The sequence below is a fragment of the Sarcophilus harrisii genome, chromosome 3, assembly GCF_902635505.1.
Source record: "Sarcophilus harrisii chromosome 3, mSarHar1.11, whole genome shotgun sequence".
NCBI lineage: Eukaryota > Metazoa > Chordata > Mammalia > Dasyuromorphia > Dasyuridae > Sarcophilus > Sarcophilus harrisii.
This window is the reverse complement of record NC_045428.1, coordinates 410,089,125-410,233,303: the sequence shown is the minus strand read 5'-3', so window position 1 is coordinate 410,233,303 and position 144,179 is coordinate 410,089,125. Positions and strand designations below refer to the sequence as shown.

Genomic DNA, 144,179 nt, shown 5'->3' with positions numbered 1-144,179 from the left:
GTCAACACTTTTATTTAATATAATATTAGAAATACTGTAACAATAAGACAAGAAAAATTATTTGAAGGGAAAGTCTAAATAAAGAAGAAACAAAATAATATTTTTTGCAGACATGACCATATCATATATATAAAATGAACCCTAAAGAGTTGAATTTAATTGAAATTGTTAATAATTTTAACAAATTAATTATATGAAATAAATCTATATAAATCATCATAAAAGCCATCAAAAAAAGAGAGAAATTTCCCTTATATTTGCTACAAAATACATAAATTCTTGAGAGTCTACCTACCAAAGTATACATAAAGGCTAAATAATCCTGCTATAAGACAATTTTTACAGAAATAAAGTCTTCAATAATAGGAAGAATTTTAATTGCTGACAAATAGAAAGTCATAAAAACAAAAATGACATTTCTACCTAAATTTATTCATTCAAATGCCAAATTACCAAAGGATTATTATGTTAAAACAAAAAAAAATTAACAAAATCTATATGACAACCAGTCCTCATTCTCTTTGACATCTCTTCAACCTTTGAAATTATAGATCACTCTCTTCTTTTTGATAATGTCACCACTCACTTTGTTTTCCTCCTACCTTTCTGACCACTGTTCTATCTCCTCCTCTATATCATGCCCTCTAACTATTAGTGTCCTTCAGGACTCTTTTTTTTTTTCTTCCTTGATGTTATTTCACTTAGTTCTCAGATCCCATGGATTTAATTGTCATTTTTATGTTAATGATTCTCAAAGCTACCTGTTCTGCTCCAATTTCTCTGTTCACATTTCCAATTGCCTTTCAGACATGTTAAACTGAATATCCAGTAGACATCTTAAACTACATAAATCAAGAAGAAAAGAACTCATTTTCTTTCCCCCTAAACCAAAAGCCTAATGATTCCATCTTTGCAACATCTCTTGAATAATTCTTTCTCCCTTGTGACACTGCCACCACTCAAGTGCAGACCCTCATCACCTCACACCTAGATTGTTGCAATAGCTTGCTGAGGGATTGGTCTGCCTCAAACATGCCCCACTCCAATCTATCCTCCATTTAGTCACCAAAGTGATTTTTCTAATCATGGAACTGATCATGTCACTCCTTACCAAATAAGCTCTAGTGACTTCCTATTGAATACTGGAGCAAATACAAAATGCTCTACTTGACATTCAAAGTCCTTCATAACGCTTTCCTCCTTCTTCCTTTCAAGTCTTTTTATATCTTAATGACCAGCACATACTATTCCAATCAGTGACACTAACCAGGATCTGACTGTTCCATGACCAAGATAGTCCATCTCTTGGCTCCAGACTTTTTCTCTAGCTGTTCTCCATTACTGGAATGCTCTCCCTTCACCATTCCAACTACTTAACTCCTTGATTTCCTTTAAGTCTCTAGAATCTACATGAAAACTTCCCTAACCATCTTAATTCCACTGCTTTCCCTCTTTTAATTATTTTATATTTCCTGTATGTATATTATACATAAAATACATATATCTACATATAAATATATATAATATACATATATCTATACATAAATATATGTAATATGCTTGTGAATTGCCTCACCTGTTGGATTATAAACTACTAGAAGACAGGAATTGCCTGATGCTCCTTTTTGTATACTTAATATTTAGCATAGTGACTGGCACATAGTAGAAAATAAATATTTGTTAATTCATTGGAAAAAAAATAAGTTGAGAATCCCAAGCAAAATAATGAATAAATAAGGGGGGATGATAGGAACCCAGCAATGCAGATGTCAAATTATGATATGACGCAGAAATTCACAAAATAATTTGATATTAGTTTTAAAATGAAGAGATTGGTTAGTGAAAAAGTTCAACTGCAAAACATACAGAAGAAAAGGTGTCTACAACTTTTTGTATGTGCTAAATATTTGCTAAACACAAAGGGCCCAGCTCTGGGACATGGCTTTACAATTTTATTTTTAAATTCTTAGGAAAATTGACCAACAACATAAAAGAACATAGATTTAGATTACCACCTAGGGGTAAAGATTCTGGGAAGATGGCAGAGTTGCTAAATTTCTAGTTCTCCAGATTTCCTCCACAAATAGAAAAAAAAAAATTTACACTTCTGAGAAAACATAGACTAGTGAAAAATCAAGAAGGCTTAGAGCAGAACAGAGGTCTTTCTGATACAACCGGAGAAGATCTGAAGACTCCAGTCTAGGATTAACCCCTGTAAATGCAAATACCTCTTCCCCATCTCCATGGAGACACCAGGGAACCTTCGGGGTAGCTAGGTGTTACTGGAGTCTCTGCAGGAACCACAGAGACTATTTCACCTTCTGGATTATGTATGGAGTTGGGGTCTGTGTCTGGAAATACAACAACCTTGGCTGATTAGAAACACCAGGCTCAGCTATGCTGCAAGGATACCACCCTGGGTGAGAAGGAATCAGCACACCTAGTGAGTGCAGAAGCAGTCAAGGCACTTCCTGGTAGGTAGTTCTCTTGATTTGGGATTTCTGGTCAGTGAGTAGAGCTGAGGTGAATCCAGAGGCACCAAACCCCTCTTCCCCAGGATTAGAGGTACTTGCACTAATATCTGTTATTTAAAAAAAAAATGAATTGGCAAAGAAGTACCCCACCATAGAAACATACTATGGGAAGAGGGAAGACCCAGGTTCATCTTCAGAAAAGGACAATGAAGTTAAAAAAAAAAAAAGTTTCTACCTGAAAAAGTAATATGAAATGACTCCCTGCTTGGAGAGATTTTATAGAAGAACTCAAAAAAGAATTCAAAACTCAAATGAGAAAAAATTGAGGAAAAAAATCTTTTTTTTTTTTAAATCCAAGAAAAAAATAAGAAGATTGTGGGGGAAAAGTTAACTAACTAGAAAAAGAGATACATCATTTCAAAGATGAAAATAATTCTTTGAAGAACTAGAACTCATAATGGAACACCAGATAGATAATATATTAAGTTAAAAAGGTTTTGTACAACAAAACTAATCCCGACAAGATCAGAAGTGTAGAGGACTGAAACTCTTGAGTTGTTGCACTGAGGTTGGTTCAAGCACTTAGGGCTAATTACTAATTGAACAATACTCTCTGGGCATATACTTGGAAAATGGTCCTTCCCACTATCCTGTGCTGGCTCAATGATTGGTGTATACAGAGGATTGTAGGAGGGACTATGGAGTGGAGTAAGATGAGCCAGAGTCACACTTTGGCAGTAGAGGAGGGAGAAGGCAGTTGCGGAGATTCTGCTTCCATCCTGTTCAATCCTGCATCTAAAGACCAAGAATAAAGACTAAGGAATTTTGCTTATCCTGACTCCAGCTGATTCTGAAGTGTCCTGGCTGCTAACACGGTTGTCACACAGCAGGGAAGCAATAAATTGAGAAATCATTTTTACATTTAAGGGTTCTGATAAGGGCCTCATTTCTAAAATATATAGAACTGACTCAGATTTATAAGACTCCAAGCCATTCTCCAATTGATAGATGGTCAAAGGATATGAACAGACAATTTTCAGATAAAGAAATTAAAACCATTTCTAATTATATGAGAAAGTGCTCTAAATCATTATTGATCAGAGAAATGCAAATTAAGACAACTCTGAGATACCACTATACAGCTCTCATCTTGGCAAAGATGAGAGGAAAAGACAAGGATGAATGTTGGAGGAGATATGGGAAAACTGGTTCACTAATACATTGTTGGTGGAGTTGTGAATCGATCCAGCCATTCTGGAGAGCAATTTGGAACTATGTTCAAAAAGTTTTCTAACTGTGCATAGCCTTTGAACTAGCAGTGTTTCTACTGGGCTTATAACCCAAAGAGATTCTAAAGGATTGAAAGAGACCCACATGTGCAAAAATCTTTGTGGCAATCCTTTTTGTAGTGACAAGAAACTGGAAACTGAATGGATGCCCTTCAATTGGACAATGACTGAATAAGTTATGAATGTTATGGAATATTATTGTTCTGTAAGAAATAATGAACAAGATGTTTTCAGAGAGGCTTGGAGAGACTTACATGAATTGATGCTAAGTGAAATGAGCAGAATAAGGAGATCATTATACAGGATAACATCAATATTATATGATGATCAATTCTGATGAATGTAACTCTTTCCAACAATGAGATGACTGATGCCAGTTCCAATGATCTTGTGATGAAGACAGTCATCTACACCCAGAGAGAGCACTGTAGGAATTGAATGTGGATCTCAACATAACATTCTCACTCTTTTTGTTGATGTTCATTTGCATTTTGTTTTCTTATTCATTTACTTTCCTTTTTTGATCTGATTTCTCTTGTCCAGCAAGAGAATTATATAAATATGTTTATATAGATATATACATATATATATCTATATATACATATATTTAACATACGTTGGATTACTTGCCATCTAGGGGAGGGGGTGGGGGGAAGGAGGAAAAAAATCTGAAACACAAGGCTATGGAAAGGGTCAATGTTGTCAAATTATCCATGCATATGTCTTAAAAATAAAATGTTTTATAAAAAAATAATAATTCTTTGAAAATTAGAATTGGGCAAGGGGAAGCCAGTGAAGCTATGAAAGACCAAGAAATAACAAAACAGATTATAAAAAGTGAAAAAATAGAACAAAATATGAAACATCTTATAAGAAAAACAACAGATTTGTAGAACAGATCAAGAAGAGAAACATAAGAATAATTGAATTGCTTAAAAGTTGTGAGTTAAAAAAAAAAAAGACCTTCACACAATAATGCAAAGAATAATATAAGAAAATTGTCCTTGAGTGATAGAACATGAGGGGAAAGTAGGAATGGGAAAAAAATCCACTGATTACCTCAATGAGTTACTCAATAGGAACATTATTGCCAATTTTGGAAACCCCCAGATCAAAGAAAAAAATTGTAAGAAACAAGAAAAACAAATTAAAATATGCTGGAGCTACAAATAGAATTGTACAGGACTTAGCAGCAGCCACAATAAAAGACCTGGAATCATATCTACTGACAATCAAAGAACTAAGCCTGTGGCCAAAAATATCATATCCAGTAAAAATATCTATAATATTGAATGAGAACACCACCCCACACCTTACACAAAGATAAGTTTTAAATGGTATGTGACCTACATATAAAACCCATAATAAACAATTGGGAAAATTACCTATCAGATCTATGAATAGAAGAAAAGTTGAAGATCCAAGAAGAGGGCATCACAGAAAACAAATGGGTATGTTTGATTATATAAAATTTGAAAAAAATTGCACAAATCAATCCAGTAAAGTGAATTTTAAAAGGGAAACAAGTAGGAAAATTTGGAGGCAAGTATCTTTGAAAAAGTTCTCATTTCCAAGATCTATAAGGAATGAATTAATCATTTTATAGGCTATAGAAGATTTGGAAAAGAAATATTAAATATGCTACTTTGTTTCTATGAGATTTTTAAAAATATCATTCTGTTTTTTAAAACATAATAACTTTAGAGTATCTAGAAATCTGATTAAATGGCAAAACTAAAGGAATGACTGGCTTTATCACATATAAATAGAACTGAACTTATCTAGTGATAATATTGATCAAATGAAATCATATTTATGAGAAATAAGCAAAAAGAAAGAAAAATGAGCAAAGTACCTAGCAATATAATAGTTGCTATATAAATGCTTAATCCTTTCCCTTCTTTTCCTATAAATGGAAAAAGGTAACTAAATTTCGACACTGAGCAATTGTCATGAATATTAATAAAACCGCCATTTTCATACTATTTGAATATGCTATGTGTTATAGATTTTGGATTTGGAAGGCAAGAAATGAACTTCAAATGTTTTACTTTCATGCAGGAATCACTGTGAAAGAATAATATTGAAGTTATCCAACAGACATTAATGTGAAGTATTTCTAGCTTCATAACTAAAAACTATAGCAAATGTAAGCAAGATATTATTAATAATTATTAAAACTTTTTATTTTCAAACCTCTTCATAAATAATTTTCAGTTTTCACTTTTGCAAAACCTTGCATTCTGAATTTTCCCCCTTCCACCTACTCCCTCCCCTAGATGGAAAGTAATCCAATATATGTTAAATATGTGCAATTCTTCTATACATATTTCTACCATTACCATGCCACACAAGAAAAATCATATCGAAAAGGAAAAAATTAGAAAGAAAACAAAATGCAAGCAAACCACCACAAAAAAAATGAAAATAGTATATTTGATCCATCTTCAGTTCCCACAATTCTTTCTCTGGGTGTAGATGCCTCTTTTTATCACAAAATTATTGGAATGGGTCTGAATCATCTCACTGTTGAAAAGACAAAGTCATCAGAATTGATCACTGTATAATCTTGATGTTTCCATGTAAAATGATCTTCTGATTCTACTCACTTCACTTAGCATCAGTTCATGTAAGACTCTTCAGACCAATCTGAAATCATCCTGCTGATCATTTTTTATAAAACAATAATATTCCATAACATTCATGTACCATAAATTATTCAGCTATTCTCCATCCACTCAGTTTCCAGTTTCTTGTCATGACAAAAAGGCCTGCCACAAACATTTTTGCACATGTGGGTCCCTTTGCTTCCTTTATGATCTCTTTGGAATAAAGACCCCAGTACAGACACTGCTGGATCAAAGGGTATGCACAGTTTGATGGCCTTTGGGCATAGTTCCAAATTAATCTTCAGAATGGTTGAATCAATTCATAACTCCAACAACCATGTATTAGTGTCCCAGTTTTCCCACATTCCCTCCAACATCTGTCATTATTTTTTCCTGTCATCTTAGTCAATCTCAGAGGTGTGTATCAGTATGTCAGAGTTGTCTTAATTTGCATTTCTCTATTAATAGTGATTTAAAGCAACTTTTCATATGACTAGAATAGTTCCGATCATCTGAAAATTGTATGTTCATATCCTTTGATCATTTATCAATTGGAGAATGGCTTGAATTCTTATAAATGTGAGTCATTTCTCTATATGTTTTAGAAATAAAGACTTTATCAGGACCCTTAAATGTAAAATATTTCCCCAGTTTATTGCTTCTCTTCTAATCTCGTCTGCATTGGTTTTGTTTGTATAAAAAAACTTTTAAGGTTAATATAATAAAAACGATCGATTTTGCATTCCATCATGTACTTCAATTCTTCTTTGGCCACAAATCTCTTCCTTGTCCACGGATCTGAGAAGTAGATAATCATTTGTTCTTTTAATTTGCTTATAATATCACTCTTTCTGTCTAAATCATGAACCCATTTCAATCTTGATATAGGGTATTAGGTATGGGGGACTACTTTCTGACATACTAATTTCCGATTTTCCCAGCTATTTTTGTCAAATAGTGAGTTCTTATTCCAGAAACTGGAGTTTGGGGGTTTATCAAACACTAGATTATTATACTCATTGACTATTGTGTCTTATGAACCTAACCTATTCTACTGATCGACTACTCTTTTTCTTAGCCAGTACCAAATGGTTTTGATGCCTGCTGCTTTATAATATAGTTTTAGGTCTGGCACAGCTAGGCCACCTTCATTTGTTTCTTTTTTTCATTAATTCCCTTGAAATCTTGACTTTCTGTTCTTCCAGATGAACTTTGTGATTATCTTTTCTAGCTCTATACAATAATATCTTGGGAGTTTGATTGGTGTGGTATTGAGTATCTAGATTAATTTATGTAGTATTGCCATTTTTATTATATTATGGATTGAGCAATTGGTATTTTTCCAATTCATTAGGTCTGACTTACTTTATGTGAAAGTGTTTTGGAATTGTGTTCATGTAGTTTCTAGGTTTGTCTTGGCAGGTAGAATCCTAAACATTTTATATTATCTACAGTTATTTTAAATGTATCTCTTTGTATCTCTTGGTGCTGGACTTTGTTGGTAATATATAAAAATGCTGATAATTTATGTAGATTAATTTTTTATCCTACAATTTTGCTAAAGTTGTGAATTGTTTCTAATAGTTTTTTATTGATTCTCTAGGATTCTCTAAGTATACCATCATAATGGTATTTGCAAAGAATGATCATTTGGTTTCCTCATTACCTACTCTAATTCATTTAATTTCTTTATATTCTCTTATTGTTGTAGTTAACATTTCTAATACAATATTGAATAGTAAGGTTGATAGTGGACAACATTTTTTTCACCTTGCAATTTATTGGAAATGGTTCTAGTTTATCTCCATAACATGTGAAGCTTGATGATGATTTTAAATAGATGTAAGCAGAAATTTTCACTTATTTCTATTTTGACCCTTCAGAATCCTTTCTTCAGGTCTCATTTCTGGCACTACTAGCTCTATGATACTGTCCTTGATTCCCCTATATGTACAAGTCCCCCTTCTATTCACATTTTCCTTGAGCACTTTGGCTTTCTCATTGTTTCAGATCTTGAATATCTTTGTGTATGCCATATCCTTCTTACCGCATCTTTTTAAAATGTATGATCCTTAAAACAAGTGTTAGAAATATATATATACATATAATGTAAATATGAATACACAAGCATACACACACATAAAATATGTATATGTCCCTAGTTCTTATTAATAGCTCAATAAATACCCATCATTTAGCAGATGCTTAGTAATAGTTTTTAGCAGGTCTTACTAAATCAGAATGCCTTAGACTAATCAGGCAAGAATTATGTATTTTTTATCTTAATCTAGACTTGAGATACTCATATCTAGAAGATGGATCACTAAGTGAAGGGGTTTTCTTTTGGGAGGAAGGGAAGTAGAGAGTGACAACAGAAACTCATGGTTTGTAATTTATATCAGGAGTCTGAAATCACAGACCTATTGAAGTATTGGAGTATGGAACAACAAATCAGAATTGACTACTTTGTCTATTTAAGAAGGATAAACTGGGGGCAGAGAAATAATAGCTAGTGGTAAAAAAAAAAATGTTTTTCTATCTCTTTTGAAAAAACTAATAATGTCCAAGAATCTTGGAACTATAGAAATAATTTTTAAAATATATTCATTCAAGTCCTCATTTTTGAATCATAATATCTAAAAAAGTTGGTTTTAATTTCAGTGTAGTTTCATATTTGATCTAGTGCAAGTAACAGAAGAAGAATTTTCAAGGGCATCCAACATAAACACCAGGAAAATTTCTCCATTGGGAGTAGATATTTTATTTCTTAGTAAGGATTGTAGAGAAGGTTAGGTGATGAAATGTACAAAAGAGGAAAAAAGAATGATCTTGGATGATTCAATATATCCCTTCTATCCAATATATTTTGTTTTTCTTTTGCCAAGGTAGGAATGTTTTAAATTATATAGCAAAAAAATGACTACTCAAAAATTAATAAATAACATGTCATTAAGAAATATAAATGAAAGAAAAGATAAACTTCCCTTAGTCCCCACTCTCCATTTCAAGTCTGGGGAGACTTATAAAAGCCATGGAAATGACCAGAGAAATTCTATGTTCTTATATGGCATCTTTTCATAGCACAATTCTAACCATGGACTTAAATAAAATGTAGGAGATGCTTAGACAACTTAATGTCAAATATTTTCTAACAAGGAATTAAGTCATTCAGCATCTAAGATGTATAACAAGTATTTTTTTCCCCATAGAGCTGACAGGCAAGTGAAAACATAACAAAAAAATAATAATAATAGAGAGACTTGAAAGCAGGGTCTCATTTTGTCTTTGTCTTTCTATCCCCAGAGCTTAACGCAGAGCATGCTACATAGTAGATACTTTAATAAATCCGTTTACTTGTTGAAAAACAAAAATATTTTTTAAATTACCCAAATGGACCAAATGGTTAAATATGCAGTCCTGGATATTTGCCACTAAAGATCCAGTTGTAACATGCTAGACTCTTTATTTGAGGGATAATGGAAAGAGAATTCACTAGAGGAAAAAGTCAAAAACATAATTACAAGAAAATGCAATGTTATTTTGTACTTCTAGATCCTCCTTATCCTTTTAAAATTTCCTCATACTGGGATAGGATTAATGCACAACTCCAATCATAGCCTAGGTTTTCATTAAGGCACAACCTAGGAAAGGTCTGTTCAATGCAATCAATTGATATAAAATGCATATGAATTCCACTTGCCTCCCTATAAAACAACTATGAATTTGGGGACAACAAAGCATTTATAACAACTATCCAGAAATAAAATGTAGAAAGACAAGCAGATGGAATGCATATACATGGCAGTCCTCACAGTTTGTTTCCATTGTTTCTTTATCTCTATAGAACAATTCCAGTTCAGAACCAGGAGTTGGGTGCTTCCATCTTCTAATGGAATGCTTCCAAAAATAGTATCACCACAGGGACACATTCTCTGTCTTTGTTTCCTTATCCATAAGAAGGGAGAAATAATACTTATCTTCTTCACAGGGGTGTTGTAAGATTTAATTAGCTAATGCTGGTGATTTTCAGGTGCTGAGTGTTATTATGACTAAAACCAAATGATCTTCTGAATTTAAAAGCAAATGGTCATTTCTTCATCTTCGGAATATTTGTCAGAGAAACTAAACCATTCTCCTGGACTATTTATGAGTGCTAATGTCCTGCAACTTAATTGAATAGCTTTTCTTCTTTTAAGACAGAAAGCAGGCCAAGTCAAGAAAGAAGTAGCATCTCATCCACCAAAGATAGGAATAGTATTCTCAAGAAGAGTTTTCTGTATACCTCTGTCAGATTCTTCAATCTTCTAAGGAGGCCATTCATATAAATTCAGTAAAGACAGTAATGTGTGAATCTGATGCTACCCTGACCCTGATCTACCTTTGAGAGCCACTCTAAAATCTTAAACAGTAAAATTTAAACTAAAAGGTACTTCTGCTGCTGCCAAACAGATAGATAGCCTATGCCTGAACTCAATTTACAAAACAGGGACATCACTGTATGTGAGCCATTTTAATAGATTCAAGTTTATTTTCGGAATATACATCTAACCTTAACACTCAGGCAAGCAAAATCCAGACTAAAAGCTGCTGACAAAGACAATGGCAAAGGGGGTAGAATGTGTGTGTGTGTGTGAATTAATCCACTGTGATAACCTATTAAAAACAAACAAAAAAGGACAAACCTTCATATCTATCTTCAAACACTGCCCTCAAGAAAATGTTTCTGCTTCTCCCCAAAAAAGTCTAAATTATATTGGACCTATTCATGCACAAGATGTTGTAGAAAACTGTCACTAGTTCTGATATCAACACCCCAAGGTCCTATTATATTGAATTAAAAAAAATACATGGATGCATACAAGACCAGTCCTACCCAAGAAACATCAAGAAATAAATAAAGTACTTTAGGTGCTTGGCCTTAAGTGTTGCTAGAACAGTAACAGGCTACAAATAATCTATGAATCCAGAGATGGCAGTAAATAGGATTGCTTTCAGTTTATGAGCTAGTAAGCCTGTTTCGTAGAGTACTTCATAGTGAATGACAGTTAAAACATTGGGTCTTTCACTAGTTCTTGTGCTACATACCAAGTGGCACAAGGCCATAAAGAATGATGGCATTGAGAGGAAAACCTTACAACAAATGTTCATCTTGTGTAGCCACCTATTGAGGTAGAGGAGCATAAGGTGGAGAAATAGTTCAAAGTTGTAAAGATCTCCCAAAAGAATACCTCAGACTATTGCAACCCAGGTAAATAACAATACATTAAAAAAAAATTTCAAGTGACAATCCAACATTGTCAAAAATCCAGTATTATTTGTTACTGGGGGAGAGGGAAATGAGACTACCTTTTCTGTTTTCATCTCAACCCAAGCTTCATCTTTTCTCTGTATTGGTTTAATAGATAACTTATGCTAGTTAGCTCAGTGATTTGAAAAAAAAAAAGTACTTCATAGATAAGTTTAACATCCCTGTTGGTAATTTAGTAAACAGTTTTGCTCCATGCTGAGAAACTGAGAAACTCCCTCCACCACTACCCTAACATTGCCTGTCCTTGTTACAAATATGAACACAGAGGAATAATTCAACTCCCAAGTCAAATACTACCTTTAAGCTCCTCCAGTCATAGAAAAATATCCATTCTGTAAAAATGGTGGGTGTGTGTGTGTGTGTGTGTGTGTGTGTGTGTATTATGTGTAATACAGACCATACAATGAGTAATACAGGAAAGACAACTCAAAGCTGGTGTCCTATCACTAGGAATCAGTACTACCATCTTTATACAGTACAAGAAAGACAGTACTAAACAGATTACTTTTAAGGAAAAAAAGGTCAAGGCTTGTTTATCTTTCATTTATAAAGGAAGATTAGCAAGGACAAAAATCAATAAATGTACTTGACTGGCTAGGTCTGGAACATAGCTATTAAAAGACAGAACAAGTAGTGATGGTGATAAAAGAAAAATTGAAGTGAACCACTCAGAGTAGTCTAGTTAAATAAGGGCCAGAATTTTTTTTTATGAAGACCTTTTCCCCAATATTTCTAAAGATATATGGTTTCTTTGGTTATTCACAAAACTAATCACAACTCCTCTACAACTCTGTAGATCATCTTGGTAGACAACCTTGTTCTTATATGAATTTAACTAACTTAATACTTGAACAAAAGATATTTAGCCTGTCACCAGGCCTTTACTCATTTCATTTAAGGCTTGGGAGAACCTGTAGGTCTTAGGCACTGCTAACATTACCTTAGGAAACCTAGAATTATCACTGTGCCATGATAATGGATGAGTAAGAAATTAGTAGAAAATGAACCATTACTTTCCTTCCATTCATTTCAAGAGAATTTATTTTCTACAGGAGATCCATCATTCATTTTAATGGAGGTGATAAAATAACTATGATTAATAAAGTATTTACTTTCATATTAATTGAATAATTTAAATTAGGGCAACTATAGTTCTGACTTCAGCATATAGAATAAAAATAGCCAGGAAATTATATAAAATTAATTTTTCTCTCAAGTGGATTAATACAGAAATTCTGTTTCCTTCTAAAATTATTCTTTTATTTGGGGTTACAGAATCATAGATTTAGGACTAGAAGGTATGTTTTAGAAGCCATATAATCCAATTCATTCATTTTACAGATAAGGAAATTGAGGCCAAGAGAGATTAAATATTTCCCAAAATATCAAATTACAAAAGATTGTTAAGAAAGATTGATTTTTACTATCAACCTAGGTTACCTAAATTGTTCATCTTCCTCAATTTCCTCCACTTTTTCTTTCTTTTGAAGGATATAACCTTCCATCTAAATAAGAAAAAAAATCCTCAAGTCAACTTAGCTTTTACATATATTTTAGAATTTCTTGAATGGCATCAATCAGCTTCCTACAGAGAAAGATAGGGGAGGGAGAAGAGGAAGAAGAGAGAACAGAAAAGAAAGGCATTTTTTACTTTGGTAGAAAATTCAGCAGCCTCAAATCTCAGAAAACAAGTTTAACTAAATTACAGAGGGCTTGAAGGCGTGAGAGGTGAAACAGTATATTCGGCTAAATCCGGGATGACAAGAAAAGAATCATGAGGAGAGATGAGATGAGGAGAATCATTTTTCTGCTGGCTGGAGTGCTGTGTGTGGTTTCAGAATTCATTTTCAAAAGAGCATTTGGAGCATTACTTTCCCTCAAATGTGTATCCTCAATCTGAACTGACTTCTTTGTGGAGCCTCTTGAACTGGATTTCAGTGTGTCTTTCTATCCCCCATATCTGTTCCTCCTTTCTCATGGGCCATCTTTGGCAACCTGTTCTCCTGTGCCAGTTCCCCTCTGGAACTACTTGCTAGAATTCTGCCCCAGAATTCAGAACTAAATGAAATAATGTCTCCCAAAGGGACACAAAAGATAAGCTATAAATGATTATGAAGTGAATCTCAAGCCAAATCCATACAGTGATCTGGGGAATAGCTTTCCTCAGAAATCGAATGATATATGATGGATGCCAGTTGCCTTGAGGCTAACAAAATGTGAATTTCATGTATTCCCCAAGTGAAAAGTAGGTTTCAGCTGTGGGAAGTTACTTTTCTGCTTTTGATGTCTTCATTTAAGATGTGGTCCTGTAAAAGTCTCCTGTGTTCAATCTCTCTAAGTCTGCTTCAGTTCATGAAGTCACAATATCGAACATTTATTAAATGCTTTTGTTTTTAGTGATGATGTGAGTGACAAAATCATTGTACATGTAAAGAAAATGCAGTCTTGAATCTGCTGCTGATCATCTAACGTTTAGAAAATTATTTAAAGTTTGTGAAGCACTTCACTCCCACTAAGTCACCTGAGGTTCACCATAACCCTATGATGTTGGAAATTGAGGTAGTATTGGATAATTTTATAGATAAGGAAAATAAGCTTCAGAGAAGTTAAGTCATTTGCTCATGGTTACATATTAAGTACTGAGACAAAATTTAAAATCAAGTCTTCTTGAATCAAAGTCTAGATCTGTATGCTAAATGATTTGACATTGAGGAAGGAACTTGGACTCTCATTTTCCTCACTTATTAAATAAGGGGATTGAATTCATTAAGATTTAGCTTTATGTTTTTATTATTATAAAAATATAGCATTACAGCAAAACCACAGTATGATCTGCATTACTTTGGACAGAAAGAACACAAGTCATTTATTCCTATCATGATTGTTTGTTAGGCCCTTTGCTAAGTGCACTTTGGTTTCTTCACTGCAATATCTCTTGATTAAGGCTCACTGGTCCAGGTTCAGCTCTATCTAAGAATTCAGACATTACTAATTCAAATTAATGAAATTCAGCGAGCAGCTGAATTTGATGTCTATTCTGGGCAAAGTGCTCTGATAGGTACTAGGTCAAATACAAAGTTTAGGGAAAAGATCTACATGGAACTTGAATGAATGAATGAAAATGCCCTGATTACATACATGTTTACTATATGTAAAACACAATGAAATATAGGACAAGTACACAGCTCACATCCATAAAACAAAAGAATAAACAAAATATATTAAGTATATTAAGAACATACAAAATAAACCTCTATGTAATGCCCAGTAGGACAATTATCTCTAACAGAAAGAGACCAAGGAATGCTTTGTGGAAGTGGTGGTTTTGGATGGAACTAATGAGAAAGAATTTTAAAATATTTTTAGTTTGCATTCCAAGCATGGAGAACACCATGATAAAAGACATAGAGATGAAAACTTATCTAGTGTGGTCTGGGGATAGAGAGTTTCAAACCAGATTGGCTATAGCATAGAATCTGAGGACTAAAATAATATAAGGTAGGATCATGCCCAACTGAGAAGGACCTTAACTGCCACAGTAAGCAACAGGGAGTCACCAAAGATTTTGAGCAGAGGAGTGACATGACTAGATCTATGCATAAAATTTATTTTGCTAGACATGTGAAAGATGGCTTTGTAGAAGAAGAAGAAGAATAGATTTTTTCAGTCTATTGCAATAACCCAGACAGAGGGTACTAAAAACTTACATGAAGGTGGTGTCAGTGGAAATAGAGAGAAGGAAATAAATTTGAAACATGTTACATCTATAAAGAAAATTAATAAGGTAGCTATAAGTAAGATGATGAGTAGAAAGTAAGAATTAAAGGTTCTTATTATAAAGAATTATTAAATATTCTTATTAAATAAAGAATTAAAGATTATTAAAGATAATGCCATCATTTCAAATCTACAAATTATTGTAAAAAGAACTTTCAAGCAAATAGTAGAATAAAAAGGGGGAAATGGATTTGGGAAGAATGGCAGCTTCATTTTGGGTAAGGTGAGTTTAAGATACAAGTAGAACATCCATGTGAAGAAGTCATATATGCAGTTAGAGATAGGCCGGTAAATTCATATACTGAAGCCATGGAAGTTAATGAATTTGCCAAGGGAGAGAATATAAAGAAAGTAAATAAAAAAAAGTCAAGAAGTATTTATGAAGCACTTATCTTGTGCCAGCCATGACACCAAATATTACAATTAAAAAGAAAGGCAAAAATACTACGTCTGCCCTCATGGAATTCCCATTCTTTTTGTTTTTCTCTTTTTTTATTCGTTAATTACTTATTGTTAAAATTCTTTTCTTTTTAAATTTGGGTTCTAAGTTCTCTCCCTCCCTCTGACTCAATGAGAAAGCGAGAAATATGATATCACTTATATGTATGATATCATGTAAAACATTTTTATATTAGCCATATTTCAAAAGAAAGCAAGAAAAATCAAGTTATCCTTCAGTTTTCACTTAGTTCATCAGTTATCTCTCTGAAGGTGGATAACATTTTCCTTTTTATCATGACTTCTTCAGATTATCTTGGATCACTATGTTGATCTAGCCAGGTTTTTTACAATTGATCATGCTTACAACACTGCTATTGTTGCATGCAGTGATCAAGGATTTCTCATTATAATGGGGAGACAAACATACAAACAGATATGCACACAGAAGATATGTTCAGAATAAATTGAAGATAATCTCAGAGGGAAAACACTAGCCTTCAGAAGAAAGGTGGGGATATAACCAGAAAGACTTCTCAGAGAAGGTGACATTGGAATTATCTTTAAGGAAGTAAGAGTAGTCAGGAGGAAAAAAGAAGGCAGGAGACCATTCAAATTGCATCCAGTGAAAAGGCACAGACAGGAAAGCAGTAACTTGTAGGACCAATAGCAAATCAGAAGGCCTGTATTGCTAGCTTGAGATAAGGGGAGTAAAGAAGACTGAAAAGAGTCAAGAATAGAACTTTAAGGAATACTTGCTTATCATAAGTTTTTCAGGTGGAAAGGGCAATAGAAAAAGAAAATGGCATTTTAAAAAAAAAGGGGAAGTTATTTGCCCTCAAGTCACATAAGTAGTTACCAGAGCTAGAATTTGAACCTGATCCTCTGATGCCAAACCCAGGACACTTTCCATATACACCATGTAGTCTCCTTACATTGAAAGGTTGAAAGAAAGATGCAAAGTCAGCACACACTATTAAATGTTTGTTGAATACAATTTAATGCAAAATAATGGAAAGGAGGCAAAGGCAGATCCAGAAAAAATATGATGTCTCACAGAATCAAAAGAGTAGAAAAAAACACCAACAATCAGGAGTTATAGAGGATCACATCTGAGAAAATGAACAATAAAATAATGGCATTAGATCTGTCAATTAAACAATCAGTTGCAACCTTTGAGAGAGCAAATTAGAAAAGTCTAAGGAAAAAGTAATAAGGAAGGTTTTGTTTTTCTTTACTGTTATCATTAGTTTCCTCTCTCTCTCATGGAATTTGATAGTAAAGGAAAGAAGAAAATAGGACAATAGAAGGGAGAAAAATTAGAGGTATACTGGTATATGTTTAACAACTGTCTTTCCAAAAAATTCACCATCACATAGTTTTAATTTTAAGGGATGAATGAGATAAAGAAAAATGAGGAGGGAGAAAAAACCATTGGCTTTAGAAATGAAAGGAGCTTATTTGACCCAGAACAAGTCACTTAATCCCTATTGGCCTCAATTTCCTTATCTGGAAAATGAAGAGGATAGAGCAGATGAAGTCTAGACAGATAATGGAATGCCATTAATGACCTTCATAAAGAAGGATCTATGAGGACTTTCTTTTTAATTTAATTTTATTTTCAATCATTCAAAATTCTCCTTTCCTTTCTATCAAACCCCATTCTATTTGAGAATAAAAGAAAATGCAAAACCTCTCTTACAATCATGTTTAGTTTCCCAAAACAAATTTCTGTATTAAATATTCCAAAAACTATGTCTCATTCTTTACTTTGAATTCTTCACTTCTCTATCAGGAGGAGGGAAGCATGGTTCATCATTATATTCCATGGGGAAACGGCTAGTCATCATATTGATCAGAGTTTCTAATTATTTCAAAATTGTTTTCTTCATATAATATTGTTGTCATTTGTACAAATTGTTCTGGTTCTATTCACTTCACTTTGCATCAGTTCATAGAAGCCTTCTCAGATTTCTCTGGAAAAGCTTTCTTCATCATTTCTTATAATACGACAGTATCCTATCACACACACACACACACACACACACACACACCAATGTTCTGTAATTCCCGTTTATGGGTTCTGATTCTTTGCTACCTCAAAAAGATTTAAGTAATTTGCATATCCTTTATTTTGCTTAGGAGTCTTTCCTTAATTTACTGTTCCTCTAATTGCTCCCTTATCCACCTAATTTCCTATTGAATGAAATGTATTTCTATACCCAACTCTGTGTGTATGTGCATTCTTCCTTCCTTTGAGCAGTTCCAATGAGAATGAGATTCATTACTCACTCCCCTCACCTTCTCCTCCTATGTGAGATAACTTTTTTCTGCCTTTATTTTCCCTTTGGCCCTCCTCACTTCCTCCCTGCCCCAGTGTATTCCTCTTTCTTTCCATTTTTCCTTTAAGGTGATCAAGACATAATAGAATCATGTTCAGACCTGGCTAATTAGACTTTTTCTATGACTCTGATAATGGTAGAATTCAAAGAGAAGATATGTATCATGTCTCAATATTTGAATCAAAGTAGTTTTTCCCTGCTAAGTCTCTTATGATTGATTGGTCATCTTTATCCTATGTTTTTTTTTTTTTTTTTTTTTTTTTTTTTTTAACTCCTCTGTTTGAAGTTCAAAGTTCTTTTCATCAGGATTTTGGAAGATTTCTATTTCATTAGAGATCTATTATTTCCCTGTAGGATTATATTCAGTTTTACTGGATATGTTATTCATAGGTATAAGCCTATCTTCTGCCTTCTGGAACATCATTTCCCAAATTCTTTGCCCCGGTATAAAAGTAGCTGTTAAATCAAGGGTGACACTGACTATGGTTTTTTGGTACTTGAATTCTTTCTTTCTGTCTATTTGTGCTATTTTTTTCTTTGACCTAGAAGTTCAGAATTTTGACGGTGATATATCTGTGACCTTTCATCTTAGAGTTTCTTTCAGGAAATTATTCTATTTTGACTTTTTCTTCTGGTTCTAAGAGATCTGGGCAGTTTTCTTTTAAGATTTCTTGAAATATGATGTCTAGGTTCTTTTTTTATCCTGGCACTCACAGTCTAGTAAATCTTAAGTTTTTTTTTTTAATCTGTTTTCCAGATGAGTTGTTTTTTGCAGATATTTTATGTTTTCTACTACTTCTTAGTCTTCAGATTTTGTTTAATATTTCTCATTGCCTCTTAGAATACCTTTCACATATGTTATCCATTTTTATTTGGAGTGAGTTTGTTGTTATGTTTTATGCCTCTTGTACCAAGCTGTTACTTTTCTTTCCTTCCATTTCTCTCATTTGTTTTCCATGTTTCCTAACATATTCTCATTTCACTTATAAAAACATTTTAATTCTTGTTTTTAACTTTTGTTTCATCTCTTTCAAGAATTCTGGATAAATTTATGCATAAGCTGTATTTTTCATTGAGATGTTTCTTAGCAATGTTTTGGAGACATTCTGTTCTTCTTGGTTTGTATCTTAAGCATTCCTATCACAATAATAACTTTTTATGTGGTATGATTCTTTTATTGTTGTTTATTCATTCTTCAAGCCTACTTCCTGACTTCAGACTTGATGTTAGGATCAGACTCTACACATTTCTGGAAGGAAAGTCTAAAATGGCCTTCTTGCTGCTTTCTTAATGTATTATGTATTATGTCATTACATTATCTTAGGGAAAATTTAGCCTGGAGACTTAAAAGCATTCACTTATCCCAAAATAGTCTAATCAGGGCAAAATTCATATGCTGGACCTTTCATATGAAATTTTAAAAATTAATTTCTTGGCCTGGGTTTGGATCTGAGAAAGTTTTCCTTTGCCTATGATTTCTTCTCTCTTTGATTCCTCTTCAGGCTTAAGATTGGATTAGAAGTAGGAACTGAGACTTCACTCTGCTCCTGAGATATGAGTCACCTAGCTTGTTTCTGAATTTTCTCCTTCTGGGAATACCACCCAGGGCCAGCAGTTACTATTTACATGCAGTATGATCTCTCAGTACCAGTCCCTTCCTCAGTCTACTCTGATATTGTGATCTAGAACTGAGTAGAGGGTTACAAAGCTGCCAGTTGGCGCCTGATCCCATTTGTGGTCTTCTTGTCTGGGTCCCAGATATAATTTTGTCCTGGTGCATAGCCACATGTTCATGCATAAACACATGTATATATGCATGTACAGACACATATATAATATACATATAGTTAAATTCATGTTGTTCACCACTCTTTCCCCATTTGAATGTGAACTCCTTGAGAAAAAGGGTCATGTTTGCTTTTCTTAGCATCCTTAGCATTTAGCACAATGTTTGGTACATGGTAATAAATAAATCCTTGTTGATTGACATCCATTCTAATATACAGAGTGTTTTAGGACCTTGTGCTTGGCTATTTTTTTCTTGTCCCTTATTCATCATTACTCCTTTTCCATGGAATCAGAGAATGCAATTCTGATTCCTCTTCTACCTGCCTGACTCTACTCATTCTACTTTGTTGGAAACCATTGTTGTAATTCAACTACAAAAACTAATGACCAATCTACGTAAAACCCACCCCCTTCTAAAAATTATCAACCACTCATTCATCGACCTCCCTGCACCATCTAATATCTCTGCTTGATGGAACTTTGGGTCTCTATTAGGAGTATGCCTAATCATCCAAATCCTTACAGGCCTATTCCTAGCAATGCACTACACTTCAGATACCCTAACTGCTTTCTCCTCCATAGCCCACATCTGCCATGACGTCAACCATTTTGCAATCATTTGCAGTCTAGATCTTAGGTGTACTATAAGGTTCTATATCAGGTTCTCTTTTATTCTCTGTACTCTCTCAGGTCTCACATATCCAATTTTCACAACTGAACAGATGACTTTCAAAACATATCCATTCTTCAACTTTCCCCTGGCCCAGTCCTATGTCACTATCACCAGTACCACCAAATGCCTATTGGACATCTTCAACCTCAATGTTTCAGTTATTCCAAATTGAACCTTACCAAAACATACCTTGTTTTCTCCTTTCCCTGTGCCCACCAATTTATCCCATTTTTTACCTTTCTTTTGTTTTTCTATCAAGGGCATGACCATCCTTCTAGTAACCTAAGTTTACAACTCAAAATTATCCTCAACTCTTCCCTTTCTTTCAAACCCTCTATGCAAATAGTTCCTAAAATTCTATTTACACAATATATCTAATATCTATTCCCTTGTTTTGATTCAAACAGCTAGTAGCCTAGTTCAGACTCTCATTTGATCTCATAAACAATAAAAAAATAAAACAAGCATTTATTAAATACCCACTGTGTGCTAAGTTCTACAAAAAAAAATTATATATATAGTATCTCTTGTCAAGGAGCTTACATTCTAATAGTTATACACAAGATAGATACAGAATAGATACAAATTAATCTTAAGAGTGGAAGTTACTAGCAATTGAATGGACCATAAAAGGCCTCTACAAAAAGTGACACTTGAGTATTACTATAGTCTTCTTACTGGTTTTTCTGCATCTAGACTTTAACTCCTCTGCTTTATCCTCTACGTAACTACCTTACTTTTATTCCTAAAGCATAAGCCTGAGTATGTCATTGCCACACTCAATAATCTTCAGTAGCTCCCTTTTGTCTGTATTATAAAAAATAGCAACTCCTTTGTTTAGTCATATAAAGCTCCTCTTAAGCTAGTTCCAAACAATCTTTCCAAACATATGCTATTTCCTTTTATGGGTTCTATGTTTCAAGCAAACTGGCTAATTTGTTCCCCCGGCACAGTGTTCTATTTCCCACTTCCATAGTTTACAAAGATTTTTTTAGCACAGTCTCCCTCTTATTCACCTCTTCCTCTTGACATCTCTTGTACCACAGATCATGTCTCCTCTTACAAGATATTTCTTGATCCTCCCTGAATTATTGGCACTTCCCTCTCAAAAATATTTGATATTTATTTAAAATGCATGTAAATATGAAGAAACATCTATATGTGTGTATAAATCTTTCATCTATATAACAAATATTTATTTATATTAGTCCATGCTGTGTATTCCCAGTAGATCATATACTCAAGAAGAAGGATTATTTTCATTTTCCCCAATCATTCTGGCATTCAAGTAAAACTCTTGGATCTAAGTACTAGATATGGAGTCATACTCTTCAATATAAAAGTCCTTGTTGTTTGTCCTTTCTCAAAGAGGACTTCAAGGAGGTGCTGCCATGATATGCAAGTGAATTGGATTTGAATGAGGAAGGGCAGTGCAAGGTCACTTGGCTCACTTTCCCCTCCAGAGTCACCTGGGTCCAGTGGCCAGATATAGATCAAGATGACTGGAGATGGCCCTGCATGCAATGGAAGACCTTGACTTTTTTAAGCTAAGGTCTTGAACAGGTCTCAGTTTGATTGAGGCTGTAGCTACTCAGTGATTAAGGCTAGGTAGCAATTGAGGCAAAGAATCTCCTTTTTCTCCTAGTCCAAAAAACCCTAAATAAATAAATAAAGGAAAGAATGAACCTGGGAGGGGAAGACATTCAGCGTTTTGGGCCAAAGCAGAAATGATTGCATTTTACATCCAATCTGAGTCAATCAGGACCCAATGACCAAATGGGTCTAGAACTTATAAATGGCCAATTAGAATCAGATTGACTTTGGTTTAAGGCATGATCCTTAAGAAGAAAATCTAGCCACTAGCCCCAAAATCTTGAGAAGATTCAGAAGTGCAAAATAAAACAAAAAAGAGCATCTGTGAGTAAAGGTATAATATCCTATTTGGACAGAAGGAGGGAAGGAAGAAAGGGAGGGAGTGACAGAGGGAGGGAGGGAAAAAGGAACAAAGGAAGGAAAGAAGGAAGGGATGGAGAGAGATGGAGGGAGGGAGGGAGGGAAGAGAAGGAAGGAGAGAGGGAAGGGAAGGAGGGGGAGGGAGGAAGAAGAGAGGAAGGGAGGGGGAGGAGGAAGGAAGGAAGGAAGGAAGGAAGGAAGGAAGGAAGGAAGGAAGGAAGGAAGAAAGGAAAGAGGGAGGAAAGGAGGGAAGGAGGAAAGGGAAAGGAAGGAAGGAGGGAGGAAAGGAGGGAGGGAGAAAAGAGAAGGGAAGGAAGGAGGGAGGGAAGGGAAGGGAAGGAGGGAGGGAAGGAAGAAAAGGAGGGAGGAAGGGACAGAGGGAGGGAGGAAGGAAGGAGTCTTCTAACTAACCAATTTCAGGCCAACTTTACTTACAGAGGTTCTTATTTGTCCTTTGTTCTCAAAGAGGACCATAACATCAGGGAGGTGATGCCATGACTAACAGATGAATTGCATTTAAGTGAGGGAGAACTGTGCAAGGTCACATGCTTCACTTTTCCCTCCAGGCTCAAAGTTTTAGAGCCTTATGGAAGAGTAGGAATCCTCAATGTTATCATATTGCAATTACATTGCTATTGTACTCCCCAGCAATACACTTGGCTTTCTCTTAATCATAATACTCTATACTTCAATCTAATAAACATGTTTTTGAGAGTTAATATTAGAAGTATTCCACACAACATCAGAGTGTGTATAGGAGATTTTCACATTGTACAACTCATATTTTGCTGAAAAGTTGTAAGAAAATCAAATTTTCATGGACCAAATTGAATTTTAAATTTGCCAGAAGCCATTATTTAAAGGAATTTAGAATAATAGTATCAAATTCAGATAGAAATAAATCCCGTTAGTAAAATAGTTATGTAGAAAACTACAAATTAATATTTTAAATGTTATGCTTTATTTCATTAAGCATTTCCCTAACACATTTTGATCTGGTTCAGGAGTTTTCAGCCTCAATTTTGAGGCTCAATTTTGATATATCCGAGCTAAATAATATAATGAGATGTACATAGTAGTTATTCAACACATAATTATTGATGGTGCAAATATATAATATCAATCCCTTTTACATTGAGATATTTTACATGAGATATTTAATTACAATAAGACAGTTACCCCAAAGATTAGCCCAGTTTAATATTATACCCAGAAAATAGTCGTTATAATCCAACTAAAAATGTTATTTAATGGTGTACAGACCATTTTATCTAGTTAATATTATACCCTGTCTGCCTCCAAAAATCCTTTAGATAGCTCACAAAAGCATGACATAAAGCTTCCATAAGATATTTAAAGATAAAACAAAAGACTCCATCCAAAGCAATTATATATACACACATACGAATGTATATGTATGTATACATATTTTCTGCTGGTAGAATTGTGAATTGTTTCAACCACTTTGGAAAGCTATATGAATCCACAAACAGTATGTGCTAGACATTGGAGAGACAAAGATAATAATCAAACAATCCCTGCGCTTAAAGAGCCCACACTCTAGTGGGTAGACAACAGATGTGGACATAAGCATTTATAAAATCAATATAGGGTAATTTGAAGTGGGTATGTACTGGGAGTATGAGAAAAGACTTCATGTAAGTGGAATTGTGGGAAAAAAATTACAAACTTTTTCATCTCTTTTGCTCCAAAGATCCCACTATAAAGTTTATACACTAATGAGATTACTAACAGGAAGAAAAGGTCTATTTCTACAAAATATTCACATCAGAACTATTTGCAACAGAAGAAAACTGAATCCAAAGGATCCAACAATTGGGGAATAGTTAAAAAAAATTGTGTTGTTATTAATAATATGGAATCATAAGGAATAGCATGCATCCTTAAAAACACCTATGAAGAATTATAAATGGGAAGACATAAAAAGTAACAAAAAGCAAAGAAAGTGAAATCAAAATAACAACAATATTAAAGAGCAACAAAACAGGCAAAATACAAAGAACAATGATGGTTATTACTTTCTAAAAAATATAGTGCATACTTTCTTTTAATAATGATAATGAATGGCTTCGGTTGCCAATGAAATGCAATCACTTTTTTTGTATTTGTTTATATGTGCTTATTTTATTTAAAGTAAAATTTATGAATAAATATTTTAATTAATTAAAAAAATAAAAACAGCAGAAGGAATAAGGACTTTCAGATACTCAAACATAGCAATTTCATATACCTCAACAATAAACCTGGCTCTAGGCCAAAAGAAAAAAAAAAAAAGGAAATGGGCAACATTATGATATTTTAATTTTCCAAAATGGCAAAGGTACAAATAAATTTACATTTTAAAAAATTGTATACCTAAACTATAGAAGGAATTTATTTCATGGGTACTTGTAAAGAGTATGTTGAGCAACATGTTGTACGATATTTTCAAGCCCAGTTTTATATAAGATACAAGAATGATGTTCAGCCAGACATTTTTATACTGACTCTCTAGACCCTGTGTCTAAGGAAATTGTGAAGGTGTCAAATGTTCTGACTTTCCTTACAGCCAGTTTCTCATTGCCCATTCCTTTCCCAGAGCCTCCTAATTTTTACCCATTCTCCACCTGTCTACTTCTTCCACTTCCTATTTATGGATCTCCTGTGATACTCATGAGACCAATTTGTTCATAGTTCCAAAAGGCTAACAGTAACAGTAAATGTACAAAGAAGGGGAAGCAACAAAGAAGCAAGTCCCTTTATAGTCTATTCTGTCTTCCTTCCTCCTCCCATCTGGTCACTTCTAGCATTAAGTTTACTCATCTGGAATGATGAGCAGAGGGTCCAGATTCCAAATTTCAGAAGGAAGATAAGAATAAATACAGTGATACAAAAAATATGCCTACACCCATACCTTAAAAAGACTTCTCTCCAGGGACATTGCAAATAATCTAAACCAGCCTCCTTTTGATGTATCTTCCCATTTGTTAAAATAGATTTTTTTTTAATCAATCAGGCCTGTGCACAGATATTTTTGCCTGAAATACATAGTTAATCCAGATAGAGAAGTGATTTCATTTGATTGTAATAACTGTATGATTGACTCAATGCTTCACATTGCACATGTGGACATAAGTACCCCCTTAGATAAATATTTTCTGCAATGTCTATTTTCACAATGTCAGCTTTAGGAAGCTTTTGAGGACTCACAAACAGCAGGAGTATTGGTGGTGTAATCAGGCATAGACCAGAGCATCAAGTTCTCCATAATATATCAGGAAACATAGCTTGAAGAGATAGCTTTCTTATTCATACACTCACTGAGCATGAACCATTTTTAAACTTTGTCAGTCAAGGTACTCCTAAGCTCCATGCATGGCACATGGCCAAGAACAGCAGGATTCTGAATCAGCAACAATATAGGGGGGAAAAGTAAACTTTTCTCTAATTTGGCCACTGGTGTCAAAATCTGGACAGTCCTCCAGGATAAGGCTGGTAATTTCAGTGGCATATGTCTGAGCTAATTCTGATCTCTCAAACACCAGTTAAAGTTATGGGGCAATATCTGTAGAAATCTAACCTCTCAAGGACACATGCATAGGGAAACAGATGGCTTGCAACAGACTGCTTAATCCCAAATCAAATAACAGAATCAGCACTTCAGTATGACTGCTTATCCAGACACTTTTGTCAGGTAATATAGTTCATAGCTTAGCCTCCTACAAAATAGAACCTATAAAGTTCTTTTAAGACAGTGGTTCATAGGACAATTGAAAGGGCCCTCCCAGGCCCTCTAGTCCAATCTCCTCATTTTCAGAGGAGAAAACTAAGGCCAATGGAGGTAAATTTTATAACTCTCACCAAGGTTACATGGGGTAAAAGACAAAAGTTGTATGTGAATTCAGATCCTTTCACCCCAGAGCCTGGGCTTTTTATTCCTCTGTTTCTTAAACTTATATAACTGGGAGCAAAACAAAATGTATAAAAGAAGACAGTATCTATCCTTTCATCAATTCTATCTTCTATTTAAACCTAATATAAAAACATATAGGAATTTTACAACTAAAAAATTTTTGTTGTTTTTGTTTACTTTTACTAATATAAAGCAGAGCTTGTTAAACTTTTTTCATGGGACCCCTTTTTGCCTGAGAATTTTCCCCAGGTGACCCCAGGTATACATGTATATAAAATAGTTATACAAATTAAACATTTACTGATAATAAATCATAATTTTGCAATACTCATATTCAGTTATGACACTCCATATAGGGTCACAAATCACAGTTTAAGAAGAGGGAATAATGACTTTGGGAAGAAAAGGGATAGTTTGATAATGATGCTTGAAACATTGAGTATTTTTTTTTTAACATATAAATAGATAGGAAAACTCTTGGGAGCAAATAATATTTGAAGAAAAGGATCAGATAGAGATATAGGGATGATAACTTGACCAATGAAATTGTTCAAACTATTTATAAATCTTCCTTTATAAATATTAGTAGCAATATTTGTTAGTTATTTTTCTGTATAACTATCTCTCTTTTTTTTTTTTTAAGCTTCTGGACTATCTGAACAAATCACTTCCATTTATGAAAGAAGACTATAATATGAGAAGATGATATGTAAGCAGTGGAAAATGATTATGTAGCCACCTGCTGTAAAGTAAGTGGATCTTTTTTTTTTCTTTACACAGCTATTTGTAACAAGTCAGTTTCTCTTCCTGTTTAGACCTACCCATAGATATCTGAACTTTCCAGTAGGATACTAGTTGGGTTGGAAGGAGAAAGATAAGCATTAGGGAGGCCAGAATGCAGACAAATGCTTCAGTTGGAGCAGAAATAAAATAAAAAGAGAGTGGATTGGGGTCTTGGTAGTAGGAACCAAAAGGAAGGAACTAGCTTTTGAAATATTATAAAAGAAAGAAATGGCAGGATATAGTAAGGTCCTAGATGCAAGGCAGAAAGAGAGGTAACAATCAAAGATGGACTCAAGGTTGTGACCCTAGGTGATAGGAGAATAGTCGTGCTGTTAACACTAATGGAAAGTAGAAAGCAGGGGAAAAAAATTGATATTTTTTGGTCTATTATTATAGCATTATTAACTGTAGAAATACAGCAAGGGAGGTTTCAAACTGTCAAAAAAGTTTTCAGAACCTTATCAGAATTTTTAAAGTCTTTTAAAAAATTCAAAATAATACCATTCATTCATTCATTCAAGTGCCAAGAAACTTGTAAAATGGATGAAAAGTGTGCCTACATGATATTAATAAATTATTTCTTTTTTATCACTGTGACATAATGAAGTTTTTTCTTTAACATCATTAGCATTTTATTCTAATAATATCATGAAGATAAGAAAACTTACATACATATGTATATATAAATGATAAAAATGTAAAATGCTTATATGTGTGTATATAATATATAGATATATTTTTCATATGATTGAAAATTGAAAACTGATCTAAAAATGGATATTGACTTATCTAGGAGGGCAAAGATAATCTTGGAAAGTTCATGAAATTTAGCTCTAACAAATCAATTTACTAGTTTAACAAATGAAAATGACAAATAAAAGTCTTTATTTACTTCAGGAGTTTCTGGAGCTTTGCGTTACCACTGAAATGCTGTTCTTATCTCAAGTACTTTTTATATATCAGAGAAGTGGCAAATTTAACAAAGTCTACACTAATGTTTTGTATTTTCATTCCAACTGAAATGCTCTTCAGAAAGTAAACATGAGTATTCAATAATGCTGGATCTGGAAACAATGGAAGCCTCCTGTTTCAAAATATATTGATAAGTAAATCATTTTAAAAGCAGTGAATAATACAGTTGAGCACTGAAAGGCTGAATCAGTCAAAGCACAGAATAGCACCAATATGGTTTAGTATTCTTCTTTTTTCCCCCCTTGCCTATTGTATGTGACAATACAAAACAAAATGTCAGCCTGCCACATTTTGTAAGCCAGGACATAGTTGAGTAGGTAATTTAAGAATATTCAAATGTGAGCTGTGATGAAGCACAAACCAAAGTCATTACTGCTTAGAGAACTTTGAACAATATTTAATGCAATGATTTGTTTCTTAGATTACAGATTATTCTTGTTATTGTGATTATTATTAGTAATTAGCATTTATATAGCACCTATTATGTGCTGGGCACTGTGGCAGGCATTTACAAAAACTATCTCAATTTATTTATAAAGTACATTCATTCAGAATTCAGCAAATGTATCAAGAGCCTACTATGTACAATATATCTTAATAAATACTAGGGAAAATTTTAACAATGAGATCTAGACTCTGCCCTCAAGGACATAATAAACGAATTTGTTATTATTGTATCATTTTGGTTGTGTCTAGTTCTGCATGATCCTATTTCGGATTTTCTTGACAAAGATACTAAAGTGATTTGCCATTTCCTTCTCCACTCATTTTATACATGAGAAAACTAAGTCAAGCCAGGTTGAGTAACTTACCCAGATTTACAGCTTATAAATGTCTTTTGAACTCACAAAGATGAGTCTTCCTGACTTTAGGCCCAGCACTCTATCTTCTGTATCACCTACTTTCCCTGCAACCTAATATATAACATGTTTATGCAATCTGAAAATGCACAATAACATACATGCTATCCTCTTGGAACACAAAGCAACCTGCTACCAAAAATTATTAGAATTCATGTCACCAAGAAATTACTTGTTCTAAATTCATAAATTTACCAGATTTTTAATGGCAAATATCATAATATTATTTTGCAATTTATTTTAATTAAAAATATATGCTAAATTCACTTTTGATAGTTCTTTTGTAAGATACTGAATTAAAATCAATATATCTCTTTGTAAGGCCAAATATCATACGAAAAATGAAAAACACCTGGATGGAACATATACCTGGTCAAAAGAAGTTAGCAATTATTGGACATACTGGAAGTATTTTTTATTTATATGAATAAAAAGATAGATAAGTAATCATAAATTTCCAAAGTTTTAGATTCCTTGTTGCTTCAGACAACAGCTGTTATTACTGATGTTAAATCTGCAAAGACAAATAAAAAGAAAAACAGAGAGGAAAAAGGCACCTCAATGGGGAAATCATGAAGTAAAATAAAGGAAAAGGACAAACTGGGAAAAGAGAAAATTGGTGAACTTAGCCAAAGCTGAAAATAAATGATGGGGGCAACTTTGCCCCCACCAAATCACCTAATCCTACATTGTATTTAACTTTAAAACCAATGAGAAGACATAGCCCAAAATGTACTCATTCAACAAATATTTACTGATTGTCTACCACATTGTGCTGGGTACTTTGGGAGGTATAAATGTGTACAAAGCTCTGACCCTTCTCTCAAGGAGCTTACAATGAATCCGTATTTGACCTTTTCCCTTTGAGTCATAATACATGATTAATAGTTAACCCATGAGTATCTTTCTTAAACTTTAAACCACAGTCTATGACACACAGTGAAAGTGAAAAAGATTTTTTTTTTTGGTTTTTGTTTTTTCTCCATGGAAAATAAAATACTCAAAGAAATGAGGGATATCTTCTAAATGAGCATTACTTCATATGGGGGTGTATGTGTGTGCACATAGAATTTGATTCATGCCTGCTCATTTAATGAAATACTTGTCCATGATTTCCGATAAGTTTACCACAGGAGATTAACTTAGTGTTCTAGGGACCTTCCTCAAGTTCTTTCAGCATTCTCATGGACATGTAGGATTTCTTACTCTTTCAATCTAACCAGCACTTCATTTCAACATTTCAAGCATACCTTCCCAACACATGTGCACATGTGCACACACACACACACACACACACACACAAACCCATACCAAGTCACACTTTAACCTGAATTTAAAAACTGTCCATGATGTCATTTGAATAGCAGAAATTTGGTCCTGCAAAACATCTTCCTGATTGTCTAATTTCCTGGCATCTTTCTACCTCTTTCTAAAAGTTTTGGGTGCACTTTTTTAAAATAAAAATTTGAGAATTTTGTGACATTGTTTAAGAAGATTGAATACTTCTTGCATTGTCCCCAAGCACATATTGATTGATTCATGGTCATCTTTGATAAATATCACATTTCTAACTTTGTTGAACCAAACGTGATTTCATCAGTTCAGGAAAAAGATATCTAAAATATAAGCCACAAAATTGGAGTTCAGGCAGAACCAGATTAAAATGTAATTAGAAAACATTCAAAAATAAATTAAAATATAATACAATATAGATAATGTTAATAATTTGTTTTCTAAGTAAATATGTGGCTGCAAAGACTTATTTACAGTTTAATGGCCCTTTCTTTGACATCACTAGTGTAGAGAACTCCTGTTATAGTAACTCCCTGTATCAACTCAAATCATCACCTAGTCTGCTATTTATAATCTGAGACAGTCCTGGATACTGAAAAGTTAAATGCTTTATCTTGGGTCACAAAATCTGTGGATGTCTATAGTGGGACTTGAAATCAGAACCACCAGACTCTAAAGACAACTCTGTGTGAGTATGTGTGTGTTTTGTGTGTGTGTGTGTGTGTGTGTGTGTGTGTGTGTGAGGTGTCTCCCTCCCTTTCTTCCTTTCTCCTTTCTCTACCCGCCCCCCACAAATCCCAGCAGACTTTACGCACATTTCTATAATATAAGGAGAGAATGTGATGAATGTTTTCTTTATTCATTGCATTTACAGGTCACAAATGTGTGGCTGTTCAGATAAAAGCCTTTAATTGTGCTATACCCCACAAGAAATTCAACCCAATCCTATCTTTTACTTCTAAAATCCTGTAAACTTGTATATTTAGTTCAATCTAAACAAAATATATTTAGTACTGATTACATTACAGGACATTGAGGTAAGGGCTGTAAACACAGTAGAAAGATGAAGGAGTACCTAGTTCTTAAGTAGCAAGTAGCTTACATTCTCACAGAGAGTGAAGCATACATACAAGTAACTATAATACAAATTATAAAGTGATTAAGTGCAGATTAGTCAAAGAAAATAACTTGAGACATTGGAAAAGGAAAGGTTCACTTTGACCAGGAATGGGAAGAAAAAGCAGAGAGATCAAAGACAGCTTCATAAAAGAGGCAATATCTAAGGGGCAAACTCAAGGGAGAGACATTGGATTAAAAGAGTGGGATTTTTCAATTGAGATGGGAGAGAGGTGTTCTAAATACAGAGTGGTAGCAAAAGCATTGAAGTAGGAAATAACTGGATGAAACCAGAAAAAGAGCTAATAGTACAATTTGTCTAGAGTGCAGAATGTAAATAAAAGAGTGGGGGTAAAGGAGGGAGAGAGTAGTCTAAATTAAAGCTGGAGAAATTAGGGCTTTGAATATCAGGTTAGGAATTTGTATTTGATTTGATTTTTAATGGGGAGTCACTGAAGGGGAGTGAATAGGAGAATAAAGTGATTAGACTTGGGCATTAGGAAGACTACTTTGTCAGGACTATGTCAGGATTATAGAAGAGAGAGATTGGAGTAAGGGAGACAAATTATATGACTATTAAACCAGTCCAAATGAGCAGTAATAAGTGGAGTAGCATCAGCGGGAGTGAAAAGAAAGGGATGGATGCAAGGGAAAACTCAGAATTTCTAGGACTTAGTGTTTAATTGGATAGGAAAAGGAGGGGGTAAAAGTCCGGGATAACTCGAGTTTTCAGACTGGCAGAATGGCAGTAACTTTAAAAGAAATGATGACATGGCAAAGAGAGAAAGGATTGAGAGGGAAATTTTGTTCAGTTTTTTTTTTTTTTAGCATAATGAGTTTGCTATATCTGTAGGACAACCGGGTATGTGGATGGAAATGTGTAACAAACAGGGACTGCAACTTATGATAATTTTAAGTTGTGGAATCACTCACATAGAGGTAACATTTGAAACCATGGGAATGGATGAGGTCACAAAAGCACATAGTACTAAGAAAAAGTACATCTTTGGAGGCAAAAATAATGCTGGATAGGATAAAGAAGAGAAACTTAACAGAGACCAAGAAGGTACTGTTGAAAAGATATGAAGAAAACCAGTAGAGAGAGTATTGTCATGCAAGCCATGAGAGAAGGGCTGGATGTCAAAAGGATCCAAAAAGTCATGAGAAGAAACTATTACATCTGACAATTAGAATGCATTGTTCCCTTGGAAAAAGCAGTTTCAACGTCTTAGGACATTGATTTATCACGATTAGCAATAGAGCAGCAAATAGTTCAGAAATGAGCGTGCAGAGAAGAATTGAAGGTGAAATTAAATTATTTTTTTTATAAAAAATTTACTAGATTAATAGTAAATTAAACTAAGCTACTTAAATAATTTAGAATACTTATTAGTTCTATTGTCAATTTAGCAGCAAAAGGGAGGACAGAAAGCTTAATAGCTTGGTATTATCAAAAGAAGGTTTTTATCTATTTGATTTTTATGAGAGGGGAAACCTGAGCATGTTTGTTGGCACAGGGGAAGAAAGGAGTAGAGAAGAAGAGATTGATGATCAGAAAGGAGGGATGATCAACATCCTGGGAAACAGAAGGGAATAGGGATCAAGGACAAAGGTGAAAGTATTAATTTTGTCAGAGAAGAAGGTAAACACATCCTTTGAGAGTAGATGGAAGGAGAAAAAGGTAGGGGGGGAAATAGAGGTTTAAGGTGAGGAAAAGAGGGAGTTCATGACTAATGATCTCAAATTTCTCAGCAAAGTAGGAACTGATAAGGGAAGGATGGTTTGGGAGGGTGGAGTTTAAAGCTTAAGGTAACTTAGAAAAAAAAAAAAAAACTTCAGAGATGATGTAATCCAGGGGTTCTTGCTTGACCCTCTTTGCAATCTGTTGAAAGTTTTAAATATCACTCTGGAAAAAAAAAAAAAAGTTCTTAAATGTTTTAAATGAAATATATAGAATAATCAAGGAAACAATTATATTGAAATATATTTATCAAAATATTTTAATCAAGTGTATCAACCTAAGAATCCCTTATATATTCCAACCACCTGATTTTTAAGATGTAAAAACTAATTATAAAATGAAGGGATTTGTCCAAGGTACAGCTAATGCAGTTGACAGAATTTGGAATCCTAATTTCCAGTTCACTGCTCTTTCCATTAAACATCAGTGAACACAATCACATGTAGATTGTAAGATATTGGCTACTCAACAGTAGGCAATCAACATTACAGAACCACTTAGGATTGGAATCATCGAAGACCAATGCAACAATTTACTTTAGATAACTCAGTTAAGCAAATAACATCATTTGGAATTGTTATATTTTGATTATTTTTAAAAAGAGAACTTGGCTTCTGAATGTCTAGAATTTCCATTATATTCAATTCAAAAAACTTCACATGTTTCAGTTCCCTTTAAATATTCATTTGGCTCAGAATAATTCACTCAATTGGCTGTGATTATTAGTAGCAGCTCTTGAAAGAATCTGAATTCTCAGAGCATTCTCATACCATGTATCTTACTAAATCTTTGACATTCCCCACAGCAGCATTTCTCCTGAAGATAATGCAACAGATTTCAGAATTAAGATTCAGAATTATTTCAATAGACTGAAACAATATTCCAATAAGAGAAGCTTTAAAAAGAATTTAATGTGAAGTCACGGGTTTACATGCTTAAATGGTAATTATTTAAGTATAGAATGGGAAAATCACAGTTCAAGTGAAAAATATGGGAAGATTTTATTTGACCATAAGTTTGATGTAAGTCAGCTATGTAATATGGCTCCTTAAAGTTCTAATGCAATATATTAAAGGAAATACAATACCTAGGCCAAAGGAAGTCCTATTGTACTCTGCCCAGATGATATGTGGAACATTGTCTCCAATTTTGGGCACCATGTTTTAAGCAGAATGTTGACATTCAGTATAATGTAACATTTTCTAACAATTATAACTTTCTAGTAATGGAATGGATTACTTTTTTTCTGGGAGTTAAAAGGAGAATAAAGGAAGAAGTTAAGAAGTACATGGAACAGGATATGAAATTTGTTTTGTTTACAGAATGTTTTTGCATACATTATCTTATTTAATCTTCTCAACTGTGAAAAAATTGCTATTATTTTTTATAGGTGAGGAACTTGAGAGAGTGTGAGTTGCCCAGAAAAATATAGTTAATAAGTATCAAAGGCAAAATTTGAAGCCAAGACTTTCTGAATCCGTGTCTAGCATTTCATCCTCCACTAGGTTCTCTTCATATGTAGCTTATAACTGTAGACACATACACATAAGCAAGTTCTGCAAAGTGTTTTATATACATGATGTTGCATAAATATTATAATAATCCTGTGAGATACATATTGTTGTTCAATCATGTCCAGTTCCTCATTACCTCATAGACCATAGCATATCAGGCTCATCCAAGATGAGGGGTTCATCTTCCAATATTATGTTTTGGGTTTGGGTTTTTGGTGGGGTGGGTGGTTGGGGGGGGGAGTTTTTTTATACCATTCATGGGGTTTCCTTCACAAAGAAACTGGAATGATTTACCATTTCCTTCTTCAATTTTATGCAGGTAAGAGTTAAGTGACTTGCCCAGAGTCACACAGCTTGTATGTATCTGAGGTCAAATTTGAATTCTGGTCCTGCTTATTCTGGCCCAGTGCTTGAATCACTGTACTACCTAGCTTTATTTTACAGATAAAGAAAGTAAAACTCAGCCGTGTTATTGATTTATCCAGAATTATATAACTAATAGGTGTCATAAGTTGTATTTGAACCCAGATCTTTGTGATTCAAAGTGCAAGGCTCTTTGCACTATTATTACCTCACTCTTCTTCACTGAATTTTTTATACCAGTAGCAAGACTTTTTTCTTCCAGTAGTAATACAATTTTTTTTTCTTTTTGCTGAGGCAATTGGGGTTAAGTGATTTGCCCAAGATCACACAGCTGGGAAGTAGTAAGTGTTTGAGACTAGATTTGAATTCAGGTCCTGCTGACTTCAGGGCTGGTGCTTTATCCATTGCACCACCTAGCTGCCCCAAGGTTATCTTTCAAAAATGTTGCAGAAATTATTATTTCAGTAAGTAGGTTGTTGAATTAATAAATTAATAAATAACTTTCTGCTTTAAGATTCTCTACTTTAATAAGATAAAATCAGATGCTTTTATGAAAATCAAAAATTTTCAAATTAGTTCTGGCTAGTCACTACTCTAAAAATGGAGTCCAGTTTTATTCATAATCAGAAGTACCCATATCACTATTATTATATGTTCAACTAGATTTGCTAACTTGAAATCCCTTATTGTTGTATAAAAGTGTGAATGAAACAAATAAAAACAAACTACAGACTGAGAATGCTTACAACCGACTCTGTTCCAGAGCATTCCCATTTCAATGTAAATATAAACATTTGTGGGGAAATATCACTTTATATACAACCTTACAAAGTATATATCCATACATATATATATATATATATATATATTTTCTGTATAAAAGGAGATCCACTTGTGCTAAAAAGTTCCTCTTGACCAACTAATTGGTACAAAGAATTATGGAATATATAGATTCATGAAGCTGCTTTATTCTTACCCACCTACATTCCTGAATGAACAAACTCTAAAAGGAATTAATTATGACTGAGCCACTGTAGCCAGAGGTCTTGCTCACATATAAATGGTGATACTTCTGCTTATAGATGCCAATGGAAGGAACCAAACCAATCCACTGGCACCTTCCTAGACAATTAGTGTGTGTGTCAACAGAAGAGAAGTCTTCCTAATCCATCTCTTCTGTAGTTCACAACATATTCTTGAATTTTGTATAGTACTGTAGAGGAAGATAGTGGGTAGAGGTATATTATAGAGAAGATCTAGCTGTAAACAATAGTCTAATGACTAATATGAGAATCTCATGTCATAGAAAGAGGGGAAAGGCACAAGAATTTATGGAATGCTTACTGTGTGTCAGGCATTGTGCTAAGTGCTTTTACAAATATTATCTCATTTGATCCTTACAACCACCCTGAGACACAGGTGCTATTATTATGATCTCATTTTAATTGAAAAAATTGAGGCAAACAGAGGCTACATCATCTGCCCAACATCACACAGCTAGTAAATTATTGAGCCCAAATATGAAGTCAGGTCCCCCTGATTCCTCACTTTCTCCTGTGCCACCAGAGATATAACAATTATAACTGTGATTTTCATTAGGTTTTTGTTTTTTGCTTTTTGATGAGGCAATAACTGAGATTTACTAAGGGAAAAGGGGCTTCTTGATAGTCATTATATATTGGCAATATTTAGAGTACACAATTAGATCAGAAACTTTTGGCAGAGAAGAAGTGTCTAGGCATTGTCAACCCTCAACCCATCTTGAAATAATGGTCTTTTTAAAATGAGTTTTCCTCACATTGTAAGAATATAACTTCATTTTAAATTGTTTTTAAAAATTAAGAAAAGAGCATTGACCAATGGAAAATGCCCTGACTCTTGAATCATAAGATCTAGATTCAAGTTCTGCTTTTAAGACTTATAACCTGTGTCTTCCTAGCTAAATTACTTCACCAATGGGTTTCAATTTCCTCAGATGTAAAACTGCCTCTCAGGTCTCAGGTACTTCTAAATTAAGGATCCTATGATTCCATTTAGGTTCAGATGAGATCCAATGGGTGCAAAGAAAGGTAGCCTTCTCCCCTTCTCCTTTTCTTCAGGCTCTTACAGTCACATTTCTGAAGCAGAGATTCAGGCACCACAGTTCAGCTTATTCTTCCATACATCTGTCCTTTATTATTCTATTAGACCACATCAGTACTAGCCCTGATACTTTCCTCTACTTTAGGGTAAACATGTTCAATAGAAATCAGGCAGGGAAATCTTTTTTAATCCACATAGCTGTTTTCATGCATAATTTTTTCAAGCACCTGAAGACCTAAACACACTCATTCTCCTCAATATTGTTCCTAGAATTTAGAAGTGAAGGAAAAAAAAGAATTGAAAATCTAGTCACTATATATGGATCATCTGACATTAAAGAAATTGCAGTATTATTTTGAGTTCGAAAAAATTCTATGGGCTAAATTTTGCCCTCAAAAGTTCATGCACCTCCCACCTATGTCATACTAAGACCCTCTCAATGCCCGCCCTCACACACTAATTAAGAAAAACATTTGCTACAAAGGTGGAAATTAACATTCTGATCAATGATAGGGTGATGGCTCACTTTATTCTATGAAAAGAACCCTCAGTTTATGTATGTATCAAGTAATGTGGAGGAGGGCAATGGGAAAAAAAAATTAAGAGTATCTGCAAAGTTTTAAAAATAACTTTGCTCACTTGTCGGATTCTGTTTTTCAAAGAAAAAAAAAAAAACAACAACAACTCATTTATCTGTAGTGTAGCAAACTTATATGAGTTCTCTGGGTTCCTATGATTCCAGAAGGTATTTTTCTAGAACTGTTTTTCCCTCTGTTATTTTAACCAAAATACCGATCTTTTCCAAGAAAGTGTCTTAAAAAGCCAATTACTGAGCAGAAATAAAACCTACCACATAGGTGCTACATTTCTCAATAGTTGTCTGTCTCATTCAACAAATATAAACTGCACTGTCCTGATGTTTGTGGGAGAAAGGACTAGTGATAGGTGAGAAATAGTGAGGTGGGGGAAGTGGGAGAGAGATTAATTGTAGATTTAGTTAAGTGTAGAGCTATTGGTCCCTTTCCTTCATTTACTACAAGGTGGGGGAAGGATGGGCTGCTTATACTGGCATATACCTATAGCTCTGCTCTTCTTATTGTTGAGTCAAGTCTCAGTCTTCATGACCCATTTGGGATTTTATGGTTCAGAGTCATATTTTTTTTTGGATTACTTTTTATTGACAGAACCCATGGCAGGGTAATTTTTTACAACATTATCCCTTGCACTACGAATGTTTGTGGCAGCCCTTTTTGTAGTGGCTAAAAATTGGAAACTGAATGGATGTCCATCAGTTGGAGAATGGCTGAATAAATTGTGGTATATGAATATTATGGAATATTACGGTTCTGTAAGAAATGACCAACAGGATAATTTCAGAAAGGCCTGGAGAGACTTACATGAACTGATGCTGAGTGAAATGAGCAGGACCAGGAGATCATTATATACTTCAACAACAATACTATATGATGACCAGTTCTGATGGACCTGGCCATCCTCAGCAACGAGATCAACCAAATCATTTCCAATGGAGCAGTAAATGAACTGAACCAGCTATGCCCAGAAAAAGAACTCTGGGAGATGACTAAAAACCATTACATTGAATTCCCAATCCCTATATTTATGCACACCTGCATTTTTGATTTCCTTCACAAGCTAATTGTACAATATTTCAGAGTCTGATTCTTTTTGTACAGCAAAATAACGTTTTGGTCATGTATACTTATTGTGTATCTAATTTATATTTTAATATATTTAACATCTACTGGTCATCCTGCCATCTAGCGGAGGGGGTGGGGGGGTAAGAGGTGAAAAATTGGAACAAGAGGTTTGGCAATTGTTAATGCTGTAAAGTTACCCATGTATATATCCTGTAAATAAAAGGCTATTAAATAAAAAAAAAATAAAAATAAACTTTATCCCTTGCACTCACTTCTGTTCCAATTTTTCCCCTCCTTCCCTTCACTCCCTCCCCTAGATGGCAAGCAGTCCTATACATGTTAAATAGGTTACAGTATATCCTAGAAACAATATATGTGTGCAGAACCGAACAGTTCTCTTATTGCACAGAGAGAATTGGATTCAGAAGGTATAAATAACCTGGGGAAGAAAAACAAAAATGCAAGTAGTCCACAATCATTTCCCAGTGTAGGGTCATATTTCTAAGTGTCTGAGGTGAATTTGAACTCAGGGAGATTAGTCTTCCTGACTTCAGGCCCAGCACTCTATCCACTGTGCACTTATGTGTCCCCAGTTCCTCTTGGAGGGATTGAAAGTTTTTCAAGTTCTTCCCAGAAACCCTACTGTTGTCTACCTCCCACCATTCTTCAGTGCTTCCTTTCAGCTGGGAAAAATTGCACTTCCCATCTTCTCCCTGGTTAAATGAGTTTCACCAACATTTGTGGACCAACAGGAAAACCCACCATGACTTCACTTGCTTTGGAATGTCACTCGCTATATCATGGCTAATGGCAACATCATTCTTGATTATCACTGTCAACATGTACTTGACTAAGAATCACAACAGTTTTGATGAGGTCTAGTTTTTAGGGTTCCCGGTCAGGGAACCAAATGATGAGATTAGGGTTCTTGGTGGTCAGGGAATTAAGTGATGAGGTAAGTGGCAGATTCAGGGTTCAGGGAACCAAATGAAGAGGTTTGGCTCCCCTAAGTCCCCCTGGGATTCAGTGCATGGCAGGGGGTTCTGGGAGCCCCCTTTTGGAGGCACAGAGGTCCTTTGTAAAGGAATTTATGAACTCCAAAAGCTAGACTGATAAAAAGAAATTTATTATTGGCATTTGGGAAGTCAGTCTTTGCTATGTATGAATAGAAAGACTGAATTCCTTAGTGTCAAGATCCTGGAAGAGAAATAAAGTTTCTAGTAGAGAAATCCCAACAGAGAGAGGTATAAAGTCTTAGATGAGAGGGTTAAGAGAGTAACACTGAAAGAAAACATCATTTCAGTGGTCAGAGGCTTGCTGCTATACATGGCATAGTATGTTAGGTCCTCTGCAAGGACTGAGCCTCAAATTGCCATTTTTATAAGGAAATCTGAGACAGAAGTTTCAAGACAATGAGATTCTCTCAATGCTGTCACTGCCCCCAGGCCTAGATGAGACTTACTGGGAGTGGTTTTGAGCCAATAATAGGGGTCAATAGAAATCTACATCTCCAGCTAAATGAGATTACTTCAACTAGTCCCACCAAGATAAACCACTTTATCTTGGTTCCCTGGGGCAGGTCCCACAGAGGCAGGGTTCAAGGAGAATCTCCCCTTCAAGGAGCTTCAAGTGCTTTACCTCATGGCTCATTCTCAAAATCAGAGGGAGAGAAAGAAAAAGAGTTTTGGGGCTCCCCTCATCAGTTTCAGAGTGGGTCCTTAAGGAGGTAAATAACAAAGAAAGAAGTTTTGCCTTCGATGGGGAATTTTTTTTTAAGTAATGCTATTTCCTCTATTCTGTGACACACTGCTGAATAGGTGAGATCTAACCCCTCTCCTACCACTACTACTGATGAGGTGCAAGTGATGAGGTTAATGGTCGAGAATTGGGGTGGGGAATCCCCTGTGGTGTCTGTTTGTGGCAGAAGAGATTAATTGTTGGCACTGAGAAAGTCAGATTTGCTAGGAAGACAGACTTCTTAGTGGCAAGAGGTCCTGTTAGGGAAATAACAAAGGTTAAATAACAAAGGTTAACACTGAAAAGAGAATATCTTCACAGTGGGCAAGAGTCCTGGCAGGCAGCTTTGCCAAGAAGAGAAATCCTTGGTAAAGGATAATCCTGTTTCAGACTTCTGCAAAGATTTGGAGTTCAGAGTTGCCTTTTATTATCAGTCTGAGGCTTGAGGCTGGGAGCTGTCTGGGCTAATCAATAAAGGATCATCAGGCAGAGATCTCCAATTGAATAAAATAATTTAACTGAGAGTTTGAAGGCTTTTTCTCAGAGTCTGGGAATTTCCTGAAAGGGTTCTGGGCCACCCTCAAAAGATTTCAGTTTCAAGGCAGGGTGATTTGACAAAGATCTCAGATTGAATGAAGCCAGTTAACTTAGGAAGGGCTTGTCTGGGATAGGTATGTTTTTCCCAGGGGAGAGCCTGAGACCCGAAATCTCCCTCCTTTTAGAGATTAAAGGGGACACGGTTTCAGCGTTCACTCACTCCCATTACTACCACCATATATACACACACACACAAACATACACACACACACACACAGAAAAAGAGAGAGAGAGAGAGAGAGAGAGAGAGAGAGAGAGAGAGAGAGAGAGAGATTTTGGTTCTACTCAATATGATATTAAACTTTAGAGAAGATTCACATGATCTTCTAAAGTCATAAGTTCAGTAGCAACAACTGGGGACACTACTATGAATAGACTCTAAAAGAAGACTATAAACCTGAATATTCAATTTTTGTATGTTTTATTTTATTCTGTTCATTTTTTCAATGTACCAAGGAAGAAACCACAATTTTATTTCTAGTTCATAGAAAATGTTAAACCAATGGTGCTAGCAAGATTGCTTCAGGAAGAAAATCTGATTCAACCCAATTCAAATCAATTCAATTCAATAAACATTTGTTAAGCTCTTGGTACATGTAAGGATTGTACTTGGTGTTAGGAATACAAAAACAAATGAAAACTGTTCTTGTTCTCAAGTACATACTACTTGAGGGTAGAAATGAAGACTAGATCCAATATAATTTGAGTTAGGGATTTTAGGATGAAGAAATAAGGAGGGAATTTAAAATATACACAGGAAGGGCCTTTGCAAATGTATAAAGGAGGAAAAAAGGAAGAATAACTAGCAAAACTTCTTGGGTGGAATATAGATTGTGTGAAAAAAAAGTTACATACAGGCTGGAAAGGTGATTTGGTGCTAAGGAAAAAAAAAGATTTAAGCACCATGCTGAGAGTTTTTAGTTTTGGTTTATTTTGGTTTTTGTTTTCTAGATACAATGAGCAATTGTTGAAGGTTTTTTTTTTTTTAGCAAGAAAATGACATAATTAGATGTATACATTTAAGAAGACTATTTCAGAAGTTGTGTGAAGTATAGAAGACAGAAAGGAGAGTCTGAAAGAAGAGGACTTAATTAGAAGGGTATTACAGTATTATAAGTGAAATTCTGAAGCAGAATAATGGCCATTTGAATGAAGAAAAAGGAATAAATATTAAAGATATCATAGAAGTAATATCAACAAAACTTGTAAACTTTAAATGTGTGAGAGAAAAATGTTAGATATGACTCCAAAACAGCAAAACTGTATGTCAGGGAGGATGGTATTACTCTTAACAGAAACAGAGAAATTTGAAGAAGGGAGAAGTCTTTTATAATTTCATTTGCTTACATTGTGCTTTAAATTCTTAGGAAATAACTTCTACCACAGAAGTTCTTAGCATAGGGACAACATATACTTTCTTGGACTCCATGAACTTGAAAGGGAAGAAAATTACATCTTTATTTTCACTATTCTCTAACTGAAATTCAGCATGTCCTTCAATTATTTAAAAACATTATTCTGATAATGAGTCAATAGACTTTAAAAAATTGCCAAGAGGTCTATGATGCAAAAAGCTTAAGAGAGAGAGAAAATAAGGAGAAGGGTGAGGAGGAGGAGGAGAAGGATGAACCTGAAAAGAAAACTAAGAAGGAATCAAATAAGGCACTCAAAGAATTAGGAAAGAGTAATTTCCTGGAAGCTCTCTTACAGACATGGTGTGAGTGTATCTGTGTGTGTGTGTGTGTGTGTGTGTGTGTGTGTGTGTGTGAAAATGTTCCCTATATGAGAGGAATTTTTTTGTAGGTACTTTTTTTTTTACTATGTCATCTTAGAGAATATATTTGCTTACTAAAGACATTCATTGAGAGGGTTGTGCCTACAGTTTGACTGTTAGGATTAAGCTCATCAAATGTGAGCTAGTGAGTTAGGATATTAGGAGTGGAAGGTAAGACCCTTTATATATTCTCCAAGACAGAAGTGTCAAACATGATGCTCATAACAGTACAGAGTACATCTAGAACCAGATAAAATAAATATTTAACAAAACACATAAAATTACAATAAAACAAAGATATATTCGTATAGAGCAGTATTCTCTTTCTACTTAGTTTGACATAATTATTCTAAAAATATTTTTTCTAATTTTCTATAATTCCCCCTATACTTTAAATTTATTTATCCTGATAACAGTATCCTAATTAAGAGGAATACACACACACACACACACACACACACACACACACAAAACTAGAGGTATTTACTCAGTATAAGAAAAAGAACTTACATTTCTTTATATTCAGCTTTCTATTCTGACTTTGGATAGGGAAAAATAGGTGACAGGAAATGGACAATCAAAGAGCTTATCTAAATAAAGTTTTATAATGAGATATAAACAGTGACAGAAAGAGACAGAGTCTATCAATGGTTTTTATAAGAACAGATGAGGTTACATATTCAATGAAAAGCCTTCTGTGGAATAAGGAAAGAAGACATAATCCTAATACAACAGAGACTCTATAGTCTCAAGATTAAAAAAATTAATGGCAGTCTATCTGCCAAGACAAACCTAGGAATAATTTGAACATAATTTAAAACATTTTTCCCACAAATTCAGTTAAATCTAAACACTTGGAAAAATATTAATTGCTCATAAGTAGATTAGTGCTTGATAAACCTAATGATCCAAGATTTCGAGACAAAAACTCATTATTTGCTGGGAATACTGGAAATAGCATGGCAGAAATTAGATATAGACCAATATCTCACATACCCTCTACCATGATAAGAACCCAATGGGCACATTATTTACATATAAAGGGTTATAACATGGGCAGATTAGTAGAATATGGAATAATTTACCTATCAGATCTGTAGATAAGGGAATAATTTAAGACCAAACAAGTATAAAGAACATTACTAAATGTAAATCAATCATTTTGATTATATAAAATTAAAAGGTTTTGCATAAATAAAACCAATGCAATCAAAAATTTTATAGGGGACAATTTTTACAGCAAATATCTCAAATTAAGACTTCATTTCTCAAATATATAGATAATTGGGTCTAATTTATAAGAATAGTAGCCATTCCTTAATTGATAAATGCTCAAAGGGTATGAACAGGCAGTTTTCAGACAAAAAAATCAAAGCTTTCCATAGTCTATGAAAAAAGTCTCTAAATCATTATTTATTAGACAAATGCAAATTGAAACAAATTTAGGGTATTACCTCTCAGGTATCAGATTAGATAATGTGCCCAAAAAAAGGGGAAAATAATGAAGGTGGGGAGAAATGTGGGAAAATTGGAGCACTAATGAATTGTGGATGGAGTTGTAAACTGATGTAACTATTCTGAGCAAATGGATTGTACCCAAAGAGTTATAAAACTGCACAGCTTTTGATCCATCAATACCACTATTAGGTCTGAATCCCAGAGATCCAAAAAAAAGGAGAAAAAGATCTATGCACAATAATATTTGTTTATAGCTATTCTTTTTGTAGTAGTGAAGAATTGGAAGTTGAGGGAATTCCCAGCAATTAGTCAATGGCTGAACAAGCCATGGTATAGGATTGCAATGAAATATTTTTGTGCTATAAGAAATTACAATTAGGATGATTTCAGAAAAAACCTAGAAAGACATGAATGAAGTGGTACAAAGTGAAGTGAGCATAATCAGGAGAACATTGCATTCAATAACAACAATATTGAATAATGAAGAACTATGAATGGCTTAGCTATTCTCAGCAATACAATGATCCAACTCAGTTCAAATAATGAAAAATGCTGTCTACCTCCTGAGAAAGAACTGATGTTACCCAAATATAGGAAGAAACATAATATTTTTTCATTTCCTTCCTTCCTTCATTTCCTTCTTTCTTTTTTGTTAGAATCTTCTTGCATAAAATGACTGTTATGTAAATGTTTTATATGATTGCTTTTGTATGACCTATATCAGATTACTTACTATTTCGGGGGAGGGGGAAGGATAGAATTAGGAACTCAAAACTCAAAAAATATGTTAAAAAGTATTTTTGCATGTTATTATGGGGGGCAATAAATATTATTTTAAAGATAAACAAGGGTAAAGGGATAAGTATAACACTAACTTTTTCATTTTGAGAGAAGGAATGCAAGGCTGAAAGGAAACCAGATTTCAATAAATAATAAGAGAATCATTCAATTCATTGAACATTTATTAAGTACTATGTGTAAAACATGGGAGCAGCAAGGAATATATAAAAACAAAAAATGAGCATGATGTATCTACCCTCAAAAAGTCTATGGTCTAGGGTTTAAAGAACTTTTATTGAGTTTAGATTTTTATGTTTTAATTATTGTATCTAATATTATTCCTTTTGGGGGGGGTTAAGTAGACATTTCATTTATTTTGATGATATGAGTTTCCTTTTCCTTTTTTATCTTTTTATCTTTTTCTCCTCATTTATACTTGGGGTCTTTACTGAACAGATAAAGCATTCTAACCAAAATCATCTGAATTAGAGGCTGTCTTAGAATAAAATAAATACCACCGGGAGGTGAGCCTGCATGTGACCTAGGAGTACCATCGAACTCAAACAGTTAATCCCCAAACTAAGGCTACCTCATATTCAAGGTATTCTGTGATCTGATATATTCGTAGCTTGTAACTTCTATCAATGTGTTTCAATTTAGAAGTTAGCCAGAGATACAACTAATTCAAAGCAAAGATTATATGTAATGAAATAGCATAGTAAGAAATATAATAATTTGTGATATTTGCCTTATAAAAATCTGGAACACACTTTGTCATAAATATACCTGCCATGTTTGAGTAAAGTATATATACATAGAGGAAATGCATTGAGAACATACCTAGGGGAAATGCAGAATTAGGGGGTATACAATAGGCACCAACTCTTTGATACTGAAGGGTTGATGATGTCTTTTGGGGATTTCATGAAATTGTTCCTACTGGACCTACTTATATCTGGTCTCAATTTATGTGCAGTCCAATACAGTCTTGAGCATATGTGTCATTTCTGCTGAGCATTGTCACCTGCTGGTCTCATTTGGCTCCTGCTTAAGTATGCTTGACTGTTTCTGCTGTCACTTTGCTCATTGCCAGGTGTGGCTCTTTTGAACACAAAATTGAAGAAAGTTTCTCTTCTTCTAGCTTGTGGCTTCTATGGAATCCTCAGCTAGGGTATTATCTCTTCATCACTGGAGGAACACATTTATTTTATCTTCCATCTCTCAAATATCTAAAAGTCTAGCAGCTTGCAGCTAAGGCTTTTCTATTGTAATGGGGATTGGCATGTGTCAGGCCAGTACAGTTATCTACATCAACTACCATCAGGCCATAATTCAAGACTTCAAAGATAGGCCCTTGATTCATCAGCTTGAGTATTCCCTCCCTCCCCATCAATGTCACCTTGATACCTTCATGGATTAATAGAAGCAAAAATATTTTATCACAAGGTGACCAAGTTTCTGAACAAACATCACAAGCCTTCAAATTTCTTTCTCAATCAATGACAGAATTTAATCTGTATAGGTTACTTTACTTCTAAAAGAAATGAAGAGACAAATTCATGTGTGAATATATTTTGAGCATTATAAACACCATATCAACATTGCTCAAATGTAAAAAAAAATTTTAACTATTCAAAGTTATAAAATAACTACTTCAAATTAAGATAAATAGAATAATTCCCTTTAAAATCACAAATACTTTCACTATCTTTTCCTCTTTTAATTCATCAAATTAAGACTTCAAAACTTTTATTATCTCCATCTTCCAGAAAGTTTCATTTTGCTATTGTACCAGTAACTTCTTATTTTCAAAGTCTTTATTGATGTTCTAAGTAGTTTTAAAAGGTCTTTACTGTTTATATATTTTACCTAAAAATGGATGGAATGGAAAATGATTTTCTCTTTATTAGCTAATATTTAGGATAACAGATTTAGAGATAAAAGGTACCTTAGAAATATCTAGTAAAAATTCCTTATTATATAGAGGAGGAAACTAAACTCCAAGAGACTGAGTATTCCCCAAAGAAAAGCAGTATATATTGATTTGTACATATATATCTATATATGCTTACATTAAAAGACCCACTTTAGAAGTTATATTCATTATCAAATAAATAGTTATAAAAAATAAATAGGGTAGTGTTGCCCAAGAAGTAAGAAAAACCTATTTTGTTTATTTGTGTTTATTTGCAAGAAAAGACCTGACCACATTACAAATTATTCTTCACTCTTTTCCTGTCAATACTTCACAAAGTAAAGATAAATTTGTTATTTTTACCTGTGAGTTTTTAAAATTATGTTTGTTTTTGCAAAAGACTTTCTCACATGTATTATACAATTATATTAATTTGACTGCTTTTATCTGATTTTTTAATAAAGCTTTTTATTTTCAAAACATATGCACTGATTTGACAACACTGACCCTTGCATAGCCTTGTGTTTCAGATTTTCTCCTCCTTCACCCCACCCCTTCCCCTAGAAGGTAAGCAATTCAATATATGTTAAATATGTTAAAATATATGTTAAATCCAATATGTATGAGCATATTTATACAATTCTCATGCTGCACAAGAGAAATCAGATCAAAAAAAGAAAGTAAATGAGTAAGAAAACACAATGCAAGTGAACAATAATAAAAAGAGTGAGAATGTTATGTTGTGATCCACATTCAGTTTCTATAGTCTTCTCTCTGGGTGCAGATGGCTCTCTTCATCACAAGATCATTAGAACTGGCATCAATCATCTCATTGTTGGAGAGAGTCACATTCATCAGAATCAATTGTCATATAATATTGATGTTGTTGGGTACAATGACCTCCTGGTTCTGCTCATTTCATTTAGCATCAGTTCATGTAAGTCTCTCCAGGACTCTCTAAATCATCTTCCAGATTTTTTCTTACAGAATAATAATGTTCCATAACATTCATATACCATAACTTATTCAGCTATTCTCCAACTGATGGGTATCCCACTCAGTTTCCAGTTTCTTGCTGCTACAAAAAGGGCTGCTACAAACATTTTTGCACATGTGGGTCCCTTGCATTCCTTTAAGATCTCTTTGGAATATAGGACCAATAGAAACACTGCTGGTCAAATGGTATGCAGTTTGATAACTTTTTGAATATAGTTCCAAATTGCTGTCCAGAATGGCTGATCCATTCACAACTTCACCAACAAAGTATTAGTGTCCCAGTTTTCCCAAATCCCCTCCAACAGTCTTTGTCTTTTCCTATCATCTTTGCCAATCTAAGAGGTGTGTAGTGGTATCTCAGAGTAGTCTTAATTTGCATTTCTCTGATCAATAGTGATTTAGAGCACCTTCTCATATGATTAGAAATAGCTTTAATTTTTTCAACTGAAAATTGTCTTTTCATATCCTTTGATCATTTATCAATTGGAGAATGGCTTGGATTCTTATAAATTTGAGTCAATTCTCTATATATTTTGGAAATGAGGCCTTTATCAGAACCCTTAAATGTAAAAATGATTTCCCAATTTATTGCTCCCCTTCTGATCTTTTCTGTATTAGTTTTGTTTGTACAAAACCTTTTTAACTTAATATAATCACAATTGTCTATCTGGTGTTCAGTTATGAATTCCAGTTCTTTGGACACAAATTCCTTCCTTCTCCACAGATCTGAGAGGGAAACTATGTTATATTCCTCTAATTTGGTTATAATGTCATTGTTTATGTCTAAATCAAGAACTCATTTAGATCTTATCTTGGTATGTGATGTTAAGTGTGGGTGGAGCCCTAATTTCTTCCATACTTGTTTCCAATTTTTCCAGCAGTTTTTGTTAAATAGTGAGTTCTTATCCCAAAAGCTGGGGTCTTTGGGTTTGCAAAACACCAGATTGTTAGTAGTTATTGCCTATTTTGTTTTGTGAGCCTAACCTATTCCATTGATCAGCAACTCTATTTCTTAGCCAGTACTAAATGGTTTTGATGACTGCTGCTTTATAATATAGTTTTAGGTCTGACACAGCTAGGCCATCTTCATTAGCAATTTTTTTTTTCATTAATTCCCTTGAAATTCTTCATCTTTTGTTCTTCCAGATGAACTTTTTTACTATTTTTTCTAGATCTGTAAAATAATTTCTTGGGAGTTTGGTTGATATGGCACTAAATAAGTAGATTAATTTAGGTAATATTGACATTTTTATTATATTCGCTCAGCCTACACATTTGATACTTTTCCTGATACCCTGGTGATATTTTTCCAACTGATTAGATCTGACTTTATTTGTGTGGAAAATGTTTTATAGTTATGTTTGTATAGTTCCTGACTTTTCTTTGGCAGATAGATTTCCAAATATTATATACTATCGACAATTATTTTGAATGGAATTTCTTTTTGTAGCTCTTGCTACTGGATTTTGTTGGTAACATATAAAAATGCTGATGATTTATGTGGATTTTTTTTTTTGCATCCTGCAACTTTGCTAAAATTGTTAATTGTTTCTAGTAGTTTTTAAGTTGATTTTCTAGGGTTCTCTAAATATACCATCTGCAAAGAGTGATAATTTGGTTTCCTCATGACCTACTCTAATTCCTTTAATCTCTCTTTCTTCTCTTATTGCCAAAGCTAACATTTCTAATACAATATTGAATGGTAATGGTGATGGGGGCAGCCTTGTTTCACTCATGATCTTATTGGGAATGGTTCTAGTTTGTCCCCATTATATATGCTGCTTGCTGATGGTTTTAAATAGATGTTACTGATCATTTTAAGGAAAAGTCCATTTATACCTATAGTCAGGAGTATTGTTCTATAATTTTCTTTCTCTGTTTTCACACTACCTGGTTTAGCTATCAGCACTATATCTGTGTCATAAAAGGAATTTGATAGAACTCCTTCTTTCCCTATTTTTTCAAATAGTTTATATATTATTGGAATTAATTGTTCTTTGAATGTTTGGTAGAATTCACATGTAAATCCATCTGGCCCTGGAGATTTTTTCTTAGGGAGTTGATTAATAGCTTGTTCTATTTCCTAATATTGAACCAACTCCGCATTTCTGTTAAAAATCCCACTTGGTCATAGTATATTATCCTGGAGATGACTTTCTGTAATCTCATCGCTAATATTTCATTTAATATTTTTGCATCAGTTCAAATCTGGTCTCAGACTCTTAACATGTCCTGTCTGTGTGACCCTGGGGAAGTTATTTAACCTCAATTGCCTCAGGGGAAAAAAAGAGCTAATGGAGGAGAGGAAATTCAACCATCTAATTATGGAAAAGCAGGTATTAAGAGACACCCATTACCAATCTACATCAATGAGAAGCAAGATGAAATAAACATTCATATAGTGACGACTATGTATCAGACATCATGCTAAGGACTTTGCAAATATCTTTTTATTTGGCCCTCACAACAAGCTGGGAAGGTAGATGATATTATTATTCTTATATTGAGGAGGAAATATGAGGAAAACAAAGCAAAAAAAGATTGTTTCAAGACAGATTTGAATTGAGGCCTTCTTGACTTTAGACCCTGTTCTTTAAGCACTGCACCACTTAGCTGCCCTTATGTTAAGTTCTTACAATTCACCAAACACTATACTAATTGTTAATGGATACAAAGACAGTCTCACCTCTCAGAGAGCTTGTTTTCTAATTGTGGAAGAAATACGTAAAAGAAAGATGAAAAGTTATAAAGCTTGGGGGTGTAGAGGGCCAGAACTCTGGAGAAATATACTTGAAACAAGGATACTTACAACAAGGTGTTAACTCAATAGAATTAATGAGATGATGGTTCTTTAGCATATATATATATATATATATGTATATATATATATACTTAGTACTTAGCAGGATGATGTAATGGTTCTCTAGTCCATACACATTCAGTATGCTGTAGTGATGTAATTGTAATAGGATATTTAAGGGCTGAGAGGACTGGAAATGAAACATTCCATTTTTGGCCATCCTCCTGGTGGCTCTCATGCCTTCATTACATCTCCACCTAAAGACCAAGACCTATCCAAAGGACCTCCAGAAAGCTTGTCTGAACATTAAAGGGAGGTGGGAGTGAATTCCTATGCAGGATCAAGTTAGCCTCCATGTGTAGTATGAGTCAGGAGGAAAACGATTATATTTATCTATGAAATGAAGGGATGGTACTTGATCTATAACATCTCTTTAAGCTCTAATATTCTATGTTTTCCTATGTCTACTATTTTTTATTATTTTTTTAAGACCAGACCTGTGATTTTATCAATTTTGAAAATTCTAGTTGGGAACTTCCTCCAGTAATGCAGATTAGCAGATTTTCTGCAATGTATAATCTTTGAAATTAGGACAAAGAGAGACTTAATGAAGTAGATACCCTGGGGTAGTGGAAAGTCTACTGGCTATAAAGACAAAAGACCTGAGTTCAAATATTACTTCTAATATATACTCCCTACAATGTTATGACTAGCCCATAGTTACACAAGCCTTATGCATTTGTCAGAGACAATATTGGAATATTGGTCTTATTAGTTGTGAGGCTATCTCTCTATTAATCTACTATGTTGTCTCAGTAAAAAGTTGAGGATAATAAAACTGATAAAGATTATATCATAATTATTAACTACAAAATGTCCACATATCATCTGATTTTTCTATCTCTTTCAGAAAACCAATTTTTCACAGAGTATTATATTATCACTATATTAATATTAACACTACTAAGATCCATGGTTTCATCTTTGATTTTCTCTGATGCAGATAGTAACTATTTCAGATTTTGGTATAAAATCATTCATCTAAAACTGGAAAGGACCTCAGAGATAATCTAATCCAACACCTTTATTTTCTAGATGAGGTATTGAGGTTCAAGGAGGTCAATGACTTAGAAGGCTACAGTCATATATGCCAAAGGCAAGTTTTGAATCCAGGGCTTCTGAGTCCAAAGTCAATGTTCTTTCTACTATAATATGCTGCCTCCAATTTAATTAGTTATTATGAGAAAAATAATTCATTGCCCTCATTATAATTCTTAGAGAAACTGATCTTCAAATAATAGACACATATATTCCTGAACCGAATTCAGAGCCTTTCCAGCTTGGTAGAATTAGCCAAAACTTGATCTTCACTGTAAGAGCTTCTGATAATCCAAGGTCACTCCCACATCATGAAGATGCCTTTAAATAGTGTTTCGGTAGAAGAAGTAACATATATCTATGCAAAGTAGATTAAATGGTATTAAATGCTATTTTGAGAAAGGGAGAAAAAAAGCATATTCCTCTCCTCAGAGACCACAGGACACCTCATTATAAGTATAATAGACAAATTCCTAAGTATGTGTGTCTGTTTTCATAGCCTTGACTTATACATTTTTACCTCAGAGATTTTCCACTCATGTTGACATAGATTTGCTGTACATGAAGAAGTGATAAAAATCAATGGAAAGTACATGGGTGATTTTCTACCTTTCAGAGAGACTGTTTTTGTTTCTCATTGTTGTATGTTAAGCCCACAAAACTGTTTCCTATCAAGGGGTGTGTGTGTGTGTGTGTGTGTGTGTGTGTGTGTGTTTATGTATGGAGGGGTGGGGGATTGGCTGAAGGTATGAATATATATATAAATGTATTTTATTCTGCCCATATGTTAGAAGTTGCCCTCAAATATAGTAAATGGTACCTTTCTAAAAGTTGTGCTTCAATAAATAAGTGAATATAAATCTCTATCCAAGCAATCTGAACAGCTCCACCCAACCCCCACCATCATCCATTCCAGCAGCTCTCCAGGCAAAAAATAACTACAGTGAGTAAATCCTAGAAAAACAATATAGTTTGATCCATAAATATCTTTGTTCTTACATCTTCCATTTCCCTTAAGAAAAAAATGCTTTTCCAAAAAGCCATGGGATTCTCTGGTTTTCCTCTTTTCCTCTTCACAAAGTTTACAATAAATATTCCTCTATAAGATTTAATCAAATTGGTTCTAATTTTTCTTTATAATACTCAAAACCTAACCCAGCTATTGTAAAAATATATGCCTTTTCTCTTTTCACCATAAAATGAAATGACTAGGTGATGAAAATAAACAGCATGTGTTACTGGCTAAAGCACAAAGACTGAGTCAGCAAGACTTGAATTCAAGTGTTTCATATTCTTTCTACTTATATATCACTGGGCAAATCTCTCTCAGCCTCAATTTCCTCATTTGTAAAATAAAGATGATAAGAGCAACTTATGTCACATGATTATTGTGAACACAAAATACAAAGATATGTACAAGCCTTGCAAACATTAAAATGCAACATAAATATTACTATTATTATTTAAGTATCAATTTCATTATTTTCTCACTATTTGAGTCCTTTGTGATCACAAGGAAGTCTAATGATCTAAACTTTGGACATACCAAAACTCAATCCATATAGTTTGCTTAAATTGTCTATTTAGCCAGATAAATAAAGGTCAGATACATATAATAGAAAATATTTTAACTTTCTCAAATTCACCAGATTCATATCTTTAAATAAATATAATCTCTAATTCTAAAACATTGACTATACTTAGATTCAAAGTTGAATTCTTTACCAACTTTTGAACAAATTATCAATCATACATGATAATGATCATATAAATATAAAATGCAATTAAAGCCTGTTACTATGAATATTGATGAATCAAGTTAATTTTTCTAAACACTAGAAATTTCCCTAGGGACATAGTATTCTAATGTATCCCAAGGACCTCTCTCGATGTCTTGGCCACATCTCAGACTCAATATGTTCAGAAGTTCATTTTATTTTCCTCCCAATTTTCCCACTTATTTTTATGTCACCAAACACATTTACTTCAAATATCAATGATTTTCATCTCTCCTCTGTCCCTTAATTCCACATCCAATCAATTGCTCAATACTACCACTAAGAAAATTTTGATACATGTCCTGCTTTTCTATTTCCACTAGGTCTGATCCTTACAAACTTCTTATCTGAACTATTTTTAGCAGCCATCTTCACCATTCCCCAACTCATCATTTACACAGCTGCTTTTGTAATATATTGCTATGAACTTCTCATTTCTCTATCCACAAAACTCATTTCTCCCCATTGCTCACTAGAGGGAGGAAAAAAAAAGTTTTATTTAATTATTTTTTTAAATTAAAAAAAAAATACTTCAGATCAGGGCACTCAAAGCTATTCACAATCTTTTTCCAACCTATTTTTTTCAATTTTATCTCATTCTATTTTTCTTCAAGTACTTTAAACTCTAGCAAAGATTACTAATCATCCATCTTTCGCGAATTCTTTCTCTTATCTCTGAACTTTCTCTATGCCAAATGGGCTTGATGTCTAGACTGGACTTTGCCTTCCTGATTTCTATAGAATAAAATCCCTAATCCTTCCTTTGTTTAAAAAAAAAAATCTCTTGATTGTCTCAATCTTTTAAAAAGACAAAAAAAGTTCTTGTTGCCCTTATTCAGCCTACCTTTGTGTGAGACCATATAGACTTTCTCATTTCTAGTATACAGGGAGAAATAAAGTGTGTGAATGGGGGAAGAAAGAAGAAAAAAAAATCTGCTGATCACTTCTCTATCTGCCAGAAGAAGATGTAAAAGTTTGTACACTTGTCCACAAGGAAGGAGAGAAAGGAAAGTAGAGGCAAGAAAGCTAACCTTTCCTAGCCAATAATTAAAACATTGAAAGAGAGATAAAAGATCCAAGGAGTCATGTATGCCTTGAGTCACTGTCTACTGCTTTTATTGAAAATAGTTCACATATGAGGATCTAGACTCATTTAACTTTTAAATGAAGTTTTAGAAGTATAGCACCATACCTTCTACATTCCAAGTTCAGTCAAATCAGAAATCAAAGTCATTAAAGATATTCTATCTCTTCTAGGAGAACAGTTCATTTTGAACAAAGGGATTTAACTAAATAGAAAACTGCCTCCTCATTTCAATCAACATGACTATGGCCTGTCTATCATTGGAGGAATCAGAATGTGTCTTTATCCTTCCGTCCATGAAGTCCTCTTTGACAATCTGACTTCCTCATCTCTCTTCTTAATAAAGAATCATCTTGTAAAATATGGTTTCTATCCCTCTCTTTCAATGATTATGACCCAAGTCTCATTACATTGCCTGACATGAACGTGCTTCTATGCTTGATTTTGCTAACAAGGCGTGACTTCTCTATCTTGCAAATATTGGGAAGGGAAATTTTAAAATACTAGATTGTGAGTTAACACAACAAATCTAAATCACTGAATCCCAATAGCTACATATAGTTTGTCAATTCCTCCAAAATACAGCCAATCTGTGTAGTGGGAGGTATTCCGTTTTTCTAGGATAAATAATAAAAGGGACCTGAGAATGATTGTGGATTAAAAACAAAATGAATTTGTATTGCAACTTGATAATGGAGAAGGTCATTATTATTCTGGGCTGCATATGCAGAAATGTCATGAAGCAGAGGTAAAGAATTCCCCTCTTCATGATTCAGGAGAGACTTCATCAGGAATATGCATTCAGTTTGGGGATCTCATTATGAGGAAGAGAGAGACAAACCAGAGGATTTTCAGAAGAAATCAACAGGAATAATTAAGGAACCAGAGGTATTTACTCATGAGAAAATATTAAAAGAATAAATAACACAGATGTAGGCTAACTAAGGAGAAACAGGAGAATTGTCTACAAATACCTAATGTAAACACTGAGTCTGAAAAGTAGACAAAAGTCAAGAGGAAGAAGGTATAATTAAGAATCCAGCACAATTTAAGAAAATTCTAGTCAAATATAATGGCATATTTAATGTTTTTATTATGAAATTATTTTCTACTAACAAAAATATGTACCCTAAGGTATTTAAAAACAGAATAGACAAAGAACTATTTGTACAAATAATTTCTTAATGGAATCAAGATAGTAGCTCTGCTGTTTGGTAGAAAAATGACCCAGACTGAGGCCTTTGATTTCCCTAAGCCTCAATTTCCTCATCTGCAAAATGGAGATAATAATACCTTTAGAAGCAACTGGACAAGGCTGTTATGAGGCTCAAATGAAACCTGAAAGCAATATGTCAATATTAATTATAATTCATAATCGTATAATTTAGGTTTTCATTAAAGAAAAATTATTCATTATTTTAAAGAATTTTGTTTTTGCCAAGCATTATTTATTCACTCAACTAATTGGACTCAGCATGTGTTGTCTTAGGAAAATTCAAAAAAGAAATTGTTTTGCTCTCAGGAAGTTTTTAATATAATTGAGCATATAAGACATGTAGACAAATAATTATGTTTTTTTTAAAGTAGAATGTGATCATGCAATCAGAAATACAGTATGTTTTTACATTCAGAGGAGGGAGATATCACTTCTACCTGGCTAACATAAGAAGTACATGATGGTCACTAAAGTTTTTGCAAATAATTCCTTGAAACTTTGGGAAAGTCATAATGTTCAAGCACATAATAATAGCAAAATAAAATACTTTATTCATATTAGTAGTTATTATGTTCTATCTCTTAATTACAGATTTGGGTTAAAAAAATAGAATAAAGAAGTTTTGAGAAATTCTGAGGTTTTCCTTGACTTGATTCTCCCTCACTTTCCATGTGTAGTCAATTACCAAATCCTATTGATTTCAGAACAGCAAATTGTCCTCATTGACCTTATTGGTGTCTATTTTCACCACAGTCAGTCAACAAGCATGTATAAAATGGCAAATGTATGGCAGGCCTTAAATTCTGTAAATAAAAAGAAAGGCAAAAAATATCACTCCTGGCCTCAAGAAGCTCACATGGTATAAAAGGAAACAAACATGCAAAGAATGATGAAATATATGCAGTGTAAGTGAGAGGTAATCTCAGACACAAGGCCCTTGTTGGGGAGAGGAGCATGCTAAGAAAGCCTTTCTGCAGAAAGGTGAGATTTGACCTGAGTTCTGATGGAACCTAGGAAAGTTAAGGAAAGGGGGAGTGAGGAAAGAGAGATTTCCAGGCATGGAGGAGAGTGAGTGAAAAGACATAGAATCAGGAAATGTGTCAGATTTGAAAAATAGTAGGGCCAGTGCCATTGCATTGTAGAAAATGAGAACAGAAATACAGTATAAAAAGACTGGAAAGATAGTATAGGCAGATTACTACCAGCCTAAACCTTTATAATCATTTCTTATGGTTTTTTACTTCCTTTCATTGCCACCTTTTCTCTGAAATCTATCATTCTCGTGCATAAATCTGATTTTGTCGTTGCTCAAAAACATTCATTGGATGCCTATTGGCTACCAAATAAAGTTCAAACTGATTTCTCCATTATACCTTCACAATCCTCTTCTGCCCTATCTATTTTACCAATATTATCTCAAATTATTCCCCACATACACTAAGCATCAACACAACTGGATTCCTCTCAGCTTCACGAGTTTCCCCTGTATTTTCCCAACTCTATACTTTTTGCTGTTTTCTATGTCCAGAATATCATTCCTTCCCTCTATATTATTTAAATTTTTCCCATTCTTTAGAGTCAAATAAAAGTCTTCCCTATGAGTTAGATCTTCTCCCCTTCCCCAGTATCATTAATGATCTTCCCTCTTGGACCTCCCATGGTACTTTACTTGGCAAGTGTAATAAACACTTATTATATAATATTATGCATTGTATTTTCAGTACCTGATTGTTTCTTCTCTTTTAAACTCAAAGTATCTTATATAGTAAGATGCTATTTAAAAAGCAAGTAATTAGTAAATGTATACTAAGTGAACGGATATATGGATGGATGAGTGTACGGATGGATAAATGAACAAATGAATCTCAGGCTATTACATAGATTGAACTGTAAAATCAATGATCACTATATAGCTCTGGTACTAACCAAATAGGAATAAATTTAACTAATGAAATACTTAAACAATAAATAATTAGATTTTTATTACTTAGGCTTTGAGGACAATATAAATTCTTTTCCATTTGCATTTTAGAGCAGTGGTGATATCAGGTGTCTAGTTAAGTTGATTACAGATCTATAGTCTATGAATCTGAAGGCATATGGTGTGCCTTGGAACTGGATATCAAATGTTCTCATAGTCTAGCACAGTTCACAAAGTGAAGTATAAAATAGGACACAAGTGACTTGGGTACAGTCATTTAGCATCTGTTCCAGTTATGTTAATTCAGGTTGGACACTGAATGGTGGCAGGAACATAACATGATACAGAAACTGTTAAAAAAAAAAAAAAACATAACTGCCAGCTTAATGGCCTGGCAAAAAGCAAACGTTTTGCCTTTGCACAGAGGACCCTGGGTTTTACTTTAATTGTAGGATCCTCCTTCACTTTAGAATTGAGGGCTAACAAATTTTTTTCAAATTGTAATAATAGAATATTACACCTGGAAGGCATACAGAAAGCTAGTTAAACATCTTCATTTTACAGATAAACTGTGGCCTAAAAAATACAATGCTTTCCCATGAGTATACAGATATTTTTTGCCAAAGCTTGAACTGGTATTTTAAGGGAAACAAAGATCATCATTATCCCATAATGTCTTCAAGAGTTAAAGTACACTCTCTATTCCAATAAGACTGGATTTCTACCTGTTCTCAGAATGCAAGACTCTATATCCTTCCTCTGGGCCTTTGAAGAGGGGATCCTCTATAATGGAAAGGTGCTTCCTCTCTTCTCACAAATACTTCTAAAATCCCTAGATCCCTTCAAACATAGCTAAACAGTCACCTCTTATGCAAATCTCTCTTGATTTCTTTAGCTTTTAGTGCTCCTTCCTTCTTGAAATAATGGGATTTCAGGAGGGAAGTAAGATTTTCAGAGGCCCCTGAAAGAATAAATATGGAGTGTTTGGATTTAGAATTGAAATTTATATGTCACAGAATCATCATAGACTGAGAGAATTAAATCTAGAAAAGACCTTTTTGATCATCCCATTCTTTTACAGATAGGAAACTGAGTCTCAGAGAGAATCCTTTGGTATCTAACTTGATTATTTTACAGATATAAAGTGAAGACCGAGAGAGTTAAAGTGAATTGCTCATGGTCATACAAAGTAGTAAGCAGCAGAAAAGGGATTCAAATCTGAATTCTTTAAATGCACTATCTGTGCTTTTGTCTCTGTTTATTAGATGATTCCAGGAGTCCTTTTCACATTCAGACTTTCTCTTTGGGAAGCTCAGACCTGACTCTTTACTCTGTAGTATATTGCCTGAGGAGTCAATGATATCTTTTTCATATGTAACTGTCTTCAAGAAGAGCTTTATCAATATCATGACATTATACAAAGAACAAAGAACTGGAACAAGGAAAATAAGATTCAAATCTAGGTTTTGAAACAAGAAGTCATTTATTCTTATTAAACCTCAGATTCCTCATCTGTAAAACAGAGGGACAATTACTTACGCTATCCACAACTACAAGGCAGTTGTAAAGAAATAAAAGAATTATTTTATAAGTATGGATTATTCTTCTTATCAATCAACTATATGATTTTAAAATAAGCTTTAATAATGCTTTCTGTTTCTTATATCATCATATTTATTCCACAAAACCCTTCCCTTGTCCCTCATAGAGAGTTACCTCATGTAACAAATACCATTTTTACAGAAGAAATATCAATATAACTGACTGATATATTGAAAAAGTCCAAAAATGAGTACTATGTATATAACACTTGTGGAGCTCCTGGCTCTATGAAAGGGTGGGTTAGGAGGGTCTTGTATCTTTCATTAGAGTCCTGCTGAATTTTTATAATTTGGTTGAATTTACTTTTAATGTTTTGATGTGTAATTGTTTTTTCCACTTACATTTTTGTAGCTATTGTATCATTTCTTGTCTCTGCTTACTTCACCCTACATCCGAGTATATATATATGTGTGTATATATATATATATATATATATATATATATACATATATATACTGTATGCAGCTATATATATACTCTGTAGATAAAATATATGTATATATATATATGTGTGTGTGTATATATATGTTTCATGTTTATATATATATATATATATATAGCATATATATTTATATCCATTTCCATGCTTCTCTGTATATCAAATACATCATTTCTTATAGCAAAGAAGAATGACATTACAACCATACACAACACTTTATTTCAACATTCTCCAATTGCTATACATCTAATTTGTTTCCAATTCTTAATTAAACCCAAAATTGATACTATAAATATTTTGGAGTACATGGGGACTTTCTTCTTATGGATACCTTCCTTGGAGTACAAGCCCAATAATGGAGTTTCTGGCTCACAGGATATGGACATTTATCCACTTTACAAAGTTCCAAATTATTTTCCAAAATGGTTATACTATTTTACAGATCCACAAACAATATATAAGTGTCAGCTTTATGTTATTAATACATAAGTTTATTAATGCATATGCTAACCAGAAAGTTTTGACATGATTACTATACAGAGAAACATCCAAATTTAAACTTAATTGTACTCACTCTGAACGCTGGTTAATTTTAATAATTTTGCTTTCTTACTGCTTTAAGTTCTCTGAGGGTAACAAACCCACAATGATATAGATTCAACCTAGAATATGAATGCTATATGATTCAGCTAATAATTTTCCTGTGAGAACCTTTCTATCCTTGTCCCCAAACTTTCTTCAGGATAATCATACTGAGATGTTAATTAGTGGATACTGGCCATCATTATTTTTCTATTAAACTATTCAAAACAAATACATGAGAAATACTTTCTGATCTTTCTGTCTTCTACCACAATTACATTTATGAAGCTCTTATTTGAGGAATCTCTACTTCGTCTACATTTAGTTCTAAAAGGTTAAGTGGTTAACTAGTTCAGAGTGAACAATTCTGGAGATGATTTTTTCACAATTCAGCTGCTGACTAAGTAACTTAGAGACAAATAACTAACAAGAAGATATAGATATAAATATATGTATGTGTGTATATACATACATATATATGTATGTGTCTATATACATATATATATATATATGTGTGTGTGTGTGTGTGTGTGTGTGTGTGTGTGTGTGTGTGTATGTACTTGTGGAGGCATCTCCTTCATCATTTCAGGACTAAAATCCTGGTCAAATCCTATCAAACTGATCTCAGAGACTCTAGGAAGAAAGCTGTGGGGAATCATTAAATCCTGCTCAAGTCTACCAAAAACTTTTTAGGTTCCTCAAATTAGATTGATCCACCTACTAATATATTTCTCAAACTGCTTTTCTTTGGTGACTATCTAACTGCCTAAGAGAGGCTAATCAGGCATTATGTCATTATGTTCTTGTCTGAATTCTATATAATGTAAATTACAGAGAATGGGTGAGGAACAATATCTTCTGCCTGGCTGCTAAATGCCCAAATAGATTTCTTTCTAAAATTCATATGTTTGGGGATTTCTTCTAAATATTGGTTTCCTAGTTGTCACTTACTTTTCTTTACATCAGTTCATATAAATCTTCCCATGCATCCCTGTATTCATATCACTTCTCCTAGCATAATATTCCAAGATATTCATTAACCACATTATATTCAGTTCTTCCTGATCTGTGGGCTTTTATTTTGAGAAACATACCTGTAATGTTTTACAAACCACATATTCAAGTTTGAAGTTCAGAAAATATTGTCAGTGAATATTTTAATAGTGAATGTCAATGCATACTACATTACCTTTATTCAGTTTGGCACTGTGCTAGACACATGGCATATTGTATTTCTATATTATGTGAAAATGGAATGGTTTTTGATTTTACTAATCACCCTGATTTGCTCCAGTTCCCTTACTACCCAGAAGAAGCCAAATTGACCTGGGAATCAGAACCAAATAGCATTCTGCTTTAGCAGAGCAAGAGCTAAAATTAAGCAGTCTTTAAGCTGAGTTCCTTGAATATTCATGCATTGGAAGTTCCTTGTGGTATAATCAGAACCCAGAACTTCTCCTGCTATGCTAGACAACCAACTCACATTGATTCATATCAACTACTAATTCTGAAAAAAAAAATCCAGTCCAGAGATAACATGATAAGACCACTACTCAATTACATCATTACCCCTGTGATGTTTGTCTCTAACCCCTGATGTCTAGGTCCATCCTGAGCTCAACTGTAACTGTGCATGGATATATTCATGTCTTCTTCTTAGGATGAATAAAGCTAGAGATACAATATAATTATTTTGTCTTAAAGCTTAAACCAAACTCTAGGGAAAAAATGACAACTATCTAGTCTAAACTGTGAATAAACAAATAATGGAGTCATTGCTTCTTTGTAGTTATTGCTTCTTAACTGTAACTAGAACATAGAATCAGGAAGACTTCAGTTAAAATCCAGACTCAGATAATTATCTGTGTGTTCTACAGCATCGTTTAACCTCAATTTGCTTCATTTTCCTCATCATAAAATGGGTAGAATAATAACAATACCTACATCTCAGGGTTATTGTGAGAATAAATGAGAAAATATTTACAAAGAACTTTGCAAACTTTTAAACACTATATAAATGCTAATCTGTTTTATTATTTTTCCTTTCCACCTGATTTTATGATTCTACCAAGAGAGCCTTTGCTAGAGTTTGCTGGTTCTAGTACTTAAAGGATACCATCTCTAACATGTCTGAACTTTTCTTCAAATCCCTTATTCCTTACTGGCTCTCAAAGAAATGATTTTCACATAATGGACTTTAATCAAAGCACTGACCTCTAAACCTGTTAGCTCCTGTGACTAAGAAACACAGCTATTCCTTTTAAGGGAAGGAATTAAACAGAACTCTAACCAGATTCACAGTACCTTCAACGTTTAGAAGTAAACATTGTTTTTTTGGTTTGTTTGCTTTTTTTTCACACAGTGTCCTGAGACCCTGCAGGAGATGTGTCTCTCTTGATCCTATTCTATATTAACCTGTACAGTAGTGTTCCCTTTCTCTGACTTGGGTTCAGCAAATGAGACTGAATTCCTATATTCTTTCTTTGATCTAGAAACCACCTTGGTTTCTTTCCTTGCTTCCATTTCCCTCAGCTCTTGATCTCCATGTTTCTTTCCCCCAGCATGACACCCTGACTCTCAATGCTCCTTTTGACAATTAAACTTGTATCCATGCCCTGTATCAGACTTTGATAAATTACCTCAGTGCCCATTAGGAAAGTTCTGAGCTCCATCATCTGCTAGTGGCTGGGCACACTTTATATCAGTCACACATAGTACCACATGAGAATCTTAGGATGGAGAATGAGAAAAATGGAGAGATAATCTAGTAAAGTTGACTGGCAACTCAAGAGGAAAGAAAATACATTTAAAAGGTCTTATATTGGAGAGAAGTTTTGGTTTTCTTGTAGTTTTTCCATGAGGTTTTCTATTCTTTGACCTAAACCTAAACCTGCAAAAATGATGGATTTACAGATTCCTATGTTCCATCTGACCTTATGACCTAATCAAAAGAGCTTTTTCTACTACCTGCACTTGATTCTAACAGTTAAAGAACCCAACTTAAAAGAAGATTACATTGACTTGAAGTTTCTTGATGGAAGGTCTTTCAGGATCATCTGACTGTGCTGTGTCCATGTCCAATATCCCTATTTTATTTTGTCAAGATGGTGGAGCTAAGTAGCCCAGTGAATAGAGCTTCAGCTTGGAAGACCTGAGTTAAAATGTGGCCTCAGACATTTATTAGCTATGTGATCTGGACAAATCATTTACTTCTATTTAGCTTAATTTCTTCATTTGTAAAATGATTTGGAGAAGGAAATGACAAACCACTCTGGTGTCTTTGCCAGAACAACACAGATGGGGTCATGATAGACACACAACTGAACGACAAAAGAAGGTAGACTTTCTCTTCTCACATCTGTGGGGTGATAATTGTAGAGAATGAGAGGACAGGAAATGTGATATATAAAATATAAGTACATTGTCTCATAAATAAAACCAAATAGTCCAAGATCCTTCAGTTTTGTGATTCTATTCATCATAAAGGCAATCCTGGAAAGCTTGCTGGATCCCAGAGACTTTGTTTAGACTATACCACAAATATGTTTTCAATTGAAAGACTGAAAACTTGTTTAAGATATCTAAGCAAAAACAATTTGCGTGCAAGCCATTAGTGAGTTATATAAATAATACCAGGATTATTAAAATGTAATTTTAATAGGTAATTGTTGATAAATGTATCATCATTACATAAGAAATGAGAAGGCTGTGTTGTTGGTATTTTATGTAGCATTTAAAAGACTTTTAAAATGATTATGGGCTATCTTTTGTGTATAAGTATGATGCTGACAATAAGGTCGATCTGTACTAGGCTATGTCATATAGTCCAACTAGATCCTTGTTTTGAAAATACCATACATATGTGAGATAACCAACTGGGCAGCCAATTCTGATAGAGAACAGGATTGTTCTTTGAATGGAGCCTATTTGGGAATGAAGCTTTCGGCCCCAACCTCTTTCAAAATATGGTATATACAAAATATTAAGAAATGTCATTTATACTGGCCCAAATTGCCTCAGGCTTTTATTGACTGCTCAACAAAAGCCTCTCCAGCTCAGGTCTTAAAAGACTCATTGTTTAGATTTTGAAGGCTTAAAATGAGTTTAAATAGCAATAGTTTTCTACCAAATGTCTGGAGGATCTTCCTCTCCCAAACTGATATTTTTGTGGCAGTGAATCTTAAGGCCATCTTCCTTTGTCTTGATTCTTACATACCTCTTAATGACTGAATAAATGTGGCTATAGACAACACAGTGAGATCTGGAAAATGCCTGTGATTTAGAAATAAAGTTTTGGCTTTTTTTCCTTTGGCGAATTTTATTTAAAAAGTGGGATTTTGTCTTCCCAAGTAGATTTCTTTTTTTCAGAATTTTAAAAATTTCTTCTTCATTATATCCTGAATTTTTAAAAATGTAATTTTATTTCTTTTATTTGTTTTTAGAAGTGTAAAAATCTTATCCTGACTTAACTACATCTTACTATTACTTAATTACTGCATAATCAATAAATATGATGTATGTATTCTTTAAAAGTATAAATGCTTCTTGATGTATAATTACTTGTTATATGCTGATACACAAAAGTGTCATTAGTACTTTTTTCATGATTTGAACTCATGTCTTTTGCTATACTTTTTTATTGTTGAATATTAATCTATTGAATATATTAACCTATTGGTCCATTATTACAAAATACTGTGCATTTATTCATTGAATTAATATTTACATTTAATGTGAGCATACATGAAGCAATCTCTAGAAAAGATGAGAGCCAAGATATTTGAAGAGTACTCCATTGCTTTCTCCATTGAAAAAGCATAGATATCTCCTAACATTAGCAATAGATCTGGACTTTAAGAGGGCAGAAAATTAAAAGTACTGAAAGAATATATAATTAAAGCCAGTGATGTTAAGGCAAGTGAGGTTACTTAGAAAGCTTTTCTAATTTTGCCTAAGAATGATGACTATGGATGTATTCCTGAAGAATTGTAAGTAGAAAATTATTCTTGGGAATTTCAGACTTGTTCATCCTCTGAGGATGAAAAATTCCTGAAAGATGTAGGAGCCCTTCTTAACAAAGAAGGCATATCTACAATGTAATTGAATTATACCCAATTATAGCCAAAAACTCTGATCCATATATGTCAAGGCTAAGATATATCTACTGTGGTATGATTACCACAGGCCCCAGATTGTCATTTTCTCTGGAGAAGAACCACATCTCAAAAGAACAGTCCTGGGAGACCTGGATTGGACAGTAAGATTGTGCTTGGGATAGTGGAATCCCCACTTGGGATAGTGGAATAGACAAAGTGACTAAAAGGTCAAATAGCCTAAAGGGGATAACTATATAGGAAGTAGATATCTTAACAAGGCAAATGTGACCTAGCAAGAATTTATTTCAACTTTGCTCAGATGTTTAAAGGATACAGATCAGAAGACCCTTGTGCTCAGTTTGTCACTAATACTCTGCAGCCCAAGAAAGAAAAAAAAACTATTTAAGTCTTTCTTTAGCAAAACAATGGGTGCAGATTGATACAGATAAATTTTTTTTAATCCTGAGGATGTAGGAAAAATTATATCATAGACTGTTCTGGGGCTTGGTACATGACCCTTGTGGAGCTGATGTCATCAAATCTTTGCAGAGGCAGAAATGATTGCCAACAACGTCTGAGATGAGACAGGTGGTACTCTTGGGCTTCAAGAATCAATATACTTCACAAGGCTCAGCCTCAGCAGGTCCTATGTGGGGTATGGGCCACAGGACTAAGGCAAAACAACAAGCTCTTCCAGGGCTGAACTTCAGTCACAGAACCTGAGACATTTAGGTGAGAGATGGAGAGATACCAAATTCTATTATATTTGGAGAGGCATAGGACAAAAGGAATACAAGACATAGAAGCCTGACATAAGAGCACCTTCATCAGGATACTGCAAGTAACAAGCTGGGACCCAATATCTGACTATATATAATAATTAATTTGACTCTGCAGACTCTGCAAAGATCAGAGGAACCAGTGAACACCGCTGGAGCTCCAAATGTTCAACCTCTGTACTGGATCCTGGGGTATTTGATTTAGAGGACTCCCCAGTACCACAAGAGTAGAAGGATAGTTTGAGGCTGTCACTCATCAAGAGGACAGGAATGTACTTGTTGCATGAATGACATGTGGAACATGGGATGTGCTCAAGGATAACCTACAGGCCACAACTCACTGATTTAAGAACATTCAGAAAAATATCTAGAAGAATTCTTCTGTCTATGATGGAGGGCTTCAGAAACCATTTCAAAAAAAAATCTGGTTAATGACATTTTCATAGAAAATAGCAGTTCATATGCATTATCCATAGTGATGACAGCTAAGAAAATGGAAATATATAAATGGCTTTTGATTGCCAAACTTTAAATGAAAGGACTAAAGTGCACCACTACATTATATTTTGGATACAATTTGTCCTGAATTATCTGCTAGACAGAGAAGGGTTTTCAGTCGTGGACTTGTATCATGGATATTACCAGATTCCTATGTTTAAGATAGACAAGGTTAAGACTGTTTTCATCATTCACAAGACTCACAAGGTACCTAACTGATAGAACGTTTACCCAGACAAAGTAATTGAGAGATAAATCAACCTGCCTGCTTAGAAAATAGCCCCAAACAATTGAGGGGAGCTATCTGGCAACCAGCTATTGCCTACAGCAGAATTAGTTGGACTTTCTAAAAAAAAAAAAGGTGGAAGAGAACTAATAAACACTTACTTAGGAAAAGGCTGGAAAAAAGTCCACCAACTATACAACGACTTTCTGACCTAAATATGGACTCTGAAAGTGATTCATCCAGTGAAAAAAAACTTTATATAAACTCTGAAGTACTTACGATGAAAAATGCTGTTCATTCCCAGAGAAAAAACAGATGGTGTTTGAATACAAATTGAAGCATACTTTTCTTAAACTTTTTTTTCTTGAGGGTTAGGCATTTTTTGTTTTGGTTTTCACTTTTAATCTACTTTTTTTTCACATCATGGTTATTAGGGGAATGTTTTGTATAACTACATACATAACCTATAGTGAATTGCTGTTCTCCGTGAAGGGGAGGAGAAAGAAAGAGAGACAGAGACAGAGACAGAGAGAGAGACAGAGAGAGAGACAGAGAGAGACAGAGAGGAGAAAGAGAAATTGGAACTCATGTTTTTACATGAAACTGAAGAAAAATAAAATACTAAATAGAAACTTTCTATATTATTACAGGGCAAAAGAACTGAATCTAGAGACAGCTTCTTTCATGCATAAAAGTGCTACAGAGGCTCATAAAGGGCCAGACAGTCTACAGAGCTAGATAATACTGATAGCCAACCTAGACTGGCTACCAGTCCAGCTATAGATACACAAGTCTATAATGATCCTGATAGTCATCCCATACTATCTATTACCTCTGATATAACATGAGAGATCAGCCAATGGCAAGAAAACGAAGCCTATTAGACCACCTATTAGGCTAAATTATGATGCCACAAATAAACCTGTTATTTTAAGCAACAATGCTAGAAGAATAATCATGTGAAAAATACTCAGGCCTTGAATGTTTATTACAAGTATTAGAGTTGTTTACTACAAAGCATGTTTAAGAATGCATGTTTCTTATGTTGCTGTAATATTCATCTGACAATGTTTTATATATGATCGTACCATAACAATGTTAGACAATTGTTCTGTGTATATACTACTGATTTATTGTTAAGTTGCATTTTACATAGGGGCTTATTTATAGCTAGCTAGCTCTGCTTTATTAATCATTCTTACGGTTTTTATTTGCTATGTTAAATAGATAAGCATGTACTTCTGAAATGTGCATGTGTTTTATATATACTGCTTGAAGTAGGGCATGTAGTCATTGTAATATCCAATGCTCTGAGTAGAATCATGTCTACTACTATCCTCGCAGGTGATGTTCTGTATAGAGTCATATCTACTGACTGTATTTTTAATATATATATATATATATTTATTTTTTATTTCAAAAATACTGAAAGTTGTGACACCAAGAAAATCATCATTTTGAAGAGTTGTTTTTTGTGTTCATACTGTATTTTTACAAATTTGGGATTTGCCCCAACTGATCTTTGCAAAGGACTACAAAAAAAAAAAAAAATTGGACCAGGGAAGAATGTAATCTGTTACAAAGCCTATTGATATAGGACTGTCTCCTTATTGGTAGGAATGAAGATTCTGCCCTGTATTAGGGGAAGAGAAGAGTTGTGAATTGGCAAAAGAGCTCAAAATTTCACCAGGTTCTTTTGGGGAACTCTTCCTTTGAGTGCAACATCTCAGAAGAGAAAATGGACAAAGGCAACTTCAGGTTGTTGAAGGAAAACTCTGGGAAGACATGAGAGAAGGGCCCATATTCTCAGCTTGCTATTCTAGAGATTTGGGGGAATTTTCTCTTCACTGAGATCTAAGATCCTCTCTCTTAGATGAGTAGAGATAATTCACTCCCAATGGGAGAGCTCCTTCATTCTGAATTGTCTGGTATATAGCCTTCTCAGAATTCTGTTTTGATACAGATTTGGACAAATGGATTTCTTTACTATTTAATAACTATGCTCATTGTGGAACTTGTATTAAGTAGGGAAGAGGTTAAGTCTTGGACATATAAATTCCTTCCTTTGGGTCTCCATCCCCCCCAAAAAAATTAGCAAAACTTGAACCTGATCATATTCCCTAGATGACAAATACTTAAGGAACTATATATATATATCTATCCCAGTAGAGCAAATTGATCCTTCTCCTTCTCCCTCCTTTTCTCTCTCCCTCTCTTCCTCCCTTTTCCTCCCTCTCTCCCTCTCTCTCTCAATCTCTCTCTCTCTCTCTCTCTCTCTCTCTCTCTGTCTTTCTGTCTCTCTGTGTGTTTGTCTGTCTGTCTCTGTTTCTCTGTCTCTCTCTCTCTCTCTCTTTCTCTCTCTGGGTGTGTCTCTCTCTGTCTCTCTGTCTCTGTGTCTCTGTGTGTCTCTCTGTCTCTCTCTGTCTCTCCAGTTTTCTTCTTTTCTTCTCTCATTTCATTTTCTCTCCTTTTTTCTCTTTATCAAGAGTAGCACTTCTAATAATATTTTGAGTTTACTATAAGGATAATATTGCACATCAAAAGAAACTAACAAAGTAGAAAAGACAACAAGAGAAAATTCTATCCTGGATTTAATTCTGATTAACAAATAGCACTAACTCCAAGAATTTGTAAAAGAGGAGGGAAACTGTAAAAGAGAGGAAAACTGAAAATTGTCTGGAATTTGCTATAGTTTTGGGAAGAACAGGTTTTAAAAGATTAAGAAGTTTTATAGGTAGCATGCATGAAACAAAATTAATAAATCAGTCCAAAAGGGATGGAAAACTTTAAGAACAAAATTAAGACACAAAAAAGAAATAATCCAGTGGAAAGGAAAAATAGAATTGTCTAAAGAAATCAATGTGGACATACAAGGAAATTTGTTAAGCAACTTAGATATTAAAAAGATAACATAAAAAAGAAGCAAGGAAAGTTAATAGTGCTTGAATTAAAAAAATTAATCATATAGGGGTTGAATTCAAAAGTAAGTCATAGCACTATAAGAATAACATCAAGAGTTAAAACTCAGAATGAGCTAAGGCTGGTAAGAAGAGGTAAGAATAAAAAAAGGTGAAGTTTCTTATTTATCCTGGAGAAAAGAAAGGAATCAAAGAAGAAATATGGTCTTTGCTTGTGGTGATTGGAATAACTGCAACTGATAAAAGAAAAAAAAATAAAGCAGTGCTGCTCCAATTCGGTTTTACTTCTGTTTTCCTAGAAAAAGGAAATGAAGATTTTATTATGAAGAATAGGATAAATATGAATAATGAATAGTTGATAACCAATAATAAGAAAATAATAATAAAGCACCTTTTAAATTCAATCTCTCTTCATGAGAGTTGTAAGATAATGGAGAAAGAAGAAGTTCAAAAATAGTAGATAGAAGAAAATATTATCCAGACTTTCCCAAAAGGCAAGAGAATAGTCTTCCAACTACAGGCCAGTGAGTCAGGCTATAATTCCTGTTTTAAAACATTCTAAAACATATTACCAGTGATTGCTAGTCAACATCCAAAAAAGAAAGAGGAGGAGGAGGAGGAGGAGGAGGAGGAGGAGAAAGGAAGAAAGGAGGAAAGAAAGGAAGAAAGAAAAAAGAAGGGAGGAAAGAAAGAAAGAAACGGATACTACTGCTTCAGCATATTTCCTTTTTTAAAATTAATTGTAATTATAATTGTTTGTATTTAATTATAATTAATTGTAAGTTTGTAATTGTAAATATAATTGTTAAAGGGGTAGAAGGGAAATGCTATAGATATAGAATATATAGATTTTATCAGATTATCTGACAAAGTTTATATTTTTTTTCTTTCCTTATGGGTAAAGTGGAGCTGTATAGGTTAAATAATAGTATAATTAGGTAAATTCTGATTTGTTTAAATGACCAGGCTCAAATAGTAGACAATAATAGTTTGATTACTATATAGAATGCAGTTCCCATTGGTATGACCCACTATTCTCTGCTTGATCCTATGTCATTTAACATTACTGCTAATGAACTGGGATAAAAGTAACATTAGTCGTGCTTACTAAATTTGCAGAAGACACAAACCTGGAAGGAACAGTTAATAACTTTGGAGTTAATACTTAAGATATTCAGGACCCAAGAAGATTTTTACAAATTAGATCACCAAGTTAAATCAGATAGGCCTGAATTTAATGATTGGGGTGATCTAAAATCTTACCTTAAATTCAAATAATCAATTTTATAAGCTGGAGAAACAACAACAACAGTTTGTGTGACATAGATATATGGGACAGGGGGTGGGGGCTTTAGTGTATTGTAAGCTCAACATAAACTGATGTGTAATATAGCAGTCCACTCCAAAAATATGCTAATTCTATACTAAGCTGAAATTAAAAATGTCAGCTGTTCAAAATAAAGGAGGTAAAGTAGTGAGGCCATATTGGAAATTATGTTCTTTTTTATTTTGTTATTATAGCTTTTTATTTACAAGATATATACATGGATAATTTTTCAACACTGACCCTTGCAAAACCTTCTGTTCCAAATTTTCCCCTCCTTCCCCCACCTCCTCTCCTAGATGGCAGGTAGTTCAATACATGTTAAAATATATATTAAATCCAATATGTGTATACATATCCATACAATTATCTTGGTGCAGAACAAAAATCGGATCTAGAAAGAAGAAAAAAAAACCTGAGAAAAAAAAACAAAACTGTAAGCAAACAACAAAAAAGAGTAAAAATGCTATGTTGTAGTCTATATTCAGTTCCCACAGTCCTCTCCTTGGGTGTAGATGCCCTCTTCATTGATGAACAATTGGAACTGGTCTAAATCAATTCACTGTTGAAGAGATCCACATCCATCAGAATTGATCTTCGTATAGTCTTGTTGTTGCTGTGTATGATGATCTACTCACTTCACTTAGCATCAGTTCATATAAGTCACTCCAGCCTTTCTGAAATCATCCTGCTTGTCATTTCTTACACAACAATAATATTCCATAACATTCATATGCCATAATGTATTCAGACATTCTCCAATCGATGGGCATCCACTCAGTTTCCAGTTTCTAGCCACTACAAACAGGGCTGCCACAAACATTTTTGCACATATGGGCCCCTTTCCCTCCTTTAAGATCTCTTTGGGATATAAGCCCAATAGTAACACTGCTGAATCAAAGAGTATGCACAGTTTGATAACTTTTGGAGCATAGTGCTAAATTGCTCTCCAGAATGGCTGGATTCGTTCACAACTCCACCAATAATGTATCAGTGTCCCAGTTTTCCCACATCCCCTCCAACATTGATCATTATTTTTTTCCTGTCATCTTAGCCAATTTGACAGGTATGTAGTAATATCTCAGAGTTGTCTTAATTTGCATTTCTCTAATTAATAGTGATTTGGAGCATCTCTTCATATGACTAGAAATAGTTTCAATTTCTTCATCTGAAATTGTCTGTTCATATCCTTTGACCATTTATCAATTGGAGAATGGCTTGATTTCTTACAAATTAGAGTCAATTCTCTATATATTTTGGAAATAAGGCCTTTATCAGAACTTTTGAATGTAAAAATGTTTTCCCAGTTTATTGTGGAGATTATGTTCTTAATTTTTGGTTTTAAGAAATAGAAAAATAATATATTCAAAAAATTAAGGCTCACGAGCTATGATCCTCAGTTTTCTCATATATAAAATGAGCAAAATGACATTGTCATTTTTCCTGAATTGTGTGGTTCCAATGAGATTCCAATGAGATAATTTGATGGAGATTATCATTTTCATCAACCCAGAAAAGTAATTGATAATTCCTTAAAAAGTACAAACTAGAAATCTTAAAAATCAAGTGAAGAGAAGAAGCAAAATTCAAAGTAAAAGACTACTAATATGACAAGTTGTTATAGGGAGAGAACAACAAACTACACAAATAATTAACTAATTCTAAACCCCATCCTCCACAAAAGAGAGGAGAGAGGGAAATTATCCCTAAAATGACAAGGACAAATTCAAAAGAAAATTTAGGGGAAAAGGGAAAGTATTACAAAGTATCATATCCAACCACATGCAATCAAAACTAAAATTTTAAATGAAAGGGAATACTATTTACAAAAATACAAAATGCCCAGAGTATGACAGAAAAAAAATGAGCAAGACATAAAGAATCTCTAAAGGAAAAAATATATATCCTATGTATTTACAAGTGAATAATATCAAATATTAAAGAATAATTGATTTTTTAATGCAGTTGGTTTTGATTTTTTTTGTCACAAAGGAAAGTTCAAAGTTCAGGGGAGATATATATATATGATGAAGAGGCCATACTATTTCAAAAAATATCAATCAAAAGATGATTTTTTTTAAATTTGGAAACAATTCAAAGTGGGTAAGGAAAACAGTGGACTTGAATTAAGAATTAAGAAAAATCTTATTACTAGCATTTTTGATTGTTCCTGAGGTGTTGCTTTTCCTGAGGTCAGTTTTCTCGTGTAAAATGGAAACAATAAAACCTGAATATCTAAGTCCCAGAATTTTTGAGAAGCTTTAATGCAATAATGTGTTTAAGATACGTTGTAAACTTTAAAATACTTTATACATGTCGATTACTATTACATAAGTTCCATTATAATTCTAGCCAGAAGAATAACACACAGAAGGAGGAAGAAATGGAAAGAGCTAAGGGAACAGTAAATCCTCTCTTTTGCTAGGAACATTGACTACATAAAGGAGGAGAATGTGAGACAGTGTTGGAAAGGTGGGTTTTGAATCAAAACTGAAGAAATTATAATGTCACATTTACAAGGTAGTGAAAAATAAGAGAAAATAACAAAAATGGCAGTAGGAAGAGAGCACAGGAAGATCCTTAGAAAATAGATCTGATTAATAGATGTGAGAAACACAAAAGAATTTATATGAAATTCCACACAGTAGACGAAAAAGAAATGGCATGTGATTTCCTATGTTGCCTTAATAATTTTTTCTCTCCCAGCAATTCTAAAATAGCTGACCCATGTGTGTGTTTCAGGAAGTGAAGGTCCAAGAGACCCAATTGATTTGGTTGTTTATTACTGGTAGAGAGATCATCCCCTTCTTTCACACAGTGAAATGTTTGGGGAAAGAAAACTTTTTAAATGATTCATTATTTCAGCTGCCTGTCTCCAGCTGGGCTATTGTTTCTTCTTCCTAATATTTCTAAGCTTTTCCTGGATCTAATAGTGAAGTGGTGAGTTATTTTCATAAATGTAAAAATTAATATTTCAATTAGGTTGGGTCCCAAAGGGACTTCAGGATTTCAGCGAAGGGAGGAATGGTTTGTTCATTATTCTTTCTCATGTAGACTGCAGCATTTGAAAAATACAAAGAAATTGTATATTGTTGCTTTCGTTAGAGAACGTCCTCTGTCAAAAGGTGCCTCTTCCCCTCCAACGGTTGTTTTCAGCATTCTCTGTCACTCGATTATCCTTTGTTTGCTAAAGTAGCTTACTGCCTGTAATAAAGGAAACCAAAGTGTCAGCTTGAGACTGCCGTGAAAACCAACATCCACATAAAACATTTTTCCCACTTTTGTTAAGCTTCTTATCACAAAAAAAAGAACTCTCTTTCCTTCTCTCTCTCTCTCTCTCTCTCTGTGCCTCTGTCTCCCTCTGTCCTTTTTAGGCCATCGCTCTAATTTTATTGAGACTCCTCTGCTTGGGGATGGGACTATAGTTCACTCACTATAGGTAAGTGAACCCCAAAGAGCCAGCTTGAGACTATGACAAACCCTTTTCCCTTGTTATGTTCACATTTCATCTCAAAGGACTCTTTTCTCTCTCTGTCAATCGCAAGGTATTTCTTTGTCTCTATTGTGCTTACTGTGCTAAGGTGCCTCATTGACTGGAGTGAAGTGAACTCAGAAATGCCAACTTAAGGCGGGCACACATTTTTTAATTTTGTTGAAGTTGACGCCCCAAGGGACTCTTACTGTTCTATCCAGCGGCTCATTCTCTTACATCCCTTCTCTGTGGATATGGCTCTTAGCCTAACTAGATACACAAACTACTTTTTTCTCTCCTAAAAAAAATTGACAGGATTTCCTTCATAATAACCCCTGCTTTCAATCATGGAAATTCTTGTTCCCTACTTCTCTAAATTTTCTTGATGTTTAGAGTCAACTTGGCCCCAAAAACTCAACAGAAACCACCTTCGTATCTGGAAAATTTCTTGACCAGGTTAAAAATGCAAGCACTGATAGTTGGGAAGTGATTTGTCAATGTTGAAAACAAACAAAAACTCCCTTCCCAAAATCCATTTTTCAACAGAAATCTTTTGAGTACAAAGGAGAAATCTTTTAAGCACAAAGGAGTGAAAGATCTTTTTTAGAAGAAACAGGACCAAAAATTCACGAACCTCATTTTAAATAATATAATTACTATAGTTGACATATATATATATATATATATATATATATATATAATATGTGTATATGTGGTATATGGAAGGGAAGATGAAATTGACAGAGATTTCCAGCACAATGAAGCAATGGAAAAGGAAGTGGTCAAGGTCCCATCTTCTAATGCTGGCCAATTCCAGCTTCTTCCCAATATCTAACTCATTAGGTTATAAAATGACCTAAGGCTAAGTTTTTATCCTTGTTTTTTTTTTGGGGGGGGGTATAAATGATAAATCATTTACTCTCTTTCTAAAGCTTGAGCTCTCAGCCAAAGATAGTTTTTCTTTGGCAAATATAGATATATATCTACCTCTTTATATTCATGTGTGTTCCCTTTTGAAATATCTCCTTAAGCAATATTTGGGCAAAAACATGAACAGAACAACAATGTAATGACTAACAGAGGGAGAGAAGGGGGGGAGGGAGAGAGGAAGGGAAGGAGAGAGAGAAAGGGAGAAAAAGGAGAGAGAGAAGGGGAGAACAGAAAGACAAACTCTTAAAAAGAAAGATTCAAGGAATATACTGTCCTTAGATAAGTATTAGGAGAGAGAAAAAGAATAAGGAAATTTTCAGGAGTCACTAACTGGATCTACAAATCATCAGAAGTGTTTTTTTAAACAACTTGGCTTCATTCTATTATTCCTCTTTGTATGGGAGAACCATATACTATAGATATACAGAACTGGTTCAAGACACTAATCAATACTTGATTTATTGTTCTTATTGTTTAGACTTAAGAAAAGATGAATAATGCAAGTTAAACTTAAAAATGTGTCTTCAGTTTATTTCTTTTTTGGAGAGCTGGTTGTTAAAACACTTACCACACACTTCTATCTCTTATTCAATCCACCTGCATGAGTCAATTACTACAATCCAATGTTAAGGATGCCATTGATGGTGCTGCCTCCTTAGGATCTTCCTCAATCTGAGTAACTTGTGCTATTTTCAGAAATGGAAATAAAAGTCCAATTTCAAAGCTACAACAACACAGCAACTCCCCAGGGTAAGAGAGGAAAATCTTGGGTGATTTCTTTTCTAACTAATAGACATCTCCAATGTCTACTTATCCTTAGCAACACCAAGGGACACTCATCTCTGGTTATAAAATGTTTTCACACATAAACAGAAAAGAAGGGAAAAATAAAAGGAGCATAATTAAAGCATTTTAAATGTCCAGAAAAAAAGCTGAACGATATTCAGAAGGAAACACAAATAGGAGAGCTTTGAAAGTAACATGTAGAATTTATAATATGTTTTTTTTAAACTAGTTACAATTAATAGATGTGCATTTCCACTTATAATTGTCTTTCTATTCTACTTAGTATGTGGAAATGTTCCCTTTTTGGTGTTTATTAAATTTGGAATAAAAATATATTAATTTTTTTAAAAAAACCTTATCCTCTGAGATGATTAAATGAATGGAAAAAATATAACATAACCATGTCAACAATGAGAGATAGAGACTGAAAAAAGAGACAAAAAATACAGACAACAGAGAAGGGAGAAAAGGAGGGGGAGTAGAGAAGGAAAGAGACGAGGGAGGGAGAGAGGAAGAGAACCCAGAACAAGAAATGATTCAAAATTCCAAGAAGAAACTAAAGTCAGTATATTTTGCCCACCCAGAGTGCCATTAAAAAAAAAAAAAAGAGTGAAAAGCCTTCAGGTATTAGGGAAGGAAGTCCAGCTACTCACTTAATATCTCAGTGTTTGGTTCTTGCTCTGTAAAATTAAAATAATGACATTAATCATATCCCCTTCATGGGAAACAAATGAGATAAAGTATGTTAGCATTTTAAAAACTTTAAATTTCTATATACATGTCAGCTTTTATTGTATATCTGCTCAGAGGACCTAGGGTAGCTGCACTTGGGAATTGATTGCTCTGCTAAGAAGAAATATATAAATATTATCTAGACTAACAAGGTTTTCTTGTTCCTGGCATCCATATTCACTGCCCAGCTTTCTTCTCTAGATTCTGACTTCACTGTTGCCCAGAAGTCTTACCTAAGTTTTGCTAGCCCATCTCTCCGTACTATACTTGTTAGTTCCTTGATGGCAGAGACTATATCATATTATCTTTCTATCTCATCCACAATCTAGTTTAGGACCCAGCATGTAGTAAATGCATAATAACTGTTATTTGAATTTGGATTGGGTTGGATTGGATTGCTCAAGCTGCTTCTCTGCTCTTCAAAATCTTGTCTTGCCCTACATTTCACTTTTTTCTAAGCAGACTCGTGTCCATCTGCCTTGCTTTGTCCTTCAGTATCTGTTTTCATGGTTTTTAACTGTTTGCCCGATTTTTTCATGCCACCTTCCCTTAGTATATTTGCTTGGTTTCTAATCTCTTGGTTCCGTGCTGAGCAAATTTCTTGGTTTCAACTTCTTTAACCTATGCCCTACTCTTCCCCATCCTTGCCCTTTATTATTCTGGTACCAATTTCTTACCATTTATACCAGTAGTTCCCATTTCTCCCCTGTACAACCAGCCTTACAAAAGCAGAGGGGAAAATAAGCAAGTGGATGATTGTAAGAGTACAAAATTGTATGCATTGTTTCTGAGGGGTTGCAAAATAAGGAAGTCAGTCATGGAAGGCTCCCTGGAAGAGATTGCCTTTATGGGGTGGGGAAGAGGAAAGTGTTTGAAGAAAGTTATTAACATATACTGACAAAGAGGCCAGTTCAGTAAGGAGGAATAAAATGTGCAAAACTATAAGGCTAAGAATCAAATAAGTCCAATTCATGGGATGGTTAATTATTGATAATAGTCCTTTTTAGTAGGATACAGTTAAAGTAATGTTTTAAATTTTACACGCACACACATACACACACACACACACATACACACCCTCCAGAAATACACAGTATCTGAAAACACTTTCTATAAATGCATTTTAAAATTCTCAGTGAGCATAAGGTTATTTTCCATTTTTTATGTTCCTAGCACTTCTCTCTCACATTATTTTACCATGTAATGATCCCATTTCCCAGATATTAATAAATTGAGTTCTTTCTCTTAACAATCTCCTTCCCTAATAAGCAAATAGTATATCCAGGAACTGAGGCTTCAACCACAAGTAGATTTTACTTAGCCTTTCATCCTTCAGAGGTAGATAAAGTGAGTACAATACTCTCTTGGGATCTTGCAAATGAGATTCAGCAATTGAGGCTCTATTAACTATAGAAAGACATTAAATGTCCTGTGGCACTGTTTTATGAGAACAGAAATTCTCCCAGTAGCCAAATCTCTTCTTTTCACAGGAGTGGTACAATTTGGAGACAGTCAGCTGCCTAGCTGGCTCCTCTTTGCCCAGAAAAGTGGCCAAGGTTTGGGGTTAAATGAGGCTGTTTACATGTAAATTGTTATTGCTGTTGTATTTTTAAAGAAATATTATGCTCTACCACGACCAAGCCCCAGAAAATGGGTGAGGTAAAGTATTTTAGGTAGAAATAAAGTGAAAAGCTAAAAAGTGCTGTGTGGCCACAAAACTGCTTCTTTTCACTGAAACCATAGCAAATATTTTCCTTGAAATGGCCAAACATTGCCCTATGGCAAGATCAGGAATAGTCTTGAATTTTCCCAAGAGGGAAGGTTTCCATGTTTACAGCAAAAACTGCTACCTATTCTTGGAAATGGCAAAATTATCTCTTAAATAGACTCTTGGCATCTTTCCTGACACGTAATGAAATTAGCATAGTGCCTGGTACACAATAAATGCCTAATAAATGTCTGACAACTGATTGATTGATCAGAAAGTATTCATGGAATGGGACCTAAACCACCAAATCTTTAACAAGCTAATAGACACACATGCCAAGGACTCAGAATTAGGGAGAGTTTTCTTTGTGTTTTTCTTTTTCATGCAAAACACATTTTTATTTTCAATGATGTAACTGGATTATTCTGTATTTGGAAAAGCCTTGGATAGTCCAAAAGACTTCACCTGAAGTCTGTATCTACCACTTAGTAGATGTATCATTCACTTTTGCTACCTCAATTTCCCTGCTAATAATAATAATAATAACTAACAATTATATAGCATTTGCTATATGCCAGGCACTGTACCAATGCTTTACAAATAATATCCCCATTGATCCATAGAGCAACTCTGAAAAATTGTTGCTACTATTGTCCACTAAGTGTCTGAGGGTCAGTTCTTCCCTACTCCAGGCTTAGTAATCTGTATACTACACCAACACCTAGACCCAGAAGGGAGAATTACAATAGGTAATCTGGGTTCCTGACACCCCTAGAATTCCAGATTCTATGAAATATTAATCATAATCATAAGATTGTGAAGAGCATGGTGTTTCAAATAGTGCAGAATCTAAGATATAGCACAGTATAGTGTTGAGGCCAGAGGCAGTTCAGTGTTAGTTTAAAGTGAAAAGATGTGAGCCCAAATTCTACCTTTGACATATGAAAGCTGCATAACAGGGGGCAAATCATTCAATCCCCCAGTTCCTGCAGGGTAACTATCTAAGTCTGTAAGTTATATAACAAAAGCTGATCTGCAGTCTAAGAGAGTTTCCACATTAGAATTCTCTTAAACTTGATGAAATCACAGATTAGATCTACAAGCCCCAAAAAATATGAATAGTAAATGCTCTTAAGACACTTTCTATTTTCCAAACAATTTCATAAGTCTTTTCTTATCTAAACCTCAGAGCAACCCTGAATGGTAGGAAGGACAAGGCATTATACTGTGATAGAGGAAATGGTTTCCAAAAGAAAAAGTAGCTTACTCATGGTCACACAGTTAGTTATAAGGCAGGGACTAAGAGGAAAATCTTTTGGACTCCTAGAATCACAGGGTCCCAAAGGCCCCTAACATAATCCTTGCATTTTACAGTAAGATAAGAAAACTAGACTTGACAAAGAAGATGCAAATTGCCCAAGAGTACTTATGGAACTAGGATGTGAATCCAAGCATCACAAATTCAAAATTATGATTCTTTTCACCTCTCTTAGTAGAATGTTCTTTCCTCAGAGATGGGTAGAAGGCATGGAGTCTTGTGACCAAAAAAAAAATATGCTAAGGAAATGAACTAAAGCAATTTCCAGGAATCTTTATGGTATAAATATAGAAAGGGTCCTGACCCCAAATACCATTCACATCAATGAAACTTCAGTGCCAATTCAGCTTTCTCACCAGTAAATTGGATAAATTTCAAGTGCCAAATGGCTTCACAAATATTTAAAAGGGGGAAAGGTTCTCTTTTTAGCCCTCTTATTTTACATTTTCTTTCTTGGCTATCTCTTCTGCTCTTAAAATTTCCGTTGTTATCCCTCTGAAGATCTTTCTTCTAAATCTTTATAGAGCTCAACTCTCCCATCCCCAGTTGTCTTCCGACATCATGATTTGTATGACATACTGGCCTCTCAAATTTAACACATCCATAATTGATATTGTCACATTACCTTCTGAAACACTATGCTCCTCCCAATTCCTATTTGTATTGATACAATTTTCCATTCACCCAGACATGAAAATATGGAGTCCCTTTTCTCTATTCCTCATATCAAATCAGTTGCCATATCTTATTGACCTTACTTCACATTTTCCACATTCATCCTTTTTTCTTTTATCTCATTACTAGTACCTTATCAAAAGTACTCATTTCTTCTTACATGCAATAGTCTCAAAACTAGTTTTCTGGCTTCAGTTTTTTTACTTGAGTCTATCATCTAATGACTAAGTACTCTTTCTAATACTCTGCTATAATTATGTAATTCCTTGATTCAAAAACATTCAGTAAACTTCCTACTGCCTACAGAATAATACAAACTTTTAGCTTTAGATTTACTCTCAACCTGCTAGTACACTGGGAGCCTCTGTTTCCTGGTCTACACAACAGGGGATTAGATTGAATTACATCTGAGATGTCTTTTTACTATAAATATACCTCCCTAGGTAACCTGTCAACCAAATAAGGCTACTTCACTACCTGTTTTTGCATTGCTCTTTATCATGTCTCACAGTCACATCTATCCCTACGTGATTCAATAGGAAGCTCCTTCGAAGTATAATCTTTGTAATTCATTGTTGGTGGAACTGAAAATTGGTAGGATCTTTCCGAAAAGGAATTTTCAGGTATGCAAATGAAGCTATTAAAATACACATAATATTTGACCAAAAGATTCCACTGCTAAGCATATACCTAGCACACACAGTAAAAAGATTTCATGGACACCAAAATATTTCTGATAGCACTTTTTTCTTTTAGTCAAAAAGAGACCAAGATAGATGCCCCTTGATTAGCTAATGGCTAAGTAAATGGTGATATCATGAATATAACAGACTGCTACTGTGAATCAAGACAACATAAATATGATGAATTCAGAGTTTTCAAACTCTTCTATGAACTAAAGCAGTATGAAGTAAGTAGAGCCAGGACAGCAAAATACAAAATGCCTACTGCAATATTTAAAAAAAAAAGAATTGAAAAATAATGAAAATTAAATATTATAAAATTATAAAGCATAAATGTAGCACTAAAAAAAATATATCAAAAGACACATCTCCCCACTCCTGTGCAGAACTAGTAGATATTTCAATATGGAATTTTGCATGTAAAGTGAGATTGTTTTTCAAAGTGTTGATCAGTTTTGCTAAATTTTTTTTTATTTTCTTCAAGAATATTTTTTATTATAAAGAAATAAAATCTGGCAGGTAGGAGGGAGGAGATAGAGTTGCTGTCAGGACAAAATTATCAATTAAATCTATTTTTAAAAAGAAAATACATAGATGAGTATTTGTTAAAAGTCAATTATGTGCAAAGTACCATTAAAGAGTTTTACAAAAATCAATCCATTTGATCCTTGTAACAACCTTGTGAGATTGGCATTCTTATTATTCTCATTTTACAGATAAACTGAGGCAGACAGACATTTTTTCTGACTGGCACAGGGTAACGCTACCAGTATGTCTCTGAAGTCAGATTTGAAAACAAGTTTTTTCTGACTTCAAGTCCAAGACTATCTACTGCATAACCTAGTTGCCTTTCCATACCACAGTCTTTGTTTTTGTTTTTTGTCTCTGTTTCCTTGGTACCTTGCAAAAATTAATATTTGACAAAGCAAAATAGTTCCTTTAAAACATGAACTTTTTAAAAGATACAAAATGAACTCTTAAAATTGATTTCAGGTGTACTTATTCTAAGCTAATACATTTACTTTCTTTTCTAATTTTTTATTTAATTTTTAATTTGTGGAAAAACAAGAACTTCCATAACATAATTTAAAAAAAAGATGATTGTACATGAAACTGCAAATCTATTGTGTCATTTGCTATTTCCTTTTAAATATATCATAAAGCTATAAAAATAAAATTATATTTTTCCTTCCTCTCTCCCTCACTCATGATAGAGATGACTACCACACAAGTATGTTTCTATATATAAAATCATTTTATACATACTTCTATTTATCAGTGTTTTCTCTGGATGCAAATAGAATCTTCCTTCATGTGTACTTTGTAGTTAATTTCGATATTTATAATAGTCAAAATGATTTACTCCTTCAAAGTCTCTCTTAAAAATATGTAATTTCAGAATTTTATTTAAAGTTCAACATTTTCCCCCACATTCCAAGTTTTTACAAATTATATATATAAAACAAATTACTAATATATTGTAAATCTATGTATATTATGAAATAACTGTAACTGATTCCTTTCAGGCATACTTTTTTGGGATTTTTTTTCAAAGAAATTAAGAAACATGACATGAATATTTTGTCAGACTTCAAAAGTCCTGATGGTTACTTTGTAAAGACCAGCACTCTAGCACTAACTCCAAAATCACACCAGATGTTGTTCTTACATTCCTGATACCCTAGCCTTTACTAAAATGGAAGAGGACAGCAACTATATATGAAAATGTCCCCCTGTTTCATTTTTTCTCCACATGAAGATTCATTTCAAGTCAGAGATTTTTGTGCCTTTGTTTTCTTCATTTTATATATAGCAAGACACTAATTATCATGGAAAGCAATGCCAAGGTGTTTTGATATCTTCTATGCTGCTCCCTGGAAATTCCATTTCATCAGACGTTAGTTCCAGTCATAGCATTTCAGGGGACACCAGAAAGAGATATAGCCTCTGAAGTAGTTAGTGGCAACTTTCTCAGAGACTGAAAATGTATTCATTTTGAAAATATTGAGTCACTAAGCCTTCAGACTGCATTCCAAAAGTTTACCAGAGACATTTCAATCAGGAGTGTGCGAATGTGACAGCCAAGCCATTTGGGCTAAAAAGCTCTGTGCAGAATTATGTTGGAGAATCTAGTGCCCTCTAAATGACCTCATATATGGCCATGGTATTAAGTCATGAAGAAACAGGGATGTAAAATGAATATTTTTCCCCTAAAAAAAGGGAGAAAGGAAAACATAAACTCCTGGGTTCCCAATAAGAATGTTAAATTACTCCTTCTCCCAATGGAATGGTTCACTTTCATTTCCAAGTAGCAGAAAAGCCTATTGACCCCCATGGTGTTATCCTTTGCACTGCTCATGCAGTACTTTCTTTAATCTCTCGGATCAAAGATTGGTCAATAAAAATCATCTCTGCTTTTGTGGGGAGCAAACAAACTGCTCTCGGTCCTATGATAATTGTAAGTTTTCGTTAAAATCTTCCAGAAGGAAAACCCCAAGTGTTCATATTAACTTGGCAAGTGAAAAACTACATCTCTATTTTGGTTTGTCCCTTCTAAAGGTATTGGGGTGTTGGGGTTATAGGGGCTCTAGCCATGGTGGGTATTTTTTCAGTTAGATACTATTATTGTGTGAGGAATTTTCCTGGGATTTGGGGTTTTTCTTTTCTTTTCTTTTCTTTTTTTTTTTTTTTTGGTTCTTTCTAAAATCTTTAATGAATTTTGAATCGGTGAAAGATCCCATACCAATGACCCTGAACGCTGAAGTCCAATTTTTCTCCTGGAAAAAAAATTATATGGTGGTGTCATTTTAAAAAAATAACATCAATATAAATGACAGCCTCAATATGAACTGCCCTTTGCAATCAAGGCATTGTGTCTCAATCCTCAGGAAAAAAAAAAAGGCACTTCTTGGGTGAAAGAGAAATCCGGTTGTTGGTTTAGTACTTTTTTTTCTATTAAAGTTTTATCTACTTTGCTAAGACTTTAAAAGAAAGGGAGAGGTATAGATAGGTTTTAAATAGGTGTGTGATCAGCTCATTGAAACTGAACCAACTCGATGTTATTTTAATGTTAGATTTGTAATCAGAGGACCTGGGTATGAATCTGACCTCTGCTATTTATAATATTTATAATATAAATTATAATTTATAATATGTTTCTTGGTCTCAGTTTCTTCATCTGTAAAATAAAGAAATTTGACTCACTGACCTCTAAGATCCCTTCCATCTCTAAATCAGTGATCCAATGAACTTATTCATATACTACATTGAGAAGCAAGTTAGTGTAATAGAAAAACCATCAATTCCTACAGTCAGAAAACACAAATTCAAATTGTGACTTTGCCTTTTGTTAACTAAATAACCTCTGGCAAGTCAATATAATATTCTAAGTGTGTTATGTAATCTGTGAATTAGTTCTGATAATATTTGTATCACTTACCTTACATGTTTTTCATGAAGATCAAATAAGATGTCAATAACACATCTTGAAATTTTTATATATTATATAAGCCAACATTATTATTATTCCTTATTACTAAACTACAATCCAATAACAGGAATGTCAAGCAATATTAAATTTCACCTTTGAAACATAAAACCTACATGACCATGGGCTAAATACTTCAACTTTCTAACCTTTATTTTTTTCCTTTGTAAAATAAGATAGTTAGAAATTAGATTCTCCTTAGGATAACTTCCAGCTCTAAATCTTATAATCTGAAATTTTTTATCTTTGAGACTATGCCACTCCAATGTTCCAAGCTTTTTATTGTCACTAAAAGTAAACTTTTCATTTCAAGTTTATAATTATAGACCTGAAGAAATACTTGTCTTCTGAACTATGTTTACCCCTTTTAAAACAAGAGATTTGAACTTAGTGCTCTATTGAGGGCCCTCTGTGGTCTCCTCCAATAATACAACCTTTGCCTTCAAGAGGAAATAACACTCTATTTCAATAGGAGGGTGTGAAGTACCACTTCTGGGAGATAATTCTTCTAGATACTAGTAGATATTAGCAGTAATAGTTTCACTGAAATTGTAAAATCCTGGAAGGAATCTTAACCAGCAAGAATCATGATTGATCACTAGAGAAGGAAAACAAAGAACAGCAATAATCATCACCACCATATCTAACATGCCTAATTTCCATCTTATTTAAAATATTTTGATATTATTCTTACTACTGACTGCCTGGTGGTTCTTAAGAAATTCTGTTTCTGCTTTGTACACAGTAACAGCAACATTGTGCGATGATCCTGTGATAGACTCAGTTCTTCTCAGCAATACAGTGATTAAAGACAATTCCAAAAGATTTTTGATGCAAAATGCCCTCCATATCCAAAGAGAGAACTATGGTGATTGAATACAGACTGAAGCATACTATTTTCACTTTTTAAATTATTGGGGTTTTTTTTCCTTTCTTGTAGTTTTTATCTTTTGTTCTGATTCTTCTTTCACAACATAATTAATATAGAAATATGTTGCTCAAAAAGCTATCCAACTGTGCATACCCTTTGACCCAGCAGTGTTACTACTGAGCTTATATCCCAAAGAGATACCAAAGAAGGGAAAGAGATCTGTATGTGCAAGAATGTTTGTGGCAGCTCTCTTTGTAGTGGCCAGAAACTGGAAACTGAATGGATGCCCATCAATTGGAGAATAGCTGAATAAATTGTGGTATATGAATATTATAGAATATTATTTTTCTGTAGCAAATGACCAACAGGATGATTTCAGAAAGTCCTGGAGAGACTTACATGAGCTGATGCTGAGTGAAATTAGCAGGACCAGAAGATCATAATATACTTCAACAATAATACTATACGATGATCAATTCTGATGGACATGGCCCTCTTCAACAATGAGATAAACCAAACCAGTTCCAACAGAGCAGTAATGAACTGAACCAGCTACACTCAGGGAAAGAACTCTGGGAGATGACTATGAACCACTACATAGAATTCCCAATTCCTCTATTTTTGTCCGCTTGCATTTTTTATTTCCTTCACAGGCTAATTGTACTAATTGTATACTATTTCAAAGTCCGACTCTTTTTGTACAGCAAAATAACTGTTTGGACATGTATATTTATTTTATATTTAACTTATACTTTAACATATTTAATATGTATTGGTCAACTTGCCATCTTGGGGAAGGATGGGGGGAAGGAGGGAAAAAGTTGGAACAAAAGGATTTGCAACTGTCAATGCTGAAAAATTACCTATGCATATATCTTGTAAATAAAAAGCTGTAATAAAAAATAAAAATATAGAAGTATGTTTAGCATGATTGTACATGTGTAGCCTATATAGGGTTGCTTGCTGTCTTGAGAAAGGGGGAAGGAAAGAGAGGAAAGGAGAAAAAAATTGGAACTCAAAATCTTACAGCAATATATGTTGAAAACTATCTTTACATATAATTGGGGGAAAATACTAAAGTAAAAAAATAAAAACAAATTCTTTTTTAATTATATCAGAAAGAATAATAGCTATTCATTTTCATGCCTTATAATCATGACATAAGAAAGACTGAAGTGAAATACTTCAAAATTTTCAGAAGAAAGAGCAATATTTCCAGGAATTATTTTTATTATTATAATACTTGATAAAATAATTTCAAAAAGTTCTTTTTAAAACCTTTAAAAGTACACATATACACACATTTTAGGTTTCATATAACTGTGTTCTTAGTTGTTGTTAATTGACTGTCATTTTTCAATGCACTTACCAAACCGGTACCCATGGCAGGGACAGGATTTGGGAATCATATTTTAATATGAACTACTTTCTGTTTTCCATTGCAGTCAAAAACCTTACAAAAACAGTCAGTCCTATGCTAAAATCTCAGTGACAATATTGTGTTCTTAAAGTCAATGCAAATTAAGAATATGTTCTGCCAAACTCTACCAAGATGAAAAGTCTTCAAATACAGGGCCAGTTTCATCTGTGATCCAAAGAGGAGACTATGTATATTTGCATAATTTTATCAGCAAGTTGATCAGAGTCATGGAATTTTTGACAAAAATAATTCTTGAACACCAGCTTACAAATTATAGAGGGGTTTCAATTTGTCGATACTTATACCAAAGAAATCATATTAAAGAAGCATCAGGGGATAGTAACAATGAGCACTGAACTAGGAATCAGAGGGTTAAATTCAAAACCAACTTCCATACCTATGACATCTAAGACAGGTTTTTTTAGCCTTTTTGATCCTTGGTTTGCTACTTTATAAAATGGGATCAATATGTTTTAACTATTTATCCCATAGGATGATGTGGGGGTTAAATAAAGTAGCATATGTAACATGTTAATAATCATGAAATATAACCTATGATTTATAAACACTGAATTTGTGGCTCAAATATGGCATTAGGAAATATAGGAGAAATGAGCCAGGAAGACCACAAAATTCCATTATTTGACAGAGAATTCACTCATTTTAATTTATACTAGTGTCAGATTTCATTACTATACCATGGTACGATTCCTGTTGATAATATAATTTAGAATTTTTACATTATCTCCCCAATATACTAGGTATAGCATATTAGTATCAATGAAACATTTGATAAACATTTCTTAAATATCTACTCTATGGCGAATAAAAATCCTAGAGACAAAAAGAAAAGTAAAAAACAGAGCTCTCAAGGATCTCAGTCTAACATGTGAGACAATATGTGAAGAACTATGAACAGATGAAACCTATGTATTATGGCTTCCTAACACTATTGTCTGGCATTATATGAGGACCTCTCTCAATTATTATTTCTGCAGATACTACCAACCACTCAGGAATCCCCTGATATATCAGAATTTGACTTGTCTCAACCAAAAAGGGATCTCAGCTTCCCTGAAGGTGCCAGAACCAGTATCTTATTTTTATTGCTATGTGTTACAACAAACTTTGAAATCAACACCTAGTTAGAATTCTGAAAAGCGTCTTCATGTTGCCAAGTCCAAGATCATAGGACTTAATTTTTTAGTAGGTGAACTGACCATCTTTTATAGACAGAAATAAAAAAAAAAACGAGTCTTTCAAATAAGAAGCTTGAAGTTCTTGCTTTATTGTTTTGAGTTTTTGTTGTTATTGTTAATTTGGGGTTTTGTTCACAATATGCATCAGATGCTGAAGAAAGGGGAAAACATTATACAAATTACATATTCCACTTAATGTTAGAATCTAAATTATATGCATGGGGGTGGAGTTCACTTTATCATCTGGAATGGTTTGGTCAATTTCTTTCTAGTGATTATGGAACTCTTTGAAGAGATTGCGTGTGGTTTCTAAACTTGATGAAATACACATAATATCATCTACAAACAGGAGCATCTTTCAAAAGTCTACATTCATACAATATTCTTTTTCCTGTATTTTGCACAAAATGTCCTCCATGACACAGCCATCTCGGGTAAGTGTGTCTATCCATATGATACTTTCCTTAAGGTTAGTAGCAAGGAGATTATGGCACAAAATTATCTCTGGTTACAACTGGCAGACTCTGGTATGATAACATGTGCATGGGAAGCTCTTTGAATAGAATCTTTAAATTTGTATTTTGCTTTACTGAATCAGATTATCTTGAAGAAGCTCAGTAATAAAAAAAACAGACATAGTGATTTCTTGTTTTCTACATTGTCAGCTGAATGATTGTGAGGATACGGGCTGCTTTAAAAAAGCATCTGTGAAGGCCTGCCTCATCTTTTCTAATGTTTCTATCATGGATAAGCATCTCCATGAACATAGAGATAATTTTCATAAAGATGTTCTAAAAAGTAGAGTAGGTATTTGGGTTGGTTGTTGATAATGCCTTCTCACCTATCCAGTTTCTTTTCTCAAATTGAAGTTTTATTCTCTTTTAAAATCAGTATCCCTTTGATATTTTGAAAATTAATTCCTGAGTACTTTTAAAATTGTGTCTCTTTCATAAAAGATTTTCATTTGGTATGCATTTGTTATGAGCCAGTGGTCCTTCATGACTTTCCTTTCAAAAGTACCATTTCCACTTCCCTATATTGTAAATGACTTACTGAAGTAGTAGATGATTTCATCAATAGATTTAATACATTGTTATGAAGAATAAGTGCAATTCCTCATCCACTTATTGTTTTTGTCTCATCAACAACTTATCTTGGGATGATCTGGCTTTCATGAGTCTTGTACAAAAATCTTCTGCAGTTTTATTTTACATTTTTGAACATTTTGAGTAGCAATACTATTCATAAACCTTAGTCTTCCTCTTTTATAATGTTTTGCAAATAATCTTTTACTCTAAACATGGCTAACCTGCCACATGACAAGGCAAAAAGAAAGATCAAATATTTGCTAGCTGACACAGTTTCTGTGCTTTCTTAATGGTCTTATTCTGGACCAGGGGTCCTCAAACTACGGCCCATGACCCAGATGCAGCAGCTGAAAACATTTATCTCCCTCATACAGGGCTATGAAGTTTCTTTATTTAAAAGCCCACAAAACAAAGTTTTTGTTTTTACTATAGTCCAGCCCTCCAACAGTCTGAGGGACAGTGAACTGGCCCCCATTTAAAAAGTTTGAGGACCCCATCTGGACACTGTTTTATATTGGCTACTTATCAAAGACATGGAAATAGAATCAATGTCTTTACTTTTGTTCATTTCTTATTTTTCACCACCACCAACTGATTTAAATAGGTCGGGATGGAGTTGTTATAATTACATGCAGCACATTTTCTTCAACTATCTTTTCATCTAATTTGGTATTGATTTTAGCCTTTCCTCTAAGTAGTTGATGATCTGAATGCACAGGCAGCTGTTTCTGAAATCACTTTCATGTCAGTAACCAGTCATCACCTATCTGTTAAAGTGCCATCAACTTCATTTTTTAAATGTTGTTTTGTGTTCACAATGGTCAATGCCTTCTGACTCTCTTCTTTAAGAAATTATTTATGATATACAGGCATAAATGTTCGGACCCTTTCATTTTTTTTTCCCCAATTGTATTTTCCAGTATGGTTTTTGTCTCTCTTCCATACCTACTTTCTCATTGGAGTCAGGGAATTTCAAAGATATTGATTCAGTTTAGAGGATTTGCAAGTTCTTCCTAGATTTTTGCATTCCCTTTATCTTTTGAAACAGATTTTGGCACAGATTATACCATTATCTTCATAGGCATCATCATAAGAAAAAATGTCCCAAAGTCTTTAGATATGGTGTCATTTTTTGGCCTGATAAAAACAATTTCTCTATCTTCTCTAAATTGTCTCTCTGAGATACTTTGAATTATCCTTCCATAAGGATAATTTCATTAGGTCTCTTGTTTTCATTCATAGCCAGTATGTCAATATGAATATAGTTTAGTTCCTACAATAGGATATCAACCTTAGTCACTACAAAAATCAATCATTATGAGTACCAACAATTAAATTAATTTCTAGACTAAGAAACATGTAATCAGGATATTGTAGAAATTTTCATCATTGTAATACTAGAAAACAGGTTATATATCTATCCATAAAGCATTTTTTTTAAAACACCCCAATGTAATAGAAATTCTAGAAAGAAGTTATCTAACTTGGAATGCCTCTCAATAAGTGATGATCACTTGACCAGCTTTACTAGAACCATTGACAATCAGTTATTAATAAGTTTAGGCAGATTAAATTTTGTATTTTAGGGGGACTAAGATATACAGGAAATGCATAAACTGCTACTCACAGGTTTGGTTTTACTATTGATCAGCACAGGAACATTGACTTGGGCCAGTTCACTCTCCCTAAGGCAACCTGGTAGCCTCTCTACTCCCAGGGTTTCTCATATTAATCCCAGACATAGAGCGGACACCTGACCAGCTTAGCCCACTTCAACTTAGAATTTCTGCATCTCAGCCTCCCTAGGGGCAGGGGTTATAGGTATGACCCCCTAAACCCAAAACAAGGTTAAGTTTTACAAAACCTTGCCATTGAGAGAACTGCCATTTTCTGCCCAGAAAAAGACATAATAATAGTATTGTTTTAGTACCTTATTAACAGTGCAAGTTTTATTAACAATACAAATCTTAATTATCTATTAAGTTTTGATATCAGCAAAATTAGTACAGCCCAGCAGATATGTGTAAGTCAAGGATACCTACTTTGATCAAATGCTCCAAGTCTTCTTTGTTATTTCTTCATCTGTAAAATGAGAGGGTTGAAACAGATCATTCTGAAGCTCTAAATCTCTGATCTTCCATCACTACATCTAGTTGTTGACACCATTAGAAAAGAAGTGCAGTTGGTGACTGGAGTGGGCAGCTGTGGCCATAGCAAAGACACACATTGCTCTTGCTTTCATTCTACTAGCGACTGCAATGAGCCAATATCATTCTGCTTCAAGGAAAAGGGACTATTGGTGATGCTTTAGACTGGCTATAACCCTCTAGTTTGATAATGAGAGAATGTATCACATATACACACACAAAGATAAAGACAGTAAGTGAAAGAAAGGAGAGAGACAGAAAAGAGTTAGAGACAAAGACAGAGAGATAAAAAGACACACTGAGACAGAGAGACAGACAGAGAAAAGCAAAGAGAGAAACAAAGAAAGAAAGATACAAAGAAAGAGACTGGGACAGTTAAAGATAGAATTTGGGGGGGAAGGAGAAAAAAAGATAGACATAAAAAAGAGAGGGAATCAGAAACAGAAAAAGGCAGAGATAGAGTGAGACAAAGAAAAGAACAAATAAACATAAAGAGACATAGAGAGAGGCAGAGATAGAGAAAAGCGAGGGGGAAGGGGAAAAGGAGAGGGAAAAGTAGAGGGAAAGGGAGAGAGACAGAAAATATGTAAGAGCTCCTCCTTTCATGAGTGCATTTTTTTTTATTCTGCCAGGAACCTTTTTTCTGGAAAGGGCCACCAGTGAGGAATAGCTTGTATATGTGTGTCCTCCACATTTGATCTTGTGTTTCTAACTATATTGGCGAGTTATGTTGTGATTCCTACATGAATATACCAGTAAGGAATTCAACTGTGATAACTGTATGACCCAACTTGCTACCAGCCTGAGCAACACTTCTGTAGCCTTTCCCTTTCTGAGCATGCTAGGTTAAGGAATCTTCTCAAAAAGCATTCTTTTAACTGTTCTATGCATTTATTAGTGCAAGGCCTAAAATCAGATGATAGATAGGATGCCAGTTTAGTCTTGTATGGTCTCACTTTCTCAAACAATACCCTGAAAAATCTATTAACTTTCCCTGGCCAGGCAGTTTTAATTATATGAATATTTTGGATACTGATTCCTAATAGGTAAGCCCATTTAATATTAAGTTTATTATAATTACCTATCACTATCTATATATGTAGACAGAAACAGAGAGGTACCTTTTCTTTTCACATTGGATTCTTTTTCAATTAAAACCCCACTCACAGATCTTTCTCTTTCAACAAAAATTAAAATGATTAACTCAGTAGTCCTTTAACAATATGTGACAATAAATATAAGATTCCATACCCATATACCCACAACTTATTCTCCTCCATTCTTTCTAATGAGATATTGGTCACTACCTTTCCAGTGGAATTCAGAAAACTGGCTTGTGAAGGAATCATACCACACACTAACAGCAAAGCTTCCACTAAACAACTAAGAGATCACTGTATTTTTTTAAAAATTCATTGTAGACTGAACAACTTTGTTAACAACTTCTTGGGAGACAAATGTTGGGGAATGGAGTACCAATTACTTACTCATAGGCCTGAAGGAGAGCCACTAATTTTGTGACTCTACTGGGGCTAAGGGACCGTTCATCTCAAGGATAAGGAAAATGAAGTCAAGAGAAGGAAGGTATTTTGTCCAAGGTAACACTTGTAATAATCAGAAGTTGAATTTTAACCCAGGTACTGTGACCTCCAATCTAGGATTCTTTCCACAGTGTCCTCTTATATTTACAGCCATTTATGAGTAATGCAACAAATATCCTGAGGCATCTTTCTATCGATCTTCTGAATATATTACAACTCTAGAGTTTTACTATCAGGTAAATAATCAAAATCACTTGATACCAAGTGACATGAATTATTCTGACAGCTCCTTGGCTTCCCTCCGATGGACGGGACACTTCTTTCAGAATATGCATCCCACATCCTGGAATCTGAAAGTAGAATATTGCTGCAACATTTCCCGCCTGAGCGAGAGGTAGTCTGTCTGAACTGATCTGCAGATATTGTCCACTGTACATTTCCTGTGTTTTCTTGATCTTGTTGACAAGAACCTATTGTCTGTGTATTGCAAACAATATTTGTATTAGAAATTTCTATCCCATCTAGTGCTACAATTCCAAAGGCTAAGTAATGCTTTCTTGGGATCCTTTTAAATGGAAATTTTGGTTTGATTAAGAAACATAACTAGGATCCATCATGAAACCCACAGAGAAATCCACCCTACTACTTCACAGTATCTTAATTCACTTGTGTCTGACTGTGATCCCATTTGGGATTTTTTTTTTTACAAAAATACTGAAATAGTTTGCCATTTTCTTCTCCAGCTCCTTTTTCAGATGAGGAAAATGAGGTGAATAGGACCCTTGCCCAGGATCATACCACTAGCAAGTATCTGAAACCATATTTGAACACAGATCTTCTTGACCCTGAGCCTGGAGCTCTATCTACTGCCTCTCACATTGTTGCCCTGTACCACTGAGAAACTCCAGATCATACAATATGCTGTCCTATAGTTACTGATTTCACTGATAAAATGCAAATCTAAAGAATAGCTGAGGATATTTATATTCCTGGTAACTCCACATGTTTATCAAATGTCTTAGTTTTAGGTGAAGCACAATCGATAAGGTTTTTTAGTATTACATATATATATATATATATATATATATATATATATATATATATCCAAAGGAGTATTGGGAACCTAATACTCTTAAGAGCTCTTTATTTGATTTGATGACAGAAATCACTTTACATAGAAACACCTAGGAAGCTAGATAATAGAAAATTCCTCTATTTTCTCATACAGGCTCACAAATGACAGCCTTATATTGCTATAAACTAATGTTGGTTATGGGGAAGCTAGATGCCTTAGAGGATAGAACTGGGCCTGGAATCAAGAACATCCAAGTTTAAATTCAGCCTCTGACACAGACTAGCTGTATGACCTTGGGCAAGTAACAAAACTCTGATTGCCTTAATCCACTAGAAAAGGAAATGGTAAATCATTCTGTATCTTTGCCAAGGAAACCCCATGGACAATATTGGGCTGCTATAATTTGGAGGAGTCATGGAAAGTCAGACACAACTGAATAACTAAATAACAAATGGTTGGTTAAATCCATTATTAAAACGACAGTAGAATACAACTATGAAAAGTCAAGAGGAATAAAGATAATATCATGGTATCATATATTACCTGGCAAAAATACAGAATAGGGAACAAGGGAAGATATTTTTAAAATTAGATCATTTATTTTCCTTCTAAACCCTGAATGAAAGTCCCAAATTTTGAGTCATTCCAAGCACCAAAGAACTGATACAAAAGGAAATCTTCATTTGAGGAAGAAAAAATCCTACTCAGAAGAAAGACAGAGAATAGAGATACAGAGACAGAGCAGAATAGAGGGAGGGAGGGAGGAACAGAGGGAGGAAAGAGACAGAGAGAGGGAAAGAGCAAAGGACAGGCAGGGAGAGAGGAGAGACAAGAAGTGAGAATAAAGGAGGGACAGAAAGAGAGGGAGGGAAAGAGGCAAAAAGAGCAGGGGCAGGAAGAAAGGAAGGAAGAGAGAAGGAAGAGAGAAATAGAGGAGAAGAAAAAAAGGAGAGAAAGAGAGAGACAAAGAAAGAAAGAAAAAAGAAAGAGAGAGAGAAAGAGAAAAAGAAGAAAGAGAAAGAGGAGAGAAAGAAAGAAAGAAAGAAGAGAGAAAGAAAGAAAGAGAAAGAAGAGAGAAAGAAAGAAACAAGGAAAGAAGGAAAGGAATAGAAAGGAAAGTAGGAACAAAAAAGAGGGGGGAGAAGAAAATCTGCTTCTATGTTGCTTCAACAATAAAGAATGAAAGGGCCCCAAGATGAATTTCTGTGGTCCAACAAATCACAAATATGGTGACTCTCACCCTGGATGCAATACCTGGCTTTTGTTTCCAAATCTTTCAATGCAAAGAGTTTGGGTGATTTGAGCAACAATAACCTGAAATGTTGAAAAGCTAGTGTAGACATCTCCTAGGAGATACATACATGCCTGGAGCTCTGTGCACAGATGGCTGTCAATGATGCTAATGCTTAGTATTAAAAATCACCTGCAGCACTGGAATTGGAGAAAAATATAATGTTGATCAAGTTAAGAATGAAGTCAGAAGGGAAAGATACTCACTTTCAAATATCTATTTACCAAAAACAATACAAAATAAAACAAACTTATCTAGATAGCATAGACTTCTCCTGAGGCAAATATTTACTTCCATACTTAGAACATCAATTGGTTTCAGAGAGAGCTCCAGAAGTTAAGATAATTGCATTTCATCTTTCCCAGAAGCAGGGGGATGGACTAGATGACCTTTCAAGGTCCCAGTCCTATAATTTACAAAAAGTCAGAACCTGTTTCCTATTTTGCCAATAGAACCTTAGTCATAAGAAGTAGTACAGGGGTCAGAAGACGCCAGGAGCCACAGGGCAGCCCTACACCCTCAGTGAGCCATGCCGAAATAATAGTAAGAAGTGAAACTGCTGTTCTAACACCCTTTGAATTCCAAATTTCTTGAAGAACTTGTGACAACCAAACCACAGCCACTTATGGCAGGCACCCTATATCATTATAATCTCTGAAGGAATACAGTATAGGCCTAGTTCTTCCTACCATTACAGAAAGGGTTAGAGATTTGGTTTTGTTTGTTTGTTTAACAAAAATCATAGAATTAGAAGGGAACTAAAATGCTCTATATTTTATCCACCTTGGTGAGAACTTCTTGAGTGTAGGGGCAGCTAGGTGGTACAGCAAATAAAGCCCTGGGTTTGGAATCAGGAAGATTCATCTTCATGACTTCAAATCTGACCTCAGACACTTCCTAACTGTATAACCCTGGTCAAGTCACTTAACCCTGTTTGCCTCAGTTTCTTCATCTGTAAAATGAGCTGGAGAAGGAAATGAAAATCCAATATCTTTACCAAGAAAACCCCAAAGGAGTCACAAGAGTCAAACATGGCTAAACAACACAACTTAATTGTTCTAGATAAATGCATTAAAATGGAAACCACAATCAAAGTCCATTAACCAGAACTGAACTCCCTTCAATTCAGTTCAACAGTTCAATATACATTTAAGTGCCTAGATGTGGGGCAACAAAGACAAAAATAAGTTCAGTTCCTACCCTCTGAAAACTAAGATTCTGCTGGGAGATGAACATAGCTATGGATAAAAAATAGATAATTTGCAAAATAAGAGAATGATAACAATTTAAGGGAGGAACAGGGGGTTACTGAGATAATGAATGTGAAAACATTTGACACATTTAAATCCTCCTTCAAATGTGGTGTTATGATCATTTTAATTTAAGACCCAGAATCCAAACTCTTATATTACTTAGACAGGGACTGATATTAGTGGCACTTTATGCTCTTTGGGATTTCCCTTGGTAACATAGTATTGTGGTTTGTGTCTCCATGTAATGCTAGTGAAGAACTAAGTCCCCCTTTACTTTTTTGCATCTGGTTTTTGTCTCTTACTTTTCCTCAGATGTAGCTCTTGCTTAGTCTGAGAATTCAGGAGGGTTTAATAATTCTTCCTCTTCTTTCCACTAATCTGGATCCTGTGATTCTTCCACTATATGATTGCTCTACAGGAACTCCTACAATTCTGTCAATGTCTCTCCACTGCTGTCATCTCTAAGGCTGAAAGATTCTCTTTAGGGAAGTAGGGCAGAGAAAATAAACACATTCCCTTTCCTACCAGAGACTCAAATCGACTGTCTTTGTGTAGGATTTCTCCTGTCCAGAACTCTGGCCTCTGTCTAGGAGTGGTCAAGAAATGAGCATACTTGGGGCAATTGTGTACCTGTGTGTGTGTGTGTGTGTGTGTGTTCATTTGGCACTTTACCCAATCAAAGGCAGCATAGTTGGTTGATAGAGGGCCATTCTTGGAGTCAGGTCTAAGATCATGTCCTATTCCTGGTACATATTTGTTATTTGACCGTGGGCAAATTACTTAACCTCTCAGTATTCCCAGGAAACTCTGAGACTATAAGTTACAGATGATTTGCCTATCTGCAGTAACGGAGGTCGTTTCCAGACCAGGAGTCCTTCATACTGATGAAATTTCATGCCAGACCCTCAATGCCTCCATAAAACATATAAACTACATGTATGAAATTGATTAGAATTTTTCACATTATACAAATACATAATCTTAGACTTTTGAGATTAGTCTAAAGAATGTGGTGGACTTATGTATATTGTTCACAATATGTATGTTATATATAGTATATAATATGCAAATGTATGTATATGTAGCATATGTAAGATTTGAAAAATATCCATGTGGTTTCATCTGAAGTTTTGAAATGTGAATGACTCAACCAAAAAGAGCTTGCTAACCATGGACCTATTGTAGAAACATGTTTTTATGGGTTTAGCTTTATAAGGGTGAGGTTTTCAAAACACGAACCTTTTTTAAAAATAATTTTCAATGTGCAGAGTTCTAGTGCCCCTTAAAGTGATTTATAGACAACTAAGTAAATATTATTGGTCCTATTTTAAGAATGATGAAAGAGAAACGGAAAGATTAGTGATTTTCCTAAAGATATAACCCTTCCCCAAGTGAATGGAGAATTAAATCTAGAAATTTAATCTGAGACTTGAAAACAATGTTACCTGTTCAACTCTAAAATACTCCTTCCTCCATCAGTGATAGGATACAATGCACTAGTTTAATAATTACATTAATGGTACCACTATTTAAATTATACAAAAACACAAATACTTATTTTTAATTATGCATGTGTAAGAAATAAATATATAATATACAACTACATGTATATTCAACCAGTGTATAGCATTTTAAAAATTCTGATGTCTTTTTTAATGTTACAACATAGAAAATATTTTCCTATAAGAAACAGTAGCAACTCATCAAAAAAACATACAGTTTATTTTTTAAACAAAGCACTCAGATACTAAAAAAACCTGAATACTTCATAAAGAAAATAGGTTGCTATTCCCTAAAATTGCCTCTAATGTTAGCTGAATATTAATAAAATCCATAAACCATTAGTACATTATAGCTGCTTTGTTCTGAATTACATAGACCTTTTATGTTTATTCCTCAGTGAAAATGCATAAAAAAATGAAATCCACTCTAATTGTGCTCTCTGAAGATAGCTGGTAAAATCATTTCTAGCAGCTATAAATCAATTGTAGTATTAAAATGACCTGCCAGGTGCATCTTCTGGGTATCAGACTAATTAAGGGAATGTATTAATTGCAACTATTCATCAACACCACCAACGTTGTTAGGTAACCCTTACAATGAATCTTTTTACCATATTATCCTGCAATAAAACTGCAGTTTTATAAAAGGGAGGGAAGGAAGAAGGAAGAGAGAGAAGAAAGAGAAAAAGAGAGAAAGAGAGAGAGAGAGAGAGAGAGAGAGAGAATTTTCTTCTCACATTTCAATAGATTTTACTCAGTATTCTAAAATCATCAAAATAGGGAGTATTCTTATTCACAAACTTGACTCATTTTTTGCAATACTTTCATAATATTTTATTTTATAAAAATTAATGTAATAAATGGGCAATTGCAACAAATCTGCACTTTAAAAAAAAAAACCAAATATCTGCTGATGATAGCATTATATGGTTCTACCTTTGTACATATCCCCCATCCCCACCCCAGCTAGGAGTCAATACATGGCAATTAGTGAAAAAAGAACATCAGAAAAAGATAGACTGAGGCTTCTAAAATTAATCTCAAATGATGACTATGATGGCATTACATTTTGTATTCCTCAAAAGGGGGACAGAAGAAAGCTTGTTATAAAAGGAGTGTGTCTTAATTTCTGAGATTGCTCCAGAATGCAAACCTATTTGCTGATTGTAACTCAATAATTAACTTGTTTCTCAAATATCATATAGAATCTAAGCACTTTGAGGAACAAAATGATGCCACAATGTAAATAAAACTTTTCTTCCAAACAGAATAGTTGAGCTGTATTTCCCCTCTGCCCTCAGAACTTGAAGCAATTTCAAAGCCTTTAGAGATAAATCCATTAAGAACAGGTTTTCATATTCGTACCATAACCCCAAAATGTCTAATCCTGTCCTAGTGAACACCTAGTTCAAAGCACTAAACTTAGAATCAAGATCCCTGGCTTCAAACACTGAGTGTCACCCACAATATAAATTTGGAAAGTCATTATATTTCTCTGGGTCTCAGTTTCTTCATATAAAAAATGAGTTGGTTGGACTCGGTGATATTTAAGGTTCCTTCCATATCCAAATCAATAATTCCATCATTTAGGATCTTATGATTCTGGATATGTTCATCACTTTAACAATATAGCGACTTCGTTGACTTCATTTTATACAATGTTCTGTCTCTTGCCTCTGTATCTTGACACAAGCTATTTCTCATTTCTGATGTTCAGTTTAAGTATCACCTCTCATGAAAGATCTTTCTTAGCCCTTCCTATTCTTCATTCACAGATCTCTGAATTTCTTTCTAGTTTTATTTTCTCTCTATTTTGTACTTATTTATTTGCATATAGGTATAGTATTTCTTTGGCAGTAGAATGGAAGTTCTTTGAGGGCAGATTATTTACATTTTTATCTTTGCATCCACAATGCAAGTACATAGTCATTAATAAAGCTTATTGAATTTAATTGAATTTTCCTCCCAAAATTTTAGCCTCTTATCTTATGTGTATTTTAAATCTCTTTTCCACTCACCTCTGACAGACAGCCTATCTCTAATCCACCTCCATTTCAAATCATTATTATCTTTCCATAATCATAATCTATATTCTAACTATATAAAACCAAACTACAACACTAGCTTCCACTCAAACTTTTCCCCCAATACCCTCTCTGCCATCCAGTTCATGCTATACCTAGTAACATGGTTTAGAGACAATCTTGTTTGGATTATTGTCACTTCTTTTCTCTACAGAAGAATGTTTTTCCATGTTTATCAGAGACTTAGAGGCAGCATCACCTGGTGAAAAGAAAATTGGCCCAGGAATCAGAAAATCCAGATTCAAGCCCCACTTCTGGATATACATAGGTATGTGGCCTTGAACAAAGTATCTTTCAATACTTAAAGCAACTTAGACTACAAGTTATACAGATAATATTGTTCAGTTGTTTTTCAATTGCATCTAACTCATCATGACTTATTTGGGGTTTTCTTGGCAAAGATACTGGAGTGGTTTGCCATTTCCTCCTCTAGGCCACTTTACAGATGAGGACTCTGAGGAAAACAAGCTTAAGGGAATAGTCCATAGTCACTTAGCTAGGAAGTATCTGAGACCAGGCTTGAACTCAGGAAGATGAGTCTGACTCCAAGAATGAAGCTCTATGTACTATGGTACCACCTAGCTGCCCTGTGCTAAAGATACCAACTTGCATTTGTAGAAAGAGTTTCCTCATTTGGTAGTTCTTTATACCAAAGAAATAACATTGTGGTTCCAATTCCTATTAGATCTTATTATTTGATAAATTTGAATTTGCAAATCTAAACAATACATCAAATGATAGGCTTCAGTCTCTTGTGATCCACAATGTAGAAACTTTTAGTTTCCACAGCACAAAGGCAACTACTATCTCTACCCCAGTCAAGCAAACATGATCACTGACTCAAATATAATTATTTCTCCCACCTTTAATGGCTTTTCCCCTCTTCTGGCAGATTCAAATCAGGAATGCATTCCTTCTAAAGTCTAGCTCCATATTCTCCCAGGAAGATTTTCCATATTCCCCCAATGGACCACTGATCTCTTTTATCATTCCTGTAAGTCCTAGAATACTTATATATGGATTTGTTAGTTAAGCAAAGGTTTATGAATTATTTTCTGAGGTTTCTAATGTATTAAGACTGGTTTTTAGCATGTCTTTGAAGGCAAGAACTAGTTTTCTGTAATCCTTTGAAACACCCTATCCAAACCCCTTCTCAAAGTATTTTGAACAAAATGGTGATAATGGTTGGTATCTAAAATGAGTTGCAATCTTGACAAGCTCAAAAAAAGGATAATTTTCTTCAACTTTGTCATTATCATTCTACAGTATTTTAAAAGTGTTTTATTTAAATTAAAAGAATTGCTTGGGACACTATATAAACATGTTATGGGGTCTAATATGTAGGATAGCAACACATTCTGGGGATTCCTTCTTCAATTTCACTTCAATTGTATTCATTTTTATTACAATCCATCAAGTACCCAAAACCTTAGAATGTGCAAAAATATTGTCTAGGTTTCACTAGATATATTGCAATATTATCTGAAGCAACAGTACTCTTATCAACATGGATACGACCTCTCCAGAGGATACTGGGTGATTTTAGTCTATATCATCCTCCATACAGAATCCACCCAATGTGCTACAAAACTTCTCTGGGTTCTTTGTATATTCTGTGACTATTAGTGCTACATAGAAGCCACATATCTGTTGTTCTTTGGTTTGTGTTTGTTTATTTTGTCTTGAGGCTACGTCTTCCTCTCTCACTCAAAACTAGAAGTGTGGTGGCCACTCATATAGCCAATTCCAGTAATAATATGCAAAAGATGTTCTGATCTCCATTTCTGATCTGAGGGAGTTTGCCCCTCCTTAGGCAACCTAGTAGACCTTACACCTAGGAAGGACATAGTAAAATGCAAACACCCCATTGACTTAAGCACTAAGTCACCACATAGATGTCATCCTTAACTCCTCATTCTCTCACCTCCCTTGTTAAGACCTATTGATTCTCCCTTAGTAACATTTCTCACATATGTTCCTCTCTCTCCTCTGATAGTTACCATCTTGTTGCAAGTCCATATGACCTCCTATCTAGAAAATTACAAGAGTTTGCTCATTAGTCTCCCTGCCAAAAGTCTCTCTTCATTCCTTACTAAAGTGGAGAATTAAAGAGATCTTTACAAAGTTCAGGTCTGACTATATCACTCCTCTTCACCTTGCTTGCAATAAATTCAATGATGCCCAATCACCTGCAAGATCAAATATAAAAATCTTCCCCTTAGCATTTAAAACTTTTCATAATTTGGACCCCTCCATATACAACTTTTCAGTCCTTTTACACATGCATTACATATCATCATATACTATAAGATCTGGTGATACTGGCTTCTTTCCCATTCTTCAAACAAGACAATTCTCTCAACTCAATGCATTTTCACTAGCTGTTCCATGCTTTGAATGTTCTCCCTCATCATCTCTACCTCCTGATGTCCTGTGCTTCTAGCAAGTCACACATATAATTATGTCTTCTGCAGGAAATGTTTCCTGGTTCCTCTTAATATTAGTGACCTCCTATTATTTCTACTTTATCCTGTGAATAGCTTATTTGTATATGGTTATTTGCATGTTGTTTCCCACATTAGACTGAGTTTCTTAAGAATTGGGAATATCTTTTACCTTTCATTATAGATCCAGGACTTAGCACAGTACCTAACATTAGTAGGTACTTATTGACTAACCATACCTCGCAACTCCCAAGTTCAAGCTACCTATGAGGTTCACACTCTCCAGTTGCAGCAATTATAGATGTGTACCACTAGCCTTGTCTATTCCTCACACTGTTATATAAGCACAGTTTCCTAGCGATACCTTTATATTATAATACTTTTATATTTTCTGACAATACTTTTTCATCACTTATGAACCCATTTCATTTCCACAAGGTTACTAGACTGATATATCAAGAGAATGCCTCATATAGAAAAGAATTAGATTTTAGCAAATCTTTTGACAGTTTTCCATGCTGCCTTAGGAACAAATGGATACATATCAGACAATATTACTATCAGATAAATTTAAAACTGATTAAAAACTATAATCAAAAGACATTTTTGCTATAGGAAAGGAAAATGATTAATGTTGGAAAAGATATGGGAAAATTGGAACACTAATGCATTGTTGGTGCATTGATGGTGAACTGATCCAACAATTCTGAAGAACAATTTGGAACTCTCCCCAAAAGGCCCTAAAACATATCCTTTGATCCACCAATACCATGATTAGATCTGTATCCCCCAAAAATGGGAAAGGCCCCCCCACACAAAAATGTTTATAGCAGCTCTCTTTGTGGTTGCAAAGAATTAAAAATTGAGGGGATTCCCATCAACTGGGGAATGATTAAACAAAATATAGTACATGAATATAATGGAATATTATTGTTCTAACATAGAAAGAAATACTGATGCTGAATGAAGTGAGAACAGTTAGGAAAACATTGTATACAGTCACATGAACTTTGTACAGATAATTAACTTTGATAGACTTTTCTCTTCTCAGCAATACAATGATCTAAGATAATTCCAAATTCATGATGGAAAATTCTATTTCATCCAGAGAAAGAAGTATAGAGTCCAAATGCAGATTAAAGCATACTATTTTCCTTTTTTTTTCTTTGTAGTTTTTCGCTTTTGTTCTGTTTCTTCTTTCACAACATGACTAATGTGGAAATGGTTAATAGGATTGTGCATGTAAAAACTATACCAGATTGATTGCTATCTTGGAGAAGACAATGGGGAGAATGGGAGGGAGAAAAATGGAAATCAAAATATTATAAAAGTAAGTGTTGAAAATTAATAAAAACTTTAAAAAAAAAGACATTATTGAGCCAATCTTAACTTTGAGAGGGATTTCTTTATGTGAGCCACAAGAGTTCATTGTCTCCCCAGTGTTGTTTACCAGCGACTTGGATGAATTGATATACACAGTATTGCAAATATCCTAGTGTTTTAGAGATATCCTGTATAATGGAGGTCTTGCCAATGAACCAAATCCTTATGAATATGTTCAATAGTATTGCCTAATAAAATACTTATGTGAACTATGGAGCATACATTGACACTCTTAGTGATTCTATTCTACTAATCATGTGGTGAAGAGGAGGCTTTTAGATTTATTGTGTAGCTAGGATTGGGTGCTTTCAAAAGGTAATAGTCAGCCAGGGTACCTTTCTTAGCTCTAGTACCTTCTGGCATAGGTAATATTGAAGAAGGAGAATATTTGCTGGTACAAAGGGGAGCCTCCATATAGGAAAGGGGCCTTGGATGCTTGTTTACAAAGAGCCAGCATGAATCTGAGAGCACATATATTTGCTGTTGTATCTGAATCTGTTATATTCATTTTTTCCTTTAAGGTGAAAGATACTGGCAACATGAGCTTTAAAACATCAAAAAAGTGAGCCTAAAGCTAGAACCCATGATGGCTATTGTTAGAAACCAAATAAAAAGGAAAGAAATTCCATATTATCTACATGGCCCAATCTAGATGTAGTGGAGATAAAATCATGCATCTTTGGTTATGCTGCATTTGAATGTAAACTCAGTGAGAGCAATGCTTTGAACAAACAACTTTAGATTTGAGTCATTATTCCCCAGAGTTGAAGAGGTACAGGCAAAAGTACAATCTCAAGTAGTGGAATGGGGGTCTAAGAGATATTTATACTTCTGTTACTGCTGAATTTTCACAGTAATTTGTAAAAGCTAATTGATATTAATTATCTAAAAGAAATTAGAGAACTAATCAAGAGAGGCTAACAGGGGGAAGATATAACAGTATAGGGATTTGAATTGATTGCATTAAAAAAGAATCACCTTGACCCCTCAGAGATGATCCCTAAATCATGAGATAAAACATGGCTGTATACAAAAAACTTGCTTATCAAATTTGCAAATGACATAAGGTTAGGTAGGATAAAGCTAACATATCAGATGCCAGAATTAGAATTTTAAAATATTTATATATTTCAGGCTAGAAAAAAATTGAATAAATTTTAGTAATGTAATAGGAATAAATGTCTACAATTATAGTTAATAAATCAATACCATAAATATTGTATTGGATAAGGATGGTATAATTGGAAAATACAAAAAAAATAAAAGTTTTAGCCCACTATATATTAGTAAGAGGACAAACAAGTTGAAATAGATATAGAAAAGGATGACCAGGTTGAATTAGATGAATGAAGTATAAGCCACATAATGATAAATTGAAGAAATTAAGAATTCTTAGTCTGTATAAAGGCAGATACAGAGGGAGATGATGAATTGGCTTCAAGATGTGGAATATGGTTGCCATATGGAACAAGACATAGACTTATTTTGCTTATGTTTAGATCAGAAGTTGGAATAATGGATGGTAATTATAGAAATGTAGGCTTGGGTTTCATTTTGAAATATTCCTAACAATTAGTTTTGTTCTGGAATGAAATAGGCTACATTTGAAAGTGGTGGGATTTTCCCAAAATTAGAAATCTTCAAGTTATTAGAGTTATTATCATCCAAATATGGATTGAGGTAGATGACTTCTCTAGATGCCTTATAAATCCTATATTATGTGTCCTTATACATTTTGAGACAAAATGATGTATTGAAATCAACAAAAAAAATTAAGACAATGGAATCATGTTCTGGATACTTCTTAGGCATTTTGTGACTGTAAACATAAAGGATCTTATAGAAAATTAACTATAAAAATCTTCTTTTTTCCTTATCATGTTTTTAACAAGGCCATCCCTCAAATTTCCATAAATCAGTCTCATAAATATTTAATAGAGATAATAAAGCAAATGTATTTTTGGTAGTTGCAGACATCCTTGGCAAGTTACAAAGATAAAGAAACGCTGCCCTCAAAAAGATTACACTCTGAACAAGTTGGGGCATATGATTGTGATGGAATAAAACTGAGCTAAAAGAAAAAAATCAGTTCATTGATTGTAGAAAAATATGAATAGACTTGCATGAAATAATGAAGAGCAAAATGAGCAGAACCAAGAGAATGTATATACAGTAATAGTCTCACAAAGTTGTTTTTAAAACAATGCTGCTAAGTCATTTTGACTATTATAAATACCTAAATTAACTACAAATGACCAATAAAGGAAGATGCCGTTTGCATGCAGAGAAAGAACTGACAAATAAAATATGTATGGAATGATTTTATACACACACACATGTATGTATGTATATATGTATATATATATATGGAGGTGGGCATGTATACATAAAAATACATACATATTTGTATCTACTGGTAGCCATCTTTAGGGCAGGGTGAAGGAGAGGGGAAGAGAAAAAATTATATGATAATGTAAAAAACAACAACAGAATTTGGAACCCTGATAACTCATATCACCAGAAAAAGAAAAATCAGAAGAGGAAGCAGAATCAAGAGAAATGAATTAAGATTTGGACATGAGTAAAATACCAGAGATTCAGCCATGACATGTCCAATAGGAGTTAGAGATGTGGGACTGGAACTCAGAGGAAAAATTTTGCCTAGAGGAAAGATTTGGAAGAAGATAATAGACATAGATGTATATGGAGGAGAAAGTCAAAGCCACAGAATTAGGTAAGACTTTTGAAGGAGAAGAGACAGGAAAAAAGAGGGCAGAGCATGGAGCTTTCTTAAATTCTCTCTAAAAGGGAAGGGATAGGAAAAGGAATGTAGAAACAGTGAAGAGAGGAGAATCACAGGATCATGGATCAAAAACTGGAAGGAACCTCAAAGGTCAGTTGTTCATTTTAAGATGAATAAATTGGAACAAAGGGAGGTAAAGTAATTTGGTTAAGGTCAAGATAAGTGCCAGAAATGGGACTTTAACCAAAATACTCTTAGTCTAGTCAATGTTCTTTCTATTTTTCCACAAAAGGTGGTGGTTAAGAATGGTATTAACAGAAGGGAGTATTTCTGGGGCATGCAAATTCAGTATTAAAGAACTCACAGCTAGAGCAAAAATTAAGCATGTATCTTTTGGAGGAGGGTATCCCCACTTCTTGATCAATTAACTTGCTCTGTTGCTTTTCCAATTCTGTTATTGCTCCCATTTCTGTGAGTAAATCTTGCCTTCTATTCTAGCCATCACTACCCATTCAGCTCTTTCTATTATTTTTATGCCTTTGCTATCAATCCCTCCACTCGTTGCTGAAACATACCTGATTCTGACATGGTTTCTATCTCATCTGTTACAAATTCAGGTGCTTGGCCACATCCACCACCGTCCACTGTTCAGGGACATTAGCATTCTTTCATCCCAAATAGCTTAATGTATGCACCCTGGACAAAGCAAAATAGGGATAGATGATCTTTGCTTTTATAAGTTCCTAATAAAGCACAAAGCATAATAGAACTTCTCAAAAAAGGAAAACTAAAGAATATGCTACTGATAACCTGGTTACATCATAGTTATAAGTCACTTATAAGTCACTTGCTAGACCTGGAAAGAAGTACAGTTGGAAAACCATAACAATGCTTCTTTTCAGTTATACATAATATGACAAACAGAAATAATCCCATATAAAAGAAGAAAAAAGCATACAAAACAGTGAATCACTGTGATAATCCAGCTCTTTCCTCTTTTAAAGTTATAAAACAAATAAATGAATTAATGTCAAGGTTCTCTTCCACAGTTTCCTTCTAAACCTTCTTCTATGCAGTCTTTTAAATTTTTTTATTCATATTCATTTCTTTCTTTTCTTTTTTTGTGAGTAGCAACACTATCATTGTCTCTCTTCTCTCTTTAAAGCCACCCTTACAAAAAAGAAAGACCATGTCTTATGACAAATATGCATGGCCAAACAAAACAAACATACACTGACCATGTCTGAAAATGCATGTTTCATTCTTCATTGCAAGTACATTGCCTCTCTGTGAGTAGGTAGTAACAATGTTTCATGATGAATACTCTGAAGTAATGTATTTCTCAGTTCACAAGTCTTTCAAAGTTGCTTTTTCTCCCAGTTTTACTTATTACATAAACAATTCCATTAATTCTGCTTACTTCACTTCACTCTGTTTGAGTTTATAAAAGTTTCCCCAGGTTTACTCTGAAATAGTCTATTCCATTATTTCTTATGGCAAAATTATATTCATATACCATTTGTACAGTCATTCCATAAATAGTAGATACATCATATTTCCGATTCTTTTCTACAACTAAAATTGATACTATAAATATTTTGTACTGACCCTCTTTTTTAAACTACTTTTAGTATAGCTCTAATAGTGGTATCAATAGTGATATTCCCATATCAAAAATATGCATAATTTAGCAATACTTTACTTTCAAGTTCCAAATTTATTTCCAGAATCAATTCACAGTTCTTCCAACATCATTACTATGTCCACACTCCCATAGCTTCTCCAATAATGATAATTTCTAACTTTAGTCATTTTTATCAATATAATGTTTATAAGGTAGTACCTCAGAATTGTTTTCATTTGAATTTATTTCATTATAAGTTACTTGAAACATTTTATGATTAATGATAATTCACATTTTCTTTTTTTATGAAAATTTTCTCTTCATAGTCCTTAACCATTTATATAATGAGCAATGGCTTTTGTTCTTATATTTTTAATACATTCTATGTGTCTTGATATAAAATCATTATCAGAAAAAAGTTACTGAAAAGGTTTTTCTCATTTAACTCTTTCTCTTCTAATTTTATCTAAATTGATTTTGTTTGTTTAAAAATAATGTTTTTTTCAGTTTTCTATAATCATGTTTTCCATTTTATCTCTCATAAGCCTTTCTACTCCCTTTGGGATCAAGAATTCTTCCTATATCCATAATTGTGAAAGGACTAGCTCATGATGTAGCTATGTATACGTAGTGAGAAGGAGATCAAATGTTTCCCATTCACTCATGGGTAGTAGTGCACAGTTACATATCAATTGAAGTACCACTATTTCATAACTTTCCTGAAGTTTTCCTTGTCAGCATGCCATTCTAAATGGTTCTGGTCTTTCTTTGTGTTTTTCTTTGGCACAGTCAGGATAAACCTCGGGAAATTATTGATCAATTTTGTCCAACAGAAGAGCAGACATAGCAGGCAACAACATCAGAATCCACATGAACTTGCTAAGTTGGGACTTGTAATAAAAATCCCACCATACTGGTTTCCTTAAGTTCAGTGGTACCTCAAAAGCAAAAAAGGTAGGATTTCCATGGATGTCAGCTGGAGGGAAAGACAAAAAGCCTTGATATGGTTAAATGTTAATTTAAAGGGAGATGCCTATAAAAGACCATAAACAAAACTCAAATCTTAGATGTCAATAGGCACCCATTCTATCATGTCATCACCATCTGTCATTTTACCCATTATAATCATCTATTCTCTGATCTTTTTAGAAGAGGGTCAGGCAACATGCACCAAAACAATTTAAAAAAAAAACTTATGGGGATCCACTTATACTTCAATATATTGAAATATGAATAGCACCTTTTATGCATTTTATGTGAGATACCACTCCAGTGAAATTGCTCCAGTGTAACATACAATTATCCTTAAGAATAATAAATAAAATGTGTAGAAAGATGATGTTGGAGAATGATCACAGAAATGACAGATATCAAATAGCAGTAAGGTGGCTCAGAATACACGTTTGCAGAGGCTGAGATGATATGTCCAGATCCAGCAGAGTTCATGACTGAGATTTACATTTTCTTTAGGAGAAACCACATAGAGTAGGGTATAACGGTATCAGTTCTTTAACTGATGGCACTGTAGCTCATCCTTTGCAAGTAGAAAGACAGAGGGGCTTAGAGGGCCTAGACAGTTTGGACCCTGTGTGACTCATATTTGGCTTCCTGCAATAGAGATCATAATATAGGCAAAATCTACCTGGATCATTTAAGTTTAGAGCATGCCTAGAGAACAAATTGGGCTTTTATGATCTGAGAAGAGCTTTAGACAATATGTCTACATAGTAATTATTTATAATTTCTTTAATATTTTTGCTCCTATAACTATATAAGGTATTCTAATATTGTTTATGTGGATATTTAAACATGCATGGTTATACATACATGTATATCCACATATATGTATGTTTAACCACACACACAAATGTGCCAGCACATCTGTGAACATACCGAAATTGAACATAGTTAGCTATATATAAATATGTTAGATATGCTTAACTAAATGTTTACATAAATGATTTTATGTGTACACCCATGTGTGTATAGTTAATCATGTTCAATTGTTAGATTTTCAGTGCAAGCATTTAAACAGTGATATTACATGTTACCTTAGAAATCAGAAAAAAACATTAAATTGAAGCTTGATTTATTGTTTTACTAATTATCTAGACTTAAGAAAGTGATGGAGAAAATGTTACTAATGCAGGTTAAACTTAAAAATGTGTTTCATACTTCTCTCCACCCCCTCCCTGGGACAATCATTAAACATTAACCAGAATATCCTTGGGTATTAGTTTGAGCAAAATGAAATACAGCATAAAGGAAAGAGGGCAAAATTTTCCTATTGGATGGAGGCCAAACTAGGAATCTAAATTGATAAATCCACAGAGACCATAGCTGTAGACTAATGATATGGGCATTACCATTAACAAAAAAGGTAGATTGGAAACGGATTTAACCTGTTCCCTGAGAACCAAAAGAACCTTCTACTACTGTGTCTTTGCACAAGCTCTTCCTTTGTGCCTATCTTTAACTTCACCTCATTTAGCCCCGAGTTTCCTTCAAAGTTCATTTCAAATGATAGTCTTTATATAAATATACTTATCAGTCTTACATGAACTGATACAAAGTAAAATGAAATGAGCAGAACCAGAACAGTGTATACAACAACAGCAATATTGTGTGATAATCAACTATGAGACTTAGCTCTTCTCAGCAATGCAATGGCAATTCGAAAAGAATCATAGAAAATCTTCTCCACACCAAGAAAAAGAAGGTTTTTTTTTCCTTTTTTCAAACTGTAATTATTTTGCAAAGGATTTCTTCTTTTATAACATGACTAATATGAAAATAGTTTTTACATGATTGTACATACATAATCTATACCAAATAAGGGTGAGAAAAGCAAGTCAGAAGGAAGAAAATTTGGAACTCAAAATTTTATTTTAAAAAATAAAAAGCATCTTTACATGTAATTAAAAAATAAAGTACCATTTTTAAAATAATAAATGTCTTTTCTAATTCCCCTGTTCTCCTCAGTATTGTCCCCAGTTTTGAAATTATATCATATTGATTTATTTGAGTATGTATTTCTCCTAAGAGAATCTATGCTTCTTGAAGTTGGATAGGGATGGCTTCATTTTTTTAAATTGTATCCCCAAAACTAAGCATGGTTTATGGAAGATAGAAATGATTTGAATGAACAACCCAACATGTAATGAGTTTTTAAGCTACACTCACTGCATAGAATCCTTGGGGGACACAGAAATCCCCCATTCTACTCTTGCACTAATAAGTTTTCATTCTCTTTAAGGTCAGAGAGCCCTTGATAACCATCATGGTAAGAAAAGAAGGCTATTTTTAGTTTAAATATTTTTTTCCTGAGTCAATTGGGGTTAAGTGACTTGCCCAGGGTCACATGGCTAGGAAGTATTAAGTGTCTGAGGTCGGATTCAAACTCAGGTCCTCCTAACTTCAGGGCCAGTGCTCTATCCACTATGCTATCTAGCTGCCCAAAATTTTTAATTTAGTCCACATTTAAAATATTTAATATTTAAAATAACTATATATTAGGCCTTCTTTTTATCTCTTGCTGTTAGATTTTGTTAGTAATGTATAAAAAAAATACTGATCATTTACGTGGATTTATTTTGTATCCTGCAACTTTGCTAAAGTTGTGGATTATTTCTAATAGCTTTTTAGTAGATTCTCTGGGATTCTCTAAATATACCATCATATCATCTGCAAAGTGTGATAATTTGGTTTCCTCATAACCTACTCTAATTCCCTTAATCTCTTTTTCATCTCTTATTGCCAAAGTTAGCATTTCTAATACAATATTGAATAGTAATGGTGAGAGTGGGCAACCTTGTTTCACTCCTGATTGTATTGGGAATGGGTTATCCTATTACATGTGATGCTTACTGGTGGTTTTAAATAGATGCTTCTGACTATTTTAAGGAAAAGTCCATTTATTCCTATACTCTCTAATGTTTTTAATAGGAATGGGTGTTGGAGTTTAGCAAATGCTTTTTCACAGGACAAAATTGTCAATAGCTATAACAATCCAGTGTTAGACAAACCCATAGAACCCAGCTTTTGGGATAAGAACTTACTATTTGACAAAAACTGCTAGAAAAATTGGAAACTAGTGTGGCAGAAAGTAAGCATTGACCCACACTTAACACCATATACCAAGATAAGGTCAAAATGGGTTCATGATCTAGACATAAAGAATGAGATTATAAATAAATTTGAAGAACATAGGATAGTTTACTTCTCAGACCTGTGGAGGAAGAAAGAATTTGTGACCAAAGACAAACTAAAGATCATTATTGATCACAAAATAGAAAATTTTGATTGTATTAAGTTAAAAAAAATTTGTACAAACAAAACTAATGCAGACAAGATTAGGAGGGAAGCAATAAACTGGGAAAACATTTTTATATTCAAAGGTTCTGATAAAGTCTCATTTCCAAAATATATAGAGAATTGACTCAAATTTATAAAAAAAATCAAGCCATTCTCCAATTGATAAATGGTCAGAGGATATAAACAGACAATTTTTAGATGAAGAAATTGAAACCATTTCTAATTATATGAAAAGATTCCCAAATCATTATTGATCAGAGAAATGCAAATTAAGACAACTCTGAGATACTACTATACACCTCTCAGTTTGTCTAAGATGACAGGAAAAGATAATGACCAATGTTGGAGGGGATGTGGGAAAACTAGGACACTGATACATTGTTGGTGGAATTGTGAATGAAACCAACCATTCTGGAAATCAATTTGGAACTATGCTCAAAAAGTTATCAAACTGTACATACCCTTTGATCCAGCAGTGTTACTACTGGGTTTATATCCCAAAGAGATCTTAAAGAGGGGAAAGGGACTTGTATGTGCAAGAATGTTTGTGGCAGCCCTTTATGTAGTGGGACTAGAAACTGGAAAATGAATGGATGTCCATCAACTGGAGAATGGCTGAATAAATTGTGGTATATGCATGTTATGGAATATTATTGTTCTGTAAGAAATGACCAACAGGATGATTTCAGAGAGGGTTGGAGGACTTATATGAATTGATGCTAAGTGAAATGAGCAGAACCAGGAGATCATTATACATGGCAACAAGATTATATGATGATCAACTCTCATGGATGGAACTCTCTTCAACAATGACATGATTCAAACCAGTTCCAATTATTCAGTAATGAAAAGAATCAGCTACACCCAGAGAGAGAACTATGGGAAATGAATGTAGACCACAACATAGCATTTCCACTCTGTTATTTCCTTCTCAAGTTTTTTTTTCTTTCTTTCTAGATCTGATTTTTCTTGCGCAGTAAGATAGCTGCAGTAAGATACTTATAACATATATGTATACAAATATTGGATTTAACATATACTTTAACATATTTAACATGTATTGGACTACCTGACATCTAGGGGAGGGGGTGGAGAGAAGGAGGGGGAAAGTTGGAACATAAGGTTTTTCAAGGGTCAATGTTGAAAAATTATCCATGCATATGTTTTGTAAATAAAAAAACTATAATAAAAAATTTAAAAAAAAAGAAATAACCAGGTAATTCCACTTTTATTTTTATCTTTTCTTTTCTTTTCTTTTAATCTCAAGGTTCTTGTAAATCTCTCCCCTTAATCTCTCTCTCTTGTCCAATGTTGCCTCACTTCTCCCTACATTTTATGGGTCATTTCATGGTTGCAATGTGAGGAAAAGTGCGTATTATCAGAATTAATCTTTTGCTATAAAGAACCATATGCAGAAAAGTATATGTTCAGCAAACTAGCAAAAAAAATATATAGTTGTTGGTGGTTGCAAGAATCCAAACCGCTGTTTCTCATAGGTTCAATATATCAATATTCACAATTTATTTTTTACTTTTGTGCCATTTTCTGGAAAATTGAAGATTGACTATATATGTATACATATAATTATAGTATAAAGTGAAACAGAAGTGTAGCAAACAAAGTTTAAAAAACATGATTTTTGGTGTTTTTAAACACCACAAAAAGATGAAAATTATCACTTAGAAGAATTTTTATTTAATTTTATTTAATATTTAGAAAAGCAAGAGAACTTGCTAGGTTATAATCATGACCAAAAACCATTAAACTGATTTTTAATCCCTCAAATTTGGCCAAAATTCTTTCAACTATCAATTATCTTCTATTGTTGATGTAACATTTCTTAAGCAAAACTATTGTGACTTAGTTTTGTAAAATGAGAAAATTGTGAGCATCCTATGCATTTCTAAAGTTAAGGAAAGAAAGACTCTTACCTGATCATTCCTCTTCATCTTATTTATTTTGCAAGATGCATTGCTCACATATTCCTAGGCTGGATTAAAAAATGGCTTTGCACATCTTTACATATCTCAATGAATTTAAATTGCCTCGTCAGAGTTTTTTCTCTGCACTAAATAAGATATTGTTCATTCTTTTCCTCTCTTCCCATTGCACTTTCTGATCTTTCCTTTGTCCTCTATCTTCCCCTTATCCCTTTCACCTTCTCTCACTTGCTCCATTCTCTTGATCCATCAGACACAACCCAGCCATCTGATACCTATACCTTAAAGTAATTTTGGACAGAAGCAAAATGCCTGGAATCCTTAGTAAGCCGCTTCAGATCCAACTACTGAGCTCCAGTTAGGCTCCTATACAGTCAACAGTCTTTCAGGCAACCATCCTGGAAATTGAAAACCTGTTACAGTATCAGTGGAAGAACATGAGCCCTGCAACAAAATCATAGAAATAGAAAAGAAAATGTCCTTTCAGTGTTAAGTTAAGGCTCTACCAAAACAATTGAGAGAAAAAGAAAGGCTCTGTGTGATCTCTATTGATGGGGCCCAAACTGACTGGCACTTATAAACAGTCTGGTTATTTTGCCTGTATTTGAAGGACTTTCCCCCTAAAGATTTGTCTATGAATTGTGTTATAGCACTCTGTTTTCTGACGAGTAGTACAAAGTGAAACTAGAAAATAATGCATATTTGACCTAGTTCCTCACAGAGTAACAACAGTCATAGAACTATTCCTTCCCAGCAGTGGCCTTTTCTTTGTTTTAGAGAACGGTGGTAGGTGTTGGCCCCATTCCCATGCCTGCATATCTTAGCTCTATTTTTCCAGAATCATTCACAGAAATCTCATCTGGCTCCTACTAACCCCTTCTGACACCCCTCCCCCCAAAAGAGAAAACTTCCATATTTCCTCTGACCACCTTTTTTGACCCTCCTCTCACTTAGTGTCTATCCTTATTATCTTGCTCCTTTTCTGCTTTCCTTTCTATTTTTTTTTCCTTTAACAGGTAGGCTCTCTCCATATGAAATTACAATGTTAGGATTTTTAAGAAGAAAATGTAAATATTTAAATATGTTACAGGTAAGTGGAATTACCAAAATATCTCTCTGGTTTGGCTGAGGGAATACAGTCCCTTTATAATATATTTTCGTGGACAAATTTGCTTTTTTCTGATATAAACAACAGTCAGAACAAAACAAACAAAAAGCATGGTCTTCTAATAATTAAACAGTGATTCCTACTTACTTTGGAGTCTGAACTTGTCAACAATGGTAGCTCCAATTCTATCTTGTAGGATAGATAGAAGTTAATCATACAGGAGAGGGTACTAACAGTTTATCTGTACACATGTTATAACCCTTACAGTTAAAAATAAGCTCCTTGAGGGCAAAAAAACAATGTCATTTTTATTAATATATATGCAACATATCAAGTACATTGTTGACTCAGTTTTCAGGAAGATAAGTAAACTGAATGAGAGGCAGTATGCTTCGGTGAATTAGCAAGATCCAACCTTGCAGCCAGGAAGACTTGGATTTAAGTTCAATTTTACCTCATACTGGATGTGTGACTGTGGGTAAGTCAATGACCCTCACAGGACTCCCAGGCAATTCTCAGTCTCTGAGCCATGAAGAAGTTGCTGATTTGTAGCAGTAGTTTCCCCATGAAATTATAGAGTTTAAAATAACAACACTAATTTGCTCTTCTCTTTCATAGTTTACCCTTTTTGTTTTCTCTTTTTTCCTTACTAGATTTCTTCATTGTGATTTTATTTTCAAAGCCCTCCCTCCTATTTACAGTAAGTTGCTTCCTTTTTACCTTACATGGTTATTTCTAATCACCTGTTTTACTCTCCTCTATCTCTTCTCTATTGCCTTAGCACTTCCATATTCCTCTCCCTGGCTAATCAACCTGGTCCCAGTGCATCCAACTCCATAAGATTGGGACAAGGATCAGGAAGAAGGAATTTAACAATGGCAGAGCTGTGACAAGTTAATTCAACTCCTGCTGTTAAATTAACCAGCGTTCCAGCCGAGTTAACGCGTCACCCGGTTTCAAAAGGTTAAGCTCCAAGCTTAATCTTATTCATCATTATGAACTCTTCAAATTGGCTGAAATATTTAAAATTCAGCGAAATGAAAGGACCGCAGGAAACATTTAAGAGCCAACTACCCTGTCTTCAAAAAAAATGGAGGCATAATCGACAAAGATTAGGAAAGTAAGGCTACAGAATGGGTGAATGGAGACACTTGAGAACCAGTTTAGGGTGATTAATAAAAGGACATTGAAGACAAGGACATCTGTATCTTCTTACTATCTTGAAGAGATCCGGGTGTTTGAATGAAAGTTAATGGAGGACTCTTAGAAGGCTTGTCCTATCTCATCATAAGCAATAGACCAAAACTGAATGCTAATGAAAAGAGCGTGAACAGTGACACCCACTGAGTTCCACTTTCTCTCTTGGGTTCAGGGCACAGATGGGAGATAGGTCACACTGTGCCCCCTCCCTTACTTGTGACTGTCTAGAAGGGATAATCATATGCTGTATTCAGACTTCTGGGGGGAGCAGTTATTCACACCTTGAGTCTTGAAACTAGGCACAGTAAGAACTGTTGGATGACAACTAATAATTAAAAAAAAAATCCCATCATACTGTGGCAATTTTGCACTCTTTTCCTTCCTCCCCAAAGCACACTTGGCCATTGACCAGCAGAATTCTTACCCAAGAAAGAAAGGATTAATTCTCTCCATTACCTTCCCTATTAGCAAGCATATATTAATAATTATATAATATGACCCTTCACATTGAAAGAAAAAAGAAAAACAACCACTTCCTTTCCCCATAGTTCTTTATATTTCCCACTTTCCCACTTTGGACCAGCCTCACCTGACTTGCCCATCCTTGCCAATTAGTATCAGCATTTTCTCAGTAACTTAAACTCGTAAACCTAGAGCAAACCATTTATTCACAAGCTTTTATAAAATGCCTGCTACAGAACAGGCCAAGCATTATGGCAGGCATTTGGGACAAAGACAAAAATAAATCTACTCTCAAGCAGTTTACCTTCTCCATTTCACGCATCGAATCAGTTGTTCAAAACTGCAAATTCTGACTGCAGAATATTTTTAAACTACACCTTTTCTTAGAATCTCTACAGCCTGTATTCTGCTTCAGTCTCTCATTACTTGTCACCTGGATTATCATAATAGCAGATTAACTGACCTCTCCCTTCTCCAATACATTTTAAAGCAGAATTATCTTCCTAACATATAAATCTCATTACATCAGTTCACTCAATGTTCAAATACATTCAGTTGCTCCCAATTGCCTATCAAAACAGCTGAGCTTTGAAAAGGGAGACATTACTTCCAACGGGGAGTTTTGAGGACTTCGTGGAAGAAGTAACACCTGAATTTAATCTTGAAGAAATGGAGGTAAGAGTCCTTTCCAAATGTAAGGAACATATAAGTAACGGCATTTAGTCAGAAGAAGACAAGGCAAAATTTTTAAATGGTGATTAGCCCAATTTGTTTGGAAATTATGTTATATAAAGAGTCATAAATTTAGAGAAACCTAAAATATAAAGTAAAAGTAGGTGAGAATTAGTATTACTTTTGTATAAGAAAGGAGGGATTGTGTTGTCTCAAAGGCTTTCCTCTAACAATAGTCTTAGTGGTTTATTCTTCAATCCAAAGTTCCTCCTTTTAACAAACATTAGGCTTAAGGGAAGAAATGATATCTCTATCTCAGCTCCCCTCTAAGTACCCAGGTTAATAAGAGACATCATAAATAGGTGGTTTGTTTTTGTCCTTCATTTATGAAAAAGAACAATCAAATCACAAGTGATGTCTTTGTGTGTGAACTAAAGTAAAACAGAATTGCCTCACACTCTCTTCCATAGTCATTAAAGTCCAGTGGCAGGACAAAAGTCAAGTTGACTAGCAATGGCCCAGGATGCAATGGATAATCTTCGGGTCGTAGATGTCTGATCAAGTTCTAAGCATTCATCAAATGAAGGTGGCCTAGCTGTACCTGATCTAAAACTATATTATAAAGCAGCAGTCACCAAAACCATTTGGTATTGGCTAAGAAATAGATTAGTTGATCAATGGAACAGATTAGGTTCACAAGACAGAATAGTCAACTATAGCAATCTAGTGTTTGACAAACCCAAAGATCCTAACTTTTGGGATAAGGATTCATTATTCGACAAAAACTGATGGGATAACTGGAAACTAGTATAGCAGAAATTAGGCACGGACCCACACTTAACACCATATACCAAGATAAGATCAAAATGGGTCCATGATTTAGGCATAAAGAACGAGATTATAAATAAATTAGAGGAACATAGGATAGTTTATCTCTCAGACCTGTGAAGGAGGAAGAAATTTGTGACCAAAGATGAACTAGAGACCATTATTGATCACAAAATAGAAAATTTTGATTACATCAAATTAAAAAGCCTTTGTACAAACAAAACTAATGCAAACAAGATTAGAAGGGAAGCAACAAACTGGGAAAACATCTTCACAGTTAAAGGTTCTGATAAAGACCTCATTTCCAAAATATATAGAGAATTGACTCTAATTTATAAGAAACCAAACCATTCTCCAATTGATAAATGGCTAAAGGATATGAACAGACAATTTTCAGATGATGAAATTGAAACTATTACCACTCATATGAAAGAGAGTTCCAAATCGCTATTAATCAGAGAAATGCAAATTAAGACAACTGAGATATCGCTACACCCCTGTCAGATTGGCTAAAATGACAGGAAAAAATAATGACGAATGTTGGAGGGGATGCGGGAAAACTGGGACACTGATGCATTGTTGGTGGAGTTGTGAATGAATCCAACCATTCTGGAGAACAATCTGGAATTATGCCCAAAAAGTTATCAAACTGTGCATACCCTTTGACCCAGCAGTGCTACTACTGGGCTTATACCCCAAGGAGATACTAAAGAAAGGAAAGGGACTTGTATGTGCCAAAATGTTTGTGACAGTCCTGTTTGTAGTAGCTAGAAACTGGAAAATGAATGTATGCCCATCAATTGGAGAATGGTTGGGTAAATTGTGGTATCTGAATGTTATGGAATATGATTGTTCTGTAAGAAATGACCAGCAGGATGAATACAGAGAGGCTTGGAGAGACTTACATGAACTGATGCTAAGTGAAATGAGCAGAACCAGGAGATCATTATATACATCAACAACGATATTGTATGAAGATGTATTCTGATGGAAGTGGATTTCTTTGACAAAGAGACCTAATTCAGTTTCAATTGATCAATGATGGACAGAAGCAGCTACACCCAAAGAAAGAACACTGGGAAATGAATGTAAACTGTTTGCATTTTTGTTTTTCTTCCCAGGTTATTTTTACCTTCTGAATGCAATTCTCCCTGTGCAACAAGAGAACTGTTCGGTTCTGCACACATATATTGTATCTAGGAAATGCTGTGACATAGTCAACATATATAGGACTGCTTGCCATCTGGGGGAGGGGATGGAGGGAGAGAGGGGAAAAATCGGAACAGAAGTGAGTGCAAGGGATAATGTTATTAAAAATTATCCTGGCATGGGTTCTGTCAATAAAAAGTTATTGTAATAAAAAAATAAAATTAAAAAAAAAAGTTCTAAACATTCTACAGTGCCTGCTTCAGCAGCCTTTTGTAGTCCTTGGAACAAATTGTGCTCATCAGCTAACTCCATAGTGAAAGTCTGTACACACTTGGGATAGACATCCCCTAATTCACCAAGTGGTTTGAGACTTATTACCCTCAACTCAGTTTAGTGCACTGTCATTCAATCCTAGACTAATTCTTGCTTTCTCAATATAGTTCTGGATCTCAGTGCCTGGCACATAGTAGGTGCTTAAGAAATGTTGATTGATTGTCTCTACCTCTGGGTATCCCAGACTTCTCACATGACATCCCAAGTCACATTTTACACAATCATGGTCTGTCAATCAGAAAATTTTTGCTGAAAACTTCATATGCATACCTTCTTAGCATATATGAGCATGGAGGGAAAACTGGTCCAATTCCCACTGGTGTATGCCCATAACATTAAGATAACAATTTTATGTTTATAGTTTGTTAGGAAATGTATAGTCATATAGATTAGCATTAACTTAATTCACATTCTAACTCCAACATAGTCACTAACCTGGCCTGTTCCCATGGGGTAGTTTTATACATTTTTTAAAAATTTATATATCTTCTGCTTATATTTTTGCCCATTTTGTCTCATTAGATTGTAGGCTTTTTTGTGACAGAAAATATTTCTTTTCTTTTTTAAAATATGTATATATATATATATATATATATATATATATGATGGTATGTTTTTTGGATATATCAGAAATAGTTATTCAAAGGTAATCTAGCTAATTTCAAGTTCTGTGTCTTGACTCAAATCAGACAATGCTGAGACAGAAATAGAAAAGTATCCTTCAGAAGTATATTTTACAAGATGAGGAGTGGTTAAGCTGTAAATGAAAGTGATGGACCTGGAATGTTCCAGCATAAAGTCTGTTTGGGAAATTGAAAATAAGACTGAGATTAAGCAAGATGAAGCGATACAGAAGGGTCTCTTTGATGAAGCAGGATTTTTTTTTCCTTAGGCAAATATATAAGTAAAAATTAGTAAACTACAATAAATAGATTAGGGAGGTATCATATAGTGAAGATAGCATTAAATCTGAAGTCAGCAGTCCTAAGTTCAAATCCTGCCTCTGATATTTACTGTATAGCTATGAGCAACTCACTTAGCTTCTTGACACCTCCATTTTCACATCTGAAAAATGAAGGGGTCTAATGGACTAGTTGGCCTTTCAAGTCCCTTCCAGCTCTGGAATTAATTCTATGATCTCATGGCACTAGAAAACACTTGAGGAAAGGAAAGGATACCCAAAATCCTTTTATTTATTAAATCATACAGGTTTTCAGTAGACATATACTCTCAGGAGATTATGTTGTCCAATGTTGGGGGGAGGGCGGTGCACGCATGTAAATTTATTTCATTACTTATCAATTACATGTTAAAAATGTTTTTCTTTTTTTAAAATTTTAAGTCCAAATTCTCTCCCTTCTTACTTCTGCTTCCCACTCCTTGAGAATGCAAGCAATTTGATATTAAATAATACAAATGGAGTCATGTGAAACATATTTCCATATTAACCATATTGCAAAAGAAAACACAATGTGGGAGCAGCTTGTTGGTACAGTTGATCCATCACCAGCCCTGGAGTCAGAACCTGAGTTCAAGTCAGCTTCAGACACTTAGCACTTATTAGATGTGTGACCCTGGTTAAGTCACTTAAAGAAAAGGAAGAAAGGGAAGGGAAGAGGGAAGGAGGGAAGGAGGGAAAGAAGAAAGGGAGAAATAAGGGAAAGGAGGAAGGGAGGAAAGAAAAGAAAACACTTGTCATCATATCTTGCAATATTCTTCTCCAAAATGTATCTTGTATCCAGTCCTCTCTCTTCACTCACACAGCCGCTACCTTAGTTCAAGCCCTCATCACCTTTCCCCAGAACTATTGCAATACCCTTCCAATTTATTTCCCTGCTTTTTGTGACTCTTCACATCCATACTCTATACCTACTATCAAAGTGATTTTCTTAAAGCCTGGGTTTGGCCACTATTCAATAAAGCCCAATGGCTGCCAATTACCTCTAGGAGAAAATATCTACTCCTCTGTTAGTCATTTAAAGCTTTTAACAGCCTGGTTCCTTCAAGTTTCTTCTCCTTCATATTTCTCACTTCCATATTTCCTATGAACCAGTTATATTGCCCTATTTACTGTTTCTTTCAAATGACAGTCAAAATCCCATGTCTGTGCCATTCTACAGTCTGGTTCTTATGCTAGGAATACTTTCTTTCCTTCCCTCCCTCTGTCCTCCTTCTTTCCCCCTCTCTCTTCCTCTCCCTCCCCCTCTCTCTCCCTCTCCCTCCTTCTCTCATCTCCTCTTTACCCTCACCCTTTCCCCCTATCCCTCTCACCCTCTCCCTCTCTTTCTCCCTCTCTCCTTCTCAACCCTTTTGCTTAGAATCTCTGGTTTCCTTCAAGACAGCTAAAATATTAGCTTTTCCAGAAGGCCTTTTTTCATTCCCCCAAGTTATAGTGCATTCCCCCCTAATATTATCTTATATCTTCTCTGTAAGTATCTTGGAAATACCTATTTATGTTGGTGACTTACCTATTAAAACGTAATTTTTCAAGGGTAGGGACTATTTATTTTGGCTAGGTTGCTTAGCACCTAGCACTTAACTTTTTGCAGGATAGGTAGTAAATGAAGATTTGATTCACTTTGCTTCACCTGTGTGATTAAAAAAAACCAATAATCATAAAATCAGAGATAATCATTTCAGTTTTGATGTCATCAGTGTTCTCTAAGCACACACTTATGGCAATTCTATCCACTAAATAAGAAACATTAGTTTTCACCCATTGAAAGCCCTAAAGATCAAATGATACACATTAAATCTATTTTTCAATTTCCCTCCTAGTGGTGGTTAACCATCAGTAAGTGGTGGATATTTTCCAATTAACAACATTAAAAGTTGACACAAATGAAAATTCCAACCTCTCTAGATATTTGGTGAAGAATTTTGACTGGTAGTTTTTATTTTAAAGTGTCTTCCTAGTTACCCACCCACATAGAATTAGAGCCTTTAAAACTTGATAGATTTCCCACACTCTACCTTACTAAATAGGCTGGTTTCATATATAAGCAAGGAGGCTGCATTCACCTGGAATCACTATTATACATTTCTTGTTGATTTTTTCTATGTAAAAGCTAAGTAAACTACCTGTTGTTAATTATTGAATGACCTATCAGTATCTCTTTATAAATATCCTAACAGGGATACTTCCCAGTACAGCTCCTCAGTTCCAAATTTTGTGTGGAAGATTAAGTGTAAAATATTTGACTCCTCCAATCCACCTGCCCAGTAACAATCACTGAAAAATAAGAGTAAGATGTTTTGATCCTACGATAAAAATATTTGGTAATGAGTCATATTTTACAATTGAATCAGTTATTTGCTGTTTTGTGATGGTTTTATATTTTGCTTAAGTGTAATAAGTGGCAATATATTTTTTCACAATTGCTGACAGTATTTATATTTGATGTTATATCTATAGAGCTAAGCTTCAGGCTAATTGTAATACTGTTGTCAAAGACTTGGTTGATGGTACTCTAATCTCTGCTCATAATAATTATATTACTGGAGTGTGACATTACAAGTAATAAATATATTATGTATGATACTTCATATATTCACACAAAATATGCTACTTTTGGCATTGGGCTGTATTTAATAGGGCCGTGACAGTTTTTATTAATTGTGTAGCTCTATTAAAATATTCATAAGCTATTCTAATGAAGTAATTTCTTTCTAATATTTCTAATGGCTATAACTGGTACAACATTGAAGGTTGGGGTAGAAGTAAGTGTCAGTAAAGTATTCATACAAGTGGGACATTACTCAATAGGAACAATAAGATTCAGCTGTATCAAAAATTCAGTAAGAAGTTGGAGTCATGGGACCATAGATTTAGAGATAAAAGTGTGCCCAGAGGTCATTGATTCCCATCCTTTCATTTTACAAGTAACAAAACTAAGACCTAGAAAGATTAAGTGGCTTGTCCTGTGCCACACAGGTATTATGGAACAAAAGTGGAGTCCAAAGCCATGTTTGACACGTGGTCCTTTTTTCCTCCATTGGTAGTATGTCAAATAGTACAAGGATTCATCCTGATTTCAAGATTAACTTGTTCTTTGTTCTTGTGGAGGATCGTGACATCAGGGAAGTGATTGTGTAAAGTCATCAGTCTCCCTTTCTCCCAGAACCATCTGGTCCAGTGACCAGATATAGATCAGGATGCCTGGAAATGGTCCTGGAAGAGGTACCTTGGCCTTTTCAGGCTAAGGTCTTCAACAAGTCTGCATTTTCATGAATGGTCTAACTTTTCCATTATATTGGAATGAGTGTTCCTTGCGGCCAGGAACATTTTTATTTTTATCTTTGAATCCCTAGCACCTAGCACAATCCTTGGCAACTACAAGGCACTAAATAATTGCTTATTTAATTTAATTATGGATTATAAGGAATAAAAATTCATAAAGTTCTCCTAAGAAAACAAAGTTTTAATTCATTCTAACAAGAATGGCCCAAAATACAGCGATCAAGTGGCTATTGCTTTGATTTTGATGGCGACATTGAACTAATGGTGAGAGAGTTTATTTTATCTAATGAGAAATACACAACACAACAATAGTAAAAAGATCAAGAGGGTGCAACTTGGATATAGACTCCTCGATTTACTTGCATTATGGGCCACAGAGTGTGACATGTTTCACAACATGATGGAAGTTAGTCTCCATATGCATCTGGCTTCTTGATGATGAATTATTAAGCTATGACAACATATGAAACAAAGAAGAAAAATAGAAAATGGTTTTCAGTCTTATGTGGATTCTCTCTGTTTCTGCAGTGATAGAAGCAAAGTGTCAGGAAAATTTCAAAGCAAGAAGGAAGAGGGAGAGGAGAGTTTCCATAACTCTGTGGCTATATTAAAGGTCATGCCTCTAGTATATCCACAGAGTTCTAACTCAATAGCCAATTAGTCCCATTCTACCCTATCCTCTATACAAAGCAAAAATGGCAAGCTAGTTCAAGTGGAATTTTAAAAATGCATTTTAAATCATATCAGCAATATCATAATGATAATAAACTATAGAAGACTTAGCTACTCTGATAAAGACGATGATCCAAGGTAATTGCAAAAGATCCATTCTGGAAAATGTTCTCTACCTCCAGAGAGAGAACTTATGGACTCTGAGTGCAGACTGAAGCATACTTTTAAATTTTTTTCTTTATTTTTGTATATTTTTTTCTTTTGCAATGCAACAAACATGAAAGTATATTTTGTATAACTTCATATGTATAATCAATATTATATTACTCAACTTCTCAAGGGATAGGGAAGAGGCAGGAAGAAATGGAAGAATTTGGAACTCAACTTTTAAAAAATAATTAATGTTGTATATTGGATTACTTGCCATTTAGGGGAGGAAGGGGAAAAATTGGAACACAAGGTTTTGCAAGTGTCATTGTTAAAAATTACCCTTGCATATGTCATAAAAATAAAAAGCTTCAAAAATGTTGAAAATCTTTATGTATAATTGGGAAACATTTGACAAATTATATAAAATATATTGATCTATCATAAAGGCAAAGAGTTTAAAATGGATGGGATGAAAAACATGTAAAAACCAGGACCATAAAATGTGAGGTAGTTATGGATATATCTACTGTAAATGAGATGAGTGACCCCCAATATTGGAAGATATCTCTCCACTTTGGAGAGTAATAAATCTACATAGGAGGTATCTTCCACATGAAATATAACATGTATAAGAATATATATCATATATATTTGTGTATGTAAATGTAAAGTAATGCTAGTTTAATCCATTTTACAATAGGAGATTTACATGTAAGATGATGATGAGTGAGGGGAATAAGACAAGAACTTCATTCTATAAACAAACCTACCAATAAACTGCTGAATGGGGATGCAGATATTAGAGCCACATCCAAAATAGCATTTACATAGTGCTTACAGAAAGCAACCCTTCTCTCTGTTCATTTCAGTCTGGCTTGAATCTACCCCAAGAGGTTTATGTTCTCTTTTCTAGGGAATATTTGATTTGTTTCAAGTCATTAATCTCTCTCTCTTTATACTCTGCACTGTAAATCAACTTCAAGCTAGCTAAAATGATTGCAGTGTCCACAAAGGCAGGTGTTCCTCTAGGAGACAAGTCATTATTATGTCATCTCCCTATACATCTCTCTCTCTAGAGATGCTGAAGGAGTCTCTTTCTTTTTTCAAACTGACCATTTTGTTCAACCTCTATTTGTGATGAAACGAGATACGGTAATCACTAATTTATTTTACCCAATGGGAAATATATAACACAGTAATAGCAAAAGCATGAAGGGATACAATTTATCACATACACAATGGACAGGCCCAGGTACTCCTGACCAAAGAAGCAGAAAAGGTTTTTCCTTCTTTGATCCCCTCTCTTTTCTGGGAAAGAAGAAGAGCTAGATCTCAGAGATGTTGCTGACTTAGAGAGGCGTCATCTTTCCCTGACATAAAAACAAAGAAGGGCCATGTCTCTGAGGAATGCTAAAGTTAGTTCACCAATCATTGTGCTCATTAGTATAAGCAATATTGTCTTTATCCTCAACCACTGAACTTCAGCAATTTAACATAGTCTCTCTGAAGAAGATGAACATCCAAACATCCAGCATCTTTCCACAGAGTACCATGGAAAAGGATACCATATGAGCTTTTAGACTTCTTCTTTACTCTCCCTCCTTTTAAGTATCATTCTCCCCGAATTTCCCATGATAGAGTCTATTATTAATCTAGTTCTACAATATTAATGCTGTTGGATTTGAGCAACAGTATCTGCATAGCAACATTGGTCTTTACAAGTACAAGGAAAGCCCCTCCATGGCAGGAACTGTGCATGACTGCATTTTTATATTCATAGCAGATAACACAATGGCCTCCATATAGTAGATACTTGATAAATGCTTATAACTTTGAATATCAATGATCTCTTCCTCCATTTTACTTTTGCTTTCTATATTATAATGTGGTGGAAGAAGAAAAGAAGTTGAAGTAAATAAGGAAAAGGAAATTTTGTATGAAATTTGAAGGGGTTTGGCCTCGTGAAGTAGGTACTTCTGATCAGAAGTATTATTTGGAGAGAAGAAATTTAGGAAAAACTGAGGAAAACAGAAAGAACAATCACCAGGTCCAAAAGGTAGTCTACTCTATATTCAGGTTGACAAAATAATGTTATTAATGATAATTGAAGAGGACATAAAAGCATTAAGAAATATCAAGCAAGATCACAGAGTAGGCCCTGCAAAGTGTAGAGAAAGAAAAAAGGGAGGATAGTTGTCAAGACAAAGTAAGGGAAGTAAGAAAAGATAAAGCAAATTGAGAGACTAGATTGGTGAATGGGGAAAATTGGTAAAAATTTTTCAGTTTAAGTAGAGGGAACAAAGTCAAAGTAGAGAGAAAATATGCCTATGGAGCTATTGAGACTAAGGAAATGAAGTGAACTGGGATTAAAAATTAGTTGTAAAATATTTAACCATGCTCTTGAGTTTGAGGTATAAAAAAGACAAAACCTCGACCATTATAGAGAATAGGAAAAATTAAACAAAGAAATACATCAAAAATATTTTTGTAGTTCTGCCCAGCTGAGTAATTAATCTAAATTTCAAAAGTAAGTTGATCACCCTCCTAGAGGAGAAAGTAAAATAACTCAAAGACTGTCTATACTCCCATTTCTTAGGGATAAGGAAGAGGTTCTAAAGGAAATGAAAGTGAGATTTTCATTAGAAAAAAGATAAAGAAATTTGAAATGAAAGAGGACAGACTTAACACTTGCCAGGCTATTAGTAGAAGAGTGTTACCTAAAGAAAAAAGGGAAGACAAAAATTTAGCTCTATGTTTAGAGTTCTTCCTGAGCATATGGGAGGGAGATAGGTACTTGGAGAAGGAAGTAGTTTCTTATCTTCTAAAAAATTACATTTTAGAGCCACAGAAAGTTAAAGATGAGAGTTCATCCAGTATGATTCAGAAGAAGAATCATAAATAGTATTACCTGATGATACCTTGCTCAAGATACCTATAGCAAATATTTTTTGACCCATTAACAAAAGGTCTATGCTTTCTAAGGTTGCATAATTAAGACATCTGAGAGAAATCCTCTCCCACTAAGACCTTTTTAAAACTGATATCTCCTTCCTGCTTCTGGCAAAAATACATTTCCATACAGAAAGTCTGACTGTAAAAGCCTTGGTCAAGAAAGTGAAGACAATAGGGGTGCAAATTATGATGTTTTCCTTATTTTTCCCACTAGAGGCAAGAAATGCAAAAATAACTATATGTATATATATATATACATATAGTTATAATTATATAGTTATATCCCAATAAAGTATTTGAACTTTTAGACTAGATTTGAAATGTAGAGTTGTCAGATTTCTAACCAGAGATGAATTACAATTAACAAAGACTGACAAAAAAAGTGTTTTCCTAGAATCTAATAAATCCAATCAAAAGAGATTTAAATTAAAAAGGAAAAGAAAGGGGGGGAAGACTGTAATCCATATTTCCCCAAATCTAGATATCACCAAAAATAAATCTAATAAAGAAAAAATATTAATTGAAATATCTAGGAGTAGATAGAAGACAAAATCTAAGAATTCAGTCAATAGTAAAACTTGTGGCCTAAAATGTTCACACAAAAATGCCCAAAGGTCCCAAGCAGGAGGAAAAAGAGGTCCTAATCCAAGGACACAAATTTGACCTCATAGATTTTACTGAGACTTGAAATTAAATTCATCACTTGAATGATTATGCCTTACTTTAGAAAAACAAAGAGGTAAAAAGAAAGCATATGTTAAGAAGACATACCTATGTTGGAAAATCCAGAAAACACAAGGGAAAAACAAAGTAGAAAATATTTGAGTGAAGGTGATTGGATTGATAAATATATATATATATATATATATATATATATATGGATCAATACATACATGGGCGTGTGTGTGTGTGTGTGTGTGTGATTTTGTCAAATGAGTATGATACAGACCACTGGGACAGAGGGACAGAAAGAGAAAATAAATGAATTTGGGAAACAGATCACAAACTTGGCAACCCAAAGTAGGATATAATAGGTGGCATCAATTATCCAGACATATGTTGGCATTCTGCTATGCCAAAAGCAGAAAAATATCTTCACTTCTTTTTGTGATTATTTAATTCTTCAAAAGAAAGAAGAACCAATAAGACAAAATTTTATTCTTGATATGGTTTTATTCTGTATATCATAAGGAGATTTTGAAAGTAGAAATGACAGAAATCTTGTAGGACAGAAAAAGAATGCCTTTTTCTAGGGCTGGAAACAAATAAATGAAGAAAAATCTAGGCAGCCTGGCAGGCATTGTAGACTTTAAAAAGGCAGTTTTGGAGAGTTTCAAAGGAAAAATAGGTGGGATTCCATGGACTAAAATTCAACTATTGAAATCAATCCCTGGAGTAATGGGAAATGCCCAATAATTAATTTTTAAAGACAAAAAGGAAAATTATTTCTGTGAAGAAAGTGGGATTGTATGAAAATACCAATGTGGATACACAGGGAACTCATTAACCAAATTATTAAAAAAAAAAAAAAGAAAGAAAGAAAGAAACATATAAAAGATTCGAGCATGACCAAGTAACTATTGATGAATATAAAATCGTTTTATAATCTGACAAAATATTGTGTCAGGAGCACTGAAGATCAGAATGAGCTAAAGCTGGTGTGAAAATCTAAGGACAACAACAAAAATTTGGGGTTAATCATATTGGGAGAAAAGGAAGAATGAAAAAAGGAATAAGATCTTTGCTTGGAGTGAAAGGAATGGTGATAAGTAATAACCAAAAAGGGACAGAGCTGTCAATTCTTATTTTGTTCCAGTTTTCTTTGCCAATGAAAGGACTGTTTTTGCTGGAAATGATCAAACAAAAATGAATAATAAAGAGAGGATATTCAAGATAAGTAAAACGATAATAGAGAAAACCATTCACCCAGCTAGAAAGTTCTATATCCTCCTGTGCCACAAGACTTGACAGTGATGAGTGTTGAGTCACTATCAATTATATTTGGAAAATCATTAAATCAAAAGAGGTATCCCAAGAGTAGGAAAAGGCCAATGTCCCAATTTTCAAAATATTGAAGAGAACAGAATCTATATAATGTAGATAGGTGAATTTAACTTTTGATTTTATTTGGCCTCATGGATCAGATTAAAGCAAAGATTAAAATTTAGGAATTAGGAAATTGAAGCTCAGGAAATGGATACAAACAGGAATCTTATTATTTATTTGGTACAGCAAACAGGCAAAAAAAGGAAAAAGTACACACACACATCCCAAAAAATTTACCCTAGGAATGCAAGTAATTTATCCAGCACATGGGAGAGTAACACATGTCAGAGGGAATTTGCTCTGAATTGAGTTCAGGTGGTAGTTTTATATTCTAAGGCAGATTTTGGTTAAGACCAGATAATTAGTGCCAACTGTAGGATGTAACATTTTAATTGTGATAGACAAGTTCTTAGGCTCTGTAGCAATTAAGCTTGGGTGAAACTTGGGTAGAGGAAGTTTCTTTATCAGAAACACAAACTGAGTTAGTTATAGAAGGAGCAGAAGAGAGGAACAGCTCAGAAACCTGCAGTAGGTCAAATTTCATCTAATCAAATGCTCACAAACTCTATCTTCCTAATACAGACTTAACATGAGTCAGAATGATATTAAAGTATAATTTTTTTGTCTTTGCCCATATACTTTATGGGTATTAAGACCACATAGCCTATGTGATTCCATTTTGAATTCCTATCATAACTATATTATCAAATCATATAAAGTTCATAATTATCACTATTTTGATAATAGAAAAATCCTAGAACAAATTTCTAACTATAGAAATGCTTCTGGCTGTAGTAGGGATAAACAAACCTTTCTGAAGAAGTTCCACATCTCTTATCTAGATGTATAGATACTATTACTCTATGGGTTGGTTCATTCCTTTCAACCTGCCCTTTTCCTGGAAGATCTGAATTTCCAGTAATAGACTACCACTATATAGCTACATTCGAACTTTCTCTGGTCCCTACAAGTAAACTTATTGAGAAAGAATACTCTCTCCACTCCATTTGACAGTCTAGTTCTTGAGATTCCAACAATGCATTTCCCATTCATATGTCACTTACAATGTTAACATATAGAACACTGAGCCTGACATACATAATCAGCCACTCACAATACATTTTTAATGCTTAAACATAATCATTTTTATCAGCAAATCAAATAAATAATATCATACTCACACATTAAAGTAAATTCATAAGTTATAAAATATATCACAATCCAGAAGGTGTCAATATCTATGGTGAGGATTGGGCACTACAAGAAACAGCTTACTATTTGGCTGTTGGTCTTATCTTTTTCTACTCAAACATAACATTTACAAGTTCTTTCAATTTACAAACCTTAAAAGGGTTTTTAGGAAGTCCTCCCTCTTAATGTGAATAACATCAAACTGGCTATCTCTGGGCTATCTAAATTAGCAACTAGTTATTAAATTATCTATGTTAGGAATCATGCATTGAGAATTGATTACCCAGCAACACAGCTCTGACTGATTCCTTAAGCCAGGCAACCAAAACTCACCAACAGAGAGGATGCAAAACAGTGCAAACTGACCACTCCCTCCTTCTACCTCACCTCATGTTTTTCCTTCTTGTGCTAGAGGTAGCAAAAGAGAGCAAGGACCAGTAAAGTTTGGCTAATTAATTCAATCATCCCAACATTCAGGAGCTACTTAGCTGAAGTCTTCTGTAAACTGACCATTTCTGGCTAAGACAAGCTATTTCACCCCTTTACCTACATATGTCCTTTGCACTCACTTCTTGCCAGGTTTTTCTCTCAAGTTCCTTTATGTGGTTCTTATACTTCAAATTACTTAAAGAAAGACCTCATTACTCTCAGTGAGTCACCTTTCATTTAAAATTCACAACTTCTCATATTTTCCCTAGCAACTTGATTGTCTTTTCTAATCTATACCTACCTCCAAATGTTTATATTTTTTCACTCATTTTAGTTTTATCTTCTTTAGTCATAAAACAATTATGTGCAAATGAGCTGAGATACCATAATCCCTTGCAACTCTAAACTCTCCAAGACTGTCTAACATCTCCTATAGCATCCTTGAAACTGAATTCATTTATACTGTTTCTCCAGTTTTTGATAAATAAATTCTTTCTCTACCTCTTTAAAAGTCAGAATGTTCAGAACAGAAACAAAGTGTTATCCTATATTGTTCTCAAGATGGAGTATTTATATTAACATTGTAGTTCATTTCTATCTAAGATGATACAAACCCCATATGAAAATTGTTTCTTCCTATACATATATTGGAAATTTTTAATTTTTATTTTATTTGATACTTACACTTTTTCAGCTCAAAATGTTCATCTGTAACTACAATATCATAATCCTTTGACAGATCATATAAATCTTTTCCTTCACACACAAAAAATATTTCTCCTTCCCTTTCAGTATTAAACTGCTCCATTTATCTTAAAGGGGTAGGGAACTTTACAGATCATTCAACAGCCCTATGAAGCAGATACTATTACTATTTCATTTTATAGTTGAGGAAACTGAGACAAACAAGTTAAGTGACCAGTTCGAGATCTGTAAGTACTAAGTATCTGAAGATTTGAAATGAGGTCTTCCTAACTCCAAGCCTAATGTGCAATATACTTTGTAATCTAGCAGAAATATCAAGTCACATTTGTGTACCAAAAAGGATAAGCTCAGAAAATTATGGTTAGCCTGAAATTTGTCTGAAAAAAAATTTGGGACTTTTAGTAAACTATAAGCTCAATATGTCAGCTTAGAAATGTGGAAGTCAAAAAAAAAAAAAAAACTAATAAGAATTTGAGTTGAACTAAGAGAAGTATAACTACCAAGAATAAGGAAATGAAAGCTACACCATACTTGCCCTTATTAGATCTCATCTGGATGTAATTGCATACTAGTTAGAGGTATCTCAGTTTAAAAAGGTTAATTATAAGTTGGGCAATTAATCATAGGAAGACAACTAACATGCTGGAAAACTTTTGAGTCTATGCCATCTGAGGGTCATTTGAAGGAATTGGACATATTTATACAGGAGAAGAAAAGGCTGATATAGATATGATAGAAGTCTTCAGATATTTGAAGGGCTATTTCATGAAAATGCAATGAATGTTTTTTCTCTTTTTGGGGCATCCAAAAGAACAGAGTTAATGGATAGAAATTGTAAAAAGAAAAAATGATATTACTGTCAGAAAAACTTTCTAAACAATAAGAGGTGTCCAAAAATGGAACTGGTTGCTTCAAGAAGTGGATTTCCCATGCTTAGGATTTTCAAACAGAAGCTAGTAACTTAACAGTTACTTTCTATCATGGATTACTTTTGTGTATAAATTGGACTAAATGACCTCTGAGGGGCCTTCTAAGTCTCAAATTGCATAATTCCTCAATTTGTTCATATTACTCTATGAAACAGACTTGGGAGACTGCAGTGTGAACCAATTGTAGATTCTTCTTGGAGCCAAGGGATAGAAAATGAGAAAAAAAACATATGAATGGGTCCCTCAAATTAAAAATAAGCAATGAAAAGATGATGAATAATGAGTCACATAGGAGCTAGTCAAAATCAATCAAATGATCATTGAAAACTACAAAAGCTAGATCCAAAACCAACACATGGAATCATCTTTCAGAACTGTAAATTACCAAAGAGATAAGTTTCCTCTTTTTGTGAAACAAGGAAAATAACATCACCTACCTTGTCAAGTTAGTTTGAGGATCAAATGAGATGATGAAGGACCTTGTGCATCTTAAGTTTTTATAAAAATATCAGTTGCTTCTGCTGCCAGAATACTCTGCCTTCCATACTCCTTCCATACTTTTTTTTTAAAAAATTCAGAAATCTTTACACTCACTACTAATCAGAGACCAAGGAAATGAACAGAGAGGTATGAGATAGGATGGAGAAGAACTATTCTGTCAAAGCATAGGAAAGAAAATATAAGGTACATAATTTGGCAAGAACCTGAGAAGAAGTGTTATGTTTGAAATAAAGAATAGAAAAAGCAGTCATGAATGAAAAGTACAAAGATGACATGGGACAGTGGTTGTGAAATGGGGTGGGGTAAAGATTCTAAGAAAATCTACTAGGCTTGGACAGAAGGCAGGAAATTAGGCTGAAAATTACTGGAAAAGTTTTTATTTAAACTGTCATTTGGGGTATGTGATAGCATTCATTAAAGCTTATGAAATTAATTACTTAGTATGTGAGACTTGGTAGTATTTTTTCCCCAAAAAACAAATATCCTTAAATCTTACCAAGGGACATTTTTATATTAAACTGTTTCACAATGGCTTCAAAGAAGACTAAGGGTGAGGTTGAAATAGAACAAGAAAGGAGGGCCAAATTGGTGCATGAAGAGGCAAAATTGTGTTGGAAAAGAACATTTTTCACATCATTAATCACTGAAAATGTGTCAGCAAGCATAAGACCATATGTAATTGGCAATAATACCGTTGAAATAAATGGTTTAAATAAGAAAGGCATTATTACTGAACCCAAACATTTGTTAGGCTGTTTCAGATGAATAAAAATGCATTGAATTCAAAGTAAATTATATAGATCCAAAGAATATTTGTACTTTGGTTTTCTTTTTTCTAATCAACAAGCATTTATTAAGCATTTTCTAAGTATTAAGAAAAACACTGGAAAGATATACAAAGAAAAAATTGAATAGTCTTTTCCTTCAAGGAACTTACAATCTATATGGTGAAAACATGTTCATATATAGCTATATATAAAATAGACAAAAGATGATAGGGGTAGGAGCACACTAGCAGCTGGGAGGATCAGAATATTTCCTATAGAGGGTGATATGTAAACTAAACATTAGAATTGTTTGTAAATGAAATAAATCTCAGAGGTGGGGGACAGACTCAGATATGGGAAACAAAGCCAGTCTGGCTAGACTGTGGTATGAGGACAAGGGAAAAAAGTCCAATAAGGTTGGGAAAGTAGGATGAATCAAGGAGATCCCTTCCAAATCTGAAATTCTGATTCTCAGAAGAAACAATATCTCTGTGAAAAATCAGTAATATGTTGCCTTAAAAAATAATACATATAAAATATATTTCATTAAAGGAAATGGTTAATATAATAGTTGTCACTGTTTATCCTTTTTCCAAGTTAATTTGTGGCATTTCTTACATGTTTTTACATTTCTCTGCCCTTTTCATCATAGCCACATAGCTATACTCTTCCCAAATGTATACCATCATTGCAAACCATGAATCCATCTCTTATAATTTCTCTTCAGTAATTTTCCAAAAGTTATTCTTATTGTTTAAATTTGTCAATGTTTTAAATGAAAAAAAAACACTTTAAGATAGAGATGGTGATATTTTTATTCTTGTTTTCTAAGAGATCTATTACATTTCTGCATTCCTAAAATCTTTGAAGTTGAGACTATGTAGAGTTTAATTTACTTCATCTTCAGAATTGATTCTGTTTTTAGAGAGAACAGTCATAAAACTTCACAAGAAGCATTACAGTAGGACTTTAGTGGGGAACTTGAACACTTAATAATAAATAATAGTCATAACGTATGTTATAGTTTGCAAAGTGCTTTACATATATTTATTTCATTTGATCTTATTCACCTAAGATAAATATTTTACTCCTCTCTTTCTTCCAAGTGAGTAAACTGAGAGATTTAATTATTTATCCAGTCCACACAGCTGATTATTTTCCAGTATGGGATTAAACCCAGGCAGCACTCCATGCACTATCAATCAGCAAACATTAATTAAGCATCTATTATCTATCATTTTCTATACTTGGTTCTAGAGATACAAAGTCAAAAAAAACATTCCTTCTAGTTAAGAACCTTGTGCTCTTGTGGAAAATAGAGTAACTTGTTCCTCTAATGGAAGGTAATGTTTGAAATGGGCTTTAATGAAAATAAGAATTATAGGAGACAGAGATGGAGAGGGAAAATATTCCAGGCATGAGAAATGGTTTGTGCAAAAGTAAAGATGGGATATGGAATGATGTATTTGAGGAATAACAAGAAAGTCATTTTGGTTGTCTAGTTGAAGCTGTAAAGAAGAATAATATATGATAAGTCTAAAAACATAGGAGACAAGTTGTGAAGTGCATAAACAATATAACTTCTCCTCTTCAAGTCCATGTTATGTGGACTCAGAGAGGAAATCTGACTTACAAAAAGTTCCATCTGCTATATCATTTACTGACTTCCAATAAATAAGGGCTATGGAGATTAAGATATTCTCTCTTTTTAATAAATCACAATCTCCAGTAAATGTTGTTTTTCTAAGAGTCTAATTTCCTGACTTCATGAATTTTCATCACCTATATCCCAACCCAGGAACTCTGTCCTTCCTCCTTTTTGCTTCCTGGTTTCCCTGAAGTCCTAGTCAAAATCACTCTACAAACCTTCTATGAGAAGCCTTTTCTCACTCTCTCTTTAAGGATAATGCTTTTCTTCTGCTGATTACTTCCAATTAATTCTGTATATGTCTTGTTTTTACATATTTGTTTGCCTAGTTGTCTTGCCTCAGCCCTCAGCTCTTTTGACAGCAGGGAGTGTCTTTGCTTTTCTTTGTATCCCCTGTGTTTAACACAGTGCCTAGCACGTTTAACAAATGCTTTCTGACTTGACTTAGTCTGCCTTGAAGACTTTACAAAGAATGAAACACCTGCTAATAGTTCAAGTTGTGCAATACTAAAACGGGTCACTTAAAGACAGATATCTTCTCATCATATCTTTAAACTGGAATACAAGGATTACACCACCACTTTTTTTCTATTTTATTTATACTTGCAAACTAAATAACCTCCTGGCCTCTGTACAGTAGATTCTTTTTAAAAGTACTTATTCACATACACAAAGACACATACGTACACCCCCTTATTTGTTCTTCCCCATAGTCTTCTGGTAGATATAGCAAGTGGTACCAGTCCAGTTTTAAAAATATAGGAACTAAAGCATGGAACTTAAGCTTGTCCAATTTCACAATGTTGTTAATGACAGATATTATTGCAGGAAATATAGGACATAGGAAACCCAATTCTCTTGTATAAACTAGGAACATTCTTCTTGAATAAAAGAGGATGTCATAGATTATTTTCCAAAATATTTTCCATCCCTATGAAAGTGGTGTCCACAAATTGACCTTGTATAAGAATCAAATTTCATCAGTTTATGTATTTTCTAAAGATTTGCTGCAAAATCATTTGCTTATGTTTCATTGTGTGAAATTGATATCACCTGAGAATATCTAGGGTTAAGAGGAATATAAACATACCATAAATAGTACCAGACCAATTAGAAGGCTAAGTTAATCAATAAGCATTTATTAAGCACCTACTATGTGCTGAGCATAAATTATGCACAGCCAGGTTCTGGGGACATAAAAATAAGAGAGAAATACTTCTTGATTTTAAGGATCTAACATTCTATCAGGGTAGTTCATGTATACAAAAAAATAATAATCACTCCTTTAATTTGCCCCATTATTTCATTAGTATAGGATATTTCCAGTAAGGAAATTCCTCCTATCAATGCAGTTCAGCACTTTCTCTGCAATATATAGCCTTAGTTGCCTCACACGCATGGATGAAGTGGCATGCCCTGTGTCACATTGTCAGCAGGAGTCTGAGGTGAGATTTAAATTTAAATCTTTTTCACTCCAAGATCATTTCTATGCAAAACAAATACATGGCAAATTTTGTAAGTGGAAGGGTATTGAGGTGGAGCAAGTGATCAAGAAAAGTTTCACATAGAAGGTAGTGGTTCATCTAAAAAAATAGTAAAAATGGAGTGCATTCTAAGCATTGGGACATGTAGTACAAAAGTGAACTGAGTATGTGTATGAGGAAAGCAAATAACATCAGTTGGAGTAGAATAAAATAAAAATAGGTATGTAATCTATAGATGATGGCTAGATTGTAAAGAGCTTTAAACATGAAACCAAGGAGTTTATATTTGATCCCAGATGGAATGGATGATGAAGGACTGAACTAAGATGGTAGTCATATATGTAGAAAAAAAGAAGAGTAATGCAAGAGATGTAGTGGTGTTAGAAACAAGAAGACTGGTCAACTGATTAGATATGCAGAGATAAGTAGAATGAGTAGTCAAGGAAGATGCCAGGTGATCATTGGGTAATTAGAAGGATGATGGCACTCTCAAGAAAAATATGGAAGTTGTAAAGAATATTAGACTTGAGGGAGAATATAATATTTGGGATAAATTATGTTTAAGGATATTCAGTTCAAGATATTCCATAGGCTGAAAGAGATACATGACTAAAGTTCAGGAGAAAGGCTAGGGCTGGACATACAGAGTCCAGCAACACAAAGATTATAATCAATCCCATAAGATCTGATAAAATCACTGTGAGACAATATAGAGACACAATAGAAAATGATTTAAGATAGATCCTTGGGCAATACCTAGAGTTATGAGGCATGATATGTAAAATGAACCAGCAAAAAGACTCAGAAGGTTATGGTGAGACAGATAAGAGAAGAACTATAAGAGAACAATCATACTAAACCACAGAGGAGAGAATATTCTAGAATTGTTGATAAGTAATGTCAAAATTGTTGTTATTTGTCCTTCATTTTGGAAAAGGATCATGACATCAAGAAGGTGCTGCCATGCCATGCAAATGAATTGGATTTAAGTGAGGGGAGATTGTACAAGCCTCACTTGCTCCTCCAAAGCCATATGGTTCCAGTGGCAATGTGTAAATCCATCCCTATTATCTAATGTTAAGGGACGTCCAGAAGGGGAAAAATTAAGAAAAGACTATTGAGTTTTGTCATTAAGAGATCATTGTTAACAATCTACAGGAGTACTCCATTTAGTCTCAATTATCTACATCCACACTATATCACTCATGGTGACAGCTTTCATTGATTATTTATAAGGCTATTATTATTATTATATCTTATATAAAATTAGAGATCATAGAGTGTGGTATACTATGCAAAGAGCCATATTTGGAATCAAAAAGTCCTTGGTTCAAGAACACCTTCTGGTAAATCCAACAGGATCAACTTATTTTTATATATTAGTGCTGTATGGATGCCTAGCATTAAGGAATGTGAAGAATGCCACTTAAGTAAGATTTTCATATACTGTAACACAGATGTAGTTGTTTTAAAAAAAATTATTTTAAGTATAAAAATACTAGGTAACCATGGGAAAATCATTTAATCTCTCAATGCCCTTTCCCTCACCCAGACAACTTTTTAAGACTATGTATTACAGAAGAATTCCATTTAGTATCAGTTAAAAAAATTTCCATGCTGGAGTTCCTCACTTATGAAATCAAAGGGATTAAAAGGGATTAGGGAAGGACTCTTAGCAAATAAACAAATATTGACAGTTGGAAGTCACCTTAGACATTATCCAAACCCATCCCATTAATTTACAGTAAAAAGATGAGGCCCAAAGAAATAAAGTGACTTTTCCAATGTCACATAAGAAGTAAATGTCAAAGCATGACAATAGATCTCTTGATCCCACTGAATTACCAATACAAGTGATGTGGGTGATATTAAATTTATCATTGCCATGTTCAAGTAAATATCTGGGAGGGGCAATGAGTCTATTAAATTCATTATGAAATTGAAACACTCTGCCCCAGTTCTTCAACAAGTTCTTCTCTGTTGATAATAATAAGTGAAGTTGAAGCAGGGCAGAAAAAATTCTATTATGAGGATATTCTTTGAAAGAAGGGCACATATAAAGAGATAAAAGAGGTTTTATCTTGTACTGCCCACTTGAAAGTGACTTCCAGTTCTAATTAAATTAAACTCTAAATAGGCTGAAAACAAATAGGCCTAAGAAGCTACTATGAACATCTTAATTTTATATGAGGACACCCAAAGTCCAATTGCCTTAATGCAAATTTGAGTTTGAAATACTATTTATACAGAACAATCATTCTATCTTCCCTAACATCCTCAGAATCTTCTCATGGGACTCCATATTATTTCTTCATTAGAGAAGAGTGGTGGGAACATACTGTAAAGTTAATGCTACAACCAAAAAACTCAGTGACCAAGAACAGTAAGACTGCTTTGTCTCCAAATCATCCTCATTTTGTAGTTGCAAAATAAAGTCAAATGAATAAGAGTTCTGTGATATAAAACTCTCTGAAGTGGAATGTGTGATATTTCCTCCAAATCCTAAAACTTGTCTTTGGAGCTTGCCAATGTAATGGAGGCAATTTGACTCCTATAGGGATAATGATTAAGTAACAAGAAAGATAATAGTATTAAGCTTATTTGACCTATGAAAGCCTTAGGAATTTTAATCATTACATGTCAAGTATTTTATTAACTCTATTTCAAAAAAAATTCTGAGGGGAAAAAAAGAAAGATTCCATGACAATACTATTTAAAAATAATTATCATAAACAAAGAATGAGGGATCATTAAAAATAAATAAATAATGTGCTGATTATACAATCCCAATTACAAAGAAAAGAGCAAACAAAGCACCTGTACAGATGGACAAGAAGGTCTCTGCTAAGAACTCACAAAAAAAGGAAAATACCAAATATAGAAGGGGAAGAAATTCAAAAAGAATACAAAGGGATGCTCTAGATTTATAATATAAATATTAGAAAGACTAAAATCTAAAACAAGCTGAGTTTTGCAAAAAAAAATAAAAAATAAATAAACCTTTCAAAGCAGTGAAAGAACCTTTAATAGTTATTTTGGTGGCAAGAACTGCAAGAAATTGATCGGTTTATTGCTTGAAGTGGAATAGTGCAATGATAATGAAGAGAAAAACATACTTCTATTTTGCATTTCTGTTATGCATCAAAAAATATATATATTTTAAATTGGAAGTGGTAGGAATGATAAGGAAATTTTAGCACTTTTGGTGAAGAGGGAAGAGAAAAGATTTAATTACTTTTAATATGTTTGAATTTCTATATCCAGATTATTTATATTCCACTTTGCTGAAAGAATTTACAATGCTACTAATGGTAATCCTTGGGAACCATGGAAAGAGACTGAGGTGTGATCTTTTAGTTACAATTTGATAACCTCCTTTAATGGAGTATCATCCATTATTTCTTAAAGCATCTCATTGCTCTAATATTGAAGAGAAAAAGAGAATTAGAGAGAGACACAGACAGAGAGAAAGAGGGGGAGAAGAGAGAGAGGTGAGAGGGAAAGACAGGGGGGAGAGAGAGACAGAGACAGAGAGACAGAGAGAGATAGAGTGGAGGAGAAAGGAAGACAGAGAGAGAGGGGGTGGGGAAAGACAGGAAGGAAAGAGAGGCGGGGATTGGGATTTGGGAGGGGTGAGAAGTATTGTGGTTTGGTTTTGTTTCATTTTTCATAAAAGCTGCATGCTTCCTCTCTGCACATTTTGCTTTTTATTCCTAATTCTTGGGTCTCAACAAAACAGATTTAATTCTTTTTCCACTCTATTATTTCTGTACTTTAAGACAGTCTTAAGTCTTTTCTACTTCAGGTTAAATATCAACAAGAATAGATGAGACAGTAGGAGTCTAGAAATAAATAAATAATTTCCAGAGTAAAGAAAAAAAAAAAAAAGATAAATCCTAGAAACAGCAGACTGATAATTTTGACATTTATCCCCAATAAAATTCTAGAACAGATTATTAAGCAAATGATTTGTGATCATTTCAAAAGGAATGTAGTAATAATTAGGAGCCAAGATGGGTTCATTAAGAACAAGTCATGCCAAACTAACTTCATTTCCTTTTTTTGATTGAGTTATTAACTTGATAGAGCAGGAGAATTCAACAGAAATACTAGATCTTGATTTAGCAATACATTTAATAATATCTTCTATTATGTCTTTGCAGATATTCATACAATATGTATAAATTAGATGTGTTCCTATATATTACACTGTGTGTTTATGGTTCAGATTTGTGAGTTCAGTCATTTAGGGTCTCCTGATGAAGAAAATTCCTCTACCAATATAGATAAGCAATCTTTGTGCAACTTCTAGTATTAGAGAACTTCCTTAACTGAGAAGTTAAATGATTTGCCCAAGATCACAAAGACAAAGTATAATTCAGAAGCAGAATTTGAAGTTTGAATTTTTCTTTCTGCACTGATTTATGGGTAAAATCATGAAATGTGGTACACTAACAACTGGTATAACAATTGCACTATAGGATATTGATTAGGGACTTTGTATCAAACAGGAGGCAGTTAAGGAGCACAGTAAATAGAGTGCCAGGCATGGTATCAGGAAGACTCATCTTCTGAATTTAAATTTGGCCTCAGATACTTATTAGCTATACGAGCCTAGATGACCCACTTAACTTTCTTTACCTCAATTTCCTCATCTGTAAAATAAACTGGAGAAGAAAATGGCAAACTATTCCAGTATCTTTGCCAAGAAAACTCCCAATAGGGTCACAGAAAAACGACAACAACAAAAAACAAATAGGGTCACAGAGAATCAGACATGACTGAAAAACAAGTGAATGATAATAACATCAAACTGGAGGAATGTTATACTTCTTGTCTTGAGCACCTATATATCAATTACTTCGATGAAGACACTGAAGATGGGTCTATCAATTTTCCTATGACCAAACTAGATCAGATAGTTAATGTAATGGATGATATCACAACTAAGAAACAAAGTTTTCTACTTAGGACATAGTCAAGAATGATACTTAAGAGGTATGTGTGTGTGTGCCCCTATTAAATTTGTATGTTCATACACACATATATTTCTTTAAATTTCATCTTGTTGATTGTGGTAAATGTATAAGAGTTAGCCTCTTAATTACATATATGCGTGTGCATATAGAGAGAGAAAGATATTGTGTCTGTGTATATATATGCCTCACACTAGCCAATGAAGAAAATTACATGAAATCCAACCTGAAATGTTCAGTTACCAAATGATCTACTTTTTGGAATGCCATTAGTCATCATATCATTTATGACAAATGAAGTGCTCAGTTGGGGAAAAGGAAAGTTTATGGGAAGCTGTTTATTTAATGAAAAGTACTGGGCAGGCTATATGTTAAAGTATGTATGTATACACATGCCAATTATGCATTTTATCTATATTTCTGTATAAATATATATATATACCTTATTATAGTACTGCTAATA

The 144,179-nt window shown here is 34.0% G+C and overlaps 1 long non-coding RNA gene across 3 annotated transcripts; it reads left to right on the top strand.

Annotated features, from left to right (window-relative positions):
• The first annotated feature begins 32,624 nt into the window (after positions 1 to 32,624).
• LOC116422460 lies at positions 32,625 to 117,926 on the top strand. 3 transcript variants are annotated; one of them, XR_004233106.1, is made up of 4 exons: positions 88,950 to 89,279; positions 100,981 to 101,094; positions 101,719 to 101,820; positions 117,164 to 117,926. It is a non-coding gene; the product is annotated as an uncharacterized LOC116422460 (long non-coding RNA). The 3 variants fall into 3 exon arrangements; XR_004233105.1 differs by lacking the exons at positions 88,950 to 89,279; positions 101,719 to 101,820 and adding an exon at positions 32,625 to 32,892; XR_004233104.1 differs by lacking the exon at positions 101,719 to 101,820 and having other exon boundaries at positions 88,955 to 89,279.
• Positions 117,927 to 144,179: the final 26,253 nt, after the last annotated feature.